This window comes from Perognathus longimembris, chromosome 4 (genome assembly GCF_023159225.1).
Source record: "Perognathus longimembris pacificus isolate PPM17 chromosome 4, ASM2315922v1, whole genome shotgun sequence".
NCBI classification, from domain to species: Eukaryota; Metazoa; Chordata; class Mammalia; order Rodentia; family Heteromyidae; genus Perognathus; species Perognathus longimembris.
Window position 1 is genome coordinate 18597556 of NC_063164.1, and position 144179 is coordinate 18741734.

The following is a 144179-nucleotide window of genomic DNA, read 5'->3' on the forward strand; positions in this document are numbered from 1 at the left end:
ATTTTAATTCAATATTAAAATATTTTAGGTATGTATTTTTCACTCTTTTGTACCAAAGCTGTATAGTAAAAATTACTGAATGTCTGAGGATATCACTATTTAAATTATAAGTTTTTTTTTCCCTTGTCTGTAGTTCACTTAGCAGGACAGAAATAGCTAGATACTGAGATGCTTGTTCAATGCTTCAACTATTTATTCTGGCACCCTATAATTCAAGAAAGGAAATTTAATTCCTACCTGGAAATGAAATATAGAAGAAAAATTTCAAAGCAAGCCACATCAGCTATTGATCACAATGGAAGCTGCATAAAACCTTCGTAGGTTTTTAAAAGAAGATTTTTTTTTAGCTAAAGGCAATTGTACTCTGACAATAGAAGATAATAATTTTGTTTTAATTTTAACAAATGTGGGGTTGTCGGAGTACTTCTTATTTCAAGTCTGAACAAAAGGAAGTATAATGATAATCTTTCACATGTATGGTTTACAAACTGCTTTTACATAAGCTATTCTCATTTGATCTTCACAACCACACTACAAAAAGGCAATTATTATTTTCCTTCTCTTAGAATTAATAAAAGGGAAGCACAGGTCGTAAATTCTACCAAGGTACCATTGGGTCATTCATTCACCCTTGTAATTCTAGCATCTAATATTTTGAGTGGCATATGAAAAGCTTTCCAAACCCATTTGATGCATAAGAATAATTGGGAAGATGAACCATGATATGGATTAACAGGGCTAAAAATATCATATGGAGATTGACAAGATGAACACATATCTTACACATCTAAGACTACAGCCGTAGTGTTTGCTTTCCAATTTTATTGGTAATTATCCCTTCCCTCCTCCTATTCCATTGTCCACCAACCCCATCCACACTGATGAATTCTCTTAGTATACATTTGAAAATACATTTTCCCCTTTAGTTTGAAACTCTCTTTATCATCAGAGATAGCTGGAAAACAAAGAAGGGGATTTTTTTCCTTTTTATGATCTTCCTTGGGGTTGATCATCATTGCTATCACAACATCCACATTCACCTAAAGCAATAAACTAGAAAGATGTGAAAATCTTTGACATGAAGTCACTGGGTGTGAAAATAGAACTCTATTGGGAAGAGAACATGATCAGAAAGAAATACCTCTGTTAATTCACTTCACCCACAAGGACTGTCATTTCTTGCCTCTGGCAAGATGAGCTTACATTTTAAGGGTTGGTAGAAGAGATTCTTAAGTGGGGGGGGGGGGTGATATAAATTTGAAGTAACTAGCTCAGGAGCCTTTACCTGGCTTGGTCTGCAAGGTGGTTCCTATTGGGAGACAGGAAATATTGTTTTCATATTTAAAACATAGAAAGGAGAGGGAGGGGAGAAGAGGGATGAGGGGTAGAAAGGGGAGAGTAGCCTTTCTTATACAGCTCTTCTGAGATTAAAACATTGGATTTCAAACCAGTTTCTCCTCCCCTTGCCTTCTTTTTTCTTTTCTTCCATTATCCCCTCCTTCCCTCTCTCCCTCCTTTGGTCACATTGTAAGGATTTACAGTCTGTTAAGTTACTTTTGCTTGCATGAAAGGGACCTTACTGGGATCTGGAATTTGTTCCCCCTTATACTCAGGTAAATAGTTTACACTGCATTTTCTAGGGAGGTGGGTTCCATACTACCCATGTATTTTACATTTGTTTTGATAGTGATCTTATACGCTGCTGAAGCATATGATAGAGTATGATATGATAAATGTCAGCATATATTACTTTTATATATGCATTTAGCTTTTGAGCATCTGTTTGTCTTGATAAATGTTGGTATATCTGATAGATTGTTTGTGCTTGTATTGGACTTTTTTTTTTCTAGTGCTGGAGACTGAACCCATGGCTTTGTGCATGTCAGGCAAGCAGCCCCCTGAGCTATATTCCCACCTGTAATCACATACTTTAAGTCTTATCCATATTATTGATATTTTCTTCATCAAAGTCTAGAATAAACAACCACCAAAACTATGTATTAAGCCCTAATTGTAGCAAATGCCCACATTCATGGTGTAAATGCTTTTATCATGGCTGGTTCAAGCTACCATAATGATGTCACTGAACAAAGGGTAAGAGATAGGTTAGAATGTTCTTTTATGTAATACAGTATTTCTGCCACAAAGAAACACATACACACACGCACACACACATACACACATGCACACACACATACACACAGCATCAAGAGCCTAGCTAAATAAGAAAATGAAAAATACTTTGGAAGTATTGAATTTTAAATATTATTATTGCCTGTGCTTTTAAAATCACTGATTTAATCCTCAGTTTACATGTGATTTAAATTATCATTATTTTTAACAGAGCTGATAAAACTTTTCAGGACTCAATAAACCATTCCGCGGAACCTGTACCATGTCAGGCACCACACAGCCAAGCCATATAAACATGGATTGCCAATAATCATGCGGCAACATTTATTCCTTAGCTCAAGTTGCTCAGAAAAAAGAAAATATAAAAGCATATTTCAATTCTTTCATTTTGTTTTATTTACTTTGATGGAACCAGAGATGTCTCTCTGAATATGTAAGCATGATATTTCCAAATCTCTCTTGGGGTGATATAAATGAGCAGATAGTAATCTCAGCCATTGCTCCTTTATTTCTGTTAGCTTCTCTCTCTGAATATAACTTTTCACTGACTTCTCCCCAAATTTAGCAGTTCTTCGCTGCATCCAGATCTGTGCTCATTATAATCACTGATATTTAGTGATTAGGTGGTTAGTGATAAGGATGCTATATAGCATATTAGGTTGAGCCCAAGGAAACTGCTACTTTCTGACAATTTTATCCTACCACAAGATCAATTTCAGCCTGACATGGTGGTTCAAGCTTTTCATACTAGAAAATTGGGAGGTAAAGCTCACAGGGGGTCATGATTTGAGGCCAGGGCAGAAATTTTCATGAGGCTGAGCATGAAGACACATGCCTTGGATGATAGCCCAGGCCTTTCTGGGTATAACGCAAAAACTTGATTTAAAAAATAATCAATACAAATATGGAGGCATGGCTTAAGTGGTACAGAACCTGTCCAGCAAGCACAAAACTACAAGCTCAATTTCAGGGCTTTTTCATCATTAAAATAAACTTAAAAGGGGAAATTTCATATGCTTGTATCTAACATCATTGCTCTCTAATCAAGTTGGAGCTAATATGTCTCTGTCACTTGTGTGAGGTGTTTCCTAGGATGTTATTTAACTGAAATTATCCTCTGACCTTCTCCTATGTCAAACCCCTTTTTTCCCCACTTCCACCCTTCCCACAAAGCTATCCACCATCACTTCTATCTTCATTAAGCAATTTAAGCATTCTTTCTCTTGAACATTTGTGCTACTTATAAGTATACCACCTAAGGAGACACTTAATTATAATCTGTCTCACATGCTTGCATAGTTTTTGGTTCTGGTCTTGTCTGTCAGTAGGCAGTAGGTGCCATGAGAGAAGGGACTATGACTTAACTTCTTCCATAACTTACGATGCACCAAAATACTAAAAAGCAAGGTGCACTTTAGCATCTCAATCAACTTTGTTAAACAATGTTCTTTGAAGCTGAACTTAATTAAAACTAGGTATATAGGTACTGAAAGTTTGGGCTTTGAAGTCAGCCAGACCTAGATCTATTTCCTTGCTCTGCTCTTTGTAAGTTGTATCCTGGAGGGACTCACTTAACAACTCAGAAACACTTCTTTCTCAATCATTGGGTCATTGTTAGGATTGTACAATAAATCTGTATTCCAGAGACCCTTTTCTAGAAATTTAAACTAATGGAATATATATGTTTGAAAGACTATTCAGGGTTACTAATAAATATTTATAAAACAGGCTTAGCACAAACCAGGCATAACTTCAAAAGTACTATATATGGATGGTAAAAAAGAAGGTAAATTACAGTTTGTAGCTAATAAAAACTTTTATAGATAATGATACATAATCATTTTCTTATTCTTGTATTTATTTAACACAGATATTGTGTACAACACGTACTTAAAACTGTTGGTTACTTCTCACACATCTCTTGAAAGAAATTTGAATCATTGTATGAGTTTTGATTGAACTGATTATGGAATTCTGAAACACAATGGCACCCAAGCTCGGTCCAGTGATCATTTCCTAAATGAACATTTTATGTGCAAACAAACAGCTGCTGGAATCCAGCAGAATTCAAAACAAGCCGTTTGTAAATTTTACTGACAGCTGGTTTGGGTGATTTTTTTTTTGTCAACAGAATTTTCCTGCTTTGCATCACCATATTCTTTTATTACCGTGTCCCCTCAAAGAATAACTTGCTTGCTTTAATCACGTTTACAGAGATTTATGACTTGATGCTTATTCAGTGGTGTAGCTTCTCAACACAAAATGTCAGTGAACCCATTATAAATTGCTTCTGGCATTCCTACTCTATCTTTTATTTGGCTGGGAGTATTTCCACCTGAAAGTGATAAATTCCTGCTATAACCGCTTTATGTGCTTCAGTAATTACACTGTACAGAAAAAGGGGGTATCTACTGAGGTGTCTCCTTAAAAATAGCAAGTAATAAAAAGCACTGGAATGGGCTGAATGCTGAAGTCTATTGAACAAAAAACAATGACTAGTGAAATATCTGTGCCAGACTAAATTTGATAAATTATCGCAGAAGTACAGAAGACACCAAGAAAGAAAAAAATAAAACTTTGAAACTGTTAAGGGGGACCTATTAATGTTAACTATATCTTTAGACTATTTTCTGCTGATCCTATGGCAGATATTTGGCATGTACCCACAAGAATTGAGCTAACATCTTTCCCCAAAAAACATCTAGTAGAGATGGCTGTAAAGCCTTGGGTAACCGTTTAATGATTGCTCAGGTCTATATGAGCTTGAGACTGAACTTCTGTGCACATCAGTAAAAGCGTGGAAAGTGAGAACAATCCACTACAGAAAATCACATGATCCATACACATAGGCATAACTGAACTAATCAAGGTAAGATCCACATTAATCATTGTGATTTCTATGGGTAATGGCTATTGATTATTTTGGTCCTACGGCTGTATGTGCTTCGTAAAATCTGTCTCTAATACCAGGGATGAAGTAACTCTCTCTCTCTCTCTTTCTCTCTCTCTCTCTCTCTCTCTCTCTCTCTCTTTCTCTCTTGGTGCCCGTGTGTGTATGTGTGTTTGTATGTGTGTGTGTATGTGTGTGTGTGTGTATGTGTGTGTGTGTGTACTTGTTAGTTCTGGGGCTTGAACTGGGGGCTTGAGTGTTGCCCCTTAGCATTTTTTGCTCAAGACTGGCACTCAACTACTTGAACCACAACTCTACTTCCAGCTTTTGGTAGTTAATTGGAGTCTTGGGGATTTTCCTGACCAAGATGGCTTTGAACCAGGATCTTCAGATCTCAGCCTCCCGAGTAGCTAGGATTACAGGCATGAGCCACTGGTGCCCAGCTTAAAGTAACTTTTTAATTGCAGAAGCTTGTTCCTTTCCCTCTTTTAGAGTTATAAAATGATGTAAATGAAGATCAACAAGTCATGCAAACAAAAATTATAAAGGTTTTCAGTCAGGTTCTAATACCATGCCAAGACTGGTGCTGGGAATCCAGTTGATGCTTTGCTTAATTTAGGCTGATACTAAAAGAGATCTTGATCATTAAATAGGATTTAAAGTTCCTTTCAGGTTTATTGCATCATTTTGTAAAGGAATTGCCTCAGCAAGCATCTCCATCCTAATAGTTACAGAATGAATAACTGCTACTTGTGTGGAACATACATTCTTTCACAAGAGAATTTTAGAGTCCTTATAACTGGTTTAGTTGAAGTCAATAATGACAATATCAGTCTTAAAGTGGGAAAAATACATTGAGGACTTAATGTGAGCTAAACTTTAATATACTTGCTATGGTACAATATAGTGCATTGTGAAGCATTTCCATGGGCTATTGACTGCACTGCTGCATTCAGGACGGTTTCATAATTTCTAATGCCATTCTCATAACTCCTTAGGAGTGTTATATTGAAACACATTTCTCTTTGTTTCTTTCTTTATTTCTTTGTTTCCTTCCTTCCTTCCTTCCCTCCTTCCTTCCTTCTTCCCTTTCTCCCTTTACTCCCTCACTCCTTCCCTTCTCCATCTCTCTCTTCTTTTCCTCTCACTTCCTCCATCTTCCTCTTCCTTTCCCTTTCTTTTACTTTGTTCTTTTGGTACTGGGTACTGAACCCAGGAAGGGTTATGTGTTTGCAAAGCATTCACTCTACCAATGAAGCACAATGCCAATCCTAAGATTCATTATGTATTAACACTACATTTATAGACAATAAAACTAAATTCCAAATCTCTTTGAACAATGGGCTTAAGAACATAATCCTAGAAAATAGCAGTACTTGGCTTATAACCCAGTTTTGTGTCTATAAACTGTGTACTTAATCATCATGCTACATTGGATTCCCTTACACACATCGAAACAAAATAAAGCAGGTTGCATTGTATGTGTAGTGGGGGCAACATTGGAGCATGGTTTTGGGGCTGCACACTGTCCCTGAGCTTACTTTGCTCAAGGTTAGCTCTCTATCAATTGAGTCACAGCTCCACTTCTGGCTTTTTTGTGTCTGATTGGACCTAAGAGTTTCACATATGTTCTTGACCAGGCTGGCTTTGAACCACAATCCTCAGATCTCAGCCTCCTTTATATCTAGGATCACAGGTATGACCCACTGGGCCCTATCTTCAGTGTATCACTTTTACACAGGTTAATGCAATGCTCACATAGGAAGGTTAGCTCAGCTAGATATACCCAATGACCAGAACAGTCCTAGGCTTTGTGTCAGTTTGTTCCATTGTATGAATTAGTGTATTTGATAGCTCCTAGTCAATTGCCTTGAACTGAACTTTTGGGCAAGTGGGGGAAATTCTAGAGTTCACAAAAGTCGTTGCAGATTTGTATCTGACAAAGAGAATGAAGTTGAAAGGGTCAGAATGGTAGCACCTACTACATAGTGTCACAGTGAAAAACCAGAGAGGAATTAGTGTAAAGAATGGGATTTGTAAAGAATCTTTACACTCCATGGGCAGAGAGTCTGGATATGATGGATATTCTGTTTTTCATGCTATACAGGCCAATCCAAGTGACTCAGAGAAAGATTTGCTACTTGTAAAACCCTTTACACTACAAAAAAAAAAACCCCAAAAACATCATACTGAAAAGGATTTCCACAAACAGTTCTTGTTGAACATGAACATTAGGGGAAAAAAATCTCAGCCTGCTGAGATTCCTTTGCACATAAGGAGAGCTATAGAAGGAAAATGAAGCACATAATGGAGAGTATGGAGACAGGACGGAGAAGTAGACTAATACAAACTCATCTGTATGACCCATAATTCTCCCATGACCAGAGTGTTATTCTGGGGGAGGATGAATAATTTTGAAAGTCTAAGGTACTTGGGAATATTGCTTAGAACACTGTAGAATAAATGAGGAAGAAAAGGAACAACAAGCTTAAATTTTAGGACAAAGGTGGTCCTAGTATAGAAACTCTATAGGGGAAAGGAGATTCCACTTAGACCTTTGTAAAGCAAGAAAAGGCTATTGTTAGTGCTATAAGGCAAGGCTTTACTAAGTTCTTATTCTTGGGCTGGATTTCCTTGAAGAACTTTTTTTCCAGAAAAAGAATTTCACTACTTATAAAAACTTGCTGGGGATTAAACCCAGGTCCTTGTGCATGTGATCTACCCCTGAGCTGCCTCCCCAGCCCAAGAATTCCAGAATTTTAAATACTGTTGGTGTACATCACTTAGAATGCTTGCTCATTTATTATTAAACACACACACACACACACACACACACACACGGAAACGGACATGGACACTGACACAGGAGAATTGGCAAATTATTCCCCATCTAAAGACACCAACCCTATTAGTGTCTCTCCTCCCAATACCTCATCTGAACCGAATTATTTCCCAAAGGCACCAACTTCAAATACCATCACATTGGTGAACCCAAATATCCAGTCTTATTTTACAGTGTTCCTAAGAGGCTTAAAATAGGCACTATGGCTTTTAGTAGTCCATTAACTCAAATCTTGAGCATTGATTTATATGCGCATATATGCGCATATATGTCTAGCTGTGGTCAAATGGAACCTCTATGAGCATATAGGTGGGGGACTTGGAGAGACTTCCAAAGACTGACACTGGAGCTGACAGTTGCAGATGGAGCCCAGGTCAACCTAAGGGAGAGGACAATTCCAGGTTGCAAAGTGAATCTCTGTCTAGAATTCCTGACTCACTGAGGCATAGAGGCTTTCCAGGGCCTGAAGTCAGGCACTGTGGAAAGGGGACAGTGACTGGGCATGTTTTCACAAGGGCTAGAATAGGTTACATTAACCAGATCAGCAAAATACCTTTCCTGTTTAATGAAGGTAGTGCCCAGATGACTTCTGTGTTTGGAAATGCTTTAGATTACCATTGTATATCCTCTCAAGATTGAAAGGAACCTGGGTGTGAGGCTAGAGTGCAGTCCATGTGACAATCCCAGGTGAGGAAAGAGGCAGGTTGATCTGCTGAGCAGAGACAGAAGTGGATACAGAGAAAGGAGGAGCAAAACACAAGGCTATGGTAATGGGCTAGGAGAGGGGCAACAGAGAGGTACTCCATTGTGTTCTCTATAAAATACTGAGATCCTTAAATGGAAGGTGGACACACTATTGTAACAATAATGTTTTCAGGAATTTTATTCATCAACATTTAAAAAAGTAAAACTAGAACTTTTTTTGTGTGTGTAGTATGGGGCCTATGGGCTTGAACTCCGGGTCTGGGCACCACAGCTTCCAGTTCTGTCTTTCTGGTAGTTCATTGGAGATTAGGGAGCCATGGGCTTTCTAGTCCCAATGGCAATGGCTTCAAACTGTGATTCTCAGATCTCAGCCTCCCAAGTAACTAGGATTACAGGGAGAAATCAGAACTTTTAAAAAAACATGCCTCTGAAAGTATATTTGCAACCAGTTAAAGTTAGATGGAAATTTTCTTTTTACTGAACTGTTATATCCCATATCTGGAGGCTCAGAGGGGGGGAAACTAAAGACAAAATTATTTTCTAAGTGATAAGAGTACCTTCCTTGTCCTGGGCAAAGCTTTCCCGAGTTGAAAAGTGAGGAACAGTTTCCACGGGAAGCCATCCTCACTACCTGCTTTCCGGGGAACAGAGGCCTTCCGCTGACCCAGAACACCCTGGAGAGGGTGAAGAACGGGTGAGAAATCAATCCCGGGCAAGCGCACCATCCCTGAACTACGCAGACCCTCCGATGGCCACCTCTTTGGCACTTTTCCTGAGTGGCACAATGATTCCATTAAAATTCTACTACTGAAAGGGAAACCCGGCGATCGGCAGACAGGTTGCCAGGAGCGCAGAATCCATATAGCGGGAGACCCCACGGACACAAAGCAGGGTGCGGACCAAGACACACCCAGCAGCGACGAGAAGTTCGGGTCCACACTGGATTCGGACAAGGGAACCCAGCGCGGCAGAAAGAGGGAACGGGGGAGCCACCACGACACTTCGCCAACCCCTGAAGGGCCAACGGCGGTGCGGGACACGCACACAAAGCAGCAAAAGTGAGTCCCCCATAATCCCTTCCCCCAACGGGAGACCCAAGCCCGACAAAGACGATATATCTCCCTCCCTCCCTCTCCCCACTCCCGTGGGAACAAAGATTCCCCAAATCAGGCGGGAAGCTCCCAGCAGGCACTGGGAAGCCAGTCTAGCAGGGGAAGGGCGGAACAGCCCCAAGCCCCCAAAGGTTCCTGAACTGGCAGAACCGGCCCCGTCCCCTTCCCAACAGGGGCCAGGGACGGCCGGCAGGGCAAGCCCCACCCGAGGCGCCTAGACCTTGCGGACTCTTACAACTAAAATCACAGGCGCTGGTGGGCAATACCAGCCCAGCAGGGTCACCTGAGCCTGATCTCGTTCCCCCTCCTCGAAGCGGAGGCGAGGTCTGAGGGTGCCAAGCCACACCCGGACAGTCGATCCCACTGGGCCCCACACATACTGCTTCCCCCCCCCAACGGACTCGCGGGAGGGCGCAAGCACAACCCAACAACCCAGGGCTCGCTCTGGGAGGCAGACCCCACTTAAGTGCCTGTTGTAGGGGACTCACAGTGCACAGGAGGGCGGGGCCCCGGCGAAAGCGCCCGCTCTGATAGGCGTGCCCTGCACTGGTGGGCGGGGCCACAGCGACAGCACCTGCTGACGCAGACACGCCTACACAGAAGGGAGGGAAGAACTACACAGACTTCCAGATGCGCAAATCACAAAGAAACATAACTCAGTTCATCAAAGGACAAGCCAACTCGCCAGCTCCAAAAAGCAGCACGACTGGAGAGGAGATGGAGAATAAAAAAGCAAATGAGGACATGTTAACAGGAATGATCGAAACCGTCAGAAATGAAATCAGAAAACAATTCCAGGAGTTTAGAGCGGAAATCTGGAAGGACACCCAGGAAGCCAAGAAAGAAATGGAAGCAAAACTGGATACAATGCAAGCCTCGTTTAAAGAAATGGAAGCAAAAATGGATACAATGCAAGCCGCCTTTAAAGAAAATCTCCACACCCTGAGAATTGAAATGCATGAAAAAATAGATTTAAAATACAACTCTTTAAAGGAAGAAATTTCCACGATCAGAGCTGATATGACAACCATGAATAGCTCTCTGACATCCATAAACTCCGCAATTGAAACCATAACACAAAGAGTGGACCATATGGAATCCAGAATCTCTCGCCTGGACGATGAAGCAGCTGACAACAACCAGAAAATGACCACACTCCAAGAAAAGGTGAAGCTTCAGGGAAGATTACTCCAGGAACTAATGGACAAAGACAAGAGATATAATCTGCGTATAATTGGAATAGAAGAAGGAGCCGAATATCAGAGCAGAGGGCTTAATCATGTTCTCAATAAAGTTATTGCAGAAAACTTCCCCAATCTCACAGGGGACCCCATCCAGGTAACCGAAGCCTATAGGACACCTGGCAGGCCAGACCCCAGGAAAACCACCCCAAGGCACATAATATTCAAGACTACAGACCTCAAGATTAAAGAGCAAATTCTGAATTCAGCCAAAGCGAAGAAGGAAACTTTTTTCAATGGGAAGAGGATTCGAATAACATCCGACTTATCCACACAAACTTACCAAGCTCGAAGTGAGTGGAAGAACACCATCCAAGTACTTCAGAATAACAATTTACAACCTCGGATCAAATATCCAGCGAAACTGGAGTTCACATTCGAAGGGAGAACCAGATCTTTCCACACCAAAGAGGAGCTAAAGGAGTATGTGAATAAAAAACCAGCCCTACAGCGAATATTAAGAGGGGAAGCCCACCCAACAGAGATCGTAAAAGACACACAGACAGATTCAGAAAGAAACTTCAATAGCCAAAGTCCAGCAGAAACACAAGCTCACTAAAGACAAGAAGAAAAAAAAAAAACAACAGGAAAAAACAGCCCAACAAGAAAATGGAAGGAGAAAAAACACCCTTATCCTTGATCTCTTTAAATATAAATGGCTTAAACTCCCCGATCAAGAGGAGCAGACTGGCAGAATGGATCCGCAAGCAAAAAGTTGACATCTGTTGTCTACAAGAGACCCACCTTACAGCAAGGGACAAAAACAGGCTTCGAATGAAAGGATGGAGCAAGATCTACCAAGCAAATGCACCCACCAAAACGGCAGGTGTAGCCATCCTGATCTCAGACAAGCTGGATTTCTCTTTAAAGTCCACTCAAAAAGACAAAGAAGGACACTACATATTGATACAAGGAAAAATCCAGAATCAAGACATCACGGTGATAAATGTATACTCACCGAACAAAAGAGGCCCGACATATGTCAAGCAAATTCTCACAGAATTACAGAGCAAGATAGATGCAAACACAATCATAGTGGGTGACTTTAATACTCCTCTCTCTCCAAGAGACAGATCCAACACCCAGAGGATTAGTAAGGGAGCTGAGGACCTAAATAACACCATTGCCCAAATGGATCTAACAGACCTATATAGAACCTTCCACCCTACAGAGACCCAATACACCTTCTTTTCAGCAGCCCATGGATCATATTCCAAAATAGACCACGTCATAGCCCACACAAAGAACCTCAGCAAATACAAAAGAATTGACATCATCCCATGTATTATATCTGATCACAGTGGATTAAAGGTAACCCTCAACAACAAAGGATACCACAGAGCCTATACACACTCTTGGAGGCTAAACCCCACGCTGCTATCCAACACTTGGGCCACAGATCAAATTAAAGATGAAATCAACGAATTCATAAGCCACAATGACAAAGAAAACACATCACAAAGAAACCTATGGGACACAGCTAAGGCAGTACTGAGGGGCAAGATCATTGCACTCAGTACCCACATTAAAAGAATGGAAGCAGAGCAGGTGAATACCCTCACGATGAAACTAAAACAACTGGAGAAACAAGAAATGACAGAATCTAAAACGACTAGGAGGGGAGAGATTACAAAGATTAAAGAAGAGATAAATCTGATTGAAAATAGAAAGACCATTCAACAAATAAATAAGACTAAAAGCTGGTTCTTTGAGAAAATAAACAAAATTGACAGACCCCTTGCAAGACTCACAAAAAAAAGAAGAGAAGAGACTCATATACGTAAAATCAGGGACTCCACAGGAAAAATTACAACAAATACACACGATATTCAAACAATCATAAGGAGCTATTTCCAAAACCTCTACTCAACAAAAAACAATAATTTTACAGAAATGGATCAATTCTTAGAGAAGTACAAACTGCCCAAACTGAACCAAGAAGAAATAAATCAACTAAATAAACCAATAACTTACGGTGAGATACAGGAGGTAATCAAGAACCTCCCTACTAAGAAAAGCCCAGGCCCAGATGGATTCACCAATGAATTCTACAAAACCTTTAGTGAGGAGCTAATCCCAATACTCCTCAAACTCTTCCGCGAAATAGAAACGGAGGGAAAAATCCCGAACTCATTCTACGAAGCTAATATCATACTCATCCCCAAACCAGGCAAAGATCCAACAAAAAAAGAGAACTACAGACCAATATCACTAATGAACACAGATGCAAAGCTCCTCAATAAAATATTAGCTAACAGGATCCAGAAAGTGATCAAGAATATCATACATCATGACCAAGTAGGCTTCATCCCTCAGTCACAAGGATGGTTCAACATCCGTAAATCAATCAATGTAATTCACCACATAAACAGAACTAAAATCAAGAATCACATTGTTATCTCAGTCGATGCCCAAAAAGCCTTTGACAAAATACAACATCCATACCTATTAAAAGCTTTGGAGAGAACAGGAATAGATGGAACATTCCTCAAAACAATAAAAGCCATATACAACAGACCAACTGCTAATATCATATTAAATGGAGAGAAACTTAAATCATTCCCCCTAAACACAGGAACAAGACAAGGATGCCCACTCTCCCCACTTCTGTTCAACATAGTACTGGAATCCCTAGCCATAGCAATAAGGCAAGAGGAGGACATCAAAGGGATCCACATCGGCAAGGAAGAAATCAAGTTATCCCTATTCGCAGACGACATGATCTTATATCTCAAGGACCCAAAAAACTCAGTACCCAAACTCCTACATCTAATAAACCAATTTGGCAAAGTAGCAGGATACAAAATCAATCCACAAAAGTCAGCAGCTTTTCTGTACACCAGCAATAGACAAACAGAAAAGGAAATTATGGAAACGATTCCATTTACAGTAGCCAAAAAAAGAATAAAGTACCTAGGGATCAACTTAACCAAGGACGTGACGGACCTATTCAATGAAAACTACAAAAATCTAATAAGGGAAATCAAAGAAGACACAAGGAGATGGAAAGACCTCCCATGCTCATGGGTAGGCAGAATCAATATAGTGAAAATGGCCATACTGCCCAAATTGTTATACAAATTCAATGCAATACCTATCAAAATCCCAGCCACATTCTTCACTGAAATAGAGAAACCAATCCATAAGTTCATATGGAACAGCAAAAAACCTAGAATAGCCAAAGCAATTCTAGGCAAAAAACATAGTGCAGGAGGTATCACCATACCAGACTTCAAGCTCTACTACAAGGCCATCATAACAAAAACAGCATGGTATTGGTATAAAAACAGATCGGAAGACCAGTGGATTAGAATTGAAGACCCAGAAATAAAACCGCACTCTTACAGCCAACTGATATTCGACAAAGGAGCTAAAGACATACAATGGAATAAACATAGCCTCTTCAACTACTGGTGCTGGGAGAACTGGGCAGCCATATGCAGAAAACTCAAAGTAGACCCAAGCCTATCACCATGCACCAAGATCAACTCAAAATGGATCAAGGACCTCAACATCAGACCTGAATCCTTGAAACTACTGAAGGACAGAGTAGGAAAGACACTAGAACTTATAGGCACAGGAAGGAACTTCCTGAATAGAGTCCCAGGCGCACAACAAATAGGGGAAAGACTCAACAAATGGGACTACTACAAATTAAAAAGTTTCTGCACAGCTAAGGTCATAGCCACCAAAATAGAAAGACAGCCAACGATATGGGAAAGGATATTTACCAGCACAGCAACAGACAAAGGCCTGATATCTGTCATCTACAGAGAACTCAAAAAACTAAGCCCCTCCAAGCCCAATAAACCTATTAGGAAATGGGCAAAAGAGCTAAAGAGAGACTTCACAAGAGAAGATATAAAAATGGCAAAGAAACACATGAGGAAATGCTCAACATCCCTGCTAGTAAAGGAAATGCAAATAAAAACAACCCTGAGATACCACCTCACCCCAGTTAGAATGGCCTATACTCTGAACTCAGGAAACAACAAATGCTGGAGGGGCTGTGGGGAAAGAGGAACCCTTCTCCATTGTTGGTGGGAGTGCAAATTAGTACAGCCACTTTGGAGAACAGTATGGAGGTTTCTCAAAAAGCTCAATATAGACCTACCCTATGACCCAGCCATACCACTCCTAGGCATCTATCCTAAACAGCAAAACCCAAGATATCAAAAGGACATTTGTACTTCCATGTTTATCGCAGCACAATTCACAATAGCCAAAATTTGGAAACAACCCAGATGCCCCTCCACAGATGAATGGATCCAAAAAATATGGTACTTATACACAATGGAATACTACATAGCGATTAGGAATGGTGAAATATTGTTATTTGCAGGGAAATGGTCAGAACTCGAACAAATAATGTTGAGTGAGACAAGCCTAGAACACAGAAAACAAAGGGGCATGATCTCCCTGATATATGACTGTTAACAAAGGGAGATGGAGAGACAGTAGAGACCAAGTCTGTGAACACTGTATATGTGCTTGATACATTGTATACTGCATATGGGTCTACCTGACCTAGACAAGGGATGGGAAAACAGGTTGTAAGATATCACAAGAAATGTACACAATGCCCTACTATGTAACTGCACCCTCTTTGCACAGCACCTTGTAAAAAAAAAAAAATTTATGTTCAATTGATAATAAAAAAAAAATAAAAAAATAAAAATAAAAATTAAAAAAAAAAAAATTCTAAAAAAAAAAAAAAAAAAAAAAAAAAAAAGAAAAGTGAGGAACACATTCCGTGTAGATAATGCTCCACTAAAAGTTTCTTTGTGATTTTTTTTTTTTTTTTTTTTTTTTTTTTAATACTCAGCTGCGGGACCCCAAATCAGATGCCCAAAGGCTGGATGCCAAGGGTCTGGTCTGGTTCGACGGCCGTGCTCCGCCCCAAAGCAGAGGCCACGCCCACAGATCCCGGGCGTGCCCTTAGGCTCCGCCCCCTGGGAAAGCGCGCGCAGCAGCTCTTTTCGCGCGTTCCGGCCGCCCCGCCCCCCCCGGCATCCCGGCGGTCCGGACGCTGGGACGGCGTGGCCCGGTTGGGAGGCTGGCTTCCTAGTAGTGGATCTCAAGGTGCCTAAGTCCGCCGAGCCTCTCGGTTTCCGAGAAGCCTTCTTCGTGACGGCGAGGCGATGCCGAGGAGCCGGCAGCCCAGGGTCCGTTCTGGGAACGAACCTTATCCCGCGCCCGCCATGGAGTCGGAGGTTGGCGGCGGGGCCTGGGCCCACAGCCGCGCCGCATTCGCCCGCCTGGAGAAGCTGCTGCTCTGCTCGCGGTGGTGAGAATCGAGCCTCGCGGACAGGCCGCGGGGCGCCGGCCGGGGCGCCCGGGGAGGCCGCGGGGACGTGCTGGGGTTCGCGGGGCGGCAGGGCCTAGCCAGACACGCCGCCCCCTCTTCTGGCCTAGCCAGACACGCCGCCCCCTCTTCCACTCCTGTCTCGCCTTGGACCTGCCCGGCGACCCTGTGTTCCCGGATCCCTTCCCGGTTTCCTCCCGTTCCTGCCCGCCTCTGGCTGCGAACGGCAGTTCTTAAATTTAGCGGGCTGGAGAACCGCCGGGAGGTGTGGCTAAGATCCGCGGGACCCTGGCTCCGCCCCCAGCGCCTGATTCTCGGCTTCCGTGGGCGCTCTTCCCTCCGGACCCTGGATCCTGTGAAGGCCCCTAGTCTGAGGCTGCAACCATTCTTTGGCCTTTTTGACAGGTGGCTTCATAGCAAGCAGCCTTTGGGGATGGAATGTACGAGCATCCTTGTTAGGGGCGCCTTGACGTTGGCAGTGTGATGGGCGGCATAGCTATTTCTTCGGTTCGGGCAAAAGATTATGGACTGGATTGCCAGCACTTTGTTGCTAAGCTACCATCCCAAAACCACTTGCAGGGATTTTATTTCATTTTGAAGGGATTGCTTGCTGGAGTGGTTACCAATTGCTGCTGCTTCCTCCTCTTCCCCACCCCCCAAAACAAAAACAAAAACAGGCTCTCCTTAATGTAGAAAGAAGCTTTGGAAAACTCAACAACCGCAGTTTTTACCTTCACAGAACAGTTATTGAGCATCTCGAGATCATTTTTAATTTTTATTTTTCGTGTCAATACTGGAACTTGAATTCTTTGCCTGGATGCTGTCCCTTCTCCTTTTCGCTCAAGGTTTTTTCTGTCACTTTTTTTTTTTTTTTTTTTTGAGCTGCACCTCTGCTTCTGGAATTTTAGTTGTTAATTGGAGATAAGAGTTTCGTAGACTATATTGCCTGGGCTGGTTTCCAACCAATCCTTAGATTTCAGCCCCAGAGTAGCTAGGATTATGGTTGCCTGTTAAGATCCTTTTTGCTGGAATCTTTTCTGCTTGTGGCTGTAACAACCATATTTTCTTTTTCATACTTTTTTTTTTGTCCTCTCACTCCCAACTTGCAGAACCTAGTTAAAGCTGTTACTTATCCAACAGCTTTTTCTTTAAAGACGAAAAAGATAACTGTCATGTAACTTTTACTTTACAAAGCCTTCATCTGACAAAATCTTATCATTCATTTATACTCCTTAGAAAAATGACAGTTTTGCTGGAAATGAGTACATGAAGACAGTTTGAGTTTGTGTGTGTGTGTGTGTGTGTGTGAAGCATACAGGCAATCTGTGTGAGAATAAGATTTAAAACTGGCACTTTCAGTTGTGATAACAGAAGCCATTATAGTTGACATCTCAATAGTTCAACAGCATTTCACTCAGACTATAGATTCAGACTGCTTGGGTTTAGGTTCCAACTTTGACACTATTGACTGGGCAAAGTTATTCATTGTCTCTGTCTCAGTCATAATGAGCTCATTTTCCTTCCAGGGTTTAATAATAATAAACTATTTCACACCTATGAAATGACTATAAATACTTGTGTTGTTGAGAACTCATTTGTGAGCAAGGCAGATAAAAATTCCAATCCGTTATAGACTTGATATCAGAGGAGAAACTAAATGAAATTATACATAAAATTGGTGATTGTCATAGGGTAAATGATAACTAATGGATATTATAAAAATATGAAAAGATGTGGTCTGTGCCTGCTGGATGATTTTAAGAGAATAGATGAGATATATGAAAATTTTATAGATTGTCTTAAAATCTAATAAAGCTAATTTCTTTCTTTCTTTTTTTTTTTTTTTTTTTTTTTTTTTAGTGCCTCCTGCATTTTCCTAGTTTCTAGGCAGATACTAAAGGACTGAAAGTTGGCTATGGTAACAAAGCCCAGACCTATAGTGTATCTCATCCAGTTGAACAGAGAATAGTGGGTTCCAAAGATTTTCTTTAACCTTTTTTTTAAGGTAGCTAAAGTTTAATTTTTTTGGTATGTTTTTATGTAGGACTCTGATTTTTTTTTCTATGAAGTGTCATTTAGTAAATACTTCAGGTTTTGTAGGCCATGAGCTTCTATTTTTTTTCTTTTCTTTTTGTCTTTTTTTCCCCATTACTTAAAAAGGAAAAAAATCTTCCTTTGCCTCATGAGCTGTGGGACCATAGTGTGAATGATTTAGCCCATAGGTAACATCTTGCCAAATACAGTTTGTTTGTTTTTTTCCTTTTTGGGAGTATTGGGGTTTGAACTCAGAACCTTGAGCTTGTTTGGCTTGCTTGGCATATACACTAGCACATGAGCCATATGTCCAGTCCAGCATTTTCCCTAATTAATTGGTCATGGAGTATTAGGAGCTGTTCTGCATCGGTTGACTTCGAAACCTTGTTCTTCCTAATTTCAGCCTCCCAAATAGTTAGAATTACAGGCATGAGCCATTGGTGCTTGAGTCAAACTCATCTTTATTAGGAAAAATATCTTACGTTCTTTTGATGTATAGTTTTCTATCCCAAGGGATTTAATGATTACAAAATGATTTCCTTTTTTCTTGTGTGTCTTTGCAAGTTTACCACTTATCTCTAGTGATCCTGGCCAGTTGCACCTTACTGTAGATATGTTCCTTCTTCCCTTTGCCATTATCTTGAGAGCTGTCTGATATTCTTGCTGGAAAGGAGCTCCTCAGGATGGTGTGCCTCTTGCTTTTGCTCCCCACCCTTCAAAGCAGTGTCATGTTATTTTGAAATTGTGTCAGTGTGTTCTTTTATAGAGTTTTGGAGTTCTACTCGTGGACTAGTGATTACTCCCATTACCCTCACATTCAGCTTGCAGCTGTCATCTGTCTGATATTCCCAGCTGTCACCTGTCTTGTATAGCACATTGGCTCTGTTTTGCAGGAAGCTTTGCTTTCTGGTGAGGTTGGATTGGCTGCATTTCAGGATGTCCTTTTCTTGGCCTTTAACATGAGTACAGCTTCAAGGTGAAGCTGTGAAAAGTGTCCCAAGAGGCCAGGTGTAAATTTGTGTTAGGACCAAGCATCACAACCAGCTAGAAACTAAGGATTTGGAAAAAAGGAGGTTATAAGATCTTATCATTTGAGAGGCTGGCAGAAAGTAGAGTCATAATGTATTCCTAAAGGAAGCAGGGAATGATAGTAGGGGCTGCCTTGTGCAAGGCCCAGCTGTCATGTGATGCTTCATTGTGAAATAAAACAATCAGGTACTTGGAATATTTTTGGAGATTGGGCATGTACATCTTTGACAATTGTATTTTAAAGTCACTCCCTTGTAGTGAAGAGTAAAGAAAGAATCATAATTATTAGGATAGGTCATTTTTCTTCTTGAATGTTGTCATTTAAAGAGCAATAAATTAATTTTGTTGAGTACATGGATTCTGGAGTCAGACTCCCTCATTTAAAATCCTGGCTCAGTTATTTGGGGATATGCTGTTTGATCTTTGCAGCTTTTATTTTCTTCATTTGTAAAATGAGCTAGTAGTGGTTTCTACTTTGCTAGGTTCTGGGAATTAAAAGGGCTTACTCAATATTCACAAGATTGATTGTTAATAGTATTGCCTGTTACTTACCTGGTATTCTGTCAATGTTCTCAAGATAAAGGATAGGTTTCTTGAGCCAACATTCACCTTTTGCCATTTTCTGCAAGTGTTTTGGATGATCAGAGGCAACTCTTACAGGCCAGTGATCCTTAATAGGATGATTACTCCCTCTGATTTGCTCTGGAGCTGGTTGCTCATTACAACAAGAAGAAACTACTGAGACACCAAGATAGTGGTGATAATAGTGATGCATCTTCTATCCTTAAGGCTTCTATGGGTACATACAGTTTAGGCTACCTTATGATGAGGCCATGGGGATGTGGAAAAGTATGTGGGTGGGTCCAGTGGAGGAAAGCTTCATGGGCTCTGGAATTGGGCATTGAGGTACAGATAGACTTTTTGTAAATGGTCTTACTGAAAATAATGTGAGGTTTATAAGCAAATGTTACCCTAAAGATATATAAGCAAACAGTACCCTAAATAGGATGTAAAATAAACAGGGAGTGGGTCAGGTCAGCAAGGACTTAAAGATCAACTAGAGTAATCTAACATCCAGATGTTTAGTTGGTTCATATATTTAGGTTCCTGTGAAGAGCAGTTCATATAGCTTTTCTGGGATTCTGGTGTTGTTATCTATAAAATGAGGAAGGGGGATCAGTTGACTTAAAGCTGCTTCCCAATGTACAGATCTCATAATTATTAGTGTGCTTTGCATATAATATGTTGTATGAATGTTTCTATCAAAGTTTAACATCCATGCAGAAAGGGGCACAGATTTTAGTACTCAGCTTGCATCATAGCCTCCAAATTAGAATTCATTTATTTGTGAAATTTATTTCCATAACATTTTGATTGTTTGTATCTGTCTCCAACTATAACTTCCTACACATTTCTCATAAAGACAGTGTCACGGTTTTCACTGCAGTGCCAGACATAATTTCTTAGTGTTTGTTAAATGAATGTATGAGATAGAATTTCGGTCAGATAGGATCCCAGTTCATGAGATCCTAGTTTATTCACCTGGATAGCAGGAATCGTCTCTTAAGTCTCTGGGGTTAACTACTTACAGTGACTGCAGTGGACATCTTAGAGATATCTGATTATGGATGATAGTTGAACCCTATTTTTGGAGGTGGGGAGGGAAAAGAGATGTCTAAATGTTAGGCTTGATAATCTTCAGCATTTGGATTTCAGGTGAAAGGTAAAGCTTTAAAGGTCAGGAAAACCCTAACTTAGATACTATTTTTACCTTGGAGGAAAGTGAATTGAAGATGAATAACCACCATGATTTGAGTCAGATCTACATAATTTTCTCTTGAGTTTTTTTTTTTTGGCCAGTCCTGGGCCTTGGACTCAGGGCCTGAGCACTGTCCCTGGCTTCTTTTTGCTCAAGGCTAGCACTCTGCCACTTGAGTCACAGCGCCACTTCTGGCCGTTTTCTGTATATGTGGTGCTGGGGAATCGAACCCAGGGCCTCATGCATATGAGGCAAGCTCTCTTGCCACTAGGCCATATCCCCAGCCCCTTTCTCTGAGTTTTATATGACAGATTCTCCTGTACTGGGTTCCATTATAATTAGTCATAGAGTTCTGTTTGACTTTTGGGATATTTGATTCACTCATTCAACATATACTGACACTGAACAATTAGATGTGAAATTTAATTTTTTCGAGTCTGGTTTACAAAATAGCCACACGTAGCAGGATGCTTCTGTGGCGTTATCCATTACCTCATTAAAGACTGTCTTTAATGAATAGCAGAGCTTGTACAGTTTCATGTCTACAACTTAAACATATGTCTACAACTTAAACATAACTTGAGGAATTCTCTAAAATATAAGAGTCTTGCCGTTGTTGTCCTCACTAATGTTAATAGCAGTTGATAGCTCATGGGAGTTTAAAGGAGCCATTTGCTTAAGAAATATATATGCTTCAGGACTAGAGTTTAAACTGAGTGTATTTTTCTTTGTTCTTTTACAGTAAATATATATGTGTACATATATACACATATATTCTAGTATTGGAGTTTGAATTTAGTTTCATGCATGATAGGTTGATACTCTATAATTCACTCATGCCTCCAGCCTCTTTCTGGTTTGGTTATTTTTAAGGTATGGTATTTATATTTAGGCTGGCCTGGACTGCCCTGGACCATGATAATCCTATTTATACTTACCATTGTAGCTAGGATGATAAGTGCATACCACCATACCCAGCCTTTTTGGTTCAGGTGCAGTCTTTCAAATTATTTTTGCCTACGGTAGCTTGGAACTAATATCCTCCCAGCTTCCTGCATAGCTGGAATGACAGGCATATGCCACTGTACCCAGCAATAATCTTGTAAATTTTTTTTTCACTACTTCTTTCCTGTTAAAACCTACAGACTCTACTTGGTCTTTCAAACCCACTGCCTATAAAGTTGGAGACCAGTGACTGCAGACAGGGAGCAAGCAGTGTAGCTGAATTTTGAAGGAGGCAGAAATTCTCTTACCATGCAAATGTGTTAACTCATTTGGATTTTTTTTCTTCCTAATATATATATATATATATACCAAACAAAATAGAATAATGATAAAATGGAATTGTTAGCACAAGTACACTTTTGTATACTCTTCCATTTGCTTTATTCACTAAAGATTTATTGAAACCTTGCTCTCATATAGCAATATGTTGGGCAGGTAATTGAATGAGGAGCTCAGAAAAATGAAAATGAAGATGTCTTGTCTGAAAGGCTACAGTCTATTTGGAGATAAGGAAAACAGAATTGGATAGTGAAAACAAAATTTAAAAACAACAAAGACCAACTTAACTTTCAACATTAAATTGGTCTCATCTAGGTCTCATCTCTCTTTCTTAGAACTTCAGGATGTTTTATACCTCTTTGAAGTCCATATTTCAACTTGGTTTTTATACTTACACAACTAGACTGCTTGCTTCTTAGGAAAGAATGGCAACTTTTTTTTTTTTTTGGGTTGTTGCTTTAACAACATACCTGGTGTGTGCTGTGGATTTTTTCCCCCAGTGGTGCCATGGAGACTAAATCTGTAAAATCCTGCTGTTTACTGTCATTTTTAGTACACCATTTTTATTTTATTGGAGTGCTTGTGTAGTGTGTTGGGTTTGAATAGTTGGTGGAGAGAAGGAAGAATATTCTGGGCTTGGAGAATAGCCAAGCAAAGTTGGGGGTTGGATTTGGATAGACAGTGTTTGAAAGTTGTTGCAGATACTTCTCTGTTGAGAAGCAGAGAGTAAAGGTAAGTTTTCTCTGTTCCTCCCTCCCTCCTTCCACTCAGGTACTCAGGCTTCCTAGACATATGCTCTTGCACTTGAGCCATGACCTCAGCACTTTTTGCTGTTTTAAGTTTTTAGGTAGGTGGTTGTGCTTCTGTCTTGCCCCGCATTGGACTTTAGTTCTGCTTCCACCTCTCAAGTAGCTGAGATTCTCGATATACTCTGCCATACTTGCTCTTTTTACATAAGATCTTTATTACATTAGCGGGGGACTGACTTCAAATTGCCATCCTCCTCTCTCTGCCTTTCACATACCTGGGATTACAAGCCACTATACTTGATTGTTTTCTGTTTTATATACTATGCATTTACTTCCTACTGTCAAAGATGAGTTTTCTTCCTACCTATAACCTTTTAGTTTTGCAGTATGATATAGTATTCAAGATAAAAATCAGCTCGTCATTATTGAAGGCCTCACAACATTGTTCTTCCATCTCATCTTTTACTACTCTTCAGTATAACATCATTCTGCTTTCTGTTTTAAACAGTAAATATGACACTTTAATTTTATTATTTCTTAATCTATGAAAGCTTTTAGAATTGACCTGGGAAGCTTTGGTGCTTTGTAGTTTCATTATTTTTAAGTGCCTATTATACCTGAAGGATAAATTTCTGTTAGAGGAATATTTGCCATGAAGTCTAGTGCACATAAACTTTTAGTCAGTTTCTTCTAGCTGTGAGAAAATTCTTTTAGTCTGGAGTTTCTCCTTAACTACACGGTAGCCATTCTTCACAGTCTCGTATTGGCACAGATGAGTACCACCTCTGTCCAGTGTCTACCTCCGGGCTACTTGAAGCTCTTGAAGTTGGCACCATTTCTTCACTTGGCCATCATGTTCCTCTACATGGGGGTGCGTGCGCATATGCGCGTGTGTGCGTGTGCACACACACACACAAATTTCTCATTCACATTGCCCATCACTTCCTTCATCTATTAACAACCTCAAAAACATACTCTGGCTCACTAATTAGGATAATTAGTTCTATTGATCAATTATTCATAGATATTTAGTCACTGCTAATTACATGATAACATCGTATTGCTAGACTGAAGAGTAAGAATTCAGCTAAAGGGTTCAAAATCATCTTTGGAAGGAAATTCAAAAGTTAGAATGAGACTGAAGGCATTGAGTAAGTATTATCAGACCAAGCCAGGAGGTTGTGTACAGCCTGCAGATGGTGTGTCAACATCAGTGATAGGAAAGAACAATTGAGGAAATGCCTGAACGGGCAGATAAAGGTGCCATGAGAACATTAAAGCTTATTGGAAGGCAATGTTTCAGGAAAGACGATATAAGATGCTTGTGACTTCACAGGTTGGTCAGCCAGCCAAGAGGAGGTGCTCTGGAGAGTAGTTCCAGAAGGTTCAGAGTCAGAGAGATTGGAAAGAGATGGAGTTGGAATGGATGTGGGGAACAATTACTTCCAAGCTTTTATTTAAGATGGGGTAGCTGGGTTAGAAGGTAGAATGTGAGGCAGGATCAAAAGTATGAGTTGGTTTTTTTTTTTTTGTTTTACTACCTGAGCATGTTTAGGTGTGAGTGGTTGAACGAAGAGACTAGTGATAAGAATCAAGCACTGTAGAAAACTAGGAAGATATTGGGAGAGAGAGGATAAAATAGATGGAGAAAGAGGAGTTTGTATTCAACTGTCTATGTGGTCAGCAGAATTAGGGTAGTGACGTGATTCAACAGGTATAAGCCTGTGACTTGGGCTAAATAGGCACTCCAGGCCACTATGAGGCAGAATCAGAGTTTTCTCTAAGTAGGGAGTGATCAGGTTTGGTCAGGAAGATGTGACAAATGATACAGGAATGCTATTGTAGTAGAAGGAAGTCTGATAACACCACTTTGGGGATATTATGGATAGAGTTTTCAATAAAGTAGAATTCAGTTCACCTGATTGGGAAGGAGTCAGATAATGAAAAAACATTATAGGAGCAGTATGAACATTATAAAAGAGAGCATCTTAATTGCCAGAATCATAGAAGTCCTGTTTTTACCAGAATGTTCTGTGTAGTGTTGAAATCAGATATTGTAAGTTTGTAAAACATAATGGGTTTTATAATGTCAGTGAGCAGCATTTTCAGTAGGTTGGAGAATAACATGGCGGTGTACTCTGTTCTTAGTGCGTTTTTCAGAAATCTCAATTTCACTTTAATGGTCCTATCTATTAAAATGTTCAGTGTGATACTTTTGATCTTTCAAGAAATACAGAAAACTTTTATTGATACGTGGTTTGTGGACAGAGGTAATTGGACAATAATGCTGTAAATACCTAAAGGTCCTAAGGGTTAGTGTAATAAACCAAGCAAGAAAATGTTTATCTTTTAAAGGCTTTACTTCTCTCGTGTGCTCCTGTGTCCACTGAGGTGAATGACTTCAAGTGTGTTTATTAGTACCAATACCTTCTTAGGACTGTAAGAAGTAGCAGGGATTTTGATGGGTGGGCAGCATTGGGAATATTTTCTTTTTGGGTGCAGTGAATCTTATTCCATCTGCTACATCTGCTACTTTGATGATGATTTCCATTTGCAGTTGCCTAAAGAACAAAACAGTAGACTTGCTGTGAACTAAAAGAATGATTGTCCTTTTACAATACAGCTGTGAAAAGTAGTTGGCTACCTAATAGCAAAAAATATACCTTTCTTATAGGAACCTGGCCCATACTCTTAAGGCTTAGATGACCCTATGTCTTATTTTCCTGTGGCAATCCTGATTGTACCAATTGTCCCAACATCCTGTCCAGTTAAGACCTTCACTCTGAAATGTTCTCGTTTGGGCAGAATATTATGAGGTCATTCTAATTGGAGGTCATGTTTTGAGATTTATGGTTTTCGAGTCATTTGGTACAGATGTACCTTAGCAATTGAAAGAGGCCAGTGGTTGTTTTTCTCAATTAGAGGTTTAGAGGTACTTGAACAAAATTGTCCCTTTTTATAACTTCCCAGTAAATGAATGGGAAAATGTATTACAACTTGGCACTAAGTTTGGTAGGCCACTGGAACTCAACAGGTATGTTATTGAGAGTATATCACCAGAAGTATAGCAACTTTTCCTTCACAGTTCCTGTGATGAGAAAGAAATATGGTAGTGTTGGGTCTTAAATTTATGAAATATATGGGACAAACTGTTTATCTAATAGTGATTTCAGCCTTGACTATTTTTGCCTTTTTTTTTTTTGAAACAGTACTAATGTTCTGAAGGACCCTGTGTGCCTAGGAGGCTGTGAGCACATCTTTTGTAGGTAAGTAATTATGGCTGATGGATGCACTATGACTGTGTATTTTTAGACAGAAGTTATGGAGTCATATTGACTATGTATTATTTCACTTTGATCCTTACAGATCGCATAATTTTCAAATAAGAAAATAAAACTCAAAGAGAAAACTATTTACTTTGTAACTATGGACAAGAATTATTCAAATACTTTTTATCTTCCAGGTTTTTATTAGTACTTTCAAAATTATGAAAGTATAGCCCCTAAAACTATTTTATAGTTTCCTGGAGCTTCTGTAACAAATTCCAAAGACTAGGTGGTTTAGAACAATAGACCATTTTGTGTGTGTGTGTGTGTGTGTGTGTGTGTGTGTGTGTGTGTGTGTGTGTGTGTGTGTGTGGGATTCTAAGTTAGTGTTCTATTGTTCTTTTGTGTTCTGTTTTGAGACAGGGTTTTGTTATGTTGCCCAACTGATCTTAAACTCCTGGACTGAAGTGATCTACCTCATTTCTTAGCTTAAGTTAGGGAACAAACTCACAAAAGTTTCTTTGCCTACAGTTTGGGTATTTATTGAGCTAGATACTCAGCTGTCTCCTGGCTGCAGTATGGATTACAGATTTAACTTCAACTTTTTTTCTTTTTTTCTGAGTAATTTTGTTTCAGCAATCATGCTAAGTGGCAAGAATGCAAAATTAGAAACAACTCAAGGTTTTTCAGGATAGTTGATATTATATAAATTTTGTACCTACAAATGAATGGGTTACTGTCTTGCTTGAGGGAGATGTGTTTTTTTTTAGTACACCGAGTAAGGCTGTGAGAGGAATGGATATGTTGATCCTTCAGAATATGCAGGTGTGCTTCAAGGGATATTGTGAACTACCCCCCTCACTTTTTAGAAACATAGTATATATTTTCATTAAGTTGATGAGGGGTTTCTAACTTATAACTGTGAAACTATAACAGTATGACAGACAGATAACCTGAGGTAATGGAATCTACAGTTATAAAACTATGTGAAAGAGCCAAAGATCTTTTCTGAAAAACTACTTTAAAGCCTTTAGACACTTGGCCAAACATAAACATAGATATGTCCCAGTCTATTTGCAATAACTGTAATGTTTCCATGAAATAGAATGGTAAGTAGTGTGAAGGTTTAGGACAAGAGATGTTGAGATGTATAGATCAGGTAGATACTGTTGATTTATGTTTCTATCTGTTATGTTTCTATCTCTTTAGAAACTATAGCTTTATTTAAAGGAGAAGTTACACAAACTGATGATGCCAGTTAAGTTTTATCATAGCAAATTATATAGCACCTTTAGATTTATATTTTATATGTGTGTCCTATGTTCTCTACAGTGTATTATTTTAACCTTGTTAGAACAGTATTTCACAATTGACCACACAATGTGTTAAAACAACTCCTTCATTTACTTCTCATAGTCTAGCTAGTGTTTATTTTTCAGATTTTGTTCAGATTTTGCTGAATTGTTGTTTTAATTCTTCTTAAGTGACTGTGTAAGTGACTGCATTGGAACAGGATGTCCCGTGTGTCACACTCCAGCCTGGGTACTAGATGTCAAGATAAACAGACAGTTGGACAGCATGATCCACCTTTGTAGTAAGCTCCGAAATCTGCTCCATGACAATGAGCTTTCAGGTGAGAAATACCACTGTCTCTCTCTTAGTTAAGTAGCGGATGATTTGTAGTAGTCGCACATAAAGTAAAAGATCCAGCTGGAAAACTGATATTTTAGATATTACCATCTACAGTGTTTATTTTAAAATTATTTTCTGATATGAAAGAAAACATAATTAGTCCTACTTCCCTTATTTTGTAAATGAGATACAAGGTCCAGAGAGGTTAAGTGGTCTTGCCTGCAGTTACATTTTATAAAAAGAAAGCAGGAAAAGTGAGCCCATTTCTTTTCTGTTCTTTTTTTGAAGGGCAAGGGTGAATGTTTATGTATACTGAGGCTTTGACTTGGGTCCTTGCCTTATGTTTTTGTCTGGCTTTTTTGCTAAAGGCCAGTGCTCTGCCATTTGAGCCACAGCTTCACTTCTGGCTTTTTGCTGGTTACTTGGAGATAAGAATCTCATGGACTTTTCTGCCCCAGCTGACTTCAAACTATGATCATCAAATCTTAGCCTCTTTAGTAACGATGATATAGGCATGATCCGGCCACTGGCACCCACCCCCATTTCTTGTCAGTCTACCTTTTCACTATTTTACACTGGCTGGTTTTTTACACTTAAACTAATTTGTGTAGAACATATATGGAATAGTGATTTTGTCCATAATAATGTTTAACTCACTTAAATACACTTTTGCAAGATAGACTGCAGCATTTTTCCATGGATCACTTTTCTAGACTGTATTAATTAGATAAGCACATTGTGAAAGAACAAAAATCGAATATTCATTTTCTTTTCTATTTAAATGGGGGTTAATGCTTTTCAAATTGTTCTTAGACTCTGTGTCTTAACTATATATCTTCCCATTGTGCTTTCTGCTGAGAACTAATTAGCTGTGAAAAGAAAGTAAAAGTGTTTTGAATCCTCATAATTGGATATTGGAGCTGTCTTTTATTGACCAGATCATATCATTTTAGCATGTGTTTATAGGAGAACCTTTTCTTGCCTGGTAGGATGCTATGAATGATTGATAATGCTGATATAAAATTGTTGGATTTCTGTTCCTAAATATTTTGTTTTGAGTTGTGATAATAGTACTTTACTGTCAACTACCAAGAACAAAAGAAGAAAACAAAATACTTTTGTCTTTTCTGTGCCAGTATTGGGGCCTAAATTCAGGGCTGGGCATTGCCCCTTAGCCTCTTTGCTCAAGGGTAGTTCTCTATCCCTTGAGACACAGCTATACTTTCAGCTTTTTGTTAGTTAATTGGAGAAAAAAGTCTTACAGACTTTTCTTCTTAGGCTGGCTTCGAACTGCAATATTCCAGTCTCAGCCTCTATAGCTAGGATTACAGGTGTGAGCCGCTGGCTTCCAGCTGTAGAGTCCATTTTTAATGATAGGATATGCTGTACCAATTTTTTGTACTGTTTTCAGATTTAGTTATGCACATTTTTAAAGTCTCCACTTTAAAAAGAACATAGTAAGAACATAGTGAGACTTTTTTTATTTAGTCACTGATTCATCTCAACTTTTCCTAAAAATAACTTTTCTTGATTTTTCTAGTTGAAAGAATGCTTTGTGATCTGACTCCATCTTCTCTCATAGACTCCTTGGATTAGTGCTTAGAGTTATCAGTGTGGAAAGACCAGGAGCTCCTGAGTTAATTGTACATTATGAACATGAGTGGTTTTTGCTATGTTCTAAGGATATATAATTTGTTGTGACTATTGATCATGAATGGAAATTTGAATGCCACTTCAAACCCATCATGATATTTTGATTTGACTTTCTCTGTTTACTAGAGATGTAATAAATTAGCTGTTATAAATTAGCTGAGTGGCTTAAGGAGAAATTATTATTTCCAGCTCTGGAGCTAGCAGATCAAAATGTATACAGGGTTAGTTCTTAGGTCTGTCCCATAGCTATCTTCTTGGTTTATATATAAATGACTGTCTTGTTTTTATCTTATATCTTTTTACAGGACTGTTTATATCAAATTTCTCTTTTTTATAAGGATTTCGGTCATTCCATTACTTTCCAATAAAGCTTCACTGAATTAATTACATCTAACGACCCATTTTGTTGGATTATACTCTGAGGAGTTTAGGGCCTCAAAGTCAGTTGAGGAGACAGGAGGAACAAAATTTAATCCGTAGAAGTAATATGTTATTTTTACTTAGGATAAAATAGGTGGAGGTTTACAGTAACTTATATAGATTAACTGTCATCCAATATTGCATACGATGATACTAGGTATGCTGATATACAAAGAGGAATAAGGTAAGACTTCTAGGGATTTCACTGTTGTGGACAACCTTTAAATCATTTGTATAATTTTCATACTTTATTTACCATGGAATGTGAAATGCCTTGAATTCATCATTGAAGAAACTATTTAGGAAAACTGAGTTTTAAACAAGTTCTAGGTATGACTAAGCTTTTTAATATATTGTGTTTCTCATAAACATACTGAAAAACTGAGTTATACTGAGTATAAACATACTGGAAAACATCCACTGAGGCACCTTACTTTCCATGGAGCAGAGTTTTCCTACTGTAGTATAAATTTCATTGTCACCAACTTTTCCCCTCACAGCTCTCCAAATTAAACCAACTTGGGAGGGTATTTGGGATTGTTTATCTGGAACATTTTCCTTTGCGTCTTTGTGGTTTATAATATATTTTTAGTACATTTGATGTAGTCCCTTTGTGTTTGTTTTGAATGTAATTACTAGATAAACTAAGGTGGCATAAAGTAAATTATATGGTAAATAGAAGAAACCAATAATTGAGAACAATTATGGTTGATCTACATAATGAGATTGGAAAATGATCTCATTATAAGATAAAGATCTTAGATTAAGTGTTACCTAAAGTCTAGCTCCTATATTATATAACCCTATTATATGATCCCATGTTGAAGATGATAAATTAAGTGGAATAGTTGGACATCTCTCTCATTTTCTGTTTTTAAAAAATTCTGTAGTTCATTTTTCAAATGAACCTTGTTACCTGCATTTACTATAAAATCTATAATTACTGTAATTATGGTGGGCAATTAGAGCTTATCAAATCATGGATAGTATATGGTATACTGGAGATAAAGAAGCCGGGTTTATAGTAATGTGTATTAACTGAGCTTCTAAATACTTCAACAGATTTTTTTTCTCAGTTCAGTGTAACTTAAAGGGAAGAGATTGTCAATTTTTTTGATGTCCTTTTATGAATAATTCTACCATAAGAGTTATTTAAAACTTTTCATTTTTCTCTTGAACTTCACAATTAAATCAGACCTTGCAGGTGCTGGTTAAGTTCTGTAGAACATGTTGGTATTGGTGACATTTAAAAACCTAATTTGATTATGCTTTCATTGGGTCACAGTTTCTTTTTATGCCTTCTGGTTTCGATAGAGGATAATATCTTTCTGAAATGAATACACAGTATTTCATATGTGCTGTGCCTTTTTATAATAGTGAAGATGAGTGTTTGAATTGCTATGTTGCTGTTGTTTTTTTTAAGGGAGACAAATGGTCTTTATTCACAAAATAATTATTTTTTAGTAAAAGTGTCAATGTTACACAGATGGTAAGCAAAATACTTTTCTTTGATATTTTTAAATAAGAGACTAGTTAGTTAAAGAGATTTCTCAACTTCTGTTGTGAAACTTATAATAGAGAATAATTTGAAAGGCACACAATATACATCATTGTAATCCTTTGATGTAGATTAATGATGGTGAACTCATTTTCTAATTGCTTCTCTTTCTTACAGTTTATTATTAAATATTAAGAAAAAAACTTGGCTCAGTAGCTCCTTAGTAACACGTGCATCTCTGGTTCTCAAGACTTTGCAGTATACTCTGAATTATTTAAATTCAGATCATAGGATTCTTTTAAACATCATCATTAAGAAATTTACTATCTACAGGAAAAACCAACCTTTTTCTTTATAACATGAAAGTGATAATTTGTCAGTTTAGAAGTACTCACCCACAAAAATGGTTTTAGGTGTTAATAGTTTGATTTATGGTCAGGAAGTTTTGTAATTTACCTTTAAAATATTTTTTTTTACAGTTTTATCTTTCATTTGCTGTGTAAAATTTGGGATATACAGATAAGTTTGTGGTCTTCTCCTTAGTTATGCCAAGTTAAATAATTAAAATCTTCCTTGATGACCAGTGAATTGATTGTGTATATAGTAAGTATGTACTCTGAAATCATCATTTACTACTTTACAAGTTAAGAAACATATACACCTGATATGATATTTGTTGTCTTTTTTGATTTAGGTGTTGTAGTAACTTAAATATGGTAACACTGCTTTAGAAGCTTTAATTTTCCTTTAGGTTCTCAGTTCTGCATTCTGTAAGAATTAACAAACATTGGAGACTTCAAGATTTGACTTGTTTTTAATTGAAAATGTCATCATCTCTGCTTAAAATATCAAATAGGACTACCTGAGGATTAACCTTTAAGTCTTTGTAATCCTGAGTCTTTCTTAAAAAGTAATCCTGGCAACATTTCATTTTGACCTTTCCTCTAGACTTGAGATTATATCAGAAATGGTTTGGTTTTGAAATCTACTTATTACTGAGAAAAAAAAAAGTCCGTTGAATTGAGATGTAAAGTCTCTGAATGGGTATGTCATTCTGATTGTCTTGTTTCCCAAGATCCCATCTCAGTAACACGTTATAGAGTAGCTGATATAGTTACCACATGAAAAAGTTGTGTGAAAGTGTGTCTCTACTGAAATACACATTGCTGCTTCCATCTGGGTTTATCTGCTTATGGGGCTCGGAGCACTCCAATTTCATAAGGTGGAAATGATGGCTCCTTTGCAATGTCGTTTGATATTTTTTGTTATTGTTAGCTAGGGATCCCATTTGAGACTTTTTTTTAAATGTAGAAGTCATGTATACTTCAACACTCATTATTTTCCATTTCTTCTTACCTACTTGAGGTGTTGTCCTTTATGTGGTAGATATATTTATAAAGCTAGCACTTATACCTGGGAAATATGAGGTAAAAGAATAGACATAGGAATTGATCCTGATCCTACAACTTGAACTCAAGACCTGGGCACTATCCCCTAGTTGGTTTCCTCAAGATTAGTGCTCTATCACTTGAGTCACAGCTCCATTTCTGGTTTTCTGGTGGTTAACTGGAGATGAGGTCTCATGGACTTTCCTGCCCAGGCTGGCTTTGAACTGCAATCCTCAGATTCCACTCTCCTGAGTAGTGAGAGTTACAGGCATGAGCTGTTGTTGTCCTGCCCATTTTTAAGTTTTTGTACTTAATTTTATGTATTTTATTTTTTAAAAGAATAGTTGTTGAATTTTGTTAATTTTCCCCCCTCGATCTGTAGAGCAAATTCACATGGTTTCCCTTTTGTTTGTTGGCCAATGAATTATGTTGGTTGATTTGCAAATATCTTAAAAATATTAAGCATTAGTTACTAGGACTGATTAAACTTCACATCTGTCTTTTTTCTTTGTTTTATTCTTATTCTTGGTTTTATATATATATATGTATGTATGTTTGTTTTACATGTGTTTTGCCTTTTGGCATACTGTACTCTTATTTTTCAGTTTACTCTCAGTGGAATGTAAATTGCATTGTCTTCAGTGTTTCTTTCCCTCAATGTAGTGTAAAGTGCATTGTCTTCATTGTTTGAAACATTGTCTGATACATGTAGAACTCAGGAAGCATTTGTTGAGTGAGGGACTTTCCACCTCCTCTCAAGTCATCCATAGTTTAGGAACAGAGAAAAGAGTACCCAGATCAAATGTCACATACTTAGGAGACCTGTAAACAAAATTCTTTGGTTGCTCAAGAAGGAAGAGATGAATCCCTCTAACAGATTTCTCTTTCTTTTTTCTATTAGATGTGAAAGAAGGTACATCTAGGACAAGAATATTTAGTGATGCGGAAAACAAGAAAAATTCAATAAAAATGTGGTTTAGCCCTCGAAGTAAGAAGGCTAGATATGTTGTGACTAAAGACTCAGTACCAACTAAGCCTCAAAAGACAACAGATGAGAAAGCTCTGCCAGCTTCAGTGTATGAATTCATTTCTGCAACTCCTCCCACAGTTGTTTCTAAGAGAACTAAAAAGGCATCTACAACTTCTGCAAAAAAGCAAACACATAGAACTTTAGCTGAAATCAACCAAGAATGGAACAAAGGGCTAGAACAAGAAGGTATTGACCTTGTGTCCAAAGATGAATTCAAGGAAAGGATAGTGTCCTTTTGTAGCCAGCCATCTGTTTTATTTAGTCCAGAGGAAAATGGTGGAATAGACTTACTTGAAAGTTGTTCCGTAGAAGAATCTGAATGTGGAAATGTGACTGAAATGTCTTTGCCAGTGGCTGAACATATAGTGTCTCCAGACATTGAGAATAAGAAGGAAGTGACTCCTGAGAAGGTCCATAAAAATGACCGTACTTCTAAGACATCTTTGAGAGTAGGTTGTAATGGGAAACATAGATCTAGTAACAAACCTTCTCAGCCTTTTCCTAAAAGGAGTAGAAACAGGGTTTCTAGCACTCTTAGAGGTTCTGTTAAACCAACAGTGTACTCAGAAAACATACAATTGCTTGATTGTTCACCATCTTCAAGCAATCTTCCAGTGGATGAAACACTCAGGAGAAACAGTAACGTGTCAGATGATTCCATTAGCCTCTCACCACCAACACTGCCTTCTTCACTGAATAGTTCAACATACAGACGAATGATATCCAGCCCCTCAACAACAAAGCCCTCACCCAGTAGCCTTGTGGTTGGGAAAAGAAATCATAGAGGAGAGACTTTGCTTCATATTGCTTCTATAAAGGTAGGATACTTTCTCTGGAATGTACTCTTGGAATGACTATGTTAATCAGCTTTCTGTTACTGTAACAGATACTTGAGATAATCAGTTTACAAGAAGAAATGGTTTAGTTTGGCTCTCAGTTTAGAGTTTAAGCCCCTGACTGATAGAGCTCTTGCTGCCAATCTGTGTCTTGGCAGGACTAGAACGTTGAACAAAAAGCTGTTTACCTCGGACTGCAAAGCACAAACAGTGGGAAGAGAAAAGTGCTGTGTCCCACTCTCTCCTTCAAGGGCATAGGCCTTCATGACTTGAAGACCGTCTATTAGGTCCTACCTCTTAAAGTTTCCCTTAGTTCCTAATGCCATCATACTGTGGACCAAATATCCACCACATGGGCTTTTGGAGATCATTGAAGATCCAAACAGTATAGACCAAATGTAAACCAATTTCTAGGGAGTTTTGAAAATTGTCAAGACTCCTAAGTTATTTAACTTATTACAAATGTCAGTTTTTCCTTTGGAATCGAGAAACAAAATTAATTTGCCTTAGTTAAAGCAGTGGCCTTGGGCCCTGGGAAACATTGGTAGGAGGAAACTGATACTTGATTGGGACAGAGCTCTCGTGAACTTTTTGCTTGGCTTGGCCTTGAACTACCCTCCAATAATCAGCCTCCAGTGTTGCTAGGATTATGGTGTGAGCCACTGCATTTTGCCAAGTGCTTTTCCTGCTGTCTCATTTTTCAACTTTTCATAATTTGTTTACCCATTTGTGTGTGTGTGTGTGTGTGTGTGTGTGTGTGTCTGTGTGTGTGTGTCTGTGTGTTGTGTTCGTTCCAGTCCTGGGGCTTGAGTGCAGGGCTCAGGCACTGTTCCTGGACTGATTTTAGCTCAGGGCTTACACTTCCACTTGAGCCATGGGCCTTTTTTGAGTAGTTTTTTTTTTTTTTTTTTTTGGCCAGTCCTGGGCCTTGGACTCAGGGCCTGAGCACCATCCCTGGCTTCTTCCCACTCAAGGCTAGCACTCTGCCACCTGAGCCACAGCGCCCCTTCTGGCCGTTTTCCATATATGTGGTGCTGGGGAATCGAACCCAGAGCTTCATGTGTAGGAGGCAAGCACTCTTGCCACTAGGCCATATTCCCAGCCCCCCCCCTTTTTTTTTTAATACATAAAGAGTCATGGATTTTCCTTCCCTGGGCTGGTTTTGAATCACAATCCTTGAATCTCAGCCTCCTTAGTAGCTAGGTTTACAGGCGTGAGCCACCAGCGCCTGGCACATGTTCTTTTTATGCCTTATGAATATAGACCGTTGCTAAGTTTCTGCTGGCAACATGTTTTTATCTAACTAAAGAACTAGAGATAGTGTGATGCAAATGGAAGTGTTTATCTATGCTTGACAGTCCTAGAGGGCACTGTTGGTATCTGGGAGATTGAGGATGTGACCTGAATATTTGACTACCAGAAATGGCTCCTGCAGGTCACCCCAAAAGAGCTGCTCTCTACCCACAGACAGCTATTTCTTTTACTGGCCTGTTCATTGAAGTTAATTTCTCTTAATTATTGATCTCAGCACTTGTGATTCAGTACTGTGTTTTTGTTTTTTTTCTTTAACTGGTCATTTTCTGAGCATGAGATGCTCTTAAAAGTTCATCTTTCAAATTCATACAGCATGACCCATGCCAGGGAACAAGAAGACAGCTCTATCAGCTACTCTGTGACTTGGAGCCATTTTTGTTATGGATAGATGCATATTATATATACACACAGACATTGCATTAACTATTCATACAGATAAGTCGCTACTGTAATAATTAGTATGTTTTTTTAACTGACTAGTATTTGAGAATATAGACTGCTTTAGTTTCTACATTTATTTCTAGGGATTTTACACTACCAGGCAAACATATGCTTATGCTGGTAAAGAAGTTTTCTTTCAACTATATGGGAATAATTTATCTTTAGTAATGAAGATCTCTAGTGCCTAGAAGTTAATAAACTCTTAAGGGTGTGGGTAAATACTTTCAGCTTTTCAAGTTGTGTAGTCTGTCTTATAACAGTATAATTTATAGGTCATCAGAGAAAACGCAGTCATAGACAATACTGAAACCAATAAAATTTTACATAAAAATTTAGATGGCTGATCAATAAACCGTAGTTTGTAGTCCATTATTCTAGGCACAAGAAGAAAGCCACAATAGGAAAGCAGGGAAACAATGTGGCATGATGATGTCTTGGTGAATTTTCTTCATAGATTTCATATCTGCTTTGTTAGGTATCAGTTTACTTAGAAAGTCTGGCCTGATTTTAATTGCCCATTTTTTCATCTTGAACTAAATTGCAAATTACTATTATTATCAAGTACTACTATTTTCATTATTTGACAGATTACAATGCAGTACATTTAGAAAAATTCATTGACTTTTATTGTTTTTAAACTATAATGTTCCTTAAAAAATTTTTATTGTCATGCCATGTGTGGGAATGTGTTCTTATGATCCTAACACCGAGGCCAGAGGATCATGAGATGGACTACAAAACTGCCTTACCTTCACAAAAAAATGATTACAGGCTGAGTTTACACTGCCACCTAACTTTGATCTCTCATTGCTGGAGAGCAACTCCAGGGCCTTAGTATACTAAGCAAATATTCTACCAGGTAGCTCCACTCACAGCTTCCATGTTTGATCTTACTAGACAAATGTTCAGGGATGGAGGGAAAGTGGATTTGTTAGTACAGTTGTCTTTTTAGAGATAGTTTTTATTTTATCCTTATCCTGATTTTCTCATTTGTAGCCAAGAGCAAGGAATCTGGGTGTACTGGAAAACAAAATATTGCAATTTGGCTGTCTCATTTGTGTATTGTGCCCTCCTACTTTGGAAAATAATTTGAAGGGGCTTTAATGTTAAAACTACCATAAAATGAAACAAGGAGCAGGGGTGGAGGAAAGAGTTATTTCTGCATAATGGATTTGAATCTGGTGACCTTTAAGGCAGCCAAAGCAAATAAGTTGAAGTACCAGGTTTTGTGTTGTCACAAGATAAGGTTTTCTTTCCCCCCTTGGTTGTTGTTGTAGCTGCTGTTTTTCCTCTAAAAAGCACATTGTCAGACCTGCAGTTTCCATAGTTGCATTCGTTCCTCTCTGGTTTTGGGAGTGCTTGGTCTGTGCAATGAGAAAAGAGAGCAAGCACAGCAGTAGTTTTACTATTCTCTTGGGCTGGTTAGCTACCTCTGTGGCAGTTAGGGCTTTCCAGGCATCTCTGAACTTGGGAACATTATCACCTACACTATGCACATCTTGTCCAGAACCTCTAGTTATCATTGGCCATAGTGGTAGGAGCTGATTTTTCTGCTTCAGTAACAGATCATCTAAAGCTTTTCCATATACTTTTATACATTAGAAGTCTAGTGAGCCTATCAGCCATGTTACTTTCTGTAGGTTCAACTGGAAGATCTGTTTCTCTGCTCATTTGGGTAGTTGGTCGGAAGCCCATAGTTCTTGTGGCAGGATGGAGATCCATTTGTGCTGGTTCCAGTCTGCTTCTTGGCTACCACAATAGCTGAGAGCTATTCCTGGGTTCTAGAGAATCCTGTTCCTTGGGTGGTGCCTCTCTTTCTCCACTTTCAAATCCAGCAACTGCAGGTTGAGTGCTTCGGATACAGCCAGGAAAGGATTTTTGTGATTGGATTCCGGGAAGCCTGGGAATGCAAAGTTAGCTTCCTATCTCAAGGAAGGTCCTAGTCTCAAAACATATTGCAGAGTTCTTTTGCACCATAAGCCAACATTTTCCAAGTACTGGAGATCGGCCTGTAGTTATTTTGAGGGCAACATCATTGAAGTAGCTTTCATGCGCAGATTTCCCTTTATCCTTCTTTCAGCCCCATTTGTATGACAGCCAGAGTAATTAGACCAAGTCAAAACTTGACATTTTCCCCTTCGCATGTAGTCTATTCTGATTTGAATATCTTTTTTATCAATGTTCCTATCTAGTTATATGTCTAACCTGTGGTTAGAATGCCAGTGAGGATTTTATGAGAACACATTATTCCTCAGTAGAAACTTAATGTAATGTAATCACTTTTATTCTTATTTAATAAAGAAACAAAGTACTAAGGACATACATAAAATTTTCTAATTTTTGGTAAGCCACTGTTGCTTGAGAATTTGTAAATACAATAATAGGTACCAGGTTCTCCAGCACAAATAACTGACCTGGAAGTTGTGATAGTTAATCTTGATTATAACTTGATTGGGTTGAGAAACACCTGGGAGATTTGTAAAACACACCTCTGTGTCTGTGTCTGTGAAGAAATTTTCAGAAATGATTAGAGCATTAAGCTGTGCCCTGATGACTGATTTAATCCATTTAATGGATTCAGAATTTAAACAAGACCATTGAGAGGTATGAAACCAAAAAAAAGGTAGGTAGAGCTTGGTTGGAGCTAGATCACTGGGGTTGTGTCCTTGGGGTCCTTTGTCTCCCTGGCTCCATCCTGTTACTGCACCTTTCTCCTTGGCTACCATGAACTGAAACATTCTGTTCTCGCATATGCTCCCCACTGCGATGCACTGACACCACCCCCAAAAAAATCATGAGCAAAATAAATCTTTTCTCTCTTTCATTGTTTCTGTCAGATTTTTGGTCACATTAGCAGCACCCCTCCCTTCCCCGAACAAAAACCAAAACCAAAACCAAAAAACTCAGAAGAAAACAAACCAAAACAGAAGAAAAATCAAGTATAAGCAATGATTACTTGTAATTTATGCCACAGCTGCGAACTTACTGTGAAGTACAATGCCTTTAAGCTGACATGCCATGGTGTATTTATGATGCAGACATAATAAACAATATTTTGGGTCTCCTATGAAAATAACAAAGATGGTGGTGAAGTCTTGGGTGCAGAGAAAACCCTTTGAGAGGAGTCTAATTCAGAGTTTGCCTTTGTAAGCCTACTTTAAGGCAGCAATATATTTTGTGTAGTCATGCTATTATTACACTCATGTTGTTTGCATGAGAAAGTAACAGACAAAAGAAAAACCTGGCGTCTGTGCTAGGTTGAAGGTTTTAATTTCTGGAATATTGCTTAGAGTATCCACGTATTCCAGTCAGTTGACTACAGAGTCAGCCTTTGTAGTACCAGTAAACTAACTCGTTGGCCAGGTTATCAGTCACTTACAAAATAATTTTATTCAGTGAATTCTAAGAAGCTAGAGGAGTGTTTAACATATTTTAGAGCTCCATTTTAGATGTCTGTGTAAAAAAAAATTGAACATCTAATTGCTAAATAAGGAAGTTTTAGCTACCTAGTCAGTTCATTTGTGTCAAAAAGCTTAATCATGCTGGGAAAGTAGTTTTTATTGGACTTAATTATAATAATGGTCCATATTGTTTTTGTGAAAAAATTTTTTTTGCTAATAATGGTACTTTAGGATTGCAAACCAATACAATAAAGCAAAAGAATATGTGTGTGTGTGTGTGTATGTGTGTGTGTGTGTGTGTGTGTGTTTGCTTTAGGAAAGTTCATTTATATTGCTAGAATGTGCACATACCTATAATATGCAAGAAATGTTTTTGTTATTGTTGGCTGTGGGGCTTGAACTCAGGGTCTGGGTGCTGTCTCAGAGATCTTTGGCTCAAGTCTAGCATTCTGCCACTTTGAGCCACAGCTCCATTTCCAGTTTTGGAGTGGTTAATTGATGATGAATCTCATGGGGACTTCTCTACCTGGGCTGGCTTCCAACTGTTATCCTTAGATCTCCGCCTCCTGAGTAGCTAGGATTACAGGTGTGAGCCACCAGTGCCTGGCAAAACTTAAAAAAAAATACTTTTATTCTTATTATAAAGGTGATGTACAGAGGGGTTACAGTCACATAAGTCAGGGAAACAGTAGATTTCTTTTTGGGCAATATCACTCCTTCCTTCTCTCCCAGTTTTTCCTTAAATACCACCCACAAAATATGAGAGAATTTATGAAGAGAATCTTGCCTTTCATTAAAGTTAGCCACTGTGACAAATGCCCCAATTTTCAGCCTTTAAAGTACTACTTGAAAATACAAAATTCATATGAAATTTGTTATAAGCCTCATAAAAACTTTCCTTAGATGATTTTTTTTCCTGTTTTTATTTTGGCTGTGGTTTCAAGAAACCTCAATTATATTTTAAAGTTGTAAGTGCTGCTTACTCAAAAAACATCCTGTTAGGGAAGAAAATAATTGAAAGCAATGAGAAGCAGAAGTTAATTTATTTCCTGGAAACTTTGTATTGGTTCAACCTTACCCAGCTACTGTGCAACCTATCTAATTATCATAATTTTATTTATGTGCATGACATTAAATTTACATGAAGTAGAAAGATGAAACTATGACAGACTTTTAAGTAATAAGGTGGAGGAACAGATTGGTTATAAAAAGCAAGTGGTTAGCTAATCAGTTACACATTTAAGAGAGTGAGATGTTACTTGAGGACACCTTTGATAATGTGTAGAGGTGATTTGAAAGAAAATAGCAGTAGTCTACCAAAGAGATCCTGCTTGTATTTTCCAACTTGTCACTGGGTTCCTACTGGACTTCTGTTCCATGCTTACGTTTATTGTAAGCCCACCATTTTTGTGGATTTATTACACAATGTGACCAAGCACTGTTAAAAAAATATTAGAAAAGAAATTCCTGGGTGCGGGTGGCTCACATCTGTAATCCTCGCTACTCAGGAGACAGAGATCTAAGGATTTTAGTTTGAAGTGAGCCAAAGCAGAAAAGTCTCTGAAATTCATATCTCCATTTAACCAACAAAATGCTGGAAGTACAGTAGAGGTATGCCTCATGTGACAGGCATGAGCAAAGAGTGCAAGTAAGTATTGGAGTAAAAAATGAGAGGAGCCTTTCACAAAACCAGTTGAGTACAATATTCCATATGTAATTTTTGTCATGTCTGAGCTCCGTTTGTTCAGCCATTTTTAGAGTAAGCTCGATATTTTTTTCACTTGTCTTTAAAACTTCATGGGCCTAGATCCTGTCCTTTTTCCCTGTTAATTCTAACTGAACTGATTTAGTTACATTTGTTATGGCTGAGAATTTAATCTCACGGAAATTTACTGTATTCTGCATATACGCCATCCTTTTTCTTAAAGCCCTGTCATTGTCTTAAAAGGCGGCAATGTATTGTTTTATCACTGGAGGTTGTTTTTTTAAGGCTTATAGGAGTTGACCAGTTCATAGTAGGTGAGGCCCAATAAGAACATTCTTACTAACAGAAAGGCACAATACTTATGTGCATCTGACCATATAAAATAATATTTGTCAAAATGAACTCCAGGAAATAGAAAGGAGTTTTTTTGTTTTTGTTTTTGTTTTTTTGGTCTATATGTCTTTGGGAGTGTAAGGGGAGGCACAGAAATAGAGGGATAAAGGGTAAACAAATGTAACCATGGTACTCACTGGACATTATGTTGAAAATGAACAATAAAATTTGAGGGTAGGGGTGAGAGGGGAAAACTGGGAGAGAGCAAGGGAAGGGGTAACATTGTCCAAAAGGAAATGTACTTTTTGCCTTACATGTAATTAACCCTTCTGTTTTTAGCCTTTTTAAATAACAAAAAGAAGAGTTGACCTATTCCTAATAATCAAATATAAAAGATAGATATTGGATCTTTCTTCATTAGAAGTGTTAAGCATTTTGGAGACTGTATTTCTCACACACAAAGAAGAGCAGAAACTATTACCAGAGTGTGTTTCCCCAGACATCTTTTACTAGGGTTCACTTTCTTTGGAGGCTGGCAACAGAAGCATACTTCTCATGTGATTTCATTTCTTCCTCAAAAGACAGTTTATTATTCCATTCACTCACCTATATTAGAATTTAGTTAAATAAGGATATACATAACACAGGAAGCCAAAATTGGAAGGGGACTTTAATTTTATTCTCATCCTCTTGTTTCAACATTCAAAACAAGTTTTTAATTTAAAATAAAGTAACACTATTGCTTATTTTCCTCCCTTCTTCACTGCTCTAGTAAGTTGCTATTACAAAATTATTGACTATGTCTCCTTTATTTTGGAATAGGAAAACAGAAAGGTTAAAAACCACTCAGCTGTTTGGAACAGTTTGCAAACAATATCACAGACTTGATGGACACTACATTTCCTATAGTTCAGTTATTTGATAATGAGTGGTGACTTTAGTCTTGAATCAGGGGGGAAAAAATGCTGATTTCATGAGTTGTTTTGAATTTTTTTTTTATCCTTCTTCAGCTACTTTAAACATAGCACCTGATTCTGCCACAAAAGTACTTTGAGAAAATTATGTAAATATAAACTCAATAAATGAAGATAGAGTAACTGTTAATAAAGCATGGGGTTATTTTGGCAGTTGTAACATTGGTGTTTCATTGACTAGCCTTCTAGGCTTTAAATAATTTTGTTTTAAATAATACTTAGAAACTATTTTCATGTATGGTAAAAAAGAATGTTTTTACAAATGGAATGAAGACTTAAACTTTGTTATGATCAGTTCTTTGACCACCATTCTGTGTTTAATATCTTGAAATGAAATTTTAAGTATGGATTGCTAATATAATAGGTATGGATTATTTTATACTCAAGTATGGATGATATAACTGCGTAACTCGAAATTGTTCGTACATAGTTAATACATTTGAACTCATGAGCAATATGTGAGAGAGAAAACATTTAAATTTTACTTTATTTTGTAGAAGACAGTATTTTCCTTTCATTCTTGATGCTTTTTAACGTCTTCTTTCTTTTGTTGTTGTTCTTCAGGGTGATGTACCTTCTGTTGAATACCTCTTGCGAAATGGAAATGACCCAAACGTAAAAGACCATGCTGGATGGACACCACTGGTAGTTCTTATTTGTTTGTATGTTTTTCAGTGGTGAAGATTGTTGGTTTCTTACTATATTATTCTTATTGTTACTGAATCTGTTCACCCCTACCACCTCCATACTCAGTTTGAAGAGCTTATATGTTTTCACATTATATGAGAATATATATATGAAGATATATATATATATATAAGATATATATGAGAAGATATACATGAAAAAAATATATGTACTTTTTTTTTTCCTGTAGCTTTTCAATTGACAGGAAAAGAATTGACTACGATTTGGTTACTTTTAGACTTAGAAATCTAGTTTTGCAACATTGCTGTATTTGGCTTGTGCATGAAGGAACTGCTTCAGCTAACACTCGACTCCATTGTGCAGCATTGAGTCTGTTGACTTCACAGAGAGAAGTCAGAGAATGGAGTAGGGAATGTGACCGTAAGGGAGTGTTTTTTTTGTTGTTGTTGTTTCTTTAACTCAGAATCTAGCTTAGATTCTGTCCAGTTGATTACATTCAACATATTTGAGTCTTTATTTCTTTCCATGCAATGTGAAGAATACTCTGGAAATCGAACAGCAAAAATACTTGGAAACAGACTAATTTTATGAATGTAGTAAGAATGAGGTTTGAACACAGACACAGGAGTATAAACAAAGAGAATGGTTGCTTTGTCCTGTAAATCAGAAGTTCAGCACAGAATTGAGGAGACTCCTTTAGTGTTTGAACTTGACAAGCTGAGAGAAATGCTTAATTTTTTTCCTTTTAAAAACATGTAAATATTAAAAATATTTCTAGTGCTGGAGATCAAACCCAGGGCATCAACATGTGCCAGGCAAGGTTCTTCACTTAGCTCCATTTCCAGCCTGTGAATTCTGTATAACTGGTTGTTAAATTCTGTCTTATTTTCTTAGTATTTTATCATTATTGTAGAAGAATTGAGGAAATATAACTAAGCATTTGATCTAAGGGCCTCATTTTTCCATGAATTATGCAGCTTCTGATCACTATCTTACTGTAGGTTATTATTAGCCTTTATTTTCTGAACAGTCCTGGGCTTTATAAGTATGTTTGTAAGAGTATATTTATGACTGATGTTTCCATTTATTTATTTAAGGGTAAATGGCAGTATTATTATAATACCATTTGTTCTTAACCACTGTCTCTACCTTTTTTATGTAAATAAAATGCTGAAAATTAGCACGAAGCCTGCAATCATGGGCATCTGAAGGTCGTGGAATTGCTGCTACAGCATAAGGCCTTGGTGAACAGCACCGGCTACCACAACGACTCCCCACTTCATGATGCAGCCCGGAATGGTCACCTGGACATAGTCAAGCTCTTATTGTCCCATGGAGCTTCTAGGAATGTTGTGTAAGTATTGTCTACACAATTGTTTGTTAGTTGACTTGTATTCCTGAGTCTAGGTACATGTCTAAGTGAAGTCTCACTACCCAAGTATTCTTAGCCATTAGAGTCTGCATTTAAACTAAGCCCATGTGCTATTTTCTTGGTGAGACTTAAGTACTTGGAGGAGATTTGCTGTGTTCAATCCATTTTGGAAACTTTATTTCATGGACAAATTCACTTAGTGCTTATGTTCGTATACGTTGATTCATATTTATTAATAAAAGTCATAAATCTAATTATATTTTGTGCTACTTCATGCTTAGAATTATTTCAGAACTTTATAGCAAGAGTTAAAGTATTTGGATATTGGGCTAGTGCAGTTGAGTTATTTCCCAGATTTTTCACATTATTCAAATGAGGCTCTGAGTAAATTGTTTTGCAGTGTCAGGGCACAGAGGCCCATTAGCAAATGCTGGCGGCTGCATTTTAAAATTTCTATTGTCAAGAGTATCACAAGCAAATGCTGTATGTAGATTTTATATCTTTAATCTGTAACTTGGCTCATGTCTCCCTGTATGTTATTTTTACTCTCTTTAGTTAATTAGGTAGTTGAAATGAAAATGCAAGAATTTCTTCTCTGTGCCCCCATGGCTTCTATAGGTTTCAAAAGAGCACAGAAAAGCAAAGTTACAGAGCATATAAGAATTAAACAGAACTTCTAAATTGGGATTTTTTTTTGTAGGTTAACTATTTAACATAATTGAAAGGCAAACTAGCAATGCAAGAGTATACCATACCTTGTGCTGTTAGTGTCCAGTTTCCTATATTTCCCATGGCAAGTTGTCAGGTAGTCGGGGCAAACTCAGGGGATAGCTACTGTTTTGTTTTTTAATTTTTCTCTGTGTGTGTGCGTGTGTGTATGTGTTTCTGTCTGTCTGTCTGTCTGTGTGCATGTGTACCTGGACTCTAACATATTTATATCTATGAAAAGACCCAGCAGATTTGCCCCTCCTTTGGGTATAGCAAGCCACTTGATAAAGCAAATGGTTGCTTAGGTCAGGTGAAATGAAATAGTTTCCATTCTTGGGTCCTTAAATCAGCCATGACTACTTTAATGAATGGAGCACCAGTCAGGGTGTTAGGGAATCCAGCTTTTATTTGTGAGTCCATTATTGACTTTATAGCCTCAAGCAGGTTAATTTCTGTGCCTTGGTATCCTCACCTATAAAATACGGGTGCTGCCTGCTGTTTTTCTATTTCCTCAGAGCAGAGTGAGGATTAATGAGCCAAAACCTCGGAGCCTGTCTTGTGGTTTGTACACCATGATTCTTCACTGCACTGTGAGGACTTATTAATATATAAGGAATGGGTGTGAGACAGTGATTCTGCCTTCACAGATCTCATAGAGACCAGACACCTGTTTTACATAGCCTTACCTGGAAAAATGGCACTATTAGGCCCAGCACCTTCCTTTCTGCCAGGTGTAATGTTTATGTCAATGCCAGCCATTCAATAGTACAATCACCTTAAACTATTGAACACTTGGATATTGTCTGTCCCGGAGAAACTAAATCCTCATGTATTCAATGTTAATTAATATAGATAGCCACGTGTGTTAAGTGACTGTTGAATAGATAGTTGATTCAAATAGGACTGTTGGGAAGGAGGATTTTGAAAAGAGGTTGGGGTTGATGTTGGATAGAATCGGAGGGCAAGTGAGCTTTAATCCATGGATATATGGGTAAAGTTCCTTTTAGTAAACATTGCTATTCTTGCTTTTGCAGACTGTTGGTTATAATGTCCTATGTTTTTGTAGTTTGGTTTATTTTGTAGTGACTATTCACCTGATTGACCTTACCTACTTCCTGCTGGTGTTTTCCTTTTCAGATAGCTTTTCTTCAATTCTTTCCTCATACTGCAGCCTGAGTACCTTCAATAAGTACAAGTTTGACTAAATCATATATTTGCTTGAATGTTTTCAGTAGCTTCCTCACAGTGTGTTTAAAATGAATTTCAAACCCCTGGATGGTCTAGTGCTACTGAATCCTAGACTCATCTTCCCACAATTTGTCCTGCCTCCTTTCATTAGAGCATTTTAAAAATTAACTTTGTTAATTAATTAATGTATTTGTACTGGCTTAAAGTGTGCCAAGCTATCTAGCCTTTTGCCTGCAACACTCATTTGTGGTATCAGTTTCTTATTTTTCTTGAGTTCTTCTTCTTTTTTTATTTTTATTTTTTGATTGTCTTTCTTGGTTGTTCATGTCTGTATCCATATCTGAAGAATTTAGGTGGTAATATATTTACTTCTTGTTATCTTCTTATTGTAGACAAGGGGGTATGTCAGCCCATTTGCAAAGTGCTCTGTACCCACGCTATATGTACAGAGAATCGGTAAGTTTTCAATGAATGAAGATAATGATATTTTTTTCCTTTTGTCAGATGAAATGAAAATACAAATTGACAGCTTCTGGTACCACCTTACTGTATGGCAAGAATATCTAAAACCAAATTTCCCTAAGTTGCATCTCTTCTAGGGTGGTAGAACTGGTTACTTGTATTTGTTAGTATGAATGTACATGCTTTCCTTGTCTGCCTCTCTGGTATTCATGGCATACTACTTTTGGGGGGATTGTTCCTACTTCCTGTAGTCTTGATACTTTTTTTTTTTTTTTGGCCAGTCCTGGGCCTTGGACTCAGGGCCTGAGCACTGTCCCTGGCTTCTTCCCGCTCAAGGCTAGCACTCCGCCACTTGAGCCACAGCGCCGCTTCTGGCCGTTTTCTGTATATGTGGCGCTGGGGAATCGAACCTAGGGCCTCGTGTATCCGAGGCAGGCACTCTTGCCACTAGGCTATATCCCCAGCCCAGTCTTGATACTTTTTAAGACCTCTCTTCCCCAGGTGTCTGCCAGAGCTGATGGGAACTTTCATGATCTTGTTCCTTCTAAGCTGTTAACTGTCTTTTACCTGATATCTAAATTGGCAGACATGTTCCTTTTTCTGTTTATTACGTCTCATTTAATATGGAGTTTTTCTCTCAATAACCAGGATTATACTGTTCTCATCTTGGAAGAAACTATTACACTGTTCTCATCTTGGAAGAACCAGAAAAGGCAAAGTCATTCTAATGTCCATTCCTCTTCAGGGCTTAGCACTTGGATTGATTGAAGAAATAAGATCTGTTCGCATATTCTAAATTAATAAGTGGCTTACTTGAGCTCTAGATTAGACTGTATTCACATCTCATGATTGAAGTCTTCTGTTACGTGGCTACTTTCCTGTTCTCAAATTCTTTCCACCACTTTTCCCTTCACCTGACCATTGATTGTATAACAGGATGATACATGGCTTTCTACCAAAGTCTTCAAGATTATATGAAAATCTGGAGTAGAGGTTTGAGTAAGAGTAGAGAAAGCATTGCTAATTCAGAATCATTTTCAGTCTGTGGAAAATACCAGATGCTTGTCTCCTTTCCTTCCTTCCTTCCTTCTTCCCTCTTTTTTGTTTTTTCTTATTACCTGACAAATATATAGGGCTTAGTATTTGGTACTTATTCTGCTGCTAATCCACTTTTCTTTGGAAAGGATGTTGAATTCTTTTTTTTTTTTTTTGGCCAGTCCTGGGCCTTGGACTCAGAGCCTGAGCACTGTCCCTGGCTTCTTTTTGCTCAAGGCTAGCACTCTTGCCACTGGAGCCACAGCGCCACTTCTGGCCGTTTTCTGTATATGTGGTGCTAGGGAATCGAACCCAGGGCTTCCTGTATACAAGGCAGGCACTCTTTGCCACTAGGCCATATCCCCAGTCCCGGATGTTGAATTCTTGTTTTGTTTGGTTTTTTGCCAGTCCTGGAGCTTGAACTCAGTGCCTGAGTACTGAAGTAGAGTGGGGGTTCGCTACAATGAAACGGTACCCCCCCCCCCAAGGGAAGGGATTCCTGGTTCCCCCAAGAGTCCACCACACAGTCTCCAGCTACAAGATGACAAAAAGACATTTATTGGGGAAGTAAAAAGTGAACTGACCAGCCTTGGTCGCAGCCCAGACTTGGGAGCTGGAACCGCGTGCACGTGTGTCCTTCCAGCCTGGTTATAAGGCAAACATCACAGACAAACTTGCCCACACACAGGTAACCAATGAAGATAGAACACTTACAGAGCATGCTAGGCCGCACGCAGGTGGCCAATAGAGTTACAGTCTGTCTCATAGTATCTGTTTGAACCAACCTATCATTCTAGTTAGAATTGGCCAATGGATTTGGCAGGGCTCACATGATGCAGGTGGATATGCCTACTCATAGGAGGGCACAGGTTCCCTTGAAGCTCCCAGGCCTCAGGTGGTCAGTTTACATAACTTATCATAATAAAGGGGAGCTTCCCTGGATAGGGTGGGGGAGAGCTTAGTGGAGATGGAGTTGGCTTCTGCTCTTATCTGAGCTGGAGTCAACCTGAAGTCCCTCCACAGTTAATGACTGCACTGGCCAGATCTGACCTCCCTATTACAGTACTGTCCCTGGCTTCTTTTTGCTCAAGGCTAGCACTCTACCACTTGAGCCACAGCCCCACTTCCGGCTTTTTCTATGTATGTGGTGATGAGGCATTGAACCCCAGGGCTTCATGTATATGAGGCCAGCACTTTACCACTAGGCCATATTCCCAGCCCATGGGATGTTGAATTCTTAAGGGATCACTGGACCTATTGTCCTCTTGCTGTAGTTAAGGTTTTAAAAAAACTAATCATCTACAAAAATAATTTATGTTTACTAACTTTAGAAGACATGTTACTCTTTTGAATAATTGTACTTTTTCCTGCTCATGGCAAAGTGACTTGAAAAGTTAAAGCTTTGCATTTGGAATTTTGTAGCTGTTCTTAAAGGATACCTGATAGGTTTATCATTAGTTAAAAAAATGCTCTGAATATTTTGCACATTGGATAATCTACATGTGCAAGTTTGGATTTACCCATCTCCTCCCCACCTTAAGGCTCAGCTTTAGGCAATGAATAACATATGCTTATCATTCCTTTAGGGGAAAGGGGATTGACATGTTTTACTCTGTTCTGAACTCTGCCTTTGAGGTGAAGTTGAAACATTAGACATATCAGTTTAACCCTTTGGTAAGTGCTTTCTTTTCATCAGTCTTGGTGATTAGAAAGAATTCTGGTTAGGAAAAAGATTTGTACTCTCCAGTTCAGATTTCTTTCCTTTTCCTCCCTTCCCCCCCCACGCCCCCTTCCTTCTCTTTCTTCCTTTCTTTTTTATGTGCTTGTCCTCTGACTTTGAATTCAAAGCCAAAGTACTCTCCCTTAGCTTTTCACTCAAGGCTGGCACACTACACTTACTCTCAGCTACACTTCTAGCTTTTTGGTGGTTAATTGGAGATAAGAGTTTCATAGACTTTCCTATCTGGGCTTATATTGAACCATGATCCTCAGATCTTAGACTCCTGAGAAGTTAGTATTATAGGCATGAGCCACGAGTGCCTGGGTTGGGTCCAAAATCTTTATCTTTAGATGTACCATAACCAAAAATGGAAACTTACCTTGATTACTTTGAGGTTAAAAATGTTCCTATATTTTTCTTTACTAAACATTCAAGTTATTATTGCAAAGTACAGTAATAAGCAGACATGGAACTGGTAATGTCTGCTAGGCACTTTTGGTCCTGCAATAATCTTAGAAAATAGGTTATTAGCACCATTTCAGAGGTCAGAAGGGAAGCACAGAGGTTTAAGTTACTTGTCCAAAGTCACACACATGTTTGAGGGACAGACATGTAATTTAATTCTGTAACCCCAGCTTACCCATTGTCCTCTATTGATGCCATTTTCCTGGTTATGGCTGTCTGGGGAACTCTTCAAAGTTTCTTGTTGCCTTAGGAGGAACTCTCTTTCTAATACCCTCCCTTTGTTATTTTATGGCCACAGCTTATATTTCAAGAACCCCTACCCAGTGGTCACTTGTGAGCACATGTGTTCTTGTTTGCTTTTTTGTTCGCTCTCTCTTGCTCTTTCTTCTTTTTTCTTCTGCTTTCTTTATCTCTAATTTTGTTGTCATTGTTGTCCCTGATTTGTCATAAACCTGAACTTAAAGTCCTTTACATACTTTACTCTTTGCTAGGGTGCTCTACCCTTTTTCTTTATTCCTTAATCAGGTCTGGGAAGCTTCACCAGATTTTAAGTCTCTTTCTTTATTCTCTCTTTTGTTCATTGAGTTCTATGAAAATGGAAACTACCTTTTATCTTGGTTTTTTTTTTTTTTTTTTTTAGTGCCTAAAAGAGTTCTTGTTACATAAAATTGGGTGAATATATTGAATGACTATTGAGTGATTAAATATTTTTCAAAGTGATTATAAAGCAATTTTGTGACTTTTCTCCTAGATGTACATACATTTTGTGTGCAAAATAAATAAATAAATCATTGGGCTAGTTCCAATATATATATACCATGTATATTGATGTATAAATCCACTTTCTTATAGAATATTATCAGTGTATGTCATTTTTAGTGATTTTTCTGGTGTTTCATATTAGCTCTTAAGACAACAAGAAGCAGTAACTTAGGAATACTCAATCTTCTGTCAGGGTTTTAAAATTTAAAGTCTTTAGTTGTGTCTTTAAAGGTTTTATATCAAACATTTTCAAAACTGATTTAAAATCACAAGGAAAAGAATAAGTCAGAAATACAGTAGAGGAAAATCTTCTGCTGTACTGTGTTATAAAAGCATAGGGAAAGCTAGAATCAATTATTTCTTGGTCAGTGATAAAATGTTTCAATAGCCAGAAAAATAATTTTTTAAAGGATCCATTGTAAGGTGTGCTGTTGGTAAATAATTATATGGAACTCACTGAATTTCAAGAGATTTTTTTGATAAGGCACAAAAAGAACTGAATTGTTAGATGCAGTATGTAGAAAAGATCCTGAAGTGTTGTTATGACTCATGTATAAATTCAGTTAAAGTGTTGACATTTTCCTATGTTATAAAAATACCTTTAATTGTATTTGTGTTGCATTGTTCCATATAGTTAATAGATACATGCGCCTTTTAATTTTCATGCTTACAGTCTGTTTCTCCTAATGTCCATTGCATTATATCTGCTTCATCAGTTTCTCAGATTGTATTTGACTCCTACACATGAGCACACAGTGATTGGATTCTTAAGCTTGATAGAAGACGTTCTTCTACCACTTCCATATATTTCAGCCATCATGCTACTACTGTTTTTCTCCTCAGATTTCTCCATGTTTATCTCCCATATGTTAGCTACTAGTTGTGGTTTTAAGTGTACTGCATCTCACAGTGTGCGTTCTTTTAATCATGTAAAACTCCTTTCACAGTTTTCCTCATTCTTCCATTTTTATCAGTTTGATATTTAGTTGTTACGTGTGAACTTGTTTTCAGTAGGAATATTGACAAAGGAAACGTTTTCTAAGTCCTGCATATTTCCAGATATTTAATTTCAGTGTTATGGCTTTCAATTTCATGCTAGAAGATAAAGAATATATTGCTAGAGTGCTAGCCTTGAGCAGAAGAGCTCAGGGACAGTGCCTAGGCCCTGAGTTCAAAGCCCAGGACTGGCACAGACAAAAAGAAAAGAATAACATCATTGTGTATTCCCTCTTCATAACTTATTCTGATTTAAAAAAATAGCAAATTAAATTGTTGATGCCTGTTTTAAGTCCATAATGTTTGACAAATCAAAGAAATAGTCTTCCTTCTACAGTGATAGAGAATAGTTTATCATTTTCCACTTCCATTATCAACCCCATTGATAGTACCTTATATATATGACAACATGTTGCCTTTTTACATATAGTGCCTACTTTTTACAAAAGGCATAAATTCAGTAAAACTTATTTTTCACACTAAGTCTATAATTCCAGTGTATTAGTGCATTCAAACATCATGGGAGGAAACCATAATTTGTTCTTGCCAAATAATAAAGGAGACATCTTAGATGTGTCCCTGCCTTCTCTTGCTATTTGGTTTATATATACATGTAAGTCTGTTTAAGTATACATGTAAGTGGTCCATGACAAAGCAAGATACTTTAGCTCCATTTTCCATGCCTCAGGACTTAATTCTCATCTAACTTTAATGGTTATTATGTGCATTTATCATGACTGCTTTAACTGATTGTTTTTCTGTCTATAACCCTATAATATGCCATCATCTAGTGTGTTAGCAGTACTGGAGTGCTGTTTGTTTAACGACCTTTGTGTACGTGTACACAGAAGCCATCTATTATTCAAGTGGAGGGACCGTGTGTTTTAAGACCACATGAAATAAGTTTTGTGTAGTAAATATCCTAAGTGTAAAATGGAATCTTGCTTGTCACTTTACAAAGCACTGTTTTAAAAGTCAAGTGCATCAGACGCTTGCTTTATTTTTGGTTTAAAATTATAACTGGTGAGAATAGATTAAGTGCTTTTTGTTGTCTATAAACATTTTTCATGTCATAGTGGACTTGTGTTTGTGCAAAATAACTGTTAATATCATCTGTCACTTCACTAAAGTGTACTTGTCTAGGCTCTTACATATTTCTTTGAGGTATGAAATTTATCCTTGTTAAAAAGTCGTATGTGTGTAGTGATTTTTTGATAGCATATTGTGGCTGTTTTGTTGCTCACTTTTGCACTTGGTAATATAAGGGCTAGAATATTGGTTCCTCGACTTAGATTTCTATTTTTTTTTATTTATCATTTATAACCCATGCATGTGAGGGGATTGTGTAGTTGGTATGTGAGCATTAAAGACCATGAAATTAGAAGTATCAACTAGGGTGGATAAGATTCCTTTTGAAATACCCTGAGATTGTCTGGGCTAAATGTAAACAGTGACTTGTGTGTCTTTGTTTTAAATCAGGAAGTGGAAGTAGAATCAATTGCATTTTACATTGGTTAGAGAAAGACTTTCCAGAGAATGTTAAATCGTTTGGACCTGAGTGTAAAGTGGAATCTGAGAATACAAATTTGTCAGTGTTTATCTAGTTTATCAGTGTTCAAAGAAGAACAGTGAACTGGATAGCCATAAATACCAATCATCATAGAAACATTTTCTGTGGCCCATTTCTTATTGTAACCCATTAGCTGTCTCTGTCTTTGCCTTCAAAATTTCTCTTACAATGGACATTGATGAGATTGTTTCTAAATTCAAGAGGGGTTTATATACCTCATGCATGTGACCGCTGTTTTATCATAGTTCACACTTCTTCACGCTTAACATTTTACCGTTTCTTTCAGGAATCTTTCCTACACATTCAGTATGGCTTATAAAATTGGTATTGCACCATGTTGATTTTTCACATCCTGTTTATTAACACATTGCCTTTTCACAATAAGGCATTTTTGTTGTTTTCCACAGTGTTAGTTTTGCACATACATGGCAAGTGTACTACCAACCTGGCTTTCATATGAATTTTAATCATTACCTACATAAATAATGATCTTAAAAACCATAAAGTATTATGAGTTGGTCATTTTGAAATTTTACTTCCATAGTCTTAATACATTAAAATTATATGTTGAAAGCATATGTAAGGAATAAGAATAACAGGCAAAGTCCTGTATTTTTAAAACTTTACTTAAACGCAGGCAATATTGCATGTTAGTTGAATTGAGGCAGGTAGATTGATGAGAAGACAGGGAAATTATATTGTCAAGGATTATCAAATATCAAAAGGAAGTAAACTAAAGAAGCAGATAACTTCTTAGAAAGGCTAGCTCACAGTCTTAACGTAATAAACACTAGGAAACTGGTACTCAAAATTTGGGAGATGATGTCACGAAGAATTGGGTAGATGAATGAAGCGAGGAAGGGGGAAAATGCAGTCATAAAATTCAGTATGTATTCTTCAAAATTGTTGAGAGAAGGGCTGGGGTTGGAACGAATGGGGAGAATGTTGTCAGGGATGACATTGATCAAGATTCATGTAATTCATAAACTGCATTGTTTAATGTCAGCTCCTTTCTACAGCTACTTAATAATAATAATAAGCAGATAAGCTCCCTTTTCAGCATACATCTCTTTTAATGATGTTACTAGGGTATCTTCTTGTAACTTAAGAAGGGCTGTTTATTTGAATCTTCCTTTTCATCTGAAATAGTAATATGGAAACTAAATACATATTAGAGCCTAGAACAATGAAAATCATAGCTGGGGAAAGGAAGTTCTGAAGATTACCTGAGGTTTGGGTGGTCCTCTCCCTCTTTTACTTACCCCAAACAATAGTTGCTAGACTGACATAGTGTATTTTGCTCAGTTCAGCAAATAATAAAAACTAAGCTATCATTTGATTTGTTTAACTCCCATTTTCTACATGGGAAGCATTTTTCCCTAGAGTCCTCTAGTAGTAAAGTAAATCTACACTAAAACTTTCACCTTAAAAGACATCCTGAAGAACTTCCATGAATAGACTTCAATGAACTGAATTTATTTATTGATTTATTTGTTGTGGAAACTATGAAGGTGATGGAATTTCATCCATCTTCCGATGACAGAATGTACAAAGAGAGTGTATCCTTAGTCACGTCATTGGAACCTGTTCCTCTTGGCTTTCTTTGTATAAAATAATATGGTTTATTGGGTCTGCCTTACTTTGCTTTTTATAATTTTTTCCAAGTGTTTTAATTTCCTTATGAATGAATGGTACGATATCATTCTTTCTGATGGAAGCATAGAATTCCATTGTGTTTATATATACCACCTTTGTTTAAATCTATTTGGCACAACTGGGTTGATTGCATATCTTGGCTATGGTAAACAATGCTGCAATGAACATGGTAGTGCTGGTAGCTTTCCTGTGTGACCTTGTTTGTAGTCTATTGGATAAATGCCCAGGAGTGGGATTGCTGGGTCCTAGGGAAGCTCTGTGTTTAATCTTTGAGGAACCTCCATACTGCTTCCCAGAGAGGTTGAACAAGTTTACATTCCCACCAACAGTGTAATAGTGTTTCTTTTTTCTTTATAATGGCCATTCTAACTGGGGTGAGTTGGGATCTCAGTGTTGTTTTGATTCACATTTCTTTTATGGCCAGAGATGTTGAGCATTTCTTCATGTGTCTATTGGCCATGGGTTGTTGCATGGTTTCCCTCATTTGTTGTAAGTTAAGTGTGCCTATAAATCTACAAGTAAACACATTGGGTGATAAAAGACAAAAAATATATATACTTGGGCATGATAAATTATACGGGACTCTAGGCATTCACACAGTGAGACTAAAGGAGGATATTCTTATGAGAGGATCACACAGGCTTAATAGCTATGTGCATATGATTATATAAAATGACAATTATTGAAATGAAGTCCAAGAAATGAAAACAAGGTTTTTAGTTTTTTTTATTTTTGCTTTCTCCTTTGTCACTTTTTGTTTTTTGTACCTTTAGTCTTGTGTGTGTTTATCTGTTGTGGGGAGGGTAAAAGAGCATAGAAATGATGGGACAAAGGTGAACAAATGCACCAGTGATATTCACTAGACACTATATTGAAAATGAACTATACAACTTGGATGAGAGATAGGAGGAAAACCCTGGGAGAAAATAGAGGAAGAGGTGGTAACACTCTAAAGAATTGTACTCATTACCTGACTTACATAACTGTACCCCTCTGTTCATAACCTTTACAATATCGATAAAAATTAAAATAACATGGTCATACTATGATCTGTAACTCTTCTCTATTCTAACAGTCTGATATAAATCAGTACTTGTTGAGAAATCTGCATCAAATTGTTCTTAGAACACTAATTTGTTCTGTAGTGATTGTGATTAGAGTACATAGAATATTAAAGTTAATGTTTAAAGTACACTGTTAACTATTTATTAAATTGTTTGTTTTGTGTCATAATTTTCCTTCTAATAGATCTAAATTACTATCCTGTAAATTATTCTAATTTTATACTTGTTTATATAGTATAGAAACTATACTAGTTAGAGTAAATGATTTGTGTCACATTTTAAAACATCTAGCCCATAGGGATTAATCATTAAGGACTATAATTTAAAACATGAATTTGAATACAAATTTATAGACAAATTCATATGTAAGTTATAAAATATGCAATTAAAATGTTTAGTTTTGTTTCTCTTGTATTCCCTTCCTGTGATTGTATCCCTGCTGCCACTATATCTCATCCGAATACCCTGGATACTGTTTATATATATGGGTATTAGAACTGGGGAAGGGAAAAGGGAACATTAAAATTGAGAGACAAAGGATAAAAAGACAAATGCCAAAAGCAATACTTACAAAACTTTTTGGTATAAATCAACTACACAACTCTTGGTTGTGGGGGGGCAGAGGGGGGGAGGTGGGGGAAAAATGAGGGAGAAGGTAACAAGTTGAACAAGAAATGTACTCACAGCCTTGCATATGAATCTGTAACCCCTCTGTACCACACTTTGACAATAAAGAAAAAAGTTTAATAAAAAAAATGTTCCCTATTATGGTCTGAAGTCAAATTGAAATTTTAGATCTTTTCTCCATTGAATTCGGAAGCTTTTGCTTCTAGCTCCTTATACGTAACGTGAGTTTTGACTCATTTATTTTACTTAAAATTCTGTATCATTAAAGACGTTGAAAGAAATGTTCCTCCCATGCATCCATTTTGTTAAGAATCAAGTCACATATTTTATTCACTTAAATCCATCTGTACTTGCTTTACCAGTAACATATTTGGTCTGCGGCCTGTGGATTGTACAGACAATGAAAATATGAAATCAGTATTGCTGCTACCAGAGGAGAATGAATCATCTTCAACTTGTTATCGCTCAGTAGTAAGTATGAATTTAGCTTTGGGACATTTATATATTTTATTGAAATTGGTGATGAAAGAAACATAATGGAAAAATTTTGTTAGCAAATTGCTTTCACTCACTAACCAATCATTAAGCACTTCTGAGTATTAGCTACTGTGGATCCAAAAGCATAATTAGCATATTGAAACCTTGGTCTCTATTGTAGGCAGCATGCATAGGTTAGTGAATGTGACTGATACAACTCATGTCAAGCAACTTACCTAACAGTAAAAGGTAGAGGAGACAGGCTTCAACTGTAAATGGATAGAAAAGAATTAATTTTGTAAGCTTATATGTAAGTTCTTTAAAGAAACATTTGTAAAGTATAGTTGGATAGAAATAGGGAGTTTCTGAAGGGCTTGAATGAATAGATTTAAATCATCTCCTTTTTGCTGAGCATAGGCAGCCAGGTGGCCACGTGGAAAACACAGTACAGAGGCCCTTCTGGATGAAGCAAGCATGTTTGAAGGGTAGAAAGATTCATTATTGCTGGAGAAGACCATTGAGTACCTTGGAGTAATTAGAAACCGATGGGGGGAATGGCATGATGTATTTTTGCTTTGCTTTCATACTACTTAAAAGTTCAACTATGGGGATAGACGTGCAGAAGCAGCAAGAGGATTTAGGATTGAGAAAGATTCCAACTTGATTTGGATTTGGAGAGTACCATTGGAGATTATGAGAAGAAATATTTGGGTTCGTGAAAGCATGACATTTTGATAGAATTAAAACATTATGATGTGTTTTATACTGAGTATGGGAAAACAGAATTGGTGGTGCCATTTGCTTCCAAAAAGCAATAGTCCTGTATGTCAAGATATAAGCCTGGAATTTCGGAGAGAGGTACAATCTAAAGTGGAAAGAAGATCTAGTCTAAAGTAACTTGGAGCTTAGTAGAGAATATAGTATAAAAATATTAATACATATTATAACAAATTAATAGAAGGCATAATGTGTAGTAGAACCATGGAGAAGGCTGAAGGTAACATCAAGAGTGTTCAGGAAGAGCTACACAGACAAGGTAACTAAATCTAAGCCATTAAAGTTGAGAGTTTTAACCTGTTCTCTGATTATGCTGATTGATGGTAACAGGAAACCTTTAAGATAGTAAACTGCTTAAAGACACTTTATTATCTAAATGAAGAGAATCCAAATTCAGAAAATCTCTGCATTTAGCTTATTTAGCCATTAGTGATTTGGCAGCTCTGCCTTTACTTATGACCTGCAATAATTACAGTGTGATTGCCACAGTCCCGCAAGTGACTGTGATCACCTGAAAAAGAGTTATTAGCCTTTCCTAGGAGTCTCTGCACACATTTCCTGTGTCTTACTGAGTAGAACTAGTCAGACAGTTGTAACTAATTGGCTTCTCCTGAGGTTGGAGACAGGAGCAATATTTGAAGGTTAAATACTTTAATAGAATTGGACTTGAAGTACAGAGTACATTATATATGGCTGTACACTGGTTATGCACAGGGGAAGGGCAATCCAAATCTAAAGAATTACTATTCATAAGGAAAGGAGTCATAAAGCTCTTGAGAAATTTGAAGAGCTATAGGATTGAATGTAAAAGGGACACGAAGTATGCTATTGTGTGCAATCCAGGGTAGAAAACTTAAGTTGGAGCCAGCTTATAAAAAACCTTGACTTCCCTAATATTAGAGGCAGTTTCCTTAGTTTGGACTAATAGGAGCACCTTTGCTGTGTTTTAAATAGAATACCCTGAATAATAGTTGGGGGGTGGGAAAAGTCTGAGACTGACTAGGAGAATGTCCAGTATAGTTCAGACATGAAGTAGTTAAGGTGGTGATTTGGGGATGGAGAAAAAAGAAAGGCCCAGAGGGAGGGGTGAAGATACAATTAGATATGAAAGACACTGTGTCCTAGCAACTGCTCACATTAGGGCATGCTATGAGCTGAGGCTAGGAAGGGCAGAGCAGTAGTGATTGATGTCCTTGTTTAAGTTTTGGAGGTAGCCTGAGGTAGTTATCATTTGACACAGTCATAGGTACTATCACAGGCCACTTACCTTTACACCTTAAGATTCCTTTATCTTCTACTTTAGACTTCAGCTTTATAAATGTGCTCCAAATTATAGTTTTGGAAATGAACTAGAAAAGAACCTAGAAGTTAGCAGTTTAATTTCTTCCTTTAAAAATGAGAAAACTGAAATCTAGAGAGGTTGTGCTTTGCCCAGGGTTATTAACCAGTGATTAAAAAAATAATAATTTTAATGGGCCAGTTCAAACTCAAATTTCTCAAGTCTTAGGTCAGTTCTCATTCAGTTCCACCATATTTATTAACTGTAAATTGGTACTTACTTTATTCATTTGTACTTGAACTCTCCTGGCAGAACATAGCATATCTAAATTGTCATTTGCCAATGCTCTTTTTATGTAAAAGCTGGAGGATTACTTTAAGTGTGTCAGAATAAAATATATCATTTTATGATATTCTTAGAGTCCAAGGATGATAATGCCCTTCACAAAAGATTTTATTATGAGATATAAGAATGCTATATTTTGTGCATGTCATGTGACATGCATAGCCTACAAGTATCCTTACTTATTCTGTCAGTGGTTGATAGTTGATAGAAGCTTAGGAAAAGCTAAGGAAAGATATCAAGTACCTGTAAGTTGGAAAGTAGTTTATTTTCCATCTTAAGGTGTAAACTCTGGGATGTGCCACCCCTGACCAGTACCAGATTCCTCTTCACTCTTCCTCAGTCATGGGGACTGCCTTGGTGTGTCGTGAGTCCACCTAATATGCTCCCTTTGCAGTTCTTATTAGCACTGCTCTCTCTCTCTCCGAGAAACAGAGTTGGAAGCCAGATGTTCCCACAGCCTGCTTCATCACACCCTTCAGGGTCTGACTGTACCATTGTCTTTTATGTAGCACCCTCTTATTGCTGCTCACCCCTCTCCCTGCTCTGGTCCTATTGCTGATCATCTTACATTCAATGTTTTACTGATTTTTCATCACCTTCTAAAATATAAGTGTTGGGGTGGATTCTTTATTTACTTAGTGACCTTGGCATGGAGAACAGTGTGGTGAGTACTGAGTGCTCAGTAAATGTGTGTAACTGTGCTAGTGAGCCCAGAGTGCCTGGTAGGGTTCATGCTTACCCCTGAAAAAAGCACCTGTGATCTGTAGCTGAGGTAGGGACTTATTTATTTATTTATTTTTATTGACAAACATATACAGAGCGGTTACAGTTTCATACTTTAGGCATTGGATACATTTCTTGTACTGTTACCTCCTCCCTCATTCCTCCCGCCCCCTCCCCTCTTCCCTTCCCCCCATGAGTTGTTCAGTAGATATACACTAAACAGTTTTGCAAGTATTGCTTTTGTAATCGTTTGTCTTTTTTAGTCTGTGTCTCTTGATTTTGGTATTCCCTTTCAGTTTCCTAGTTCTAATACCTGTATACATGGTTTCCAACGTACTCAGATAAGATACAGAGATAGTGCAGGTACAACCACAGAAAGGGGATACAAGAGGATCATCAACAATAGAAGCTACGGTTTCACATCACATGTTGAAAGTAATTACAACAGTGAAATAACAGTCGTTTCCATAACATGGAAAAAGTGAGCCAGACCCAAAGAAACATGGACTCTGGTCTCCCTCATAGGGAATAATTAGCACAGGTTTAGGCTAGTCACAGCAGAGGATCACAAGAGCCCAATAGCTATACCCTTATGAACACAAAAGATGATGCTAAGTGAAATGAACTCCATGTTATGAGGTAGGGACTTTTAAAGTTAATGCATTCTAGGCTGTAATCAGTAGTTGCTTCAGGGAAGTGTGTTTGGGGAGAAGAGAAGGAATGACAGGTAAGTGGGAGTTTGAATTTCTCTTGTCATTCAGAATTCTTTTTTCTTTAAGATTATTTTCTTTTTAAATTTTATTTTATTGTAAAGGTGATATACCGAGGGGATACTGCTATGTCAAGTAAAGATTAGTGGCTATTGGAAGCACGGCTTGGAATTTTTGAATCAAGCTTATCTTGATTAAAAATCTATTTGCGGGCTGGGAATATGGCCTAGTGGCAAGAGTGCTTGCCTCATATACATGAAGCCCTGGGTTCGATTCCCAAGCACCACATATATAGAAAACGGCCAGAAGTGGCACTGTGGCTCAAGTGGCAGAGCGCTAGCCTTGAGCAAAAAGAAGCCAGGGACAGTGTGCTCAGGCCCTGAGTCCAAGGCCCAGGAATGGCAAAACAAAAAACAAAAACAAAAACAAAAAACAAAAAAAATCTATTTGCTTGAAATGTTTTTGGGGTCTTCTCTGTGATCCCTTTGAGCAGTATGTTTATCAACTTTATTCTTTGCAGTTTTTTAAACCCACATTCATTATAAATCATTAATGAAGAATAACTTAAATTAACCAGGTGCCAGTGGCTCATGTCTATAATCCTAGATACTCGGAGGCTGAGTTCTGAAGGATTGAGGCGCAAAGCCAGCTTATGTAAGCCAGACTAGAGTACCAGCTGTAAGCAAAAAAGCCAACTGAGCATGAAGCCTCAAAGTTCAAGCCCCAGTGCCAGCAAAAAATATAAAATTTAAAAGTACTACATTGAATTATTATTTATGGAAGCTTATTTAGTAACAAAATAATATCTAACGGTTTTGAACTTCTTGAGCTTCTTGCTTCTGAGACCTCTTCTCAATCAAATCTACTTCCATTTCCACTCTATCCTACCCAACATAAGACATGACTTGGCAGCTGTTTGCTGTAGATTTTATTATAGCACCCCCTGACTATGAGACCTTTGTACAAGTATAATTTTATGCAAATTAAAAATATACACGATAAAAAAATGCTTGACCCACTGTAGTGCTTTCCTGTTGCTACAAATAGTTTTATATGCTATATTTAGACATCATATCTTTTCACTCTTCTTTTGAGCCAAAATCTAAAGACTGGAGTTCTAAAAATTAAGTAACATGCTCTATTCTGAGGTATGTATTTACATAACTGACAGAGATTTAGCCTTTTTTTTCTCCAGGATTAGGTTTGCACTCAGGACTTCACACTTGTTAGGGAGATGCTCTACTGGTTGAGCCACTTCCCTAGGCCAGCAACTGTTTCCTAATATTACAGTGTAACTGAACTGTCCATGAAATGTCCTGAGCTATTTTCGTGTTATGACATATTTACACTATACTAAACATGGTTATATCATCTTGTAATTTAGAGATTAATATACATGAATAGAAATTTGATTATAATTACAAGTGTGTGGAAATGTGTATCATGTCTAGTAAAACTTTTGCTCTCAAGTCTTAATGGAATCAAGAATTCAGATGGCTGAACTTTAAAGTGCTATAAAGACTTATTGTAGAAAGACCAACTTTTTATGGAAATCTTACAGACTGAATATTTGGAGTAAATGAGTTATTGAGATTAGGATTTAGCGAACAATTGAGCTGTAATATATGTAGGATGTCAGACTTTGTAATTTATCACTTCTTATGTGAAGAGAATATTTTATGTAGCTTTCTCCCTTCTAGTTGTTGAGTTACAATGGTGTCTATGCCTTTATTATTTATTTCCTTTGTGCTCCACAGAGGTTTCAAAAGTCTAGATATCCTTTGTAGGTATATACCCTAATAGCACAGCCCAACGTCCTGTGTTTGAATACTGATGTGTTCTGCATCTTATCCTTTAAAGGAATAGTGTTGATTTGCCTTTTTTACTAGACTGTTGCCTCTATTCCATCAGGTAGCTTTTGGCTACTTTCCATTACAATTCCATTTATTAGCAGAGACATTGTTTGCCTGAGTATCTAACAGTAGAGATGTGGAAGAGAGAGCAAAACCACTCTACCCAACCAAAATGACATCTACAAGTCCAATTTAGCAAGGAAGACAAAGGTCTGCATCAAATCAACTGATTCCACAGCTTGTTTTCTGAACACAGAAAGGATTGAGAATTGCAAATTTGATTAGTTTGAAGAACATGTGAAAGGTTTGACAAAGGATGAATGCCAATATTGAAACTTCCGGAATTTCATATACCAGATGATGAGAGATAACATTCAAAATTGAGATGATTTCTTCAAGTGTGGCTTAAGAAACAGGAACCCTTAAGGCTGTCTTGAAACCAACCATAGGTTTTGTCTAAAGATAAGGATAGAATGGAGATAGCATTTTACCTTTTTGGCTCATTAATTCAATTAGATAGGGCATACATCAGTTAGATAATATAGAAGGCTTCCATGATTTTATTTATATATACACTAGTAGGAACTTCCAGATATTATGATAAATCTGCAAGGTATTGTTTTAGCAGTACTAATTTAATGCCCATATAGTTGAGGAAAAGTTTCACATTGTTAAACTGTTATAGTTCTGAATTGAACTCTTTTGTTGTTGTTTTCCTTTCCCCTTTGTGACTTTGGGCATTACTTTCCATCTTGTATGTATGTGCCAGGCCAATTATGGCTTGGAATCTACCCCCGTCCAAGCATCCTGAATAAATCTTAGCCTTAAAATGAAAATTCTATTTATTAAATTTCTCTTGCCTACTCTCATAGCCATTGTACTACTAGTTCTTTGAATCTTCACTTGTACTCTTTAATGTTGTTCACTGGCACCTTCTGTCTTATTTTTTGTCTCTTTGGAGTTCTCAGTATAGAGGGTAAGGTGAAAAACTGTTTTTGGTAGTCAAAGCACTGTTTTTCTTCTCAGGAGCACCATTCATGAGTCTGATCTAACTTTTGCATTGTCTTGTTTGTCTTTTTCTTAATTTTTTTTTTAATGATAATTTTTTTTCTTTGGTATTCTGCTCAAATTGTCAATATTCTTTGACTTTTCAGACAGCCCAATACATTAGCATAAATGTTCTTGGTGCAGATTCAATCAATGCAAATTATTATTAGCTAGAATAAAGTGAGTCTTTTATTTTTATTATTTAGTTATTGATTTATCTTTTAAGCTCTATTTAATGCCTCCAGTCTTGAGTGTTTTTCCCACTGTGACATCTCCTTTTGTACTTCTAGATGAGTAGCTGGTCACGTAGGGATGGACCTCTCGTGCTTATTGGCAGTGGGCTTTCTTCAGAACAACAGAAAATGCTCAGTGAGCTTGCAGTAATTTTGAAGGCTAAAAAATGTGCTGAATTTGACAGTACAGGTGAGTATTCTGATTTTATATGTAGGAAAACTTCTTTGTTAAAGCAAAGATTTATTAGCTGTTGAAAAAAATATTAAATAGGCAATCCCTTTGGGGAACTTCCTTTGATAATTTATATATGTTTCAAGCATTGGGGGATGGCTGTATATTTTGTATTTCATAATAAATCTAAAGTGGTTTTACAATAATAAACTACTTACAGGCTTAATGTAGTTTGGCAGTGTAAAGTTTAAAGCCTTGTACATATTTTAAGACTAAACAATATGTCAATAAAACAGTTTACAAATTTTCTAATGACAAATTATAGTGCAGTGTAGTGGCATAATTTTTCAATTACAATTTCAAAATAACAGAAGAATTTTGTTTGCTAATATGACTTTAAATATATCATTTATAGTCTTGATTTTTCACATTGATGGCCCAGTTAGAGAATGACACTATGGGAAGTGGTACATAAACCATAAAAGTTGCTTTTGTTTTGTTTTGTTTTTTGCCAGTCCTGGGGCTGAGGGCCCAGGACCTGAGCAGGACCCAGGGCCCAGGACCCTGGCTTCTTTTTGCTCAAGGCTAACACTCTACCACTTGAGCCTCAGTGCCACTTCCAGCTGTTTCTATATATGTTGTGTTGAGAAATCGAACACAGGGCTTCATGTGTACGAGGCACGCACTTTACCATTAGGCCATATTCCCAGCCCCCTAAAAGTTGCTTTTGAAGAAGATTCACAAAATAATAAACGGGCTAAGATAAGAAAATTGAAGAATTATTTTACTGCTTTTTTTGTTTCTTAGTAACACATGTCGTTGTTCCTGGTGATGAGGCTCAAAGTACTCTGAAATGTATGCTTGGGATTCTCAATGGATGCTGGCTTCTCAAGTTTAAGTGTAAGTTTTGGAGCTGGGAGAACTACAAGATTAGTTTAGTGCTGCAATTACTGATTTATGGAACCTATGCTAATTTTTTTTACCTCCTGATGGTCACTGTACTTTGAAATAATCCTTATTATTGCTAAATGGCAACTTTAATTTAATATGCTTATATTTTAAATATACTCTGACAAGTCTGGGAAATGAAAGTAGTTTATTGCTTTTCCTTTAAGATTTCTAAAATATCATCTGCATAACACCCTTTGCTCTCTCAGCTAATTCAGTATTTTTAGGCAGCTGTTGGGAAATTCATACTATCTTTTACTACCTGATCTGAGGTTACTATAGCAACTGTTAACTCAGCCTCCACTCAAAGCTTGTCCCTGTCTCTTTCTATGGGTGGTCAAACACCACCACCTTCTTAACTGCCTTCTATCATTTCTACTGGCATTTGTGTGCTTTTTTTTTTTTAACTTTTATTATCAAACTGATGTATAGAGAGGTTACAGTTTCATATGTTAGGCTTGTGTGCTTTTCTTAACCCTGGTTTCTCAGACTTACTTTTAGTTTCAATAGATGAACTATCTACTTTCGATATTGTAGTTAACAGAAGGTAGAGGATTGGTGTGTTTTTTTTTTAACTGATTTAGAAACAGTTGGTGGCTATATGAGGAATTTTGTGACAATACAATTGAGAATCTTGATTGTTATGGAAACTACGATGCTCAAAGCTATACATGTGATACTGTTTCATAGATCTGCATGTACTTATACATTAATTTATTTGTTGCTCTGGATTTTGACCATGTCAGTTTTTGTTCTAGTGTTAATGTTATATAAATTGTTAACACTAGATACTAGAGCAAATTAATGGGACTTGTCTTTACTTTTCTTTGCAATCTTGCTAGGACCATAATTATTTCAAAATGAAAAGTTAAAAATAGTTATGAGTACATTTAGTGAAACTATTTCTAAGAAGCAATGATGGGTAAATTTTCCTTTAAAAAATTGAGTTCTGCTTTTGTGCTTTGAAGGTTTTATGGTAAAATGCTTGATTTCTCAAGATCATAATTATTAATCTAATCTGTAGTTTGGTCATGATGTGGTTTAAATAACAGCTTTCTTTCAGCAGTCTATATTCATGTTCTTTTTAGGCACAGCTTCTACATCTGTCTTGTGATGTTAGTCTTCACTGATAGGGATGGGTCCAACTAAGTGGCTGTCACTAGTAATGACATTCTGTCTGTTCTTACCAGCCTGTTACTAGCTAAGACCAGTTTGAATAACATGATAAGTGATTGGACAGATTGACAATTTACATGGGTAGACAAGAGATTTTCTTTGTATTTTTGCGCTTTTTCTTTCCAAATTTGTGATGAATTTTGCTGAATCTCAGCATTTGAAAAACTCACTTAAAATAGCTTTGTGATTATAGACATTTTTTGTACCCATCTTGAGCCATCAACTTTGCTAGTGATTAGAAAAAGAAATTTTTATAATAGTAATGTCTTAGTAATAGATAAACCATGTGGAAATTGTGAATATTACTTATGTGAATCTGGTTCTTGAGGATATGTCAAACTGACATTTGATTCCATATAATTGTTTAATGAGTCATTGCCATACATTCTACCTTCTTCAGGTCCCTTAATGCCTTGGCCATGTCATTTTCGTAGACTCACTGATGTACTCTGACTTAATAGTTTGCTATTTGGTGATTCTCACAATAGTGAATAATATCCTTTAATATCAATGACTCCCTTTGGATGTAGGATGAATGGAATCTCTTTCTGAATTTATAATTTTATATTTTCTAATATAGATTCCAAACAGAAATAGGTTCAAGGTTTGAAACAATTTCTTTAAGTCACTTGGTTTATAAAAAAACGGCAGGAACTCTCAAGTACCTTCTTTCCTAATATAGATTTCTCACAGTTTGTTCTTAATGTCAAGGATCTCAGTTTGATTTCAAAGTGTTTCAGAGCAATTCAAAACTCTCTAAAAACCATTTATATTAAAGAAAGATGAAGTGGACCACAGCTTTCAGAATTAATTATGAAGATTTATGCTGGGTGCTGATGGCTCAAGCCTACAACCCAACAATATTCAGGATTCTAAAATCTAGAGGATCACTGTTTGAGGCTAGTCAAAGCAGGAAAGTCTGCTAGACTATATATCTCCAGTGTAACTAGCACAAAGCAGACCTCGAGGCATGGCTCGAGTGATAGAATTCGAGCCTTGTATGCATGAGATCTTGAGATCAAACTCCTGTACTGCCAAAAGAGAAAGATATAGTGAAACTAGGCTTTATGTTTGGAGTCTAAACATTAGTTTGCTGGTAGACTAAAATTTTAATGGATTAACTATTAAGAAACTTTAAGGGGCTGGGGATTTAGCTCAGCAGAAGTGTGCCTGCCTGGCAAGTGCAAGGCCTCAAGTTTGTTCCTCAGCTCTGGAAAAAAAAAAAAAGAAAGAAACTTTAACTTTTTATATGGGATTGCATAGATTCAGGAGAAATTTTAATTGAAATTTATTCTGTAGATCATTGACTTATATTACAAACAACACAAATTAACAAAAGTCATTAGTATGAGAGAAGTCTATCCAGTGGATCTAAATTTAATTTGTAAGCACACATATAATTCCATCATTTCATAAACTGAGGCTAGCCTGAACTACATAAGGGAAACCTTGTCTTCCCCTCCCAACGTTTCTGTTTTAAAATTTTTATATTAATTGACTAATAATTCTTATTTTCATACTTTGTATATGTATAATATCTTAGAATAGACTTAGGTAGACTTCCATGGTAGAAATGCTTCAATTTCAGGTAAAAATTCAAGGAGGAAACCAAATTTGTAGCCAAAGCTGGTTTTATCCTACTTTTGTTGCTAATTCCTTAGAGGCAACCAATAACCACTCTTTGTTTGTACAAGGGTAAAATTTGATAAACATGCTTAAAATGAAAGAATGGAAATGTATGTCCTGTTATATATTTCTTGGAATGTGAACACCATGAAACTGCATCCTAATGATGCTAGTTGGCCTTCAAGATGTTTCTACCCACCAGTTCTTTTAGTATGCTGCTTTCAAAATTTCCTTTACCTTAACCTCTTTTGTAACAAATGTTAAGTCTGTATCCTCTTTTCTCACTTTTTTGTGAAAGGAAAGCAGATGGCTGCCATCTTTTCTTTAATCTCTTCCTCTTCCCCTTTCTCATGTAAGCTTAAATAACATAACAGCTGTAGAATTTTTAGAAGTTTCAGCACCTAAAGCAATGTGCCAGACAGTGTTACAATGGACTTCTGTCTGTCAACTGAGAATAGGCCAGATAAGGGTTTTATTTAGGGAAGGTTTTGTTTTTTTGAAGAACTGGACACCAAAATATAACCATTGTATCCATATTTTATATCTCATAATCAGTCTTACATATTCATTGTTCTTGGTCAATGTTTGCTATTTTTAAATGCTCTAGTAGAAGTATAGTCACTAAGCTAAAAAGACAACCTATAGAATGGGAGAAGATCCTTGGTAGTTATAAATTTGACAAGGTTCTAATCACTAGAATATACAAGAAACCCAAAGTAACTAAATCCCCTAGAAATCAATAACCAAGTTACTACTGCTCAGAAGTGGTACTCATGGCCAATCAATACACGAACAATTATTCAATATCTCTGGGTATAATGGAAATGCAAATAGAAACACCATTGAGATTTCATCTCACTCCAATCAGAATAACCATCATCAAGAATACTAACAAGTGTTGGAGACGATTCCCTATATACCCTTGGTGGCAATGTAGGTTAGTGCAGTCCCTGTGGAGATTCCTTAAGAAGCTAAAAGTAAAACTGCTATATGATCTAGCAGTGCCATTCTTGAGTATTTATTCAGAAGATTGCAAGTTAGGATACAATAAAAGTATCTGCACACTCATATAACTCATGTAACAATCACCAAGTTATAGAAATAGCCCAGATCTCTACAACTGAAGCATGGATCAAGAAAATGTGATATACACATATACAAACATTCATTCTCCTTCCCTCCCTCCCTCCCTCCCTCCCTCCCTCCCTCCCTCCCTCTGTTTCTCTCTCTCTTTCTCTCTCTCTCTCTCACTTACACACACAGAAACATACACACGAGTTTTATTCATCTGTCAGGAGGAATAATATTGAAACATTTATTGGTAAATGTATCTACAAAAATTATGTGAAGTGAAATAATTCAAACTCAGAAAAACGCATGTATTTTCTAATGTTTAAGTCAAACATGAAATACAAACCCATATGAAAACACATTGTACACATTGGGTTATATGCATATATACACAATCAAACTGACTAAACTGTAGTCAGATGGATGGAGAGAAGAATGGGGGACTAATAACATTTATGATATTTAGTATTCATTGATGAAAATGTTTGGAACTAGAATTGGGAAGAGGGAGACTAATGGAAGGAGTAACACATGATTTTACACAGAAATGGACGTATTAAATTGAGACCCTTTTTGTACAACTATTTGAAGATAATAAAGTATGCTGTGGAATTTTAAAGACAAATGTAGTTTTTTTCTGTTCAGTAGACTTGAGTAATTATCAAAAATAGAAGTACCAAAGGTTTCAATAAAGTAAGTTTGATTGGGCAACATTTGCTTACAGATGACTTCCATCAAACATATTTTTAGAATAAAAATGGTCATTTAATTCTGGTTCAGAATTTACCTTACACAGGTAATGCAGATGGGATTTTTTTCCCCCCTTTTTGGCAAAACTGGTTGAATTCAGAGCTTGTGCTTACTATCTAGATGATCTACCACTGAGCTATGTCTTTATTTCCCTAGTGTTTTTGTTTTGTTTTCTCAGTCTTAAAATTTTGACATGAAGAGGTTCTCATCCACAATGATGGTCTGTAGATTTTTTTTTTAATGTGGTAACAGGGATGTAGGTTACCAAAGAATAGAGCTAATTTGGATAATTTTCATCCCTCATGGATATACTATGGGACATTCCCGAGATGCCAGACAACTTTGACAAGCCTGGTATTGATGCACACTACCTGAGTTCCCATCTTCTTCATGCCACATTTTTGCATCTGTTTCAGTGCCTCAGTGGCACTCTTGTTAAATCCTCCTCCATATATATGTTTGTGAACATTGAAGTATTCTCAGGTCAGCACCTTGTCCTTCTCTATCACTACCCTTCTTTGTGGGAACCACCTAGAGCCAGGCCACAGAGAGGCCACAGAGAGGCCCCGAGCATACCGAGTGGGGCAAATCCTTATAGTGAGCCAACAGCCCAGTTTGCACAAGGCAGAGCCAGACCCCCTAACAGCTGCATAATCCCACCTCTCACATACTCCCACCTAGAAACTCCTGAGCATGGCTACTCTTAGCTCCTAGGCTCAGGGAGCCTTCTCTTCTTTTTAAAAATGTTAACCGATTTATTTTATTATAACAGGGTTAATGTAGAGAGAAATCTCCATGCTGGTTATTTTTGAGTTAGGGGCTTCCTGCCTATTTGGGCCTGGACCATGATTCACATATAGTAGGCTTCTTCACATAAGCTGGATGATGGGTACATTACCACACCCAGCTTTCAGTGACTTTGTTACCAGAGCAGGTGTGAAATAACTGTGCTTATCCTAATTCCCTGTTAACAGGCACACACCACTGTACCGGACTCTCAATTTAGAAGGCATTTTTCTTTTAGCTTTTTTCCTTATGTTGGACTTGAACTGTGATACTTTCAGACTCAGCATCCCCACAAGTTAGGAATATAAATGTGAGTGCCCAGTTTGTGCTGTTAGGTCAAATAGGAAGAAGTAGGAGAAATAACTTAAATATTAGGAAAGTAAATGCTTAAAAATATTTTCTAACAATAGCCCCCTACTTTTATATGAGATTAAAGTACAAAAGTGTTTCAGTTTAAAACTTAAAAATAATACCTTTACTTTTAACAACATATAAATGTGTAAATGTACATGGGGAAAAACAAAAGAAAATAAATAGGTTGGTGGGTTACTGAAGTGACCAATTTGGTTTTTCATGGTTTTGTATACAGTTTATGCCTGTTAGACTAAACTCTTGTTCTGTAAAACAAAGTCAAAATGTCAGTGTCTAATATCAGAAAAATACATTGTCTTTTTAGTCTTTCCCAAAGAATTAGACAGCTAAGGGCTTTGATCTTAAAAAAAAAAATTAGATCCTGCATAGGTATATGTCTACCACCTGACATGCAAGATGTTTGATATTTGTAATGCAAACCTAGAAAATATATTATAGTCATTGTCTTAATATTTATATAAATACTTGAAGAGTTGAAAAGGAACATTGACCCTGGGGTTTTTTTTCTGAATAATTACTTATTTATTGTCAAAGTGTTGTACAGAGGGGTTACAGTTTCATACGTAAGGCAGTGGATACATTTCTTGTACAATATATTACCTCCTCCCTCATTTCCCCCCTCCCCCTCCCCCTTTCCCTCTCCCCCCCATGAGTTGTTCAGTTGGTTTACACCAAATGGTTTTGTAAGTATTGCTTTTAGAGTCATTTGTCTTTTTATCCTTTGTCTCTCAATTTAGATATTCCCTTTCCCTTCCCTAGTTCTAATACCAGTATCTATAGTATCCAGGTATGGGAATTTTTGAACGTTAGACTGTGTTTGGTCTTTACATCTGTAAATAGACTTTTTTTTTTTGCCAGTCCTGGGCCTTGGACTCAAGGCCTGAGCACTGTCCCTGGCTTCTTTTTGCTCAAGGCTAGCATTCTGCCACTTGAGCCACAGCGCCACTTCTGGCCATTTTCTGGGTGCTGGGGAATCGAACCCAGAGCTTCATGATACCAGGCAAGCACTCTTGCCACTATGCCATATTCCCAGCCCCTGTAAATAGACTTTTGATACAAGGTGTCAAAATCAATACCCAAGTTTTGCTTAAGAAAATGTTATAATATAGTAGTATATGTTTGTGATAGAATTTCTAGCTTCTGTATATCTTCTAAGTATAATAAATGCTAAATATTGTTTTTTACAGAACTACTATATCACAATAATTTTTATAATATCCTAAAGTTGATAGTTAGGATATCAGGAATGGAATATTTAGCTTTTAACTTTACATGTCAGCCTTCATTTCCTAGGAAAATTGTTATTTTTCCATTGTTTTTGTTGTCAGAATCTTGTGTCTTTACTGCTATCACAGTCTCCTTGTCTAAAAAGTCTAATATATAACATTTTCCAACAGACTCTTGCTTTTACAACCTGAGTGTTTATTTTTAACAGAGTCAGAAGAGAAAATTACTGGTACTTACTTTGCTGAAATACTCCTATCATTTTCTTGGCACTGGAGATTGGACTTGGGGCCTAATGCTTGCTATACAAGTATTCTATCATATGAATCATTTCTCCAGACCTTTTATTTTTATTTGTCTCAGAGTCTTGACACTACCTCTGCCCAGATGACCTCACACAGAGATTGTCCTCCTGATTTCCTGGGATTACAGGCATGCCTCTAGCACACCTGGCCCCTATGATTTTGTGTGTGTGTGTGTGTGTGTGTGTCTGTGTGTTGTGTGTTTTGTGCTGTTAATTAAGAGTGCTGTTTGAGTTACAGATGCACAGAGACAATTTTTTTAACATACTGCTCTAGCTTTTGAGGGGAGTAAAGAAATTCTGTGGGCGGGCCTCTGTACAGGATGATCTCCACCTTTGATCACTTTAAAAGGTCTTCATTTTGCAGCTTTGTCTTCATAGCATTCACTAAGCAATTTGTATGGCTGTGGATTTAGGAATACCCTTTTCCTTCTTGTTTGTATACTTCTCTTTTTTCCCCCCTAAAACTAGAAAAATGTCTAAGCTTAATAAAAAAATCCATGAACATCAATTGGCATGTGCATCTAAAATGAAAATACATATCCATTGATGTATATACTTTTTTTGCAGTAAAGGCAAGTGTTTTGGCTGGTGATTTAGAATAAAGGAATACCTTTTTAAGTAGTACTAGTTTCTTTTTAAAAATTTGTTCTAGCTCAGAAATTCACAAGCTGCATTAGCATGCAAAGATTCCCTGTTTTGCTAACATGGCCAGAGCTACCTTAATGAGTTTGAGTTAATGACTTTGAGTTAAATAGTACCCTGGGAATTAGACTGCTCACCGATATATATAAAAGTAATAAGATCTGTGGACAAAAGGGAATCTTATAAGAAATGGTAGACATGATCAGGAATATATGTAGGCTAAGAATCTCCTTTCTAATAGATAAGTTGTTCCTTATGTTGTTTCTGCCAAGTGATAAGCTTCAGTTGAAATTTTACAATAGAACCTGTGAAAAGTAATAAAGGTGAAATGGCTGGGCACAGTGGTTCTTGCCTATAATTCTGGGGACTCAGGAGGTGGAGAACAAAAAGGTCCAGGTTCAAGGCCAGTCCAGTTCTTGATAACCCATCTTAACCAATAAAAGCTGGATGTAGTTGCATGTGCTTGTTATGTACGTAAATAACATACCACTGTCATAAATACAAGACCCTATTAAAAAATAAAGGCAAAAAGGAATGGGGGTGTGACTCTAGAAGTAGAGAATCTGCGTTGCAACTCCAGTATTGCCAAAAAAGAAAAATAAGAAAAAAAAGATAAAGCATGCCTTCTCTAAAGTCAAGTTTGACACATTTTAACTTGCATATGATACATAATTTAAAATTATTCTGCCATATAAAGAAATCTGTGTTTAACCACATAACTTATGCAATGTTATTTCAATCTAAAAATTATCTGAGAAAGCTAATGAAAACTTGATCTTGCATTGGCTCCTTTTTCTTTAGAAGAGGAAATAAGTATCTTTCTGCCAAAGTATTTTGGGGCAAACAATGGAATCATATGGACTTTATTAAGCATTTATTACAAATATAAAATAGATGGATTAAATTTTTCTACATTCTTTTTAATTTTTTTAATTTATTTAATTTTGTTGTCAAGGTGATATACAAAGGGTTACACTTATGTAAGGTAGTGAGTATATTTCTTGTCATACTTGTTACCTCCTCCTTCATTCCCCCCCCTCCACCTTCCCTCCGCCCCATTTCCCTCCTCCCCTTGAGTTATAGACTTGGTTTATACCATATAGTTATTAAGTATTGCTGTTGTTGCCTTGGTTTGCCTTTTTATCCTATGTCTCTCGATTTTGATACTCTTTTTATTTTTCAAATTTATTTAATTTTGTTGTCAAGAATCATGATGTTCAGAGGGTTACACTTACATATATAGGGTAGTGAGTACATTTTTTTCTCATACTTGTTACCCCCTCCCTCATTTTTCTCCCATCTTCGGTCCCCGTCCCTGAGTTGTACAGTTAATTTCCAATATATTGTCTTGTGAATATCACTGTTGGGTTAGTTTACTCTTTGTCCTTTGTCTCAGTGTTTTGATGTTCCCCTTCCCTTCCCTAATTCAGATATATACAATACTCAGGGTACCAAAACCAAATACAATGACAACAGGAGCTTAACTATAGAGATGGGTTAAATTTTAAGAATTATTTTTAGGCTGGTGGAAAATGACTTGTTTTAAAATCTTGATGTATATGTAGAGATTAAGGATGATGGTATATTTTATATTTTAGATGAGTTAAAAATGTGAATGTTGTAAAAGTTCCCATATTTTGTCTGAAATGGAGAATGGAATACTTGCTGCTATTTACTTCTATGAAGTAAAATCTTAAAATGTCTATTATTTAGGCATAAGTGATAGTTGTGAAATTCTTCCATTTTATTGATGATAGTATCATGTAAATTGGTAAAAGTTATTTTTTGTTATATATGTTTAATCCGTTCAGTTGGTTCAAATGTCAAATTGGTTCAAATCAATCAGTTCAATCCATTTAAATGTCAAGGGACATTAACTAGGAAGCTGATAGGAGTTTGTAACTGTGGTAAATGTTTACCAGCATTATAGCTTCATTAACTAAGGGCACATGCTATGGAATGGCAACTTTGGCATCAGTCAGATTCAATGCCTTCTGTCCCTTCACCTTACAGTCCCTTCTCCCTTCAGAGTTTGTTGTTTAATCTCAAAAATGACTATCCTTTTATTTTCTGTTGTGTCTATATGACTTTTTATTGTAAGAGAAATACAATATGATAAATCTATGCATGGCTGGCACTTCCTTACTTTTTTTGAAATTAAAGAATTGGATGATAGCTGAGTTCACATTTCAGTTATGTCATTGGGAATGCCTTTAAATCTCTTAGAGTATATGTAGTGTTTGCTCCCCCTCGACATTTGGGGTGTAGCCCTAGGTACAGGTGTTGCTTACAGCCTTCAAAAATCTTCAAGGTTTACTATGCTATGATAGCAAGTCTACCAACATTTTGTCATCATTGAAACAATTTTTATTTGGAGTGAAGAAATATCGAGGAATGTGTTTGTTCAGCTCAGTCATTGTAATTAGAGCACTGGATTTTTCTACCTTTGTTGAAATTTACTAAATTATTATAGAGCTGAAAATGGCATAAACTGAGGCTTAATCTGTGAAATTATAGGCATCCTACCTTGGATCACCATGCTTGCATCTTGTTTGTTCCTGGCCATACTGACCAGACCCTAGTTGATGAACAACTGAACATAGTATCAGTGAATGCTGTTGTAATTTGTTACTTGATAAATGAAGCCATAAAACAAGTAAGTAGTCAGCAGAGGCACAGTCCACTTACTTCTGTAACTGGACAACCTTGGCCCCTGTATGTACTGTTCAGTGGTAGGTCTTGGTGTTATATTCATAGCATCTTCTTTCTTATAGATCAGGGATCTCCTTCCTCTGAAGAATATATTTCAAGTGCTCTGCAAATATTATTAGGAAATAGTTTAGGAAGGGACCCCATTATGGGTGAGTAACAAAGTATGTATATAACTTAACAATGTTACTAGATTACTGATGCCTTTTGGGTTGGTCTATTTCTGGTGATATTAGAGTTTGAATTTAGGGCCTCACATTTACCCTACCATTTGAGCCACATTTCTAACCCTGCTTTTTGCTGGTTATTTTTGAGAAAAGGTCTCATTTCTTGCCTGGACTGAGCTGCAGTCCACCTATTTGGGGCTTCCTGTCAGTGCTGGGATCCCAGATCCCAGTGTGCACCACTGCACCATCTTGCCTTGCCTTCATCAAGATGGAATCTCAAGGGTTTTTGTGTCCAAGATGGCCTGGACTGCAAGCCTCCCAATCTCAGCCTTCACATAGCTTGGGGTCAGGTGCATGAAAATGGGTTGACAAACAGGTTCTCATAAACTGCCTGGGATGGTCTCCAACTAACAGTCATCCCAATCTGAGCCTCCCAAGTAGCTAGAATTACAGGCATGAGCTACCAGTGCCCAGCTTGGATTGATCAAAACAGATATGCCAGCACATTGGCTCTATTTCTAGGATGGTGTTTTGAACTGTTCAAAAGTTTTTATTCTCCATTTCAATGTACAGTAAAGTTAATAGTTTAATGTTAAATTTACTAGGTAATTTTTTTTCTCAGCGACTTAAAGTTTGGCTATTTTAAAAATGATTTATTAAAGTATATTCAAGTATATTGATTTATAAGTTAGAGTAATAATAGAATTCAAACATTTAACTTAGCAACCTCGAGTGATGTTGATTCTTAAAATTAAAAACAATGAAGAAACGAGCTTTGAGCTCCAAAGCATAGGCAAAAGCCAACAAATTTAAAACTGAAAGATGAGGAATTATTAATATCCTGAACATGGTTTTTGAATCTGAACATACATTGGTAATGTCAAGTTAAGCAAACAGTGTCTTGTAGAGTATTCAGTTGTTAAAATTTTTCTGAGGATTTTGTTTTTTTTTATTAAAGCAACATTCTGGAACACTTAAAGAAGCAGCTTTATAGCTTTAACATTCACAGTTATCTCTTTAAAACCCAAGTTTTGTTTGTGTGTGTGTGCTGGTACTGGAGCTTAAACTTGAGGCCTGTGTGCTTGCTCAGATTTTTCACTCAGAGCTGGCTGTCACTTGAGCCATGCTTTCAGGTCTGGCTTTTTGCTGACTAGAGATAAGAGTCTAACGGATTTTCTCCAGCCGATTTTGAACCATGGTTCTCAAATCTTAGCTTCTTCAGTAAGATTATAAGCATGAGCTACTGGTGCCCTGCCCACATATTTTTGTGTAAAATTTGTAGACTTTAGAAAATCAAGTAAACTTGGGTCCAGATTTCTGTTCAATCACTAGTTAGCTGAATGGCTTTAAACTAGATTAAACTTCTTCCTATATCATTGTCTCTCCTGAACTTTAAACAGTGTACTGTAAAGTCTCATGGCTTGTGGAGTCTGTATTTGTGATGCTAAACTGGTAGTCCGCAAATCAATGGTTAGGCTTTTGTAGACATAAAGAGTAACTCAGAATTTGAGTTGCTTACTAAGCCTGTTCCCAGCTGAGATGAAACAAGATGATACTTTACCTTTTTTTTTTTTTTTTTTGCTGGTCTGGCGGCCTGGGTGCTATCCTTGAGCCTCTTTATGCTCAAGGTTAGCACTCTACCACTCGAGCCACAGTGCCACTTCTGCTTTTTCTGAGTAGTTCATTGGAGATAAGAGTCTCATGGACTTTCTTGCCCAGACTGGCTTCAAACCACGATCCTCAGATCTCAGCCTCCTGAGTAGCTAGGATTATAGGCTTGAGCCACCAGCACCCAGCCCTTTACCTTCTTTTTTGCAGCACTCTTACTGGAAACAAGTGTTTCTTTCAGTTTTCAAAGTCACATTTCTCTCAGTTTCCTCCATTGGTTGATTGTAGAGCTACTGTCTCTAAGTTTAATGCTAACGAATCAACACAACAGACTAAGACATTTAAACATTGACATGAAACAAGAAGTAGTGATTAGTTAACAAAAATGTCGGAAACAAAGACACAGGAATCTAACCTCCTGTTACCACTTACGAGCATTGGCTGATGTCCATAAACTTCGTATCCATTGCATCTGTATATACAATATTACCTCCTCAGGTAATGAACCTCAGCCCTACCAGTCTTTCTGAGAAATGTACACATTCTTAAAACAGGTAGTAGCTGCTACTGTCATCTTCATAATAATTTTCATTGGTTTATATTTTAACTATTTTTGATATATGGTATAGCCATAATAGATAATATTTAGATATATAAAAGTAAATGTACATAATTTAAAATTGCATATAATATGATATGTACATATCACATAATATGTATCATATATATGTGATATATATTATATTATCATATATGCCATTATATAATATATTATCACACACACACATTTTCTCCCAGGGTGACCTAAAACTTACTATGTAGTGCAGGCTATCCTCAAACTTGCCATCATCCTACTTCTGCTTCCAAACTACTGGGATTATGGACCTAATATTTTTTTTGTATGCATTTTTTTATTTTAAGTTTTTATTATTGAATTGAATTACAGAGAGGTTACAGTTTCATACATTAGGCATTGGATACATTTCTGTACTGTTTGTTACCTCCTCCCTCATTCCCCCCCAAAATTTTTCAGTTCATTTACACCAAACATTTTTGCAAGTATTGCTTTTGTAGTTGTTTGTCTTTTTTTACCCTGTGTCTCTTGATTTTGGTATTCTCTTTCAATTTCCTAGTTCTAATACCAGTGTACACGGTTTCCCTTTCCCCCCCATACATTTTTCAGTTCATTTACACCAAACATTTTTGCAAGTATTGCTTTTGTAGTTGTTTGTCTTTTTTTACCCTGTGTCTCTTGGTTTTGGTATTCTCTTTCAATTTCCTAGTTCTAATACCAGTGTACACGGTTTCCAATATACTCAGATAAGATACAGAGATAGTGTAGGTACAACCACAGGAAGGTGATACAAGAAGATCATCAATAATTGAAGCTACAGATACACATGGCATGTTGAAAATAGTTACAACTGTGATATAACAATCGTTTCCATAACATGGAATTCATTTCATTTAACATCATCTTATGTGTTCATAAGGGTATATCTATTGGGCTCTTGTGATCCTCTGCTGTGACTTGCCTAAACCTGTGCTAATTATTCTCTATGAGGGAGACCATAGAGTCCATGTTTCTTTGGGTCTGGCTCACTTCACTTAGTATAACTTTTTCCAAGTCCTTCCATTTCCTTACAAATGGGGCAATGCCATTCTTTCTGATAGAGGCATAAAATTCCATTGTGTATATGTACCACATTTTATCAGGAGCTTCCATTTGGACAAATAATTATATACTTGGTCATTTAACATTAGAAAAACTTTAAAAAGAAGATGGAATGGAGAAAATTGGCTTTAAGAAACCCACTAGACACTATGTGGGAAATGAAATACAGCTTTGGGAGGGGAAAAACTTGGAGAGAATGAGGAAGGGGTGACACTGTTCAAAAGGAAATGTACTCATTACTAACTCAGTTAACGGTAACCCCTCTATATCACCTTTAAAACTTTTTTTAATAGAAATTTTGTTTTACTTTTATTCTGTAATTTACAGAAAGTGTTAGTATGTGATAGGAACATTGATGTTTTACTTTTATATATTTCTTTTGAAAGTTCTTTAATTAGGCCATGTGATTTTGAGTATTTTATTTAAAATTGTGGAAAATTAAGGTTTTTAGAATACTAGACAATGTTTACGCTGATTATAATGGTCTGGTTTGCAACCAGGATGGATATTAGGCAATATGGTATTCATACATTTTATAAAATGGTATTGCTGTGGTGGTTTTGCACTAATGAAAATGCATGAAAAGAGAGTCTGTGTTAAGAGGATTTACAGGTATAAGAAGGATAAGCACAGAAGCAAATAAGTTGTATTCTTATTGTACTCATTTGTGTCCAGGAAGGTAACAGTGAAATAATGGCTTGATTTTTCCATATTATCTTAATGAAGATCTATTTTTTTCTTTCAACCCTTAATAATTCCTTATTACATTTGTTTAATACAAAAATATAAGGAACTAAAGGTCTAGTGCACTATTTGCTTCTTTCCTAGTAATTTTTAATACACTTTGTTATTGTATGGAAATTATTCATACTTATAGAATATGTGATTGGCATTTTAATAGTTAAGGTAAGTTGGTCCTCCAGGGTTTTTTTTTTTTTTTAGAAATAGACTTGGGCAGTTTTATTCAAAAGACAACTACTTTGGCTTAAAAAAAACCTTATTGTTAAAAAGGTTATATACTGAGGGTTACTGTTCCATAAGTCAGGTAATGAGTACAGTTCTTTTTGGAGAGTTTTTTCTTTCCATTCTTTCCCAAAAGTTGTATAGTTCATTTTCAATGTAGCTACTGAGTACCACTGCTGCATTTATTACTTACCCTTTGTCTCTCTATTTCTGGCCCCTGCTTATTCCCTAAAAGACAGATAAACAAGAGACTATGAAAACTATTAGCATTTCTTTGAATTCATTTAGATTTATATTGTTTTATATGATTAGAGGCCCACCTAGAACCCTGTGCTAGTTTAGCTTTAACATAACTGAACTCAATGAGCAGTGGTAACAAATATTTTAAAACTTGTCTTGGGGTTTTTGTGGGGGTTTTGTTTTTGTTTTTGTTTTTTTTTAGTTTTGGATCTTATTCATGTTCTGAAGATTGACTCATGAGGCAAAGATTAAGTTTTATCATTTGGGGTAATGTTTTATCAGTTTAGAGTAATGGAAAATAAAGCTTAAGTTATAAAACCTATGTCCAAACTAAAGTTAACTGTTACTAACTCATGAATTTCTTTCTTATCCAGCTTTTAAGGTAAGTACTATAGAACAAGAGACTTCTTCTTCTACACAAATGAGTATTTTTATATGAAATGCAGTGTGAGATAGTTCTGTGCTTGTACCAGCTTGACTGTTGGATCTAAGCCATCTCTACTGTCCAGAAAGGAATCCTTTCTAGGCATAGACGGAGTTTGCAGGCCAAACCATGGTTCTCATGTACTGGAGTATTTTACTGTTGAATTAGAGATCACCCAGACAGAATTTTATCACTGACATTTTCCAGCTTTCCAATAGAAAGTTAAGTCAGTATAATTCCAGCACCTATTCTCCATTACAGGTATATAGTTATATATTCATAAATTCTTTTTGCTTAAGTTGTAAATCATTAGCTGTTAAGTGATTAACGATATAGCATTTTTAGATCCCAGACTATTTTAAGATAGCTAAGCATTTGGATTATAACTCTGAAGTCTTATAAGTGCTTATGTAATTAAAAGAATATTCCTATCCTCATGGTATTTCCTCAGTGAAATAACTGAGGTTATTGAACAAAATTATCTTAAAGACAAGTTGCGTGAAGGCTTTGTACTTACAGTAAGGTAGTTTATTATATGATATGATATATGTTATATGATTATTATTATTATGATATAGATTTTTAAACATTTCTTTCTATAGAAGCCTGTGAAATAGGTGGTAGTGTGAATTTGTTGTTTATATAGATAAGGAAGCTTAGGCTGAAATGAAGCCTTCAGTTATAAAGAGTGTAATTATCCCAAAGTAAATAATTGAGATAACTAAGTCGTTTGACTTTAAATCTTTAGTTACCTGCCAGCAAATGCTAGGCGTGTGTGTGTGTGTGTGTGTGCGCGCGCGCGCTTGCTAGCTGTTTGTTGATAGATCTAACTTACTTTTTGCCCAGGGTGTCCTCAAACTATAATCTTCCAATCTCTATCTGCAAAGTAACTCAGATTAAAGTTGCAAGCCACCATACCTGGACTGGTTTTATTATATTTTCTGTTGATATCTGTTTTTGAACAACATGAAAGTGCAAAAAATAACAAACACTTAGGTAAATTACTTAATTTCATTGAAACATATTTTGCCTGATTGATAATTTAATTTGATTCCTCTTTGTGTTTTGTTAGGGGTAAAAGCATGTTTACAAACAAAAGTATTTGAAGAGGAAGAAATGTATGAAATTCCTGAAGGTCCACGGAGGAGCAGAATCAACAAAGAACTGCTGGTACTTTACTTTCCATACAGCTTTCCTTGGCCTTGTTATGACTTCATACTGCGAGCACCATCAGGGAAAGCTTTGTCTGCCCTTTTAGCAAGTATAGGTGACTGATTAAAATTTTAATTGTGCTTATTTCAAGCACTTGATTCTGAAAGATGATCACGATGTGCAGTAAAATCCAGAAGGCAATAATTTCCTACTGTTAATGGATTTTTGGCATCTTGAACATTCCCATAAACCTTTCAGAATCGGAGGTAAATCGCAGATGCAGGAAGGAGCTTGAAAGAAGACTTACAGCTGCTGTTCGGATTTAGTTACCATATGTCTTTATTGCCACATATTGCAGTTTTAATGGATAATATTCCATTATTCTGTTGATACATATAAGTATATTAGAAATGACAAAGAAAATTTTTTCATGAGAGGAAATTGTGAAACTTTATTTCCATGAAGCACACAGAAGTATTTTATGGCTAATTAGATCTTTAGCCATGACTTCATAATGGATATGGCTAGTAATGGATCTCTGGAACCCACTGTGGCCGTCCAGGGACCTCATCTTATTAGTAGAGACTTGAGTGTGGGTAGCACATGGAAATGATGCTACTTTTGTGTTCTGGCGTTCTTGACATATATATTTTATATGCCTGGAATCTTTGGGGCTTTCAATTCCACCTAGTATGCATGCCTATCCTGATAAATGATGTTTGATGAAGTTATTTATTTTCTTCTTAATAAAAAGTATACTTGAATTTTTAGAAGAATAAAAAAGAATAGAGAAAGTGAATGAATCTAAGGGGGATACTTACAAATATATTTGGAATCCTTGTACACACTTATTTTTTGAGGGGAGCAATATGGGGCTTTGAACTTAGGCCCTTACTTGCACTTTTTGCTTGCTCAGGTGGTGTTCTATCACTTGAGCTACACATTCACCTTTGGTTTTGCTGGTACTTTTGGAAAGAAAGTCTCAAACCATATATGTTGGATCAGTCTCCTGGGTAGTAGGTAAAATTATAAGCATGGCCACTACCACTCTGCTTTTTTTTTTTTTTGATCCAATTAGGTTAATTGAAATATAGTTTATACCAACACCTCAAATAGCTTCTTAACTACTCAGGACTACTGTGTTTATGTTCTTCATTTATAGGCAATTTGAAAACTTTTTTTGATCTGCACTTAACAAATACTTTTTTATTTCAGTTACCAAAGCTGTTTGATGGATGTTACTTCTATTTTTGGGGATCCTTCATACATCATCCAAAAGACAACCTTACTAAGCTTGTCACTGCTGGAGGGGGCCAGATCCTCAGTAGAAAACCCAAACCAGACAGTGATGTGACTCAGACCATCAATACAGTCTCATACCATGCCAAACCCGATTCTGACCAGCGCTTCTGTACACAGTACATCATCTATGAAGATTTGTCTGATTACTGCCCAGAAAGGGTTCGGCAGGGCAAAGTCTGGATGGCTCCTTCGAGTTGGCTTATAAGCTGCGTGATGTCCTTTGAGTTGCTTCCTCTTGACAGCTAGCTGAAAGTTACACCAGATACATTTCACACTGAACTTGCACAATTTGTGACAACTCAGCCATCACACTATTCTTGATCATTCACACTTTATAGATAAGTAGATTTATTCACATTGTTTTCTTTGAATTAAAAAAAAAATAGGAACATTGTGGTAGCTAGAGGTCAATTTCCTGAAATATTTCCCATGCTTAGACAGTGCAAGGTCCTGGGTTCAATCCCAGCACCCCATTTTTGTATTTTCTTTTTAAAACTGACCTTTAAAAAAAAATAATTCATTTATCTTCCTACTTCACTTATTAGTTATCAAAGATGGATGCAAACATATCAGAACTGTTAGTTAAATCTACAAGAGGGATCTCCTTACTGATTCAACCTTTTTATGTTCATTGATGAAAAAGCTGTCCTTGCTTGTCACTAGCAAAAATACTTGCCACTCTTTAGTAAACAGAATTTATCAAGTGATTTATTTTGACTTTATTGTGATGAAAAAGAGTGTCTAATCTAACCATGACACTGTAGGTGTTAAATTCTATCTGCAGTTGTCTATTTATTTAGCTTTTTAATTTTTTTCTTTAAAATTTTTCTTAAATGTTTATTTTTGACCTTTTAAAAAAATCATGGTTCAAAGCATAATGCCATTGTTTTATGGTAGAAAGACAATATTAAGCTCATGGCACCTATTTCTATTGTGTATATTTGCTTACTGTCAGCCATTGGTTTATAACTTTATGTACTGTATGATGTGTATATCCTTAGAATATTTTAATACCAACATTTTATATAAGGTCTTACCAGTATAGAAAATTCTCTATCATACTTCAATACATTAGATTGGAAACAGTTTTTATGTAGATCTTGCTAGGTTTGGGCAAAACAGTTTTTGAAAATCTTAATTTCTTGCTTTTTCTTTTTTCTTTTTTTTTTTTTTCTGTAGTTCTGGTGATGAAATCTAGAGACATGCTTCTTTAGTCAAGTGCTATACCAGTGAGCTACACACCACCATTGTTTTAATCTTAGTTTCTTTAAGTTTTTTCGGGTAGTAAGTAAACAGATGTTGATTACTTAATTTAGAACAGAGTTTTCCCAGATTGTCTAAAACACAAAAGCATTAAATGTAGAGTAAGAATAAGAAGCATTTCCTCTACATATCTAAGCATTCAAAGGTCCAATGGTGGACAAGGCTCCCCTGCATAGCCTGACTTAACAGCTAACTTAGTCATAGTCAGGTCCAAGTGTTCTCACTGTGAATTGACAGGATGGATTACATAATTATAAAATATTTTTAAGGAACAGAATTCTTTCTTAAATCTTTCCCAGAAATTAAACATATTTATAATCTTATACAGAAAGAAAGGAGACACTATAAATATCTGCCAGTTTCATTCCTCATCAGCCGGTGAGGACAGTTTGATAACTTCTGGAATAGATGCAGTATTCCTAATTTTAAAAAGCAGAGTCTGAAGTTCGTTAAAGTTTTTAAGATCCTCTTATTTTTGATGTTCCGAGATTCTGCTGTTTGAAGTTGTGCTGATCTTTTGAAAATACATCTTACATCAGTGCCTTTTTTGACATATTATTATTTCATCTCAGTCTGTGAACAAAATAGTTTTCTGACCCTGACCTTTCAGTGTGAATTTGCCCTGAAACTCTACCACTATTAATGTACCTGTCTCACTTTTTATGCTCATGGAAATGATGAATGCCCACTGTAACCATACAAATCTGAGGGGTAAGATAATGTCTGTATTAAATAATTGAAGACTAGGATTTGGGTTGTCATTTTTGATTTATAACTGACTCCAGTAGATTACTGCTGCCTTGTAGGCCACATTCCTAGACAGGTTTGTGCTTTGTTACTCACTGACTCCTTGTCAGGAAAACACGGTTGAGATTTTTGTACATATTAATTTTCTTATTCATCCACTTTCTTATCCCTCTCCCTCTCTGTGATTTTTTTTCTTTCCTCACTTTTAAATTACAGTATTTCTGATTTACTTAAATATTTATTTTAAAACAGCCTGTTTTTTATGCTCTTGAAATGTGGTTGTATTTTTTTCTGTATTGAGATCTTTATAATTATTTTTCAATCAGATTCTAGCTTCCTTACATTTACCATAAATCATTAAAGTTAATTTGTGTTTTCATGTTTCTGCTGTCTTCTTTAAGAGTGCCTTTTGTTTTGCGTCATAGAAAGCGATTCGCATGATATGTGAGGAAATCCTTCAGCTCTCTTTCTGAACATTTAATTTCGAGTAGAAATACCTTAAAATATAGTAGATGCTTTATTATACTAAATAAGTTACTCTGAATGTACTATAACTGATAGCTTGGCATTATCAGGGAGAGCATCCACTACAGTGATCCTTCTTGGTTCTATTAGAATACAAGGGTTGGAGCTGTTTCACTATATTTCAGGGCTTTGTTCCTATTCTACATATGCTTGTAGCTTTTTCCTTCCTAAAATATGGAAACCAGATGGGAAGTATAGAAGGATTATGAGTGGAAAAAATGGTAAATGAGCAATATGTGAGTGTTTCAATAATGCACTTGAGTTTGATATTCAAATTTTAGTGGACATGATTTTATCTGTCTTAATTTCTGTACTCCTGCTTGGTGAATATGATAGTTAAGTGACCCGCATAGATGAAGATTATGTTTGGAGAGGCTTGGTATATCCTGTGTGAATAAGAATATTCAAGATTGGGAGCTTCACAAGAGCTTATTGTCTTAATGGGCTAGTATAAAAAATGAGAATTGTGTTTTAAAGGTTCATAGGTGTTATCTGCTTTTCAAGCCAGAATAAACTAAAATGACAAGATAAAAACACTTATTTTTATAACTGGATGTCATATTTGAAATTGGATTAAATTACAAATTGTGATCTTAATATGAGAGTTTATACACACCCTATTCAAAGAGACCCACTTCAAACTACCTATTAAGCAGTTGTTTAATTGAGAGAGAATTTTCTTTAGTTAATGAATTAGCAGGCCATTATGGTACACTGCTATAATCCCAGAACTATGAAGGGTGTGGCAGGAAAATTAGGAGTTTGGGGCCAATTTTGGCTGGATAATGAGTTACAGGCTGGGGCTGGCATGAGGATAGATCCTTTTATGAAAACAGAACAAACCCTCAAGTGTCTTGTTACTAAGCTGCATAGTCCTTGTGAATTAGGGATTGTTGACTAAGTTATAGTTTCTGAAGGCATATATTACCTTTTCAGGTACTTTTTTGGTACCTGGAGATTTCTGTTCGAGGTGGTATGGGAGAAGAGGTAAAAATCACTGGATTATTTGGACGTTGACCCGGCTTAAAGGGATACTGTCTTAATATTCAGCCTGTGAGGAGGATGTTGCATAGGACTTGAGGTCCTTTAGTTTACTTGCCATCCTTCCTCTGAGTCTTCAGTTACAAAGTATATAATATATGGTTCTTTGATGAGTCCTGTACTGAGCACATGGTAGACATATAGGTTCATCCAGCAGGACTACTGCAAGTGAGAGGGCTCAGAGGTGTCTACAAGCATCTCTTCTCAATCTGCAAGAATCCAGGCTGTTGTCTCCCTCCTAGCTCTACTGATGGCTTTTAACAAGGACCTGGCATGTCTGATAAGTTTCTTGTCTGATATGTCTTCATCCCATCTGCATTGGTCATCTCTGTAGCCTCCTCCCCTATCCTGTTAAATGTTTCGTTTTCATCTCTGAATACATAAACTGTGGTTACTAAGACTGCTTGGGCCACTGGGCAATGCTCCTTAGGGAACCCTGGCCTAGCCTTTGATGTCAAACCCCTTCTGGCCATCTCTATGAACCTTCTGGACCATGCCCTTGGGGTCACTTCAGTACACACCTGTTTAGCAAAAGTATATGTTGATTTTGCTTACTTTTAGTTCATAATTTCTCAGGCTGTTATATCTTTATTACTAATTCTGTAAATTTATCAAAACACTCCATTTGTCTACTGGCTTACATGATTTGAGTTAAATATTACTCTGCAATACATTTTTTTCTTTTGAAATTCACGGATACATAGGCTTTATTTGAATTTTTAAGCACCTCTGCATATGAAAATATTGTGTAGTTAACTGTAGAAACATTGCCAACTACAAAAGCCCTAAGAAAATAGTCGCAAATCCTTTGGTAGCTAACAAACTTGTGTGTGGCTTTTATATTGTTAAAATTACTGAATGCCATTCAAAGGGCGAATATACTTTCATTCCTCAATCCCAACTGCTCCCTTTTGCTCCTGCTTGTTTTTATTAGGTCTTAGAAACTCACAACTCAGGAATAACAACTGTCATTTAAGCATGCATACAATCGACCCTAAGTATCCTGGGGGATTTGTCCTAAGACTTTCCCCTAGTTATTAAAATCTGTAGTGCCTTATAAAAAATGGAATAGCATTTGCACATAACTTGTATATATCCTTCCATATAGTTGTACTATATTTCAGGAATAATGGCAAGAGAAAAAAGCTAATGTTCAGGACAAATGAAATTTTTTTCTGAATATTTTGGAGATTTGTTGAATTGTGGATGGAGAAACTCTGAATATGGAGGGTTGACTAGCTTTTGTAACTGAAAGCTTATTTCTCTGTATAGTTTTCACTCCTATGTTTCTCATTCACCTAACTATACATAATTTCAAATATTGTGTAGTATCCCCTATCAAAAGGATGTATCATTGTTTAACCAGATCTCTGCTATTGAATACTTGAATTGTCATTAAAATGTCTGTAAAAGATATATATTAATAGTTGATGGGGGAAGCAGAAATTCTCAAAAATACCAAGCTAAGTCAGAATCAGACTAGCATTTTCTAGAATGTTCATCTTGCACATTTAAAGTAAGATTTGTAGTTCCACTTAAAATATATGTTAGAAAATGACCTTACTAGATTGCTGTGATTTTTGTGAGATGAAGGGGTTCAGAACACTAGCCCTCCCAGGATATGAACTTGCCAGGGTTGTAGCTGAGTGGATGGAAAGAATTCAGCCTTTGGGGATGACCTGAGATGCTTCTATGAAGAGTTCCTGGATTAGGATGATGAAGAGGCTCATGGAGCTGTAGACAAGATCTGGAGCCCAAGATCCTGTTCACTAATGGCAGGGCTTACGTCAAATGCATGTATTCATTTCCTTGTGTCATGCCACCTCCCAGGGTACTTGTGTCTTTTGTCTGGCAAAGCATTTGCTACTCATGGGACTCTGGTCTGATCTGATGCATACTTACATGATCTTAATGGACTGGTCTTGTACAGTGAGAAAAGAAGATGATATTACACATTTGTGTGGAAATGGCCATCTGAATAGATACCTATCCCTATGCTTTGGTTTTCAGAACAAAATGGACCCTGAAATGTTTCTTATCTCTGATGAAGTTGTTTTGCCAGCTGGAATTTACCATCACTAAGCTAAATAAACCATATTTAAAATCTAACCAGATTGGCACACTACACAGCAGTCAGTCCTTGCAGCTCAGCACAAAGTGATTCAGTTGGGGGCAAGGGTCCATAATTGAATTGGGGGGGGGGGGAGGAAGATTAACATACCCTCAAGGCTGAGGGGAGCATGGGAATAAAGGATATGATTTGGAGAGATTGCTAGGATTAAGTCCCATAATTATAGGTGATTGCTTCAGCATTATTTATTGCCGTAATTACCCATGTCGTGTCATGGTCACATTTAGGAACTATATTTTTGTTTGGAGAAAATGTTATATAAGCCTATGTGTGTATATTTCACTAACTGTAACTGTGCATATATATCAATGACTCTATGTTTCACTAATGGCACTGTATGCATGTATCTGATTCCTCAGGACAGTATTCTCAGATAAGGTATATGAAATCTGCAATAGAATATGAGTTGCTTTAAGGTCATTGCTATTCTCATTCTAATAATCATTTCCTTTATTGTGTGAGTGCAGAAGCTCTGACACTAGGTGGTAAATTCAAATTACTTTCCTACTTGTGGAAGTAATGATTAACACAGTTGATGCTTAATTTATATTAAAAGAGAATTAAAATTCTGGAAAGTGAATGAAGTCTAGAGATTTCTCTCTATTGACCTTTCTTTGGCAGATATGTGACAGAAGGCATAAAGAGTAGGCAATTGACTTTTTCAGTAAGCACCCTCTTACGTAGTGCTAGGCAGAGATTCACGTGCATATGCATTTTATCCTTTACCATTTTAAAAATAAGATTTCATTTTAAGTGTTTAAAGGAAACTGTGCAAGAGTCTGACACTCTCTGAGTAATCTGTACATTGATTCATTGAATATTTATTGAGAAGGTAGTGGGGATCAGACTTTGAATAAGAAGACCTGATCATGGCCCACAAATGGCTCAGTGCATTTCAATAGACAAGCCAGAAGAATCAGCATGACTGCATAGGTATTGTTCTTGGCTAAGCAGGGCTCAGTTATTCTGTCCTGGAGGAATGCCTTGTTGAAGCCCTGTGTACCTGTGGGCCCGGAAAAATCAAGATGACCAGTCTTGCTGCCCATGACTCCCTTGGTAAAAGAACAGTGTTGCTCTGGACATAATTATTTAGGAGAAAAGTATCTAAGACTTACCTTAGACACAGATAAATTAATAATCACCATGATAGATACTAAATATTTTTAATTCCCCTTGAGTAATATTTCTAGGGATTTTTTTTACTTTTTTGCAGAAGAGAATGACATTTTGTCAATATTTTACCAGACGATTTTTTTCTTTTAATTAGGAATTCAAGTCAGAAATGGAAAAGGCAGCTTGCTGAAACCATGAATTCAAAATGAGATTTTTTTTTGAGATCCATGTTTAATTTGCGCAGTTAGCAAATTTAACCTGAAGATAATTTAAACAGTATTAAAATCTAGCCAGGTTTATTTTGTCTACTTTTTAAAAGATACATCTTTTAAAAATTCTATGAATTTAAATAGTCATTAGAAGAGAGGGTTAATTTTTAATGTCTTTTTTCTGAAATGGGTTGTTGGCATTAAAATTATTTTGCAACATAATAATTTGTACTTTTAGAAGTCTAATAGTGCTAACAAATTTAAACAATGAAGTGTCTCCTTTACCTCACAACCTTTGTCCAGAAGTCACTGTCTTGTAGTCTTTAGTGGTTTGTTTTAGTCTCTACCTTCTATGTAGTGAGTGTCTATATTACATTTAGACTTCTGTTAATTTCCTAGAGAAGATGTTGATTTTTGCTCTGAATTTCCTTCTTGCTCCTCATCATTCCAATAAGTCATTTAAGTCTCTTTCCAAGAGTTTCTCACCATGACTGTGGAAATATTCATTGTTCTCTCAAACTTTATAATAATAATATTTATTTTTATATTTTTCTTGAATAATTGTTACTATTTAAAAATTATATTTAAACTTTTAGAACTACATCTGAATCTTCTGTTACTCACTGACATCTCTGTAAATAGTCTCACAACATGTTTATTTACTGAGAGAACTCTGTTGAGATGATAGAGCAACCACTCCATTTTTCTTGGAAGATTTTAATCTGCAGCTCCCCCATCTTCTTGATCCTATCCAGGCTGGCTGGTGCTTGTTTTCTTTCTGGTACTCCACTTCCCACACCCTGCAAACTCAACTATTTCTCTTCTCTACTGAATTCTCTGTTGTCTGTTTTACATTTATATTTTGTTGGAATTTATTCTCCAATACCTTCATGAAAAAAGAATATAATCAGTGAGTATTTTGTCTGAAAAAAAGATTTACATTCTGCTACCTCAACTGTTTTTTTTTGTTGTTGTTGTTCCAAATAATTTAAATTGCTTTCTTTAGTGGGATTTGTGGACAGAAATTAGCTTTCAGGTCTATATCCACTACACTGGCACTTGGGGGTGGATCTTAACCTCAACTGAGTCATTTTACCCACCCTGCATTATGTAGAGGGTCACACCTGGTTCAGGCAGAAAAGGGGACATTAAATGGAACAATGCCTTTAGTATCCATACTCATTCTAATAAAAACCAGAATTTCTTACTTTTCATATATGTTTGATGGTGCTTTAGATTATGTCTGCCATTTGGAAATAATTGGCATACTATTGTTTAAATTTTGTCAGATGGCCTTTTGAAAGTAGTATTTGACAAAATAAGGCTATCACATGAGCCCTGGTACAACTTTTTTATTAATTTATTGTCAAAGTGAATTACAGAGGGGTTATTGTTTCATACATAAGGCAGTGAGTACACTTCTTATCCAACTATTATCTCCCTCATTTTTCTCCCACCTTACCCCCTCTTCAAGTCCCCCCCCCCCGAAGTTGTACAGTTGGTTTATAGCATATTGTCTTGTAAGCATTGCTGTTGCATTGGCTTGCCTTTTACTCTTTGTCTCTCCATTTTTATGTTCCCCTTCCCTAGTTCTGATAAATGTATACCCAGGGCACCAACATCAGTTACAGTGACATCAGGAGTAAAACCATGTGGAAGAAAGACCAAAAAAAGGCATAATTTCACATACTTCACTGGAAATAACAACAATGATAAACCACTAATTTCTATAATTTGGAATTCATTTTGCTTAGCATCACCTTATGTGGTCATATGCACATAGCCATTGAGCTATTGTGATCTTCTGCTACGACTATCCTAGACATATACTAATTATTACCAATGAGGGAAACCATAGAGTCCGTGTTTCTTTGGGTCTGGCTCACTTCACTTAGAATGATTTTTTCCAAGTCCTTCCATTTCCTTACAAATGGGGCAATGTCATCCTTTGTGATATAGGCATAGAATTTCATTGTGTATATGTACCACATTTTCTTGATCCACACATTTACTGAGGGGCATCTGGGTTGGTTCCATATTTTAGCAATGGTAAATTGTGCTGTGATGAACATAGTTGTGCTAGTAGCTTTAGTGTGGTCTTGCTACTAATCCTTTGGCTAAATTCCCAAAAGGGGGGCTGCTGGGTCATAGATCCTTATAAATCACCCTGCACCAGAATCAACTCCAAATGGATCAAAGACCTCAAGGTAAAAGCAGATACCCTGAAAAACATTGCAGGATGGAATAGGAGAAACACTTGGGCTCCTTGGCACAGGCCAGAACTTTCTTAATGAAAGTCCAGAAACAACAAATCAAAGAAAGGTTGGACAGATGGAATTGCATCAAACTGCAGAGCTTCTGCACGGCAAAGGACATAGCTTGCAAGATAAATAGAAAGCCCTTAGACTGGGAGATCTTCACCAGCCATATAACAAAGGCTTCATATCTAACATATACATAGAACTCAAAAAATTAAGTCCCGGGCTGGGGATATAGCCTAGTGGCAAGAGTGCCTGCCTCATATACACGAGGCCCTAGGTTCGATTCCCCAGCACCACATATACAGAAAACGGCCAGAAGCGGCGCTGTGGCTCAAGTGGCAGAGTGCTAGCCTTGAGCGGGAAGAAGGCAGGGACAGTTCTCAGGCCCTGAGTCCAAGGCCCAGGACTGGCCAAAAAAAAAAAAAAAAAAAAAATTAAGTCCCCCCAAAAACAAATCCTCAAAGAAACAACTGTCCCCCTTAATGGACTAAAGACCTAAGGAGAAACTTCTCTGAAGAGGAAACGAGAATGGCCAAGAGGCACATAAAGTACTCAACATCACTGGCCATAGAAGAAATGCAAATCAAACCAACATTGAGATTCTGCCTGGTACAACCTTTTAATAACTGAACATTTTTTCCAAATAAGGGAGGGTTGGGCATCGGAATGGTGCTGTGTCTGAGACATCTTCCCCCCCTTCCAAATTCCAGTATATCCATAGTGCATGTGGGGTGTGTGTGTGTGTGTGTGTGTGTGTGTGTGTGTGTGTGTGACCATGAACTCACCTTCATTCCTTAGCTTCTTGAGTGCTAGGATCACAAGCATGCACCAACACACTCAGCTTGTTAATTTTTTATTTTATTTTAGTAGTGGCAAGCTTTTCTATATAATGTTTCTAGCCAGGCACTTGCCTTTAGGTAATACTAGTGCATAGAGATTTATAAATTTTCTAATTACAATCCAAAATTAAAAGTAGTGTTCACAAGACATCTGCTAAAATGCAAATCTAAGTCATGAGTGCAAGAGAAGGGATATGGATTTTTTTAAAGGCCTAAGAAGAGAATGTTATTGGTTAATTATGACACAAAAGGATAAAGGTATCTGTTGATGACCCACTGGACATTTTAGGGACTGGAATATCAAGCAGAAAGCAGGCTAATATACAGGGGAGAAAAAGGAAAAAGAAACAGAATATATGAATGCTTTTACTGTCTTATGCTACTCTGTAATTTCTTAAGAATTGGCAGGTAATCTGATTTTCACTGGGAGGCAACTGTATGGTTTCCATCTGAAATAAATTTTAGCCATTCAGATTTCATTAGATCTGTGTGTTGTAGGAGTTGAGACCTGTTTTGACTAGTAATAGAAATATTACATTCTGGCAGTTACCTCTAAGGAACATTATATAATAATTTTTGATCGAAAATAATCCATATATCAAGAAAGAAGGATTTAAGAGTTGGCACTTCCTTGATGATATCATACCTACTAAAATTGTCAATCTGTGCTTAGTGTCAGGAAATAGTGAATTAAAATATTAATAGTGAGCCATTCCCTTCTTTTGTGTTGAATCTTTTCCAAAATGTTCTTTCTTTGGAAATCGTTTTCCTTTGTAGGTAAGTGTCAAGATCACTAAAAAGACCATACTGCTTCACTTTTCACTTGTGTAAAGTGTTATGCCACATGCATGCTAAACTGTGACAGAATAGAGCTCACAACTTTGTTGCCATTATTTTTTTCCCATCTTATTTTTGGATGTTTTCTTGCTAATCTAATCTTTAGGTATTTGTATTAGGGTTTTCCTCAATAGAAAAGTGTCTGCCTCTATCCTGACTTGTATATTGAATGAAAGACTGATTCCATTGTCTTTGGTTTGCTGTCATTATTTTTTGGATTCTGGCAGCCTTCTAGTTACTGTGATGCCACCCTCCTTGCTTTGTTCCCTTTTTAAAAATATTCTTATTTAGTGTTCAGTGGCATTTGGGCTTAGAATTCAACTTATATGCTCTCTAATTACTTTCTAGCTTTGTCATCCTAGACAAAACCCATGCTCTGAAACACACACACACACACACACACACACACACACACACACACACACACATCAGAACTTCAGCTACTTTGGTGAATAGAACACTATGTTTGTTTTTTGTTGTTGTTTTTTCTCTTTGTCTGGAAATTATTTTAATTTTTCTTCCTACCCCACTGTCTGCTAAATTTGTCGTCAGCAATCATGGAGTATTGCTAGCAAGAAGTTAATAAATTTTTATTTCTAAGAACTAGTAATACTTGTGGGTTCTTTGATTCTTACTAGTAAAACAACTGGGATCTAATGGTATAAACTCAAGACAAGAGTAGTCATACTGGTGAATACTTTCATGTATGTCTAACAGGATCAGATGCTGTTTCATTGTTTTATATTTTATATTGTTTTATATTCTCACAGCAGTTTCCATTTTCTTAGTATTCCTCTTGCCCCATTTCAGAAACAAGAAAGCAGATGTTGAGAGTTTGATCAAGCTCATGCAGCTTCCTAGCTCAGTCTTTTTTGAGTTGAACTCAGGTCTACTGATTCAAGATCTTCAAACTATGAATTACTGCTTTCACCATTTTTATTTCTGAACTAAAGAGTCTTTGAGACAAAGAATCACCTCTTGAACTTACTGAAGCAACATCTGAAAGGCTGATAAAAAAGAGACAATATCCATACTATAGTGGTCAATAATTAGTTAACTCTAAGTTAGAAAAATTGGCTTGCATAATTATAGCAGGTAACTTCATATCTGGCACTCAGTTTCCTCATCTGAACCAGAAGTATAACAATACCCTAATGTCCATAAAAATCAAATGGGAACCCAGAAAGTACTTATCATAAAGAGGACAGTGAATTCATAGATTATGTATGAAGGAATAAACCGGTCACATGGATTTGATGGCAGCCTAGACCAGTGCAGGTTTGGTTTCCTCTTATGTAACCTGAAATATGGAGGCAAGTGTAGACCATGGCTGATACAGGGGTTTTTCCACCTTGTGTCCTTTGTACAAGGTGTCCACTAAAACTCTGAACATTATATCTGCATCTTAGATTGAAAGAAGACAAAGAAGAACCAATCTGCCCTGGCAGCCACACTCCCATATCCTATGTCACAGTGTCACTCCCTCTGCAAAGTGTTGCCTGACAGCAACCAAGAAAGCAAAGGACTGGGGTGTGTGTGTGTGTGTGTGTGTGTGTGTGTGTGTGTGTGTGTGTGTGTGTGTGTGTGTGTGTGTGTGCGCGCACGCGCACATGCACATATATGCATGGATGCATGGTGATTACATGTATGTATTATATGCCAGAAGCAACAGCAGAAAGAACATATACAAAATTGGGAAAGAAGAGACTGGTCTGCCATCAGTAGCAAGTCCAAGCAACAGCGAGTAGAAGAAGTAGTTTGAAGAGAGAACAAGATGTGCTTGCTGTAAACAATGACGTGTGATTAAGATATGAAGGAAGTTGGGCCTTTCAAAATAATGACACAAATACATTTTTTTTTTTTTTGCCAGTGCTGGGCCTTGGACTCAGGGCCTGAGCACTGTCCCTGGCTTGCTAGCACTCTGCCACTTGAGCCACAGCGCCACTTCTGGCCATTTTCTATATATGTGGTGCTGGGGAATCGAACCCAGAGCTTCATGTATACAAGGCAAGCGCTCTTGCCACTAGGCCATATTCGCAGCCCCACAAATACATTTTAAAAGGTCACATTCAGGCTGTCAGTTGAATGATAATAAAGCCTCTGGGTTGGGTTTAGATTCCACAGGGACTCACTACCTCTTATTTTATCCTTTGTCCTTGGTCAACCTCATAAATAAATATAGTCCAGATAAAACACTGACTTATTTTTCTTCTCAACTTCTTCCCTTTTCTAAGGAAAAAGAAAACCAAACCACAGAAAACTCAATAGAAAATGACTAACAGCATCATTTTGGCTGTAAAATAGTAAGACATAGTCTATAATGTGGGAAGGCAAGGAGGCATGGTAAGCAGCCCATTTGTCATCAGCCAGCACACTGGGGCCTTCTCCAGAGAAACCCTTTCATGCTGGAGTTCTCCTTAACCTCGAGATGATCCAGTGACTTGCTTGGCATCTGTCTTGCTAATGGTTCATTTTATTAGACTGATTGATCTGTAATGGAAAATATACTTAACAATGCCCAGGCTTCATTGTTCAAACCAAGTAATCAAAGGATAATTTAACCTTGAATATATGATCAGATTACATTTAGATTATATTTGGTGTCATTTTGTCTGACAAAGCTGACTTTATCTGAGGACAAATTCAAATACAGCTACTCCAGGTACATTTTTAAAGTAGAAATAAAAGGAGAAAAAAGTAATTCTATAGAACAGACCATTTTAATGATACCAAGTTTCACTCAAAAAAGTCTAATCGACAATATTAAGAGCCAAGATTGTAAACAACAGGTGAAAAATTTTTAGAAGCCTTATATTAATGGATTAAATAAAATTTATGCACCCCTATAGATGACTAGAATATAAGAAAATATAGCTTGTAAATGGATACTATCCAAGTTCAGTGTTTAAAGTATTGTGTAATGCAAGGAAATAGGCTTGATGGAAATGATCATTGATTTTTTTCACCCATCTTTTAAAAATATTGATTGTAATGTGAATTTAACATGCCTGATCTTAAGAAAGGACAGTGGCCTCTGTGTGTGTGGTGTGCCTGTGGTGTGTGTGTGTGGTGTGTGTGTGTGTGTGCGTGTGTGTTGTTACCAAGGCTGAATTCAGGGCAATGTGAATGCTAAGTACTCGACCACTCGACCACTCGACCACTGTCTTATATAATTTATATTTTGTAAAATAGGCCATTCCACAGAAGTTTCTTGACTATTATGTCAAAAGTACAAGTCACAAAGAATTCAGAAAAGGAACAAAAATTTGCTTCATCTAGTGAGAAAGGAACATTTGAAATTTGAAGAAAAATGCAAATGGTTTTTACCAAGAGTCCAGAAGTGAGCCTTGAAGGTTGCAGGCTTGTTGGTCATTGGCCTTGGAGGAAGACAGGCATACTTCTGTTCTGCAGTTAAGAGTTGAACTCTTTTCATTATGCTGGTGATTGACTTTGCTTGCTTCAGCTGCTGGGGTTTTGCCATTATAAAGATAAGAGCTCATGCAATCATCCAGAGGCCCTGATATTTATGTAGATGGACTCTCCATGGCCTGAAAAGTTCAGTTTACCTAATTTCAAATCACTATGAGGCATGATTGGACCAGTACAATGTTTCTCAATTTCTTGGAGCTTTGCTACATATTTCTGCCACATAAAAGTCAAGGATTTATTAAATTAAATCTCTGTCTCCTGATAATAAGATCTGTGACTGCCCTCTTATATCAGAATATATTCCCAGTCGACAACAGGATATGTCAAGTATTTCCATCTCTACCAGAATAAATTCAAGTATCTCTGAAACAGTCCAAATATGCCATTTTTTTCTAAAGTTTATTTTGTATATTAAGAACACAAAGCATTGTTTTGTTTTTCCTCTTTCCTTGTGTATTATTGCTAGTGATGGGGACGCTGAAGTCAGAGTTTAGTCAGCAATATTTTTGATTCATGAGGCAGAATAGCAGGCATTTTGCTCTTCTGTTGCAATATTGGTTTAGCAGGGGAGGTGGTTGTAAAATATTTATTTTTCTGAGTAAACCAAGCAGACATGAATCAGAAGATACATGGGAAAGGAATATATGTCCTTCTGAAATGATGGTTTTGCAAAGGCTTTTTCTGACAATAACCATACTTTATATTTCTATCCTTTACATTATTCTGTAATTTCTAACACAAGCATAAAATAAATTTACACTTTCCTTTTTTAAAGACAGCAGTTATAGGTTCTGCTATCAATCCTTCAAGTTCAAGTATGTTTTTATGGTCTGAAGCAGAGTGATGTAGCAGCAAGCACATTAGAACAAATGGCAGAAGTTCTAGATTGAGTCCCCACTGGGTCATTTACTATATGCTCAGTCAAGCCTTTGAGTGTTTTGTTCTCTTGATTTACATGTATTTCACAAGTAATGATCTTTAACTATCACACAGGGCTGGTTTGAACAAGTAAGATAATTCGTGTATAAACTGTTTGATTCTCCATAAATACATGGGATAATGATGACACTACCTACTATAAATTCATGACTGACTCCTTTTAAAGTATGAAGTATAAATAAAAAGTGGGGAGGGCAAACTAATAGATATTTGTGATGGAGTCAAAGAAGGTTATTGGTTGTTATGAGAATGGGAATTTTTTTTTTTTTTTTTGGTTGTGGGGCTTAGATCTGGGGCCTGGGTGCTGTCCCTGAGCTCTTTGCTCCAGGCTAACACTACTGCTTTGAGCCACAGCACCACTTCTAGTTTTCTGGTGATTAATTGGAGATAAGAGTCTCATGGACTTTCCTGCTCAGTCTCCTGAGTAGCTAGAATCATAGCTGGGAACCACCAGCACTCAGTGGAGAAAGTTTTTTTATATAAAATAGGTCTGTGATCTGATATTTTAGGGCAGATAGCACTTCCAGAAACACACAAGATCAGCAGATAGATTCTTGTGATATTATCAGAACATTCAGAACCTAACTGAATTTGAAGTGTTTTTTTTAAATAAATACTAGGTAATCAAAGGTAAATAAAATCAATAATATCATTAATCAATGCTTTTAACTTTCAAAATAGTAAAATGATCTTTGGTATAGTAAGTGCTATATAGGTTGAGTTGTTTATTCTCACAAAGAGTTCATGTTAATAAATACTTCTTTGAATTATTGTCTACATTCTTAAATAAGGAAATGTTTTCAGATGAAAACTTTTATTCCTATACCTCATAATTTACATAGACAATGTTTTTTTAATATGGGTCTTTATAATTATATGCTGCTGGTGGTATAGGAAAATCATAAATTGTGGTCGAGATTAATCTTAACATTGGATTTTTAGTCATGCATACATTCCCAATAAGCTTTACAACTTAGAAAGGGGGCTTTACGTGGTCCTGACTATTAAATTCACAGAGCAGGAACTGAGTAGCATCTCAAAAATATGTACAGTCCAAGGTTTTGTTTTCTACAATGCAGTAAAAATATGTGAAATACAAATTTGACAGTGAACTTTTAAACTTTAAAAACACTACAGTACAGTACAGGAAATATGTTTTGAAAAGTAGTCAGTAATCAAAGGTCATTTCAATCTGACTAGCAAAATGAGAAATTACCAAAAGTGGTTTTCTTTCTTCCTTTTTTTATTGAAGGAAAACATTCTGTCTGTAAATGTCATTCTCCTTAAAATGCTCAAAATAATTTCCAAAAGAATAAATCTTTTATTGAGATTTTTACACTGCTTATCCAAAAGTCTTCATTCTTTAAGCCTTACTTTTGACATTATGAATGTATATCATTTATAAAGTATAATTTCTTCAATAAATGCATAATGATTAGGTTTGCTTCTAGTGAAGGCAGTAGAAATTCAAAGATGAGATAGCATAGTTGTAATTCAAGAGGAGAAATAGACATTTCCTGGTGATTGAGCAAGACTAAGGATGATTATTTTTTTTTAAGTTAAAGGCAAAAGAAGAAAACAAATTATATTTTATCATAATCTACCATGATAATGTGTGAGATGTATTGCATAACAAAATGCAGTGGCTTAACAGTGCACCATATTTCACGAGTGTAAGTCTTGACAGGCTCAGCAGTGTGGTTCTTCTACTCTATATGGCCTCAGCGGAGACTGCAGAGCTCTATAGAGGTGTCTGCTGGGTAATCGAGCACAGCTCATCCTCACCTGACTGGCAGTTGGTATTGGCTGCATGACCCTCATGTATCTTGGTTCTTTTCCACATTGCCTCTCAATTTGGCTTAGAGAATATGGCAGGTGGGGTTCAAAAGGGACTATTGCAAGCAGTGAAGGAACAAACTAAGTTTCTTGAAGCTTAGGCTCAGAGGTTATGTCTGTGCACATCAGACAAGGTGACGGGAGTCAACTAGAGTTTAGTATCAACGGAAAGAGAGACAGGAGAATTTACAGCTTTCATCATCTAACTATGGGGAGGTCCGTGTTTAGTGAGAAATGGTCATGGAAGCCCATAAATTGTTTCAGACTCTGCTACTGCTTAGATGATTACTCACGTTTCCTAACCATCTCATGTTATTGCATGATGATTTAAAACAAAGTTCATTGTATGCATAGGAAATGATCACTTGTTGAGCTTTACCATCATTTTGGAATAATATGTAAAAGGCTTCAGGATAATTACATAAAAGTAGATGAAAAACTTCCTGTTTCCTCCTTCCCTGTCATATTGTTATTGTACATTCTGTATTTTCAGCATCAATTTAAAGCTTATAAGGTTCAGGAAGTGGATTTGAAACTACAGATTCAAATTCTTTCCTGCCACTGACCCCAACTATAAATAAGAACTTCGGAAAGTTAATTCACCTATTAAAACTGACCTCATGGTGTTATTTTAAACATAAAAAAATAGATATGTGAGATATTGGGGCAGAGCCCAGCACAGTGTTCAATAACATTAATGATTTTTGTTGTTATTTTGCATAACTGCAGAATAAATTGAAGGCCACATGCTTGCTAGGCAATCCATCTCCCATGCCTCTAGCTTTTTGTATCCATTGATTATTTTTAACTGAATTCTTATTATCCTTAAATAGTTGTACGGAAGTGTTACCACTTAAAAAAATCAGTTTATAAGTATAATGCATATTGATCAGTGTCACCCCTTTCATCATTCTCCCCAATCCCTCACAACCCAACCCATTGATTATTTTTGAGGTAAGGGGTAACATTATTCCCAGGCTGGCCTAGACTGCAATCCTCCTACTTGTGCTTCCTTGGTCCGTATGTATGATTTTATATCTATGTAAAAATTTTTCAATAAGGGCATAGACTGGAATCTAATATTCTAATATACATTTTAATCTACATACCTAGCCATTGGCTTTCCATAATCATCTCATGTTTTTATTACCATATTCACAGCTTGTTTTGAAGAACTTTAAAAAAAAATGATTTTTTCTTTCTAGGAATGCAGTAGTGTGAGAAGTTAGAATTGTGTCATTGGGAATTTTATTAAAGTGATAAATCCACTTTCCTTCTTATTCTATCCAGTACAAGGCAACTGAAGATTCTTCAGAATGTTTCCATTTCATTTATTGGGTGCTTCCTTTACTTTTTAGGTCTGAGACTGGGACTTGAACTCCCTGTCTAGTGCTTTCAGTCAGTGGCTAACATTCTACCAACTGAGCTGAACCTCCACCTCCTAAGGGCAACATTCTTTCATGATTCCAGGAAGACCGATTTCTTTTCCTTTCACTGGTCAACCTTTGCAATATTTGAATATTTTAAGAATATTTTCAGGGGGACTCTACATTTTAAAAATTCAGTCCTGAAACCTTGTGCTTTTACAGGAAATCTTTGTCAGAAAAAAAACCAAACTGCAAACTCTGCGCGAGATTGGATTAATTTACCCTGTCTTGAAGCAAAACAAAAGGTCTTCTGTTTCATGAATAAAACTTTCACTGGATTGCAGATGCTGGATGGAGAAGGAATCTGATCAGAAATCTTTTGAGCCAAGTACTCAGTTTTTGTGATTTATCTAATTTTTTCTCTTTTCTACACTCACTTTAACCAATTCTTCCAAGTAGCAAAAGATTTCTTTAGCAGTTGCTGTAGATTCATATGAGAATATGAAAAAGCATATGAGAGCCATTTGTAAAATTACACTAGCAGAGGGCTGGGGATATAGCCTAGTGGCAAGAGTGCCTGCCTCATATACACGAGGCCCTAGGTTCGATTCCCCAGCACCACATATACAGAAAACGGCCAGAAGCGGTGCTGTGGCTCAAGTGGCAGAATGCTAGCCTTGAGCGGGAAGAAGCCAGGGACAGTGCTCAGGCCCTGAGTCCAAGGCCCAGGACTGGCCAAAAAAAAAAAAAAAAAAAAAATTACACTAGCAGAGTCTGACCTTGATTTCTTAAATCAGAATCTCTTGAGTTTAAAGTTATATAGATGTGTATTTTTAATAATTGCATCCAGGTTATTATACACATTCTCTGTTTCTTTTTGTTGCTATTCTTCCAGTCTTGATCATAAATATTTAAACTATTGGGCTCTTCATTCATTTTTCATAAATTTTCATATCTTTTTCTTTTAGTCACCTTCTTACTTTTCTTTTGGAAACTTTACTTTTAAAATACTTTTAAAAATTTCTAGTTATGCTTGTTTTCTCCATTTTATTATTTCTTGTTTTATGAAATATTCTCTAATCTCTCTCTCTCTCTCTCTCTCTCTCCCCCAACCCCCCCCCCCCCCCCCCCCCAGTCCTAGAGCTTAAACTCAGGGCCTGAGCACTGTCCTTGGCTTCTTTTTGCTCAGGGCACTCTGCCAACTTGAGCCACAGCGCCACTTCTGGCCTTTTCTATATATGTGGTGCTGAGGAATGGAACCTAGGGCTTCATGTATAAGAGACAAGCACTCTTGCCACTAGGCCATATTCCCAGCCCTCTCTAATATCTCTTAAGAACAAATAGATTAACTTCCGTCTAGAATCATTATTTTTATAAATTTTTTGCTTAATATTTTATATTTTTCATGGCTTTTGATGGTTTATGTGTTTGGTTAGTTAGGGTTAGCTGCAGATGGCTTTTTCCAGCTTGTGTAGAGAATTGTTTTTATGGTCAAGTCTAGAAATGCTAGATTGTTTAACAGTGGTCTCATTTTTCCCTTGGAGGGAAATAGCAGCTCCCTATATTCCATATATGAGGTTGGAAAATGGGGAATCAACTTCACTGTAGTACACACTAGCCTCTAATCAATGCCTGCATTTTCTGCCTCTCATCATTCCTGTTCTTTTTGGAAATGAAAAATATAAATAGTAGCAGTATGGATAATAAGTGGATGTGGGAACTTATAGTTCTGAAGGGATTCATTCAGTGCTCTCCGTTACTATGCAAAACTTGTCCTGTTGCTAGCTAGTTCCCAGAGCCTGCACTATTCTAGAGTCAGCAATACTCTGGGGTACAGGTAGCCATTGTTTGTTCCATATATCTTTCTGACTTGTATTCTGGTGATGGATTGTTCTTATGTTGAGCTGAAATTGATAGCCCAGGTGCAAATACTGATTGGTGCTGGCTTTGCCTTAAAGTTACAAACTGAAGGTATGTCTTGTCTATGTCATGATTCTTCATTCCCATATTTGTGCCACATCTTCTCTTTTTTTGGTTTAAACACTCTTGGTTCCCTCAGCAGCTTCTTTAAACATCTTTATATTTGTCATGAAATATACACAGCATAAACTTGACCATCTTTGTTATTTCTAAGTACACAGTTCAGTGGTGGTAAGTTTACTGGCATTGCTGTACAAGCAATCTTCAGAACTCTTTTCATTCCATAAAATGAACACTTCACATCTATTGCACTGCTTCCTCTTCTCCCTTCCCCTAAGCCCTGGTAACTACCATTCTACCTTCTATAAGTACCTCATGTGTGTGAAATCATTTGGAATGTGTCTTTTTGTGATTGGCTTATTTGACTTAACACAATGTCCTCAAGTGGTTTCTTTTATGATAGGATTTCTAATTCTCTCCGCACCTCAGTCATTTCATCTCTGAATCATATTTGTTCATATTGCACTGAAGAAAGTGAGGTCCAGAACAGCACATATTAATCCAAATGTATTCTGAGAGACAGAAAATAATTCATCACAACATTATATTTCTAATAAAGACTATGTGAGATTGTTTTGATTGCCTCCTGACACTGTTGACTCTTAAGCTCTGGAAAGTTCTTCCTTCCATCACCTGCTTCTTTCTCCAGCCCATACCCTCTGAGTATCACAAGGCAGGAGAAATGATAGAATTACATATTAAGGTCATAATGAGAGTGGGAAAATATGTATACCATCTGCATGATAAATTAATTCCCTTATGCCATTTCTTTTGTATGAACAGCTCACGTTTTCATTAAACTCTGGTCCACAGTGAGAGTCAATGCAATGACTTTGTAAGACAGAAAGTAATAAAAAAATTAATATATATTGACCACACTCTCCAAATGATATTCTATAATGACTCAGAATTATTATACTGAACAGCTCTTTTTCTCAAGATAAACACAAATATATAAAAGGGCATCATTGTTCTTTTTGAAAGACACACTGGTATGCATTTACTAGGCTAGTAGTTTTTTTTAATTTTTATTGTCAAACTGATGTACAGAGAGGATACATTTTCATACATTAGGCATTGGGTACATTTCTTGTACTGTTTGTTACCTCCTCCCTCATTCCCCCTTCCCCCCTCTCCCTTTCCCTTTCCCCCTGTGAAATTTTAACTGTATTTTATTTTGTAGTAGTTTTTTAAAATGGAATCAGGCCACACTTACATATGTGTGATAATATAGGTTGTACCACCTCCTCTACCTAGTAACTGTCTTATCAAGAAGAACAAAGTTATAAAAGAAGTTACTTTTTGTTAAAGAGTCAAGTAATCCTAAAGATATTACTCTCATTTTCTTTCTAGCATGGGAGAAGAAAGTCTGAATTGTGATTAGTTATCTTGGTGGAAGTTGGATGTAATTCAGAATCTTCTTGGGAGGCAATTGATATTAATATTCTGCTAATTATGAGTCATTTAAACTCTTATATGCTGCAATTTTAATTATTTTTTCTTTTTTAATTTTACCAAATGGGTAAATATATGATAAGGAAGAAATTAAGTATAAGAAATGTGTAAATAGGAAAGTAAATCATATTTCTACATTATATCCATGGGACTATGTTAATATGCTTTGGGGACCACCTCTTTTTTTGCTTCAGCAAAATCTGTACAGTCATGGCAATGTAAAAAGGACTCATACCATGTTTTAAAATGCTAAGAAACTAACAAAAGCCATTGAGATAATTCATACCTGGGAATAAGTATGTAAGACTTTTATGTCACTATAAAAATTTTATACTTCTTTTGAAGCTTATCTTTCATAAGATCTTTAAAGCTTTGGTATTTAGGCAAGTAACCAACCTCTGCATGCTAGTCAAATTTCCATAGAAGATAATTCATGGATCCTGGCTAGAACAGCATTTTGGAAAAGTACCCATTAAACTAGAGTGCATTTTAACCTATGGAATGGAGAGACTACATAGTATTAACTTTATATTTCATGTAGGAAAATTGTTTGGTGTCATCACTTGCTAATAGTTTCTTCCCTAAATACATAAAGCATCTTAATGCTTTATTGAATTTTAAGATATTTCCAGCACCTTCAAAGTACAAATCACTCATAAAACTACATCAGGAACACAATTTGTAGTCCATTTCTCAATAACTGCCATTAGAGAATTAATCTGGGAGTTTTGCTGAGAATTTTAGATAAAATGTGGTTAATTGGACTCACATTCTCTTCCTAGTAGACTTCTGGTTAGCTTCAGTTGATTATTGTAATAGGGAGGTCAGATCTGGCCAGCACCATCATTGACTGTGGAGGAGTGTCTCAGATTAGAGCAGAAGCCAACTCCACCTTCACTAAGATCTCCCCCACCCTTTCCAGGGAAGCTCCCTTTTATTATGATAAGTTATGTAAATTGACCACCTGAGGCCTGGAAGTTTCAAGGGAACCTGTGCCCTCCCATGAGTAGGGTATCCACCTGAAGTCAAATCCATGTGCCCTCCCATGAGTGGGCGTATCCACCTGATGTCAAATCCATGCGCTAATTCTAACTAGAATGGTGGGTTGGTTCAAACAGATACTATGAGACAGACTGTAACTCTATTGGCCACCTGCGTGTGGCCTAACATGCTCTGTAAGTGCTGTATCCTCATTGGCCACCTGCATGTGGCAAGTTTGACTGTGATATTTGCCTTATAACTAGGCTGGAAGGCCACACGTGCATGCGGTTCCAGCTCCCGAGTCTGGGCTGCACACAACCCTGCACACATGGTCGGCAGTTTCAGCTCTGGAGTCTGGGCTGCACACATGCTCGTGGTTCCAGCTCCCGAGTCTGGGCTGCACAGGCGTGGTTCCAGCTCCCAAGTCTGGGCCACGACCCTGAACACGTGGTTGGCAGTTTCAGCTCTCGAGTCTGGGCTGCGACCAGGCCAGTCAGTTTGCTTTTTGTTTGCCTTTTATTTCCCCCAATAAATCCATCTTTTTATCATCTTGTAGCTGGAGACTGTGTGGTGGACTCTTGGGGGAACCAGGGATCCCCTCCCTTGGGGGGAACCCCATTTCATTGTCGCGAACCCCACTTCAATTATACTTTTTTTACAAATTAGTCTATGCACTACAGAGTCCCACATTTTGTCACTGAGTAGTAAGGTTTCAGTGTGTGATGGTTAATCCTGTTTGTCACCTTAACTGAATCAGAAATATCCAGGACATTTGAAAAACACAAATTCATGTGTGTGTTACTGAGGAAGTTTTCAGTAACCATTAAATCATGCGGGTTTGAAATTAGTATATGTTTGAGCCATTGCTACATTCCAAATTTGAGTTGACTATTGGGAAGTGGTAGAACCATGGATTGAGGTAGTAGACTACTGGGATCCTTGATGTCTTTACTCTACCATAGCCCCTTCCTGTTACTGGTCTGCTCTGCTTCCTGTCCACCATGATATAAAGTCCTCCTTTCCCCCCACACTCTACCCAATTCACTATGATGGACCAAAACTATGAGCAGAACCAATCCTTCCTTGGATTGTTTGTCTGACAGGCTTTGGTCACAGTGATGAATAAAGTGGCTAATACACAAAGGGACTCTATTTGAGATTCTCTAGGTGATTTCCTTAAAAACAAAAAAAGCAACCACCACCCCCTCCAAAAAAACCAACAACAAATACACACACATACACACATTTTTTTTTAAACACTAAACACTTTCTTGATTTCTTTGCTTGCTAGCTGATGCCCTCAGGGCCTGAAGCAGATTAGTTACCCCTTGTGCTGCTGTTGTTGGCATCCTCCTGGCCTTTGCTAGATGTGCTGCCATTTTTATTGCCTCAGATCTCTGTCAGTTCTCTCCATTGCTCCTTCAGCAGTTCACTGTCTCATCTGTTCTCTTTCTACTCACTTTCCAGGGTAGTCTTTCCTGTAATCTGACTTTGCAAAAATGTCTATATATCTTTCTATCCTGATAACCAATTGTCATCCCCATTTCCCTTTTGCAGTTTTCTTCCTTTTCATTTTTAATTTTGCTGTTCCTGGCACATGAACTCAAGGCCAGGGCACTGTCCCTGAGCTTTTTTTGTTCAAGACTAGCACTCTACCACTTGAGCCACAGCTCCACTTCCAGATTTTCTTGTAATTTACTGGAAATAAGTGTCTCCTGGAAATTCCTTCCCAGGCTCGTTTTAAACCACAATCTTCCAGTCTCAGCTTTCTGAGTAGCTAGAATTATAGGTCTGAGCTCCTGGCCCCTGGCTAGTGTTCTACTTTTACTTTTAGCAGCTAGCATCACCATGGCAGGGTGTCATTCTGTCTTTGACCATGCCATTTTAAGCATATTGTTCTAGCCATGCTTGTGCCAGCATAGACACAGGTGGTTGCAGCAAATTCTCACATCACATAGCAAATTCCAATGTCTAGAAAATTCTTTCTCCCTTTATAAGTGACTAGAAAATTCCCTTACAAGTTTTCCCAGCTGATTTGCCTCCATATTTCAATGGCCAAAACTGTGTTGGTGTACCAGTCCCTGGGGAAGAGAGTGAAGTTGGCAGAACTGGTTTATGCTATACAACGTTTATCCTCAGAGTTGAAGAGAGACTGTTTCCCCTTGGGCCAGGTCATAGTCTCATTGGCTGCAGAAATTAAAGTGTTTAATCATCCACGTGAGAATGATCAGACTTGGGGAAACACATTCTATCTTAAAGGCCTCTGTCAGGCCAAACTATCAAAATGTCCATTTCATTCCTGTTAGTGTAACACTTATTGACACAGCGTGTGTGACCTTTTGGAGTCAATTATCTCCTCCTGCCCACGATCTGTTTCCACAACTAAATGACAGGTGAATATTTTGGCAGGTGAAAATCACTGGACAAGCTGTTCAGGTACTAGATATATTGCCATGCTTTTTATCTCAGCCTTATGTCTACATGCAGAGCAGATACTGGCTCTGAGCATTTGCATAAAGTCGTTGATTGGTCAGCCTTCTCCTAAGCCAGAGGCAGCGAACTGCCAGCTGTAGGCTCTCAAGCCACAGACATGCTCTTGTAACATTACAAGGTTTTATTTCTAATTGAACAGTTATTAGGATTTAAAATTTAAAAGAGATATAAAATCATGATTTCTCACATTCTACAGGGTAGCAATAGGCTCGGGCTGCCCAGGGCTGGCCTATTCAGAATGGAGCTTGTGCTCTCTTATCCTCCACAGTGCTTGCCAGGATGGCTTCTCCTTAAACCAAGAATAAGGCACCTGTGCACCTCCATATTATTATATTTGAGACTTACTGTGAAATGAGGATATTGGGTCTGGCCAATGCCATCTTAGCCACATGGTGGATGGTAGGGTCTGGCACCTTGTCTTCATGGTGAGAGAAAGTAAAGCCCTGCCTCTCAGGTGAGGGATGTGCCTGAATCCCTGGAGGGCAGGGGTTGGTTACTAAACCTGTCAGTCCAGTTCCTGGGATTTAGGTTTCCTTTGACCCTGCTTCTTGACCTGAACCTATTTAGACCCCAACCAGCTCAGGTGCCATTATGCCATGCTGTGTGTCTCTGTGTTCCTGTCCTGTCTCCTGAATTGGTCTGTTGCTATTGTTTTTGTTCTTTCTTTCCTCTCCAGCCTTCATGACTCAGTTGCCTAACAATGTTAAATATATTTGCTGATTGCTGGTCTTTGAGACTGTATCCCACTATGAAGTTGCCAACCTTTTAATAAAGACTCAAAAATGTGGCTTCTCTATTTTCTTGTGACTGGATTTATAGCTGATTTATGGTACAACAGTTGAGAACTATTCTGTACATTGTTGCCATTATTATTTATGAAAACCTTACTGGTGGTTGCTTCTACTTGTCTTTAAATAATGTCTTCAGCCACTGTAGTAGCATTTTTCCTATATCATGCAGAGATTCCCTATGTTCACTGCATCTACCCTTCACATTGTCATCCCTCAAATACATACCTGCTTTTATGACTTCAGTCACTTGGTGTGTGGCAAGCTATATGGTGTAAGTCCTGCTCTCCAAAGACATCCATGTGTTAATTGCTAGAATCAGCAATAACTGAATATGGTGAAGGAGATTTTGCAGATCTGATTTAGTTAAGGCTTTTAGGATGAGGAACTTATTGTGTACTATCGAGGTGGGCCTGATGTCATGAATCACAAGCATCTTCTTATGACAGGAGATACATTGGGAGAAAGTGATGTGAAGGCAAGTCTGGCAAGTCAAGAAATGACAAATAAGGCTTTCAAAATGGTAGAGGTTGGGGACTGGCTTCCAGAAGGAACTAACGCTGCTTACTTTCTCATGTCAGATCCCTAAGATTAGAGTCTAAATTTCTGTCCTCCAGAATTGTACAATAGTAAATTGTGTTTATTTTTTAGATGACTCTTTTTAGATGACTATATATTTGGTCATTTGTTACAACTGTAATAAGGAAATTACCACAACCTTCTCTTGAAGTAGGTGTGAATCATTAAAACAATCATTAGCTTCTCATTGATTCTGTTGTGTGTGTGTTTCTTGTTTCTCCTCCTTGGTTGTAAACTCAGCGAAGACAGGCACTTTTTGACTCAATGTTGTGGTTTTATCAAGTGTTTGGTCACTGTTAAGAGTTACAAACTATATGATGAGTGAGAAGAATAACAAATAGAAGAAGACTAGGAATATCAGTCACTAAAATGTCCATGAGGAGCAAATATAGGTAAATCTAATAGGATTCTTAAATAGGGAACACCACACACACACACACACACACACACACACACACACACACACACACAGAGAGAGAGAGAGAGAGAGATAGAGATTCTTGGCATTTTAGTACATCTATTTTCTTTGCATTGACTTGGAAACTTCAAGAGAGGAAGAGAGACAAGAGGATGGGAAGAGCTAATTTGGCAACAGTACAGTTTCTCTGCTTCCTCTTCACTTTGGGTGTGTTGTGGCTTACAGTAGTCCTACACATTTTCACAAGGAATTCAGAGTAAATATTTTACTCATTGAGTTTTAATCTCCCCATTGAGGCTTCCTCCTAAGTGAATAGAATTCTAAAGACAGTTTTTTGCTTGTATGACCTCTGGTCAAGACTGCTACTCAACTCTAGAAATTGTAGATTCCCTTTAGCAAATGAGATCAAGATGATTTTTCCTTGTTTTTGTGACACATATTAGAGTTGGTTACAGCTGTCTACATGGACAATGTGCTATTTAAGTGCAACTCAGACAGTGGCATCCAGGCAGAAAGTCTCCAGGGAAGGTTACACATTTGCATAATGTCACCGAAAGTTTATGTGCCTATATTAACTGACAGAGATGGGCAATGACAGGATGCCAAGCAGCTGTGTTGATGACAGAGCTTCTGAAAATAGAGAGTGCATGATCTTTCTAAATGACATCAGCCTTCAATTATGGGCATATGTGTATACATCCATAGTAAAGAGAATGAAGAAAGGTAGAATAAAGCTACTAGGAAATTAGGGTGATAGAAGACACCAACTGATCACTGAATAGAGGAAAGGTAATGTTTTAGTTATGTGAGCTTTTTCATAATAATATGTGAAACTTGACACAAATGGCTTAAGAATTTTATTTAACTGAAGAGTTGATAGAAGTAGAAAAGGATTAGGCTAGATTTAGACAACAGTATGACTGCTGTTGGTGAGCATAAGTTAAAATTTTGTTTTCACTTCACATGAAAGCAGAATAATGTATACCCTTATGTTCTGCCCCAGTATTGGTTACAAGGGCAAGCTCTCTCTGCTTATGCTTTGTGCCAGTTTCCCTGAAGAACTCTACACTTGGTCCAGGTCTTCAAGGATATAATACAAGCTTTCCTTAGTAGTTCAGAGAGGACGTGATTGCTATATGTGAGGGATGTGGGAAGGTACTGATTATATCACATAAGTCACAAAGGGATTATTATCATCTCCATAGCCACTATGAAATGTTTATTCTCTAACTCTGAAACAAAGGGTTGTTTGATTAGTAGTACCCAGCCATATCAGAAAGAAGACAATGATTGCATTTTGCTACTTATGCATTTCTTTTGGCAACCCAGACTCAACCAATACTCATTCACGTGAACCACTGTCTTAGGTGGGGTTCCTCAAATGCAAGCATGGAATAAGGACACACTGGTTGGGAATGATTAAGGGGCTCCAAGGAGAAACTGGAAAAGGAGTGGGGGAAGGAAAAGAAGCTGAGCAAAGGTGCAACCTCAGGTGAGATCCTGGACTTGACTTGAATACAAGTACACTTCATAGTTGGTAGTTTGAGGAAAGAAAACTTGTTTTCAAGCTCTGATCATTGTTTAGGTGCCCAACCACTGGGTTATCAACCCTCATATACTTAAGGGCTCCAGAGGAAACTGAGGCTAATTAGGGGAAAAACATCAACAGAATATTCCAATGATCATTCAACATACTATACTGGGCTAAGCATGTCATTACTCTTTCTACCCTTATGCCATCCTTCAGCACTGTCTCCTGGGCAACTGGCTTTTGAATTGGATAAAATTAAGGAAAATGAAACACAATAGGTGTTTGTGCTCTGTGAGGTCAGTCGTAGGTTGCCTTCTTTAGTGAGGCCTTCTGGTGAATGAAAATCATTCTCCAATCCCTATATGTAGAGTTGTTCTTTTTTGTAGCCTAATTTTTTTGAATTGGTGGTTTCTGTTCTCATTAGAGGCTCTTAGCATATCAAAAAGGTGCTCTAAAATTCACTCTGAGAATCTAAAGAGCAAACCCAGGCACATTTTGATGTATTCATAATGAGCCTAGCTACTTCAGCTAATAAATAGGCTGCAACATTATGAGAAGAAGTGCCCCCCCTCCACATAAATGAGCTTTGTGGTGTCAAAGGCCCCTGGGAACTGGGCATTCCCTATATTATGACACAATGCTGTTTGCACTAAATGCAGATATTTTCCATTCTGGGTTCAATCTAGGCTATCTTTATTTTCTTTGAAAAGTTTAGAGTTAATCCTTTTTAGCTTATTTTCATTTTCTCCAGCCCTCCCTCACTGGAGGACAATCAGACGCATCTGGGAGTCAGGTCAGCACAAGATCTCTGTTTATTGAGGAAGTTCATGCAACTAATATAAGGCACAGGAGCCAATCATATCAAGGATCAGCAGGAAGGGGAGGGGTGTACTTGCACCTATCTAGGGACTGTGAGGGGAGGCATGAGATGTCCATCAGGGTGGAAGAGCTGGGGACCAATCCTAGAGGTGGCCTGATTTTTTGTCATGGCCTACAGAACTGCCTCCTGGCTCACCATCAGGCGCCATCTTAGCCACACGTGGCCCCAGGACTGAGAAACAGGCGGGGCCAGCTGGTTGACTTCCTCTTTCTGATGTAACACGTCCGGGCGTGTCCCACAGCCACACGTAGCAGGACAGAAAGTCATGGGGGGCTGGAGAAGCTGTGGGGAAAAAATCCACATACGTGGTGGTTTAGGGACATCTTCATGGTGTTTGGTGACATTAAGTATGGACATTCCTTTAGTCTCCACTTGCCCATTTCATTGACTAAGAAACTTAGGTGGTGTCCCACAGGAGGTAGGTGGAAGAAGCTTATGGCTACATTTTCATTGGGGAAGATTTGGTTTGTAATCAGTGACTATCCTTAGGGGATCCAGAATTTAAATTATAGTGTATCCACTTGGAATAGTACTTTATATTTCTCAGGATTAACCAAGTGCATTGAGAAACAATGTCAGTAGAACTAGAGTATAAAGATATTATACACGCACACACACACACACATACACACACATATGCCAACTTCTACTATGAGAAAACACTTTTGTGTATGTGTGAACTTGAACTCTGGGCAAGTGCGATGTCCTCTAGCTTTTTTGCTCAAGACTAGCCACATTTTCACTTCTTGCTTTTGGGTTAGTTAATTCGACATGAGTCTCACAGACTTTCCTGCCCAAGCTGGCTTTGAACTATAATACTCAGATCTCAGCCTCCTGAGTAGCTAGGATTACAAGCAAAAATCACTGGCACCCAGCAAGAGAAAACATTTTAATCATACTTATTTGGTTAGTTATTAGTGACACTAAGGATAAAACCCAGGATCTTGTGTATAACTCAAAAGCTACATTCCCAGCTCCAGAGAAAATTATTTTTGAATTTTATTTTTCCCTTACAGTTATAAGCAGAGGAATCTATATATGAAAACTGTTTGAATATGAATGTTTCTTTAAGCTCATGTACTAAGTGAATGGGTTTGTCTTCTCTCTCTGGAACAGCTTCACTTTTCACTGACTTGCAGGCACTTGTCAGACAAGGACTCCAGGGCCAAGTCACACCTACACTGCATTTTCTACTTGTGACTCTATCACTCTGCATTTGGAAGCAGGGTGTTGATTGATACAGGTGCCCAGACTTCTGATGAAAGGCCACTGGCAACAGTTTTGGGAAACGGGAGGTGGTAGATTTGCTCTCCAATAGGAAATAGATGCCACAGGAAACAAGCTATGTTTGAAAGTTCAAAAGTATTGAAATTCCAATGATTTTTATGGCAATTGTTTGGCATCTAGTTCTGGGATCTAAGGAAATCATACCCAAAAAAAGATAGAATGCTAGTCATATGTACTGATTTCTGATAACAAAGAAAATTTAGTATTATACCTGAAACATTCCTATTGGGGATAGTTCTGTCTAAAGAGGGAAGCTTGGGGATTGAGAGAAGACCAAAAGCATTCCATGTGTCTTCTGCTTTCAGGATATATAATGATCTGCTATCTACTCTCACATTTGTCTTGATTAGGCTTTGAGAAAATATACAGATCTGTAGTTTTCTTGTTATGTTTAACAATGGAGAACTGAATTTCATAAGGTAGATAAACTAAAACATGGAATACAGTCACTTTACTTTTTAAAAGTACCTCATTTTCTTTTGGGTCTTTGTGTCTTTGGAGTATGAAGGAATTGTGAAAATTCACTTTGAGTTGTTCTCAAAGACCAGATATCGGAAGTGAACATCTAGTTATTTCTTAAACGCCTAGCAACCGATTTTATTTTGAATTTTGCAAAATTAACTTATGCACACATGCACGCACACACACAAACACATGCATACACAAACATGCAAAAATAGTTTGTAACAACTTACATTTATAAGGGTACATAAAGACATATAATATATAACAGCAAATATACATGCCCATAAGTAAATATGTGTTCGAAATATGAGTATACATGTACACGAATATACATTCTACACATAAATATGCATTTATATCAGAAATGCATACACATATAAATTTCAATGAACCCAAACCAGTTGGCCTGTCAAAGTCTTTTTCTAGAGCTCACTGTGGTATCCAGTCATTACAGGGAGGTGAAGGGGTGATTGCTTCTGTTTTCCTGGAGCAGACTTTCTACGTACCTTTTATCGTCACCAGGTAGTATTTTACATTGAAAACAGGTATTAGATTCAATTTTGTCATATAAAAAATTGCATTAGCAAGAAGACATGAAAACAGTCTTACAGGCTGCTGCAAAAGCTTGATAAAAGGCCAGGTCTTCATTCCCACAGGCCCTCTGGTAGCACTTTGTCTAAAGATTTCTGTGCAGCCTGAAGCTTGAATAATTCTGAGAACTCTCTTGAAGAAAAAAGTCATGTAAGATTCCAAAGCCAAATCTACAGCTGAAAATGAATATTCATGTAGGAAGACAAAAGAAGCCACAGTTCATGGAGCTGACAGATATCACACACGACTCAGATAATCATTTAACATTCTGACCCATTGTTACAATAGTGTTTCCAATTCTCTTCTGTTTAATACTCTTTGGTCATGTCTTCATACTATATTTAGTTTTCTAATTGTTCATCTTGGGAAGGAGTAACTCTTAACTGTTAATCTTATCAATAAAAACTTTTAAAATGGGCTGGGGATATGGCCTAGTGGCAAGAGTGCTTGCCTCTTATACATGAGGCCCTGGGTTCAATTCCCCAGCACCACATATACAGAAAATGGCCAGAAGTGGTGCTGTGGCTCAAGTGGCAGAGTGTTAGCCTTGAGCAAAAAGAAGCCAGGGACAGTGCTCAGGCCCAGAGTCCAAGCCCCAGGACTGGCAAAAAACACACAAAACAAAAACTTTTAAAATTATATTAAATCATTTAAGAGCAAGAGTTGTTCTTCCATTTACTGATATAAGCCAAGTGCTAAAATAACTGTAATCATGTAGCTGCTTAGTAAATTGTTAAGTACATGGGTCAATGAATAAAATCTATTTGTAAAGCTAATTTGTCCTCTCCTATTGACTAGCAAGGCTGATGATGGATGATGTGATTAGATCAGCCCCCCTCTCTCTCTCTCTCTCTCTCTGTGTCTCTGGATGTGGAGTACTGACAAACACTTCAAAAATTCTAAAATGGAAGTCTCATTATGTTGTTTAGATTGATTTCAAGCTGGTGGGATTAAAGTGATCCTTCTACCTCAGCCTCCAGTATTTCTGGGAATATAGGTGTGCACCACAGAACCCAACTAGCTGACATTTCAAACAGTGGTTATTATCAATAGTTATTTATCTTGTGCCTCTTTTGGGGCACAAGAATAAGGTTACCCATTACCCAATTATCTATGTTGAAGTATAATTTTAAAAATGTTATATTACTCTTGTAATCACTTTCAACATGCCATGTGAAACTGTAGCTTCTATTGTTGATGATCCTCTTGTATCTCCTTCCTGTGGTTGTACCCGCATTATCACTGTATCTCATCTGAGTACACTGGATATTGTATATACTGGTATTAGAACTAGGGAAGTGAAAGGGAATATCCAAATCGAGAGACAAAGGATAAAAAGACAAATGACTCCAAAAGCAATACTTGCAAAACCATTTAGTGTAAACCAACTGAACAACTCATGTGGGGAGAAAGAAAAGGAGGGGGGAATGAGGAAGGAGGTAACAAACAGTACAAGAAATGTACTCAAGGCCTAACGTATGAAACTGTAACCTCTCCGTACATCACTTTGATAATAAATGAGAAAAAAAATTTTAAAAATGTAGGTGACCTGCAACATGATGCAAAAAGTTGTCAATCATTTCAGTTCTCTTTTTCATAATTAGTGTTGTTATTTGTTAGTTGACCCATGCATATACAAGGGTTAGACAGATAGAGAGACATAGACATGTGTTGAATCCTCATTTTGTTCTACAAATAATTGCTTATTGTATATAGTAAACTTTGGTCTTCTAATTTCCGATATTTATATTATGTGAAGGAAAATTCCAGAATATATCCCTTTGTTTTAAAAATAGCCTACTATTTTATTAGGTAGAAAAGTCATACATTATTTAAAATATTTCCTGTGAATGGATGTTAGTTTACTTGCAGTGATTAGCAGTTATAAGTACTGCATTGGACAGATTTGCATATATCCTGTTTTTACATGCCATAAGTTTCATCATACAATTTGTGAAAACTAGCAATAAAAACATCCCCCAAACTAGGCAATGAACAAGTAATCCTTCAGCAGAATAGTTCTTTATTGCTGCAGAATAATTGTATCTTCCCAATTCAAATGATTGTAATAAGAAACTTCAGGCACACAAAATTACCCCAAGACATTAACACTACTTTGTAATACACCTCTGTTTCGTCTCAACTAGCTCTGTGTAATATGTGGTATCGCTGTAGTAAAAGCCCTTTTTATTAAGAAAAGAAATTAGATCTTTGTCTTTCTTTGATCTCCAGATTAGCAAACCTTAAAGCTTTGAGGCTTTGTGTGTGTGTGCACAAAATGAAAAGCGCTTCCATATACATAAAAGCAGATTCTTGTTTGCTTTTCCTTATTTCTTTAATCTATTGTGTAATTCATTAAATTATTTGTTTGCATTAACAAGAGAATTACATTTCTTTTGCATTTATTTTCTTATTAAGTTTTCCTGGGATACTATGTCTGGTGGGCAGGATTCTTGATCAAATTTCTAAAATGCTTGATAGCCTCATGCTGATAGAATTATAGCTACAAGAAGTGACTCCCTGAGAAGATGAGTCACAAATACCCTCTCATATGTTAATTTTTTAAAAAGCCTGACTTTCCCAAGGAATAATTAAGGTCATGTAGTCCTTCAAATGCTTTACTTGCTCTCCAATTAACATCTTTGTGTATTGAAGAAACTCCCAATGGATGCCCAAAGCCATTATTAAAACAAAAGAAGCTTGGGTTTTATAATATTAAGATCCTTGATAGACACATGAGAGTTCTGATGTGGAATAATTCTTAACTCTTCACGATCAAAGGTCATTTTGTATGACACTGAAAATGTAATTTCCTTGAGGTTTAGAATTTTAATTGTTTTCTCCTTATCATCACCTGGAGAGTTCTCCCAACCTTGTTTACTTTACATCAGTTTCTTTTTTTTTTTTCGTAAAAGTCTCTTATTCAACAACATCACCAGGGGAGAGCTCAAAGGCAGTCCCCCACTACCACAAATTATGCAGTCGATTTTCCCACATTTGGGGAAATCCCAGGGGTCAGCACATCCCGAGTGCAATGGATAAGCCCTGGGAAAACCACCGTTGTAATCATGGTATCTCCCCTTCCAGGTAAGTATACATCACTTTCTTTTTTTTTTTTTTGGCCAGTCCTGGGCCTTGGACTCAGGGCCTGAGCACTGTCCCTGGCTTCCTTTTGCTCAAGGCTAGCCCTCTGCCACTTGAGCCACAGCACCACTTCTGGCCGTTTTCTATATATGTGGTGCTGGGGAATCGAACCCAGGGCCTCATGTATACGAGGCAGGCTCTCTTGCCACTAGGCCATATCCCCAGCCCCGTACATCAGTTTCTTAATAACAAGGGCCCTAAACATTCACAACCGGTCATCTTAGTATTGTAGCAGGAAAAGAAGACAGACAACAATGTCCCTGGAGATAATCTACAAGGCTGGTGGTTTGGGTCAAAGCACATATTGGCACTGGAGAGAATAGGATGTGTACAAGGCTGAGGAGGAGAGACAGAGCTCCAGGATTCTTGAAAGCAAATGGAGTTTATGTAGCCTTGACAGTTGAGGGACTGTATCTGTTCACACTTTACTTGTACCATCACTTCCCTATTGTTTTTGGTATATTTGGACTTGACCAGTTATAATGGCATACAAATAACTGGATGTTGTTGAGTGGAACTTCTGCCCTGAAATCCAGCTTTAGAGTCATCACAGCTATAATGAGACAACTGACAGTAAGCCATTGTTAGCGTTTTTGCATTTGTAGCACGTCAGCAGCATGCTTGGTGCCGTGAAGAATGAAGTAGGAGTACAATGCTGAGAGAGCTTTATGAGTTTATGTTGTCAAGCTCGAACATTAGGCCATTAGGATAGTCTAATGAAAGGGACCGGACACATATGCTGAACGCAGTGGTTTGTTTCTTTATCCCTCCTCCCTCTTTCTGGGTTTGTCTCTTGGATGTCTCAGCCCAAACTCAGCAGTTCTCCAACTTGCCTTTGTGATGGGCTCATCCAGAGGGCTTTAATAAATACAACTGCTGACTTTTTTTTTTTTTTGCCAGTCCTGGGCCTTGGACTCAGGGTCTGAGCACTGTCCCTGGCTTCTGTTTTGCTCAAGGCTTGAGCCCCACCACCACCTCTGGCCGTTTTCTATATATGTGGTGCTGGGGAATTGAACCCAGGGCTTCATGTATATGAGGCAAACTCTTGCCACTAGGCCATATTCCCAGCCCAACTGCTAACTTCTTAACCCTGAAGACATTGCTGCAATCAACTAAGGTGTGCTGTGGGCATCAGGATTTTTGGCAATTAATTCCCTGTGTCCAGGAGTTGAGAATCACTGTACTGGTCTTGCTGTTTGTTGTTCTTGTTGTTGATGATGGTGGTTGATTTTTAATCAACAGTGCTGATATCATTACATTGGAAATGATGTTGGTCTGAGTTCTCATCCTTTATTTCTCTCTCTGTGTCCCTTTTAACTTTTTCACTCATGGCTAGTGGACTCCTTTTTTTTCCTAATGGTTAATTGGAGATTAGTCTCATGGATTTCCTTGCAAGGTGACCTTAAACCATAATAATCCTCAGATCTCAACCTCCTGAGTAGCTAGGATTACACACATGAGCCACTGTCATACAGCTTACTTCTTTTTTTTCTCTCTTGTCATTTATATACAAAAGGAAAATGAACTTTACTAACTTCTCTTCTGGCATAGGTATTAGTAAAGAGCTCTTTTGCTTTTCTTTAAGGTGTTATTTGTAGTTTAATAAGGATCTCCTGGAGACAATGCCTTAACCTTTTCTTACTAGCCTATAGTTCTAGAAGTACAGATTTCAAACAAATTATTTGGTACCAAGTCTGTACTTGTGAATCACACTTCAGCCTTAGTGCGTTTTCTTGGGACTGATGCCTGAGAAACGATTACTGTTAAGGTTTTTATTTCATGCTGCCAGACAGCTTTAGGTACTTGTTTTTGGGTCAGAAAGACACTTTCCCTTTGCCCAATTCCTTTATATGGGTATTCCTTTATGGAGACTCCAGATTGAGTCTCTGCTCCAGTGATTACCTCCTTCATATGGCTTTGGGAAGCCCTCAGTCTCTTGTGAGATCTTGTTCAGATGCATTAGTTCCTAAATGCATGAAGTTCTTTACATGGTTGGTAGTGACATGGAAGCTGCTTACCCAAGAGAGGATATCAGAGAGAGATAAAGAGAGAGAGAGATAAAGAGAGAGACAGAGAGACAGAGAAAGAGACAGACAGAGAGGAAGAGAGATATAGGAATAAGGAGAGACAAAGAGAGAGGAAAATTACCTTTCATTGCTAAACTTGGAAGTAACATACTACTCTTTCTGCTATGTTGCATTGATCGCACAGATCAACTGGTGTAGTTTGGCAGGGGCTTTCTTACTGTCAATATGATCAGGTAAGATTATTTGGATTATCTAGGAGACTAGCTACCCAGACTGAACTACCCCAAGCATATCTGGGAATGTGTGAATTTTTAATAAGAGTTGTCCTCTACTTTCATTAGCACTACATTCTGTTGTCTAACTATACTGCTTTTGGTCAACTAAAGGAAACAGCTGAGTCCATATCACAATGGAGAATTTGTTGGAGGTGGCTGGCTCCAGTCTGATAAGTATTTATGAGATATATAGTTTTAAGAGCAGACTTTTCCCTGTGATTAATAAACAATATTAAATGTTCATCATCTGTTCAGCTTTGATTTGTTTAAAATATAAATATATTCTGCCTTAGGATTAATTTTCACCCACATCGTGGCTTCTGAAACTTTCTTATTGTCCTACCATATTGTTTTCAATTTGAATCTACCATCTGGAGTAATAGTAGATCATGCCTTGCCAAAATAACCCTTGGAAAGGAAACTAGATGGTTTTTGAAGGATCATGAGGACACACTAAGGATAGATTGAGTTCTCTGTGATACTTTTAGTAACAGAGGATGGGTAAGACTGTACTATACCACATGAACCCTTATTCTGCAACTGTTGATATTATTTGAAACTGGAATGTCCTTCAAAGGCCTATGTGTTAGAGACTTGGTTACCTATATGACACTTTTGGAAGACGGCAGAAACTGTAAGATGCTGGGCTTCCTGGTAGCACTTACATCACTGAAGATGCTCTCTGGAAAGGGATTGTTGAGGCTCTCCTTTTTCATCTTTCCCTTGATGGTCACAGCCTTCTTCTGCCACATGCATCCACCATGGCATGCTTACTGTTCTTCCTTACACACCTTAGACCAACAGGATCTCCCGCTTATGAACAAAGTATCAGTCAGAAATAAACCTTTTCCCCTTATCAGTTGCTTCTGTCATGTATTTTATTTTTTACAGTAATGGAAAGCCAATAGAGTTACTCTTTTGTTGTTGGTGGTGGTTGTGGGTGTTGAGCTCAGGGCCTAGGCACTGTCCCTGAACTTTTTCACTCAAAGCTAGTGCTCTACCACTAGAGCCGCAGCACCACTTCTGGTTTTCTGATGGTTAATTGGGGATAAGAGTCTCACAGACTTTTCTGCCTGGGCTGGTTTTGAATGATGATCCTCAGATCTAAGCCTCTTGAGTGTCTAGGATTACAGGTGTGAGCCACCAAGTGCCTGGCTCATTTTTATTTTTTAATTCTTTCTAAAACAGCTTTATAAAGGCATGATGGATAAGCGAGTTGCACATGGCTAAATGTACAATTGCTTAATTTTACATAAGTGCATGTTCATGCAATGATCATTACAATTGAGAAAATGACTATATCCATTTCTCCTGCAAGTTTCCTGGTGGTCTTCTGTCATCCTTCTCTCTCATTTCTTCTTTATTTCTCACTCCTCTGTAACTGGTGATATACTTTCTGTCACTATGGATTAGTTTGTATTTTGACATTCTTGGCACTATTGACATTCTGTACCAGCTGATTCTTTGTTGTAGATGACAGTGCTTTACACTGCAGGGGGCTTTACACAATCCATGGTCTCTACTCAGCAGATGAAAGTATCAACCTTGACCCAGTTGTAACAACTCAAAAATGTTCCAGACCTTACAGATGTTCCCTGGAGGGGAGTGGGGAGAGGAGGGGGACAATACTGGCCCTCAGTGTGCCAGTTTCTAAAGGATTTTGTGTTGATGTTGTGTAATATGGGGTCTTGCTTTGCAACTAGTCTGGCCTTGAACTTGGAATCTTTCAGCCTCAATTTCAGTGCTGGGATTGCAACCATAAGCCACCATACTCAATCTACACTAGAGTTTTATATGAATGAGGTTGTAGGGTGTGTGTACTCTGCATTCATGGCTTCCTTCACTTTTCTACTTATGTGGGAAGTCATCCCACAGGGGATATTTCTTGCAGGGTACTTGATTAAAAGAATTTTCTCTCAGTAAATGTTACCTCCTCCCTCATTTCCCCCACGTCCCGCCTCCCCCTTCCCCTCTACCCCCAAGAGTTGTGTAGTATCTTAGTATTTTGAAAGCATTAAATTACAGAAAATGAACAATACATAAGAACTCACCACAAAGAATATACTTGGTCTCACTAATTCATTCAGATTTTATTTTACAAATAGTGGGAAACTTAGCAAAGTGTTTTTAAAGCAAGAAATAGCAACTGGTTAGTGTTTTGGAAAGACTGCTTTGATGCCAGAGCACAGACTTGATTTAAATGCCTGTTCTTACTACTGAAGTCTAGGGATTTTTATTTCATCAATATTTTATTGTTTCATTGTCATAAGTTAACATTGATTGCACGCAATTATGTTTCATTACTTAGTGGCAAAAAGTGACTTCTTAAGAGACATGTAATTTCTTGACATAATTTTAGCAAGATGGACAGGTAAATATGTAGAAGGTGTTTTCTTTCTTTTTTTTATTTTTAGTTTTAATGGGTCTTTAATTCAGTAATGACAGTTTGAAATGACTCTTTTCATTTGAAAACACAGGCAGTCCCTTGTGGCTGAAGGGCATGTTGGTGGGAGGGTGGGTATGATGAACAAAACAACTCCGCACATAGGGAGCCTGGGGGGTTGTCTCCTCCGGAGAGAGGCGAGACGACAAGTTGCCCTTTAGAAATGAGACTCAGCCTGTTCTGTACTGAGGAAGGTAGCAGGCTTCGCAAGCCACAAGACCTCATTCCATGTTGTTGAAAAGACAAGGATCTCAAGAAACTGGACAAGTAATTGAGAATACCTTGTTGATTTGTAATATCCTCTAGTACTAGACAAACAGTGTCACTCTTCACAGATACTAGAAATCTTCTCAGACAATCCTGAGTCTTCTTTCAAGTGTATGCTCTCAGTGCCCCTCACATACTTTTGTGCATCTCTAGTGCAGTTTGCTGACTTTTGAGTACACAGTTATCCTTTCTTCCCCTGTTGAATGTCATGAGATCTTATTTTTGTTACACAACCCTTATGTCATCTCCCACTCTGTTGACTGAAAGGCAAGTCTTAGAGGGTTTCCTTTATACTCACTTGTGAGCAGGAGTGCTGGGCTTTCTTCTTTTCCGGCTCCTTTCCACTTATAAGGTAGTTCTGATAAATACCAGGCTTGGTTTTGTATTTTGAACTTAAATTGATTCTTCTAAAAGCATACTGATCTAGCCTATGGTGTGTGTGTGTGTGTGTGTGTGTGTGTGTGTGTGTGTGTGTGTGCGTGTGTGTGTGTGTGTGTGTGTGTGTGTGTGTGTGTTCCTTTATTCTCCCATGAATTGGAAAACTGGAAACTGGAAAACTCAAATAAGACCAAGGGAGAAACATTAAGATGGCATAAAAATTTGGAGAATGTCTGGGATGAAGCAATGAAGTTTATTCTGGCTAGACTAGTAGGCTTGCTGGGAGATGTTCCTAGAAAGTCATTTTTTTCTTTAGTTGTCTCAGAAGAAATTCTTAGGGCTGGGTTACAGCATTTCTTTGACCTGATGAGAATATTACCAAAAACTCTGGAATAAGTAGATACAACAGAGGCCATGAGGATAAAATTTTAAAAAAATTGACAAACTCATGTTGATTGATAGAATGATCTCTGGGAAGAAGGATGGACCATATTCACATATACCATATTCCCATGCCGAACACGAAGTCTATAGGACACCTATCAGAATAACAGTTTTATCTTTAGGAATTTCCAAGTATATGCTCTTCAAGGACCTCTCAAGCCTCTAGCCATGACTAATAATATCACTGTTTTAGTGAAATACACGTACTTGGCATGAAAGCAATATAAATAAGTGGGAGTCTGGAAAAAATGGTACTCCCAAGGTGGGAACAAGAAGGCATGATGAATTGGCCAGTGTAGACTGTTTTATGTGATTCCCAGGGATAAACACACCCTAGAAAGAGGACAGCCGCCAAGATAGGGAAGACTTATGTACACTAAACAATTTAAGCTGGTTCTTAGCAAATTTTTACCTTTGAGCCTGTTTGAATGGGGCCTGCTGTGGTCTTGTTTGGTCACATGGAAGGCTAGATTCCTGCAATGTTCTTTGAGATATGATATTCTAGAATTCAAACAGTATGGTTACCTTGATGTTAAAATTGTGAACTATGATCATCATATAGCATTTGTTTTCTATGATTAGATTTAACCAAGGACATTGCCAGTACATTTGTTCTTTATTCTGAAGTGTCTTTGACACTCTCTTCTCTGACAATTGCCCCTTCTTTTTTTGGGGGGGGGTCTGGAAGCTATTTTAATTTATGTTACTAGTGTTTGTTGGTGCATTCCATTTTTTTTTTACTTATTTATTGTCAAACTGATGTAGAGGGAGGTTACAGTTTCATACGTTAGGCATTGGATACATTTCTTGTACTGTTTGTTACCTCCTCCCTCATTCTCCCCTCCCTTCTCCCCCTTTCCCTCTCCCCTCGTGAGTTGTTCAGTTGGTTTACACTAAATGGTTTTGCAAATATTGCTTTTGGAGTTGTTTGTCTTTTTATCCTTTATCTCTCAATTTTAATATTCCCTTTCACTTCCCTAGTTCTAATACCAGTATATATGGTATCCAGTGTACTCAGATGAGATACAGTGATAGTGCGGGTACAACCACAGGAAGGAGATACAAGAGGATCATCAACAATAGAAGCTACAGTTTCACAGGGCATGTTGAAAGTAATTACAACAGTGATATAACACTCGTTTCCATAACATGGAGTTCATTTCACTTAGCATCATCTTTTGCATTCATAAGGGCATAGCTATTAAGCTCTGTTGTGACTAGCCTAAACCTGTGCTAATTATTCCCTATGAGGGAGACCATAGAGTCCATATTTCTTTAGGTCTGACTCACTTCACTTAGTATAATTTTTTCCAAGTCCTTCCATTTCCTTATGAATGGGGCAATGTCATTCTTTCTGATAGAGGCATAAAATTCCATTGTGTATATGTACCACATTTTCCTGATCCATTTGTCTACTGAGGGGCATCTGGGTTGGTTCTATATTTTAACTATGACAAATTGTGCTGCAATGAACATTGTTGTGATGGTGGTTTTAGTGTGTTCTTGCTTTTTTTCTTTTTTTTTTTTTTGCCAGTCCTGGGCCTTGGACTCAGGGCCTGGGCTCTGTCCCTGGCTTTTTTGTGCTCAAGGCTAACACTCTACCACATGAGGCACAGTGCCACTTCTGGCCATTTTCAATGCATGTAATGCTGAGGAATTGAACCCAGGGCTTCATCTATACGAGGCAAGCACTCTTGGCACTAGGCCATATTCCCAGACCCTTTAGTGTGTTTTGTTTGTGGTCTTTTGGGTAGATGCCCAAAAGTGGGGCTGCTGGGTCATAGGGGAGCTCTATGTTTAGCCTTCTGAGGAATCTCCATACCGCTTTCCAGAGTGGCTGAACCAGTTTACATTCCCACCAACAATGAAGTAGTGTTCCCTTTTGGCCACAACCCCTCCAACACTTAAGGATTCTTTCCTTGGACTCTATTGATACTGTTTTGATCACAATATGTTGATGGGATGTCCTATTCTGGTCTGGTCAGTTTGGGATTCTAAATGCTTCTTGTATCTGGATAGGCCTATCCTTCTGGATATTTGGGAAGTTCTCACCTAATATTCTGTTAAATAGGTTGCCTATTCCATTATCTTCTTTCTCTAGGTTTTCCTTGATACCTATTAACCTTAAATTGGACGTCCTGATTGTATGTTGGACTTCCTGGAGTGATCTGTTTTGCCAATTAGATTGGTTTTGTAATTTTTTTTAAATCTGTCTCCATAGATTGTAGGGAATCTTCAGTTCCTGAGATTCGATCCTCGGCTTCATCTAGTCTGGACTGTAGGCTAGCTACTTGATTTTGAATCTCTTTTCCTTCTGACTGGTCTTTCTTTTTTTTTTTTTCTTTCTTTTTTTTTTTTTTGGCCAGTCCTGGGCCTTGGACCTCAGGGCCTGAGCACTGTCCCTGGCTTCTTCCCGCTCAAGGCTAGCACTCTGCCACTTGAGCCACAGCGCCGCTTCTGGCCGTTTTCTGTATATGTGGTGCTGGGGAATCGAACCTAGGGCCTCGTGTATCTGAGGCAGGCACTCTTGCCACTAGGCTATATCCCCAGCCCTGACTGGTCTTTCTTGATGATTTCCATGTCTTTGCTATAATTTTGTCTTAGGTCCTGCATGAACTTCTTTACTTCACTAATGTGGTTCTGAGTGCTATCTCTCAAATCTTTTAGCTGGGTAGCTTTCTTTTCATTGGACTCTTGAAGTTCATTTATCTTTCTATTTGTGGAAGCCATGAAATTCTCTATTAATTTTTGGTTCACCTTCTCACACTCTAGAATAGTTGACGGAAGAAATTCGAACTTTTCATTTAACATTTTTATCAGTAGACTTTTAGAGCATTTTGAGGGTTCTCTTCTAGGTCTTTGACTGCTCTGCTTCCCGCTTGTTTTGAGTGGGAGATGAGACTGCATTGTTTGCCATCTTTCTTGTGCTTCTTCTGCCCATTTGGATTGGAAATGCCAATCTACAAGCACCTGTGAGCACCGTTTAAGACCCAAAGCAGACCTTACCAAGCACTGTTGTATAAATCTTAGAAGTTCACAATTATATACAGATACTTTCTCTTTTTTGTATATAAAATCAGATTTGGTGTCCCTAAAGAATACAATTTCAGTATAACAACCAACTCTGAGCCCTGTATTCAGTAGTTACTTATTTACTGTTTTAACCCTATGCACAATTTTTGTTCTTATATTAAGCTCTTTTTGGATTGGTGGGATTTCTCTATGATTTCTCTTTGATTTACTTGGATTGAACAGGGAAACCCTCTATCCGATAACCAGGGGTCAATGGAGCCTGGAGGTCCTAGAAGTAAATCAGAAGGGTAAGTTAGGGGTAGTAAAGAGAATAGTGTAAAATGTATTGGGGGGGGGTGATTTTTGTTTAGTTTCAGTGAAGTGGAAATGTGGAAAACAGTAGAATTGGTAGAAAGAATGAGGTTAAAATAATACACAATTGAGAGTCAGAGTCAGCAGAAAAGAGTAAAGGTGTTAGTCATAGGAAAATAATTTTAAAGAAAGAGAATGTAAAAAGAGAAACAAAGAAAAAATACTGGAAAACCAACCCACAAAACACAAAAAAATTATCACCCCCCCCAAAAAAAATCAATAAAACAAACAAATAAAAACGGAAAACAAAAAACAAACGACACCTCAAAAATGAAAAATAGAAAATAAAAAGTTTTTAAAAAATGTTTTAAAAAATGAAGTCTTCCTTGTTTGGGTGGGCTCTCTCCAGTCTCTGGTTTCCTTGTGATGGGCTACAGTCTATTTTCCTGCTGCTTGGCTGGTTTGATTTGCTTTCAGTTTGCAGGGGGTAGATCTGCTCTGACCCTCCTCCCCTGTTAGTTAAATCCTAGGGTTCTGTGGTTTGCACAGCTTGCAGGTAGGTCTTGGGTGTCCTCTGTAGATGGGGAATGCTGAACAAGCTTGGGAACTGTGTCCCCTCCTGTCTGCTGTGTGGCTGCTGCCTTTAACACCTAGCTCTGAATAGGCTGTGGACTCAGCAGGGCAGGCGCCTCTGGCCTGGTTTACCTGGCCGAGAGTTGCTTGCCCAGGGGAGGTTCCTCCCTCCTGGGTGGGGCGACCTTCTCTTGGGTGGAGCTGGCTGTGTAATCCAGCTCCGTTTTGGGCTGGGAATTGGGCTTTCTCTGTGATGGGACCATTTATCTGTCTTGGGAACTGTTTACTCTCCCATCTGATTGTTCCATGCCACCGGTTGCTGCTCACAGCTTTCGGTTTGAATTTTAGAAATTCCGGCTGCTGGCTAGTTGGCAGGTGCTGAGTTGGCTTGGTGGGGCAGGGTGGGGCACCTCTGGCTGAGTTCAACTGAGTGTGTAAGCTGCAGCCCAGGAAGTGCCTCCCGCCTGGGCAGGGGTTGTTCTCCTGGGTGGAGCTGGCTCTCACTGGTTGGTCCCTCTTGCCCTTTTCAAAGATGGCCCCTTTGTCCTCGCTTTCCCCAGGCCCACTTTAGTTCCAGTCTGGTCTGACTCTATGCCGGTGTTAAAGATGGCGCTTTGCTCTGGCAGTGGGGGAAGGGCTACCTCCCAGAAGCTGCTCTGTGGGCGCGAGTGAGAATGTCTTTTGTGGGGTACTCATGCTTTCTCTGTGGTTTTGGCCTGTCAGTGCTCAGCCTGCGATCCGCATCTGTCTGCCGCCATCTAGAGGATTTCTTCCTGGTCACCTCTGTGTGCTTTAGGTGCACAGAGTGTGGGGCGCTGTGCTGGCGCCGGCACTGGCGTGGCAGTGGGTCACCGCCTGGAGCTCAAATCTGTGTTTTCAGTCCAGCAAAGTCGATTTTTCCTTCCTGGCTAGAATCCTGTACTGTTATAACTTTCTTGGGCTGTCTTTCTAGAAGTAAAAGTTTCTCTGAAGTAGGAAAACTGCGATGTTGGAGGGAGCTTAGCTAGGGCTCTGCTACTCCTCTGCCATCTTCGCATTCTATTATTTAGCCAGGCAATATTGTTGAGTTTTTCATCTACAATAGATACTATGCTGAATACCAAAAGATGGAAATGATACACCATTTTCCTTGTCCTTGTAAAGATGGCAATATATGTTTAACTGTACATAGTGTTTATATTTTAAAAAAATTATGTTTAAAAGTTCTTCATCCTGATGTTTCCTAGGGAGGATAAATTTTTTAAAAAGTGTCCTAAGTCCTAGGTAAGAAAGAATTTGAGAGCCATCACTTAGTCTTATATTTAAATGCTTCTTAACTTTGGCTGATTTGTTGATCTCATCTATACCTAGGGCTTATGGGGCTTTTTTTCCTTATAAGTTCCGGTCTGTGTCTTTGATAATCTCATTTAGGAAAGATAGCTGAACCTACCTGTGACATATTTTTATACACAATAGAAATGTTTGTACACTGCTTGACACAGGGTTTGACAAACAATACTTTCTCAGAAATAACAAAGTAGCCCTGGTATGGCTTAGATGAAACTTCTTTGTGATTTCTATTTTCACATGTATTGCATTGAGTTTTAGTAACTAAATTATTTACTTACAAGTCTGTCTCCCTTATGGAACTATGAAGCTTGACCTTCCCCTAATCTTTATTCTGTCAATGTCATGGTGCTTTCTAATGATGTTCATGTCAAGGCAAATGCTGAAAACCATAATGTGTAAGTGACATGCCAAGAAAACAGAAAAGACTGATCTAGCAGAATGTGACCAACCTGTGGGCTCTAATGATTGCAAAACACTGTCCAGCTTCCTGAGGTCCAAGAATATTAATCTCCTGGAACACCAGGAAAAGCAGCACATGGTTCAGAAGTTCTAGCCCCACCCAGTGCCTGGCAAGCCAGTATTAGGAGACAAATAATAGTTTAGTAACTGTTCTGTTGATTTAAAAATGCATTAAAGACATTTCCAATTCTCAGCTCCTTTTATAATTCTTTTTCTATCTTTCTGATTTTTGAGTGTAAATCTTTTATCTTGAAATCTTTGAGATTGTTTTTTACCCTCCCCCCCCCCCCCAAGAATTTAACAGGGATTCGTGGGTCCTTTATAAAGCAGAGCTTCATTTGGAAACTGTTTCATATGTTTTGATGTTTACAATTTGCTCTGTAATTAATGACTACTTGAATGAGCATAACTATTTTATAATGGAGCATCAGGAGCAAAAATCTAGGTATAACATACATTTTAACCACTTTAACTTAAATTTTATAAGAATAGGGGATACAGGCTTATTTTCTTCTCTGTGATCCATGAAAAGTGTGGCCCCAGAAATATTTGCCTCATCACTAACTTTTGTCATGGAGCTGGAATGAGTTTATTGGCTGGTGGGTAAAAGACATTGACTTTTTATTGAGTAGAACTAATATAGTAAAAGTTCTTATGCACAGAGAATCCTGTCTCTTCCTGCTATCTTCTCTTTCTGAATGATGATAAGCATGGATCCTCAGAAAGTGTATATGCATTTAGACTCAATCTTTCCCTTGGGTTGCGTATTCCAACAATGGAGGACAGTAGAACTAGAGTACTTTAATAATTCCATTTGGTTCTTACAATAAGCCACTTCCCCTATTTGGTTTTATCAGAAATTAATATGACATTACGGCTTCCATATCTCAGAACCTGTATTTGATCTCAGTTGATTCTAAATTCAGCTAGGAAAATAGTGTTGCCATTAATTAAATCCTTTAAAATTCCAACAGCACTCAATTATTATGTATTAGTTTTCATTTTGGTTTTAAAACCTTTGAAGCAGAATGGATAAATATGAGTTTGGGCACCAGTGGCCCATGCCTGTAATCCTAAATACTTTAGAGGATGAAATAAGGAGGATCATGGTTCAAGGCCAACCTGGGCATATACAATATCTAGGCAACCAATATCTAGGCATAGTTACAAGAACTTGTCATCCTAATTACAAGAGGATCATATTAATATCAATATCAATATCAAAGAATAGTTACAAGAACTTGTCATTCTAATTACAAGAGGATCATGATTCTAGGCCATTCTGAGTAGAAAAATCCATGAGGTTCTATCTCAATAAAGAAGATGAGTATCAGGGCATATGTCTTATCATTCTAGCTATTTGGGAAACAAAAAATAGAATTGTAATCCAAGTATGTCAGAAAATGAGATCTATTCTCAAAATAATCAGTGTAACAAAAATCTATAAGGATAGTAATAGAGTGCCTGCCTAATAAGCAGGAAACTTTGAGTTCAAAACACCAGGGCCGGGCTGGGGATATGGCCTAGTGGCAAGAGTGCTTGCCTCATATTCATGAAGCCCTGGGTTCAATTCCCCAGCACCACATATATGGAAAACGGCCAGAAGTGGTGCTGTAGCTCAAGTGGCAGAGTGCTAGCCTTGAGCAAAGAGAAGCCAGGGACAGTGCTCAGGCCCTGAGTCCAAGCCCCAGGACTGGCCAAAAAAAAAACCCCAAAACAAAAAAAAACACCAGGGCCACTAAGTTCCAACTAGGTATAGTCAAGAGATTTAGAAGCATTCATTTACATCATAATGTGTACATAAAAGTTTATAGAAACATTATTCACAGCTACTTAAAAAGCAGAAATAATCAAAATGTCCCAAAAAAGACAACTAGATAAACCAAACATAACTTATCCAGTGACTAGATTATCACTGAAGCATAAAAAGAATGATGTAATGAAATAAGGACAACTGGCTCTAAGTAACATGCCTTGTCCTCACAGCCATCCTGGTTCCTTGCTGGCTGGTGGAGGCTTTTCACCCAGCTCCAAAAAGCTTAGAGGTGAGGTAGACCATTCTTTGAATTGTGGATGTCATGCTGTTTAGCCCCAGGAAAGCTTTGCTACAGAGAATGCTTGCCCTTGATTATTTCCCAAGTTGGTTTGATTTGCTCAACCCTGACTGTTTCCCTATATGGAAAGTTTACCTGACCCCTCAGTACTTACATAGATGGAAAGCTTTGCTTGCCCCTGAGTATTTCGCTATATGGTTTGCTTCTGTTGGGCTTGGGTCTCCACATCAAACATGTGGTTTTTGTCTTTAAAAGCTTTGTGCTATCGGCACAAAGAGTCCACCTATAGTCACCAGCTTTCTAATAAAGACTCCCAATTTGACCCCTCAAAATTGGCTTGTCTGTTTCTCATGGTTGAATTCACATCTAACAGTAATATGAATGAATCTTGAAAATATGCTAGGTGAAAGAAACTATTCACAGGGCTGGAAATGTGGCTCAAGTGGTAGAGCACCTGCCTATTTAGCAAGTAGAAGGCTCCAAAGTCAAACTCCAATAAAGAAACTGGTCACCAAAGAACACATGTTATGCAATTCCATCACTATCAAGTGCTCAGAATAGACAAAGGTATTGAAACAGGGAGTAGTTGAGTGGTTAATGGGGCTGGTACGAAGAATAAAAGCTAAGTTGTACAGGTTTTTTTTTTTTAATAGTATAAAATATTTATTGTTAGAAATTAAACTTTCTTTTAGTGATGTATAGTTTTGTTTATTCATCTATACCATTTTATTATTTTTATTTTTATTTTTTTAGTTTTTATTATAAAACTGATGTACAGAGAGGTTACAGTTTCATATGTTAGGCATTGGATACATTTCTTGTACTGTTTGTTACCTTGTCCCTCATACCCACCTCCCCCTCCCCCTTTCCCCCCCTGAGGTGTTCAGTTCACTTACACCAAACAGTTTTGCAAGTATTGCTTTTGTTGTTGTTTCTCTTATTTTACCCTTTGTCTCTCAATTTTGGTATTCCCTTTCAATTTCCTAACTCTAATACCAGTATACACGGTTTCCAATATACTCAGATAAGATTACAGAGATAGTGTAGATACAATCGCAAGAAGGTGATACAAGAACATCATCAATAGTAGAAACTACAGATACACATGGGATGTTGAAAGTAGTTACAACTGTGATATAACAATCATTTCCATAAAATGGAGTTCATTTCACTTAGCATCATCTTATGTGATCATAAGGGTATAGCTATTGGGCTCTTGTGATCCTCTGCTGTGACTTGCCTAAACCTGTGCTAATTATGCCCAATAAGGGAGACCATAGTGTCCATGTTTCTTTGGGTCTGGCTCACTTCACTTGGTCTAATTTTTTCCAAGTCCTTCCATTTCCTTACAAATGGGGCAATGTCATTCTTTCTGATAGAGGCATAAAATTCCATTGTGTATATGAGTTGTACAGGTTTTTGTTTGGGGATACTGAAAATATTCTATGAGATCATGGTGATAAGTGAATAACTCCTAAAATATACTTTAAAATAAGAGTATTATGTATTTTAGTTGTATCACAGAATTTCCTGTGGTTGCAAAGGGCCTAGTTCTTGGATTCTCCATTTCCTACAAAGGATTGTAATCAAGGGATGGAGGAGTATCTGGAGCAGTTTCATCAGAACACTAGGGAAAAGGGAATATGAGACTGTTTCCCTTGGTGAAATTGGGATATTGGCGTGAAGGCAGAACAGCTGCAGCTCAGATAGTGGCTCTGAGCTCCTTTCCTCATCTGACCCTATGGTTTTAGAATATTAAAATCAGACAGCCAAGCCTATCCAAAAGATGATGAACATTTTCCAGAGTTAACTCAACACACCTCTGTAGCTGATGATTTTGCTTTGTGATTAGGTCTGCTTTTCATTTCTTTGTGGAAGTCAATAGGTCTTTTAATATTTTATACCTGCTTTTAATATTTTTGCCTTCTTTCCTAGCTGAGACTAGTGGGATTATTTTTATTCATTGCCAAGACCTTGAAAAATTGTAACTATTCTTTCTTTTATGAATATTTAGAAATTGGTTTGGCTGTTGGTTTCTGATAAGTTCTTTTTAAAAAATCAGGCTAATGATATTTCTTCTATTTCTTGACAAACAATTTTTCCTTAAAAATCAGAAATGACTGTGCAGTTTAATTTGTGGGAGCAGCCATCATGATAGTTGTTTACATATTTATTTATTTTTCTTTCTTAATCTATTCATGTAGTGAATATGCATTAATACAGTTCCTAGTCTGTTTTTAATCATTCATTTGGCATTCATTTTGTACATATTTATTTAGTGCCCTCTATGTGGCAGATGTTGTTTTGAATCCTAGTGGTACAGTAATAAGGAAAACAGACATTTTCCTTTAAAATACTTAAATGCAAACTGCTAATGCTTAATTTCTTTGCACTTAAACAATATACCTCAAGAAATATTTAATTGTATGCACAAAGAGATATGATAGAGAGCAATTATTTCCAACTCTGGTTATAAATGTTGCCTGTTGATGAGGAATGATGAAATAGGTTGGTTCTTATGCTTTGTTTTTTTTGGAAGTGCTGGGGTTTGAACTCAGACCTTTTTGTTTGCTAGACAGGCACTCTACCACTTTAGCTGTGCCTCTAGCCCCTCCACCTTTTTTTTGCTATGCTTATTTTTTCAGATAGAGGGCTTTTTTTCCTTTCTTAAGTGGGTCTAGACCACAATTCCTCTATTAGCTCTTCTCACTGTAGGTGGGATAAAGGTGCATACTACCATACTCAACTTTTTTTTCCTGTGGAGGTGGAGTCTCTCAAATTTTATTGCTCAGCCTGGCTTAGAATGATAATCTTTCTGATGTAAATCTCCTGAATAGTGGGATGACAGCTGTAATCCAGCAGCATTTGGTTAAAGTATGTTTAATTACTCCATCGTATGGAGTAATATTTAGTAATTAAGAAGAACCAGATTAGTCAGTGTGTATAAATATGAAGAGATATATAAAGTACTGAGTTCCAGGATTTATATATACATAGTACTATGGCATGTGTGTGAAAAGGAAAAAAGATATCTTCATGTGTTTGAGCTTTCTATGAGCATAATAAAAAAATTCCTGGGAGAGTATGAAATAACAAACTATTAATAGGACTTTCCTCTAAGATAAAGGATTAAAGTAGGGAACACAAAGACCAATTTTTTTTTTTACTTTTAGACATACAACATTAATATTTTTATTTTTTTACTTATTTACTTTATAGCGAGCAGGTGTTAAATTAAAAGTCAGACAGATAGGCTGTCTTAGTAGGTCTTGTGCTGCTATAACAAAACACCCGAGACCGTATGATTTATAATACACAGAAATGTTTTGGCTTGTGGTTCTGGAGGTTAGAAAGGGCCTTCTTGCTGGGCTACATAACAGATGACAGAAGGAAGAGCAAGAGAGCATGTGATGGAGAGAAAGAAGGAGCCTGAACTTGATTTCTTAACAGATTGCTTTCTGGCTGATGAACATATGAATCCATGAACCCATTAATCCATTCTTGAGGGCAGAACATCTATGATCTCATCACCTCTCAACACTGGTGCATTGGGAATCAAATTCTTACACAGGAACTTTGGGAAGCACAGTTAAAGCACAGCAAGAGGTGGGAGGGGGTTGGGGATGTGACTTCCAAGAATAGCTTCTAGCCTCGGGATCCTGCTACTTATGCTGTGTTTGGGGTAGGAGCCAGGCTTTATGGTATGAGAATGCAGAGGACTGCAGAGTCATGCCATTTCTGCTGTGATTTGTGAGGTCCCCACTCCACAGACTGCCACTCTCCCACTGCAACTTCCAACTCAGCTTTGCTTGAGGATGTATAGTTGATAGAACCTCAGTTTCATCTGGAACCCAAGCAGCAAAGGTCACTAATAATGTAATTCTCAACTTTCCAGGCGCTGTAGTACAAGGATGAATATTAAACCCAGGAAACACACGGTATCCACTATATCAAGCAGAGAGCACAGTGTGCCTCAATACAATGACTGTTCTCCCAAAGACTGAGTGAACCATTGCTTTACTCTCAAAATCTTCTTTTTTATATATAAAATAAATTAAATTTATTACAGAAAAATGGCAAAAGAAACAATCATCGGCAAGTAAATGGTAATAAGATAGAAGTATTACCATTTAATGGGAATATTTTGTTAATACTATTAAAATATTTTTTTCAGACACTTGTCCCAATCTTCCCCACCCACTTGATAAAAACACACTCAATAATTCACCCCAGTAGAAAGTATTTTTAATTGTAACAAATCTTGGTGCAATGTTTAAAAAGCAAGGTTAATGAAAAATTATAAAAAATATATTGACTTAATAACTTAATTTAGAAACTCATTGAAATAACAGATCCTGAGTTTTTAAAAATGTAATGTTCTCTTAGATCACTTTCATCAGCTCAAAAACAATTAGGCTATCTTTTCTTCATTTTATAATAAACTCTAATTTTGACCCAGTAAGGGTTTGTTTTTAATTAACCTTTTCTTAATTTAAAAAGCATATCCCCCAGCACTCCTTCCTCTCCTCTTATTCAGATTTTGAAGACTGTCTAGTTGTAAAACAATGGACTATCAGTTAGAGGTCATTCATCCACAGGGCCAACCAAGGTCATGACCTCCTCCTTAGTCTCCATGTTTGTAAAGCCAAGAGGTTGAGGTGGGACATCCGCCTGTCCCTGGCAGACAGAATGCTCTACAAAGAGACTCCATCCTTAGCAAAAGTGTCAGGCTGCCAAATCCTAGTTCTGATTTTCAGACCTGCTTTTCCGTGTACCAGGTAACCTTGAGCACATTCTGAACTGCTGGGTGCCTCCATTTATGAAACTGAGCGCTGAGATTAAAGTAGCTCCTATTTACTTCCTGGAGTTTGATGAGGCTGCCAGCTCCCTCACAGCGAATGTCCTATATACATATTATAACTAATTAAAGTAAGGACAATAATGTGGTCCAAGAGATAACTAAACGGAGTTCTTTAATTTCAGTGTAGATTTTAATCTTGAAATGGCTCTGCAAGATATAAAAACCACAAAGCTAAATTTAAAAATAACAACAATGAAAAAGCATGAGAACTTATTTTGTATGACCATTCCAAATGCAAAGGCTACATATATATACTTCCCCACCTACCATATGACCCTATAATTCTATCAGCCTATACACTCTATATGTCTATTAATTTATATCACTCTATAAAGTCAGTCTATTTACATACCATTATGCATATTTGGACACATTAAGTGTACTCATCTCTGGGGATATATTTACACATTAATTTATAACTTGTCACATTATACATTAAATGAAATTATTTTATTTTAGTAAGGCAATAAAAATTACACTAATTAGAAAAATATAATCAGTTGTTTTTCTATCGGTGGCTCATACCTATAATCTAAAAGTGAAGGTGAAGGCCAGGCAGATCCAAGTTAGAGGCCAGCCTAAGCAAAAAGTTATTGAGACGCTTTCTTTTTCTTTTTTTTTTTTGGGTTTATTTATCAGCTGTTTTTTTATTCAAATTTTTATTATCAAACTGATGTACAGAGAGGTTACAGTTTCATACGTTAGGCATTGGATACATTTCTTGTACTGTTTGTTACCTTGTCCCTCATACCCCCTTCCCTCCCCCCCTTTCCCTTCCCCCCCCTCCCCCGGAGGTGTTCAGTTCACTTACACCAAACAGTTTTGCAAGTATTGCTTTTGTAGTTGTTTCCCTTTTTTTACCCTGTGTCTCTCAAATTTGGTATTCCCTTTGAATTACCTACTTCCAATATCAGTAAACACGGTTTCCAATATACTCACATAAGATTACAGAGATAGTGTAGGTACAACCACAGGAAGGTGATACAAGAACATCATCAATAATAGAAGCTACAGATACACATATGACGTTGAAAGTAGTTACAACTGTGATATAACAATTGTTTCTATAACATGGAGTTCATTTCACTTAGCATCATCTTATGTGTTCATAAGGGTATAGCTATTGGGCCTTGTGATGCTCTGCTATGACTTGCCTGAACCTGTACTAATTATTCCCAATAAGGGAGACCATAGAGTCCATGTTTCTTTGGGTCTGGCTCACTTCACTTAGTATAACTTTTTCCAAGTCCTTCCATTTCCTTACAAGTGGAACAATGTCATTCTTTCTGATAGAGGCATAAAATTCCATTGTGTATATGTACCACATTTTCCTGATCCATTCGTCTACTGAGGGGCATCTGGGTTGGTTCCAGATTCTCGCTATGACAAATTGTGCTGCGATGAACATTGTTGTGCTGGTGGCATTACTGTGATTTTATTTGTGGTCTTTTGGATAGATACTCAAAAGTGGGGCTGCTGTGAGACCCTTTCTTAACAAATAACCCTGGGAGTGGTGGTACATGTCTATCTTCCCAGGTATGAGGGAAGCATATTTAGGAGGATTATGGTTTGAGGCTGAGGCAAACAGTGTGAGACCATATTTGAAATATAACTAACAACAACAACAACAAAAGACATGGGATGATGTGACACAAGCAGTAGAGTGTCTGCCTAGCAAGTGCAAGGCCCGGAGTTCAAACCCTACTATTGAAAAAAAATTCTTTTAATTATTTTAAAACCCAAGTTGTACTTCTTTGCAGATGTTCTTAGGCTGGGACATGTAGGTGGAATTAGAGGGTAAAAAGAGATTATACTTAGTAAATCGTATTTCCTGTTCAATGACTAGGAGAAAGGGAGGTAGGGAAGAAGAGAGAGAGAGAGAGAGAGAGAGAGAGAGAACACTTGAGAGACTGCTCAGTGCAGAGTTCTAACACCCTATCAGTGAGCTACTACCGTAGTTTCTCACCTACTGGATGAATTTAACCTTTGCTTTTAGCTTTAGATTTAAGTAGATTCTATGCTGTCCTTTCTCAATCTTTTAACCCCATCATGTTTAGCTCTTGCAGTGGGCTGCAAGGGCCAATAAAGGAAAAGGGGGACAAGTCTGCTAGATCTAACCAAGACTATTTCAATAGACACTTTGTCATCATCTCCAGTTCCTCTTCTGCATCCATTTTAGTACCTGCTTCCCATTGTTTTCTGAAGCTCAACTCTGGTGCTTGCTTTCTCTTACACAAGTGCCTCTGTAGTATTGGAAAAGCAAAGAGCATCAAAGGCAGCGGTTTCTCCACACTCCTCAGGTAGATTTTCAAGGTCCTCCTGGATGGTTCCTTGATGTCAAGGACTCAGCTCAACACCCTAGGAAGGCGCCCCCTAAAAGTTCCATTGTCTCCCTCTGCGGGGCACTGACTTCCTCCAACCACATGCCTTGGTGACTTGTGTTCCCTGGAAGCCCAGCCATAAATACTCTGTCTCTGTCCTGATTCGGTGTTTTCTATTGTAGGCTTGTAATAAATATGTACTATTAAAGAATTGGCCCAACATTGTTTCTGGGCCAAATCCCACTGGGGTAGCTATGCAGAGGATGGATGATTTTGGAAAAAAAAAAAAAAAAGGCCCGTGAACAAAAACTAACTTCCTAGTGCCACAAGGGCTACAATTTATTAAAAGATGCCCTGCCAGACTCAGTTATTTTCCTTAAGATGAGTTGCCCATCATTAAAACGATACCTATCTTTGGGGTGAAGGGGGTGTTAGTGAGCTTGCTCTTGGCCCTAGCCCTTAAATCTGCAGGGCTGTCTCTGAGGCCACAAAATGGCAAAGTAATTTATCAATGGCTTTTGAAATCATAGGCAATGGAATAAATTTCCGACTTCTTATCACACTTCACTCATTTCTTTCACTCTGACTTCTTGCACCTCTGATTTATTTGTTTTTATTTTTCTTTCTTATATAGGTTGGCTCTAGGCTATTTTTTAGAGGAATTCAGGTAGGAATGCTGCTGGCCTCTATTAAAGACCCATGATTGATTGGAAAAGTGGGCAGGATTTGGAAGAGAAGCAGGTAGATAAAGAGTTTCATTTCCCTAGGGATAAATGCATTTTAGCAAGGATGTTAGAAAAGCAGATTATTCTCCCCAATATGTAAGCCATTCATGCTCACCTGTCCTTCATACCCTGAATCACTGAAGGAATTTTACAGATCCTAACATGAAATGACCAGTAGTAAGTATGATTCCGCACCCTGCAGCAGAGTCCTAAGAGAAATGAAATTCAAAAAGAGACCCTATGTAATGCTTCATGATCTGAGATTTAGACCCATGGCATATCCTTGCATAGCTACTGGTGATTTCACCAGTGGTGTGCGGTTCTGCACCACCTTTCCTGATTGGCCTTTTGATCTTTTGACCTATGGTAAGCCTTGACCTTATTACTGCAACATTTTAAATTACAATAGACAGCAAGGGTAGGAGAAGACACAGCATTTGTTATAGACTTGGGGACTTGGGATAGAGGTCATTTCTTCTGTTTACATGTGTAAACATGTGAGACCATTGTAAACATTATTATGACTGAAAATTTCAAGGGAATTAATTACCCTGCAATTTATTTAGTTAAGAAATAATGTTTAAAATTTTAGTTAAACAAATATATACAACGGCTGCTAACTTGTTTCTACAAAATTAGCCAAGATCCCCCTAAGGGAAAACACTCATTTTGGGGATTGAGCATGAAGCTCCGTGGTGGAGTGTTTACTGATCATGTGCAAGGCCTCAATCGCTAATTTTTCCCCTCTGATAACCAAATGGTTCACAGTTATCTATTAAAAATAATAAAATAAAATAAGATAAAAGGAAATGCTGTTACACATGACTCTTTTAGCATCAAGTTTTAGCAGTGGCAGGGAAGGTAAAGAAATAACAGGTTGGGTTTCACGTACCTTCCCACACTGAAGTGAGCAGAGGACCACCTGCATAGCATGTATCGAGCCATGGGAAAAATAGTCCATGGCTTTAGCCCATGGCTTTAGTCCATCCCGCCAGCTCAGAAACAAAGCTTCTTCACCTTAGCCAGATGACAGAGGTTTCAGAAGATCTATTTGGAGGACTTCATATTTATCATCCTGGAATTTGGTGAACTCTGATTCTTTTCACAAGAAATCCTAAGGTGATGGATGTACTCTAGCTGCTGCTTCTGGGAATAAGAGGCACTTCCTTTGAAGCTGGGACAGAGTGTGTGTTCTTCTGGACTAGATGTCAGCTCACTGAAAGGAACTGCCTGAGGTCTATAACCTACACTACGTTGACTAGACTACTTTGTGAAGGAAGAATGTAATTGCAAGCTGGCTATAGACTACTGAAGTCCAGGAGCTGAGGGGGTATCAGCGAGAGTAAGAAGAGAGGCATTGGGGTGCAAAAAGATCTATAATCAGAAACAACCAGAGATAAATCTTGGAGGAATTTGTAACGATCTCTGTGAAAGAAAATAACAGTTATCTCTGTTCTATAATTTGCAGAGGTTACTGTTCTCTTCAAAAAGCACAGGGCATAGACAGATGGTTCAACACCAGCATAGGTTTGGTTCAGGAGTAAAACTTGCAGAGGTGCTGAGCCTCCAGCCAGGCTAGTGACTTACTCTCGCTTACAGGCTGGGATTTTAATAGTGGGTCATGGAAATGCTAGAGTTGTCTGCTGAGAATTGGTATGAAAGTAATGAATGCTGAAATATAGATAAAGTATGAAATAGGTCACAGCTGGAGAAAGGGAGGGAGTAAGGTGGGGGTTCTGCTCAAAGCCCTTGTCTGTCAGCCTTGATGCTGGCCAAATCAGTAACAGTTAGCTGGACAAAGTGTGAGTGGTCATAAATCAAAGCACTGGTCAGGGGCCTCAAGACAAGGTCACCTGGCTATTTGTACCTGACAGTTACCACCAACTCATGACTGGTGAGACAGTCAAGGAACACCTTGCCCCTTTACTTCTCCTCAGCTTCACTCTTGAGCAGCCCTGGAGAGGCCTTGTTTTGCATCTAGCAGTTATGGAGGCTGAAAAGTAATAAAGAGGGAAAAAGCCGAGCTGTCAAACTGTTTACTATATGTAATTCTGGGTTTAAAGTGGATCTGAGGGAAAAAAGGGGAATTGTTAGATAGATAGGGATAAAAAATAGTGGAGATAATTTGTGAAGTGTGATGTCCCCAAGAGGAGTACCATGAAGTCTTCTGGAATGGTGGCTTTTTGTTAGGTTTGGCGTCTTCCCATTATATCCTCCCTTCTATCCTTTGCACTGATTGCTTGATGGTTTGTGCATGCACCACCCCAGTCCCTTTGATTGGTTGAAAGGACACCCAAAGCATTATGGGAAAAGCATTTGGAAGGAAACCCTAGGCACTCGGGGAACAAGAAGTACCACAATAGGCCATAGTGCCCAGAGTACTCTTCTTTGGGACATCACTCTTCAGAGAATCTCCTGCTTTTATGGATTTCCTTTTACTGTCATGAAAACTTACTATGTTGGGGCTGGGATATAACCTAGTGGCAAGAGTGCCTGCCTCGGATACACGAGGCCCTAGGTTCGATTCCCCAGCACCACATATACAGAAAACGGCCAGAAGCGGCGCTGTGGCTCAAGTGGCAGAGTGCTAGCCTTGAGCGGGAAGAAGCCAGGGACAGTGCTCAGGCCCTGAGTCCAAGCCCCAGGACTGGCAAAAAAAAAAAACAAAAAAACAAAAAAAACTTACTATGTCTGCTTTAGACACTTTTCTGTCTTTCTGTTCTTTAATGGGCAGAGAAAACAAATCCATATTCCAAGGTGGCATCAGATACAATTATTGCACAAAGCAGAAAAAGAAACCTGAAATTGGGTCAGAACATGGAATTTTAATATTATACCTGATTGTGGGTATGCGATCCTTAGAATAGAGCAAGAATAGAACTATTGTTTATTAAACAGTCACTGGAAAAAACTGATGGAAATTGAAATCTCACCTAAAGCACAATGCATTTGTAGTGTTGATCTGTAGGAAACCATCATCCTTTCAAGAAAAATCTCCAAACTTTACCCTGTGATGTAGCTGATGGAGATCTGTCTGCTCAGTACATCGTGGCTATCACTTTCAGGATAATTCCATAGTAATTAGGTCCTCTCTCAGGCCATCTACCTTTCACACCAGTCACCATAACCATTGCCCTTCCAGAATTCTCTGTTCTGGTTCTTTCACCTCCCCTCTCCCAAGAGTTTTTCCTTAAAACTTGTACTTGTTCAGCAGGATTGAGGGCCAGTATGGCCAGTTTCTGCTTTCTATCATAATGTGTACCTGAGACTAGGACCACCCATGGCTGATCCTTCCTTCCTTCCTTCCTTCCTTCCTTCCTTCCTTCATTCCTTCCTTCCTTCCTTCCTTCCTTCCTTCCTTCCTTCCTTCCTTCCTTCCTTCCTTCTTTCCTTCCTTCCTTCCTTCTTCCTTTCCTTCCTTCCTTCCTTCCTTCTTTCCTTCCTCCCTCCCTTCCTTCCTTCTTTGCTTGTCTCTCACACTGGCTTTTTTGTTCAAGGCTGATTCTTAAGCTATACTTTCACTATTGGCTATTTGCTGGCTAATTAGAGATAAGAGTAGCATGGACAC

General features: G+C 37.6%; 1 protein-coding gene and 1 non-coding gene across 2 annotated transcripts; one reads left to right on the forward strand and one right to left on the reverse strand.

Moving 5' to 3' along the window:
- Positions 1-15951: 15951 nt before the first annotated feature.
- Positions 15952-84468, forward strand: Bard1 (BRCA1 associated RING domain 1). Its single transcript, XM_048344175.1, has 11 exons — positions 15952-16210; positions 26293-26349; positions 27834-27982; positions 33842-34788; positions 43539-43619; positions 44804-44976; positions 57610-57718; positions 64749-64881; positions 65671-65763; positions 82621-82718; positions 83916-84468. Exons 1-11 carry the CDS (start codon positions 16065-16067, stop codon positions 84246-84248), a joined length of 2319 nt encoding a protein of 772 aa, XP_048200132.1. The 5' UTR covers positions 15952-16064; the 3' UTR covers positions 84249-84468.
- Positions 84469-118923: 34455 nt separating this feature from the next.
- LOC125350927 lies at positions 118924-119082 on the reverse strand. Its single transcript, XR_007210836.1, has one exon. It is a non-coding gene; the product is annotated as a U1 spliceosomal RNA (small nuclear RNA).
- Positions 119083-144179: the final 25097 nt, after the last annotated feature.

What these genes read in the sequence shown, in the direction of transcription:
- Bard1 (XM_048344175.1), top strand. Translation starts at nt 16,065, where the DNA reads ATGCCGAGGAGCCGGCAGCCCAGGGTCCGTTCTGGGAACGAACCTTAT. An exon ending in ATGCTGGATGGACACCACTG is followed by an intron (nt 43,620 to 44,803) that starts GTAGTTCTTATT and finishes GCTGAAAATTAG; the next exon opens with CACGAAGCCTGCAATCATGG. An exon ending in TGCTGAATTTGACAGTACAG is followed by an intron (nt 64,882 to 65,670) that starts GTGAGTATTCTG and finishes TTTGTTTCTTAG; the next exon opens with TAACACATGTCGTTGTTCCT.